General features: G+C 38.2%; 4 protein-coding genes and 1 non-coding gene across 5 annotated transcripts; 3 read left to right on the top strand and 2 right to left on the bottom strand.

Moving 5' to 3' along the window:
- Positions 1-4,886: 4,886 nt before the first annotated feature.
- On the top strand, positions 4,887-23,413 carry MED6 (mediator complex subunit 6). The gene is made up of 8 exons (XM_007184379.2): positions 4,887-5,049; positions 7,937-8,096; positions 9,172-9,263; positions 10,880-10,962; positions 11,268-11,376; positions 12,806-12,921; positions 22,380-22,407; positions 23,008-23,413. The coding sequence occupies exons 1-8, from the start codon at positions 5,028-5,030 to the stop codon at positions 23,136-23,138; spliced, it is 741 nt and encodes a 246-aa protein (XP_007184441.1). The 5' UTR covers positions 4,887-5,027; the 3' UTR covers positions 23,139-23,413.
- Positions 23,414-29,093: 5,680 nt separating this feature from the next.
- TRNAG-CCC (transfer RNA glycine (anticodon CCC)) lies at positions 29,094-29,166 on the top strand. The gene has a single exon. It is a non-coding gene; the product is annotated as a tRNA-Gly (tRNA).
- A 12,342-nt stretch (positions 29,167-41,508) lies between these two features.
- On the top strand, positions 41,509-67,397 carry LOC103020141 (disintegrin and metalloproteinase domain-containing protein 20-like). The gene is made up of 2 exons (XM_007184557.2): positions 41,509-41,770; positions 62,911-67,397. The coding sequence occupies exon 2, from the start codon at positions 63,052-63,054 to the stop codon at positions 65,254-65,256; it is 2,205 nt and encodes a 734-aa protein (XP_007184619.2). The 5' UTR covers positions 41,509-41,770; positions 62,911-63,051; the 3' UTR covers positions 65,257-67,397.
- An 18,186-nt stretch (positions 67,398-85,583) lies between these two features.
- Positions 85,584-88,363, bottom strand: LOC130707742 (vasculin). The gene has a single exon (XM_057544533.1). The coding sequence runs from the start codon at positions 87,320-87,322 to the stop codon at positions 85,901-85,903; it is 1,422 nt and encodes a 473-aa protein (XP_057400516.1). The 5' UTR covers positions 87,323-88,363; the 3' UTR covers positions 85,584-85,900.
- Positions 88,364-99,247: 10,884 nt separating this feature from the next.
- LOC103019860 (disintegrin and metalloproteinase domain-containing protein 21) lies at positions 99,248-101,478 on the bottom strand. Its single transcript, XM_007184556.2, has one exon. The coding sequence runs from the start codon at positions 101,402-101,404 to the stop codon at positions 99,248-99,250; it is 2,157 nt and encodes a 718-aa protein (XP_007184618.2). The 5' UTR covers positions 101,405-101,478.
- Positions 101,479-120,117: the final 18,639 nt, after the last annotated feature.

Below are 120,117 nucleotides of genomic sequence, written 5' to 3'. Positions count from 1 at the left end.
GCTCATTAAATAAGAGAGAAAAAACTCACACAAGTTTAATATTTTCTAGAACATTTTTCTGGTAGGATATCACACAAAATACAACCTTGTGTTTTTCTTTTTATTCTGTGGATTTCCAGAACATTAGCATAAATGAAGTTGTTGTTGTTTGTTCTACATTGTTCTAAGATCAAGAGAGATTTTCAGGAGTTTTCTTATAACTTCCCACAAATCCACTTCCACTTAACAATCCCATTACATTTATCCATTATTGAAATGCAGAAGTTTGTTATTGATCTGAGGGCCGTTGTATCATCCATTCATTTACACATGATTTGTTAATTCAACAAATATTTGTCGAGCACCTATTACATGGAAGACACCATGCCAGGGACGAGATCAAGTATATCAGGCAAACACATACCTGACCATGTCCTTATGGAGTTTACAGTCTAGAGAACTTCTTTTTAGGAAAGAGTCTTAATTCAGGCCCTGGAATTATAGCGGTATCCCTATAAAGAAGGGCACACAGGTGAAGAAGTGGGAGGATATGACGTGTGTAAATTTAGACTATTGGAAAGAATGTTAAAGAAAGTAAAACATAGTAAAGAGGAGCAGTGTGTCAAGTATTTAAAAGGCACCTATGTGAGGAATCTCGATTGTAGCCACATGGAGGAAGGTGCGAGCAGGTAATTGTTGTTAATGTGCTATTAATTTCTCTTCACCAATCAGAAAATCATTCCCACCCTCTTACTGAAGAGCTTTTTGTTTTTCTCTTTCATTTGCACTCTAACACTTGCATATCAAACGATGTAAGTCCCCAAACCACAAAGCCTCAAAGGGCCATATTGTATATAGGGGAGGCAGGTACAAATTTTTAGCATATCCTACAGAAAAGGGAGTAGATTACATCACCATTACTGATTTTATAAAAGAGAGAGTACAAAGCAAATTGTGTGTGTGCGTTGGGGGGTGGTTTAACACAATAAAACCTTATTTCTTGCTTTTATCCAGGTCCGATGTAGGTCGGCGGGGTGGTTCAGCACCATGGTCAGCCATTCAGAGATCCTGCCTCTCCCCATTTTCAATCCATGACTTGAAGGTCTCTCTGATATCTACCAAGTGGAAGCAGAGAGAGATAGTGGAAAAGGCACCAATGCTTTTAACCACCTTGGCTTGGGGATGACACTAATCACTTCCATCCATACTCCATTGATGAGAACTACCTATGTAGCTACATCTAGATATAAGGGGAGTGGAAAATGTAGATTAACGATGTACTCACATAGATAATAAGTTTGTGAGCAGCCAATTCATCTGCCTCATTCAGTCTCCTCATTTGCAAAATGGGAGTAATAACAGCATCTGCCTCATAAAATTGTTAGGGGAAAACTGGATAATTCATCAAAGGGCTTAGCACAGTGCCTGATCCATAGTAAGTGGCTCAATAAACAGCAAATATTTTTGACATCCAGTTTAAATTTCCAGTTAGAACTAATACCTTTGTGGCATTCTACCCCTTAAAGTCTTTAATAGCTTCTCATTTCCTTTGAATAAAAAAATAAATTATTTACAAGGCCATCTATCATCTGACTCCTACCTTCTTTCTTCGTCTCTTCCCACTATTCCTCCTTCACTTATGTGATTCAGTTTATACTGGCCTTTTCCTGGTTCCCAGACCAAGCCACTTTCCACTGCAGGGTCTGTATGCTCTTCTCTCTGCCTGAAAGGCTTGAGCCCCAGCTCTTCATGTGGCTGATTCATTCTCATCCTCCAGGTATCAGCTCAGATATATCACCTCCTCAGAGAGGTCTGTCCTGACCATCATATCCAAAGTGGCTTCCTCCAGTTAATCCCTATCTCACCTCCCCCCATTTTTGTTAGCACAATCTGTAATGCTCTTCTTTATTTATGTACTTGTTTATCGTCTGTCTTTTCCATCAGACTTGTTGACTCCTTGAAGTCAGAGGCTTTGTTTACTGCTTTATCCTCTGCAACTAGAGTTGAGCAAAACATAGAGTAGGTATTAAATGATTGGTGGCTGACTGAATGAATGAATGAATTTGCTGAAGATTAATTGAAGATCTTCTCTGGGTCTTTTACCTTAGCCTATCCACATATTCACATTTCAGTATTATTATGTCCATACGGCTTCCAGATAGCACTCTAGGCTTCCCTCTCAGCCTTGAAAATACAGTCTATACCCAACGCCACTTCCCTTTACTCCTGAACATACTCTCCTCTGACCCTTATCATTCCACAAAAACTATTCTTGTTAGGGGCATCCTATTTACCGAATCCAATGCCTGCTTCTTAGCCCTTATCTCACTTATCTGCTTCACACTGTGAGTACTCCTCTCTTCCTGAAACTTTTCTGCTTTGACTTCATACTACTATAGATACCTTTGTAAGCAGTGGTTATGAACTGGGGGCAGTTTTGCCCTCCAGGGATATTTGGTAATGTCTGGAGACATTTTTGGTCATCATAACTGGGAGGGGGCTGCTGCTACTGGCATCTGGTGGGTAGAAGCCAGGGTTGCTGTTAAACATTCTACAATGTACAGGACAGGTCCCCATACTTACAGCCAAGAATAATCTGGCCCCAAATGTCAATAATGCAAAGGCTAAGAAACTCTAGTATACAGAATGTCCTGCAGACACTTATGTATAAGATGGACATGTTCAAAAATAAATCATTACTCCCCTTTTCACCTACTTACTTGTTACTTGTTATTCCTAATTTGAATAACAACACTTAGGCTTATAAAGCAGTATCCTGGGAATAATTTTTTATTTCCTGCCTCTCCTTCATCAGGCCCATCTACTAGTCACTAATTCCCTTTTGATTTTATCTCCTAAATATCTGTCATCCTTTTTCTTCCCTCAGCTACTACTGCCTTTGTATGAGTGTAGACATCATTTAGTTTGCAACAGTCTCCTAAACGGACTCCCTGTTTTTAGGCTTATAAATGCCTCCAACTCATGCTCCTTGGACAATCTTTCTAAAATGGAAGCTCAATTACATTCCTCCCACTGCTTACAAGATAAAGGCTGAGTTCCCAGGTCTGGCCTACCATGCTTACCATATGTTTTATTACCTACAGATCTGTGTTCTGTTGTACTTATTCCTAATCCTCTTCTAATAAAAACACAAGAAAACAGAACCAACAAAACAAAACAAAAAGCTTGATGTTTCACACTTCTGTTTATTGGACATGATAACCCCCGTTTTGGAATGCCTTCTCCACCAGGCCCCCCCAGGCCTTTCTCCTTTGAAAACTCTGCTCTGTGCATGTGCATTTTATTTATTTATTTATTTATTTATTTATTTATTTATTTATTTATTTATTTATTTATTTATTTATGGCTGTGTTGGGTCTTCGTTTCTGTGCGAGGGCTTTCTCTAGTTGCGGCGAGCGGGGGCCACTCTTCATCACAGTGCGTGGGCCTCTCACCATCGCGGCCTCTCCTGTTGTGGAGCACAGGCTCCAGACGCGCAGGCTCAGCAGCTGTGGCTCACGGGCCCAGTCACTCCGCCGCACGTGGGATCCTCCCAGACCAGGGCTCGAACCCGTGTCCCCTGCATTGGCAGGCAGATTCTCAACCACTGCGCCACCAGGGAAGCCCTGTGCATACTTTTATTGGGACACATATTGTATACATACCATCTCAAGTATAAAATCTCAGTTCAAAAAGTGGAGTGTAACAAAGCAATATATTTTTATGCCACTTAGAGTTAAAGTATTTGAATTCCCAGTCTATGAGGTAGAAAATTCCAATAAATTCATGTTCCCCCAGCTCCTTACCTCTGTTTTGTGGTTAAATTTTGGGGGAACCTTCGTAGTACCTAAGTTTTGGAACAGATATAGGCACTAACACTTCATCACCATACAAAGGGCTTCTTCAGATTTGGGGGTTCTCTTCTTGGCATCTGTGTCTTGCTTGCAGATATCCTCATCATTTTGCTTTTATGGAGCTTGAAAATCTTTCTAAGGCTTCCTATGGCTTCTGCATTCCACAGAATTATTCCCTCTCTGGCATCTTGCTATCTAGCCCAGATTAGCCGGAATGCAGACGTTAGGTCTTTACTCAGGGACCCAGGTGTATTCCCTTTCTTTTAATCTTGTTAATATTTTGCTTCAGAAGCATTTCCTGTCTTGTGAAAATTTGTCTCAGAGGCATGTAATATTTTCTTCAGTGGGTTTAGACTTTTAATGGGCTTAGTCACATAAAAGCTAATGACTGTCAAATTCTCCCTGCTTAGTCCGGCCCATCCCCACACTTGAGGCAGGGTGAAAAACAGAATGGCCAGTAGCTCCTAAACTGAACAGTTCATTGGATACACCTGAAAGAGCTTTTAAAATGAAAGATGTTACCACCCCCAACTCTGCACAATCAGAATTTGTTTTTATAAACGATCACAGGAGATCAAGGTCGAATTTTCGAATCCCTCATTGGTGGACGTTGGGCAGGGCTCTGCTCACTCTGTTTTTCCTCAAAGTCTCCAAATTTTTACCCCAGTAGTATGCCCTGCCTCTACCTCTCCTTCCTTTGGCGCTGCTCTCTCCTTCCTGCTAGCGGCTCCTAGCCTCTCCCTCCCCTTCTTACCCCTTCCCTCCCCGCCGCGCTCCACCTCCCAGCCCCGCCCCGCCCTTCTCTGCCTTGTCCCACCCCTCTCCTCCCCACCCAACTCTACTTCCCGGCTCCATCCCGCCCCCCTCCTCCTTGCCCCGCCCCACTCCTCCTTGCCCCGCCCCACCTCCTAGCCCAGCCCCACCCCTTCTCTCCGCCCCTCCCCTCTTCCCCGCCCCGCTGCACCTCCCAGCCCGCCCCACCCTCTCTCAGCCCCGCCCCTCAGCCCCGCCCCGCTCCACCTCCTATTCTCTCCGCTTCTTCCCTTTCCCTGCCCGGTCTTCCTGGCCTCGCGGTCTCCTCCCCTCTTTTGGTTCCTCCTTAACATTCCTCAGCTCTGCAGCAGAGCTCTTTCGTCTCAGACTTGTTACGTTTACTCTGCGCCGGAAGAAGAACCTGAGAACGCCTTTGGAACTATGGCGGCGGTGGATATCCGAGGTAACCTGTGCTGTCCCCTTTGTTTCCTGATTGTTTGGAATCTGGTTTAAGGATTTATAGCTCTTGAGGGCAAGATTCCGGTTCCTTTGTGGTGTCTCCCAAGCTCTTTGGAATGTTTTCTGTGAACGACCCAAAGCGCCAATCTGTCGAAAAATTGCCCAGATTTTCGCAGTTCTTCAGGAGTCTCTTAGAAGCGTCAAAACGAAGGGGTTGGAAGAAGCTCTGGGCTTTGAGCCCTGCGGTGTTGTCCTACATACGTTTCTCTACAGCAGTATTGGGGCTGTTCTGTCCAGGTGAAGGAACCACAGAGAAGGGGGTGGGGTCGTGAGCCGACAGTGTTTGGTTCATTCTTGGCACTTGGCCTGGGGCCTACCTTATTCCTGACGTTTGAGGTTCCTTTTTCTATATTAACCAAATTGGAGTCTAGCACACATATTACAAATATATTGTCATCTATATATTGTCAACATGTCCAGTGATCTTCAGCAGTTCTGGATAATGTTTACTATATGTTTGTCTTTCGTTATGAGTGAGAATATCAAGTACCTAATTTCATTACTTGCTGATTGTTAGAGAGCTGTATTAGAGCCATGTCAATATGCTCTCCCTTGCTACTGAATAAAAAAAGAGAAACGTTTAGTCCACCAGGCTGTTTAGCTTTCATAACTTTTTACTTTTTATTTAGATTTGTTAGGGTCATTGCAAAGGCTCTAAGGTGGGAACATGTCCGAAGAACAGCAAGGGGGCCAGTATGGCTGAAGCGCAGTGAGCGAGGAGGCGGGAAGTAGATGAGGTCAGAGAGAGAATTGGTGTGGTGGCTTGATCATACAGGAATTGTAGGCCGTGGTAAGGCATTTGGTTTGTCCTCTGAGTAAAATAGAGAACCACTGGAGGGTTTTGACCAGAGGTGATGAACGTAACCTGACTTACTTTTTTTTAGGATCACCTTGGCTGCTGAGAACACTGTAGGAGGGCAAAGGTAGAATTAGGGAGACCGGTTAGGAAGGCATTTTTGTAATGCATGGAGATTTGGAGGTGGCTCAGACTAGGGTGGTAACAGTGGAGATGGTAAGAAATAGTTGGGGTCTGCTTGTTTTGGTAGTGTATTCTCTTTATTGGGCTGTGGTCACAGGTAGTTCCTATGTGGGAGAACTAATATATCCTATTTCACAGCCACACACCACCCTCTTAACCCCAGTTAACTAGTTTGTAACTGAACATCCTTGGATACTGGAGTATGTGTTATTTTATGACCGGTGGAGTAACTTGTCCTTAGCCCTTAATCTTGAATTAGTAAACATTTTCTAATTCTTACCAAACAGGTCCTGTGCTAGTTCTGATGAGTAACCCACAGCCCCAGTTCCTTAAAAAACTCAACATTTAATGGGAAAACATTTGTATTTATGGGTTATTAATAATTAATAATAAAACTATATAGAAACCACTATGAGGACATAGAGAAAGAAACCATTATTTCTGCCTTGCAAAGTAGAGAAAGCCTTTGCAGAGATTAGTGACATTTGAAATGAGTTTAATCTAGCGTGACCATTTGAATATCTAGTAAACCTATACCCTTTTGAGAATGAAAGATGTTTCTATTTTTTTTAAAAGTGCATAAACTAGAAAAAAAAAAAAAAGAGGCACAAACTAGGACAGCCTTTGGTTAAGCCAGAAATAAGTTTTGTTCATATTAATCTTAAAAGAAATTGACTACCAGCACTACCACCATCATCATCATAATGAACATTTATTGGGTTATTAAAATGTACTAAGCATTTTACGTATATAACCTAGCATGGAGATACTATTATAATCCCTATTTTATAGATGAGAAAACTAAGGCATGGGGAGGTTGAAGTTTTCCATTCTTCCTCCTTCAGCCAGTAATTATATAGGCAATTTGATGTTTCATGACTTACAGCTAGTGGGATTTAGTACTGTCAGTGGTATGACACATTGCAGCCAGTACCCAATTAAAGCTCATTAATTAAAGCTATCTAGCCCTACTTATCATGCCTTTTAAAAATTTTTCCATTTTGAAAAATTTAAGGTTTAATTCTTTAAAATATGAAATTGTATGGCTGTAATTAAGGACATTCTACTTTTCATTTGCCCCTTTTACATCATTATTATCTCATCTAAAATAATAGATTCCTAACTTATTTCTGTCTCTTTAATTGGAAGATCTCCCACTAGTGGCAATGGATGTGTTTCCTTTGGCATACATATTGTCTGAAAATTTTTGAATTAGTTGCCAACATTATAAAAACTCAGGATTTCCAATATTTTGAAAGACCTCTCTAGATTTCAAATCCTATAACTTCTTCACCTAATTGAGTTATTCTTTAAACATATAATATACTTTTATTTATTTATTGAATCTTTGAATTTTATTTATTTTTTATACAGCAGGCTCATTAGTTATCTCTTTTATACATATTAGTGTATATATGTCAATCAGAATCTCCCAATTAAACATATAATATACTTTTATATTTCCCTACCTTTGTATATGCATTACCTCTGCTTGGAATTACTTTGCCTCTCTTTTCTCCATGGTAAGCCTCTATTTATTCTTTAACATATAGTGCTAAAACCCACCTCCTCCTCACCCCATGAAAAATCATTCCTGTTCCCTCAGGTAAGGTATTCTGCTCGCTTCACTGTGCTCTCATAACACATTTATTCATACCTTTATTATGGATCTTGTGTTGTCATTGCTTTCTTGCATACTTATCTCTTCTGCTGGACTGAGAGGGTATGTAGGTTAGGATACACGTCATCCTTATATTCATAGTGCCTCCTACGTTATATGCATAATAAATGTTTGTTGGATTGGATTTTTTTCTCTTTTCTCATCCTTTATCATTTTGTTTCTTTTCTATAGATAATCTGCTGGGAATCTCTTGGGTTGACAGTTCCTGGATCCCTATTTTGAACAGTGGAAGTGTCCTGGATTACTTTTCAGAAAGAAGTAATCCTTTTTATGACAGGACATGTAATAATGAAGTGGTCAAAATGCAGAGGCTAACATTAGAACACTTAAAGTAAGTTATTATAAGAAGGTAGCATCTTTGCCAACTGCAGATTTTGTAATGAATAGTTCTTTCCAGCTGTGGATCATGAAGTACAGAGTAGAAGTTTTGGAAGAACCGGAGTTTTGTTTGGGTTTGTGCAAATTTGACATGCAAAGGAATTATTAGTAGTCACTTGTAACCTAGGAAGTCTTTTCTTTATAACTTCACATATTACTGTCCAGTTAAAATGCAACTATGAGGTTTAGATGTAAATCTCATTGATTTCAGCAATGCAACTGTTGTCCTTAACCAGGTAACTATATATGTTGTCTCCTCTACATCTAATTTAATGTCTTAAACCACAGTCGAGTTTACAGTAGATTTTTCTTTGTTTGACAAACAAAATTTTAGCCAAATTTAGCAAGATTCTTCAGACTTGGGATGCTAAATAATTAAGAATTTATTACTATTACAAAAGTTTCTGAAACAACTGTGTAATGAAGTTTTTCATCTGTCAGCTAAACATGGGGAGCAGGGGATCTAAGAAATTAAATTTCTGGTATTTTAAATAGCTTTTGTTATGAGGTAAATATTTACATTTACTGAGATACCTTGGTGTTGCTTTTAAACATAGCATGTCAGGAAAAAATATGTTGGGGGTGAGGGTAAGGTTTTTGATGTTTTCTGGTTGGGTATAATATATAGTAGCGATCTATATTAAGACAGGTATAGTGTTCATGTATATTTTTATATTTTATATATATTTATAGATCTCCTTGGTCAGGAAGCATCCTGGTATTTTGGTTGCCTTTTTTGAAATGTAGGTTCATTGTACTTCCATGACTGAAAATACTCCGATTTAAGTTCATCATGGATTTTGGTAGAGAAATTTTGTTGTTGTTTAAAAACAAAATCTTACTTTATCTGTGCCCCACCTACCTGGGAAAAATAGCCAGTTTTATTGAACAGCCAATTTTTAATATCAAACATAGGCAGTTTTATCCTGTTTACAGTGTTGCTATACTTTCATGTGATAATTTGAATGTTCTACAGAATTGTTTGTAGGGCATTCATAGATCTCTGAATGTCTGTGTCCTGTTTTCAGTCAGATGGTTGGAGTGGAATACATCCTTTTACATGCTCAAGAGCCCATTCTTTTTATCATTCGGAAGCAACAGCGGCAGTCCCCTACTCAAGGTAAAATATGTAAACTTTAGGCATTATTTTCTTCTTAAAATACCATGATTTATTTACTCCTGAGCTATATGTTCTTATTTTTGTGGATTGGGTTCTGTTTTAGGGATTTGTAGGAATGCATGTGTACGCTTCCTATGCTTTCCCTTCTGTGAGGGGCCACACCAAGTGCACCTTCCCTCTAGTAGTGAAATGCAGCCCCACGTGTGTAATATGTCTGCTCAGAGCTCGGGGAAGACTGTTGGAGACTCTGAGTCCAGAATTTTTATTGAGGACTGATCATGTAGACGTCCTCTGCCTGTCAAAATTCTAGTCTCTCAGAAGGAAATCAGGTTTAATTCATGATACATGTAGTTGCACCAAATTCATAAAAATCAATGGAAAATCCTCATTGACACATTCAACCAAAATTACCAGACAAAAACTTGCTTTAGAAATCATACTGAAAAGTATAGAATTCAGACTTGATTTTGAATCAAAGAGCTAGTCACCTATTCCAGAGATGACCAGCTACATCTCTTAAATTAGATACTCTCATCAAGACCTTTGAGAATAACCTTCAACCTAGTATTGATTCCAGAGAATGACTTGCTACTGAAGTTGTGGTTCCAGAGTCAAGAATCCAAATTTACTTTCAAAGTCCAAGATCTAGGACTTCCCTGGTGGCGCAGTGGTTAAGAATCCGCCTGCCAGTGCAGGGGACACGGGTTCGAGCCCTGGTCCGGGAAGGTCCCACATGCCGCAGAGCAGCTAAGCCCGTGCGCCACAACTACTGAGCCCGCGAGCCACAACTACTGAAGCCCGAGCGCCTAGAGCCGGTGCTCCACAACAAGAGAAGCCACCGCAATGAGAAGCCCGCGCACCGCAGCAAAGACCAAACACAGCCAAAAATAAATAAATAAAGATAAATAAATTAAAAAAAAAAAAAGTCAAAGATCTAGAGTCCCTGCCCAGAGAGAAAGAGAAACTTAGAACAAAGGCAAAGCTGGAGACAAGAGTTCCATGATGAAAGGGTTCCAGGTACAGAAGCGACAGAAGGCGGCACCAGCCTCACTAGCCGCTGTTTTATTCCGGAGGACCTCGGACTGGGGCACAGAGGCAAGTTCGGCGTGTCTGGTATCTTCATCCTGGGCCCTAAATCTCTCTTGCTCTAAGGTCTTACTCCCCAAAGTGTGGTTGACGGACAGCAGCATTGGATCACTTAGGAACTTGTTAGAAATGCATGGTCCTTACTGAGTAAGAATCTGATTTTAACAAGATACTCAGGTGATTCAAATGCACGTTAAAGTTTAAGAAACACTGCTCCTAGGGCAAACTTTTTTTTTTAGCAGACTTTTTCTGTGAAGGTCCAGAGACTAAATATTTTAGGCTTTGTGGGCCTCATGGTCTCTGAGACAACTATTCAACTAGTGCCATAGCAGCCTTAGATAATAACGCAAATGAATGAGTGTGGTTATTTTCCTATATAACTTTATTTACAAAAACGGGACTTGCCAAACCCTACCTTAAGCTTTAGTATGGGAAAATGTCGGACTTTAGTTGTTCTTTTTATGGAAATATATTTAGCAGTTTGTGTGCATAGCTATATTGATAAACTTTTTTTTTCCCCACTGCTTTAGTTATCCCACTGGCTGATTACTATATTATTGCCGGAGTGATCTATCAGGCACCAGACTTGGGATCCGTTATAAACTCTAGAGTGGTGAGTGTCTTTACATACTTTAAACATTAAAGAAAACTTCTAACTAAACTACCTTGCTACCGAGAATTAAACAGGAACTCCTCTCCCTCGTGTAAGTTGGTATAAAGTATTGACTATTAGAATATCTTAAGCATTGGTTCCTATGGGCCAACTCCATGTTCAAAGTATATACCACCCCTAGATACATAGTGATTCAGGTTCTGAAAAGCAGAAGAATTACTGTCTTTGCATATGTAATATTTTGTGTTCACTTTGTAAATTTTGGATGATTGATGAGAAATTCAGAATTGTTTTCTCTTTATAAGCTTACTGCGGTACATGGCATTCAGTCAGCTTTTGATGAAGCTATGTCATACTGTCGATATCATCCTTCCAAAGGGTATTGGTGGCACTTCAAAGATCATGAAGAGCAAGGTAGGTGGGACACCGAGACCCTCCTAAAACACTTTTTGTTACTTGGAGAATGAAGCTGCTTTCTTTCGGAAAATGGCTATTTATGATTTCTAGCTGTGTTTTACTTCTCCATAGGAAGGTTTCATAGGATGATGACATTGTCAGAGCTATGATTCATGTAACTAGATGTGGTAGTAATAGCATTCCCATAGGAACAGGTACAAATTTTAATCTCTTTGGTACATGATAATCTTTGATAAGTTGATGCAAGGTTTTAAAATATTTAGGACATGTAGGGGAAATCAGTGATGAGGAATGAGTAATGATGATATTTCCTGCTTACCAAACTGTTGAGTCATCTTGAAATCTGGAACCCAAGTCTTCCAAGTTTTTGAAACAGGGGAGATGCTCTTAAAGCCCTATCTCCAGATGACCAGTCTGTTTTCTGATCTTTCCATGTTACCGCCTGTCGTGATGCCAGGTCCTCTAGTTGCCATAGCTGCTAATCTGCTACTTGTTCTGCACCATATTTTACCAATAAAAGTACTTCTAGAAATGTATCTATAGCAGTATACCTATATTCTGCATTTCTTTCTAGAGAAATAGCAACTTAAAATGAATTACTATGGAAAAAGTAACCTTTAAATAAAATTCAGACCCATGGAATGAATGGTCTTTGAGATACAGTTATATTTATTCGTCATAGTAGGTCCCGGCAACAACATTTGACTTAGGAAAGTTTGCATCAGTTGAATAAACTTCTCCCTAGAGCTCTTTGCCCCTACCCTAATGAAATGTTGGGAGTAGAACTTAACTGGAACCCTTTCTTTATAGACAGTCCACCAGCACACTCCCCTCCCAGGGAAAATCCCACACGTGATTAGCTTCATAATTTTTCTTGCAAGTTCTTTTCTCTCTTGTCTTTATGATCTTCTGTTGTTTGGTTTGTCCTGTTTTTCTCAGTGGATTATAGTCTTCATAATTGAGTGTGGTTACTTGAGTTTATGAAAGTTGCATTTTCCATTTGGACCTATTAGGTTTTGTGGGAAAAGTCCGTTTAATACACTTAAAATATACACAAGATAATTTCAAACCAATAATCTGAATGTGACTTAGGTAATTATGGAAAATTTAGCCTTAAAGTTTTCCATAATTAAGTAATTATGGAAACATAAGAACGATGTTTAGCCATGTTTACATGCTAAAACTGAAATGTCTTTAAAAGATATATCAGCTTTTTAAATGTGAGAATTTTAACCTCATTTCAGAGGGAGAGTTTGAATGCTTCTCTGTATATGCTATGTTTACCTTATTTGGGGGGATTATCTTTGGAATAGCAGCCATTAGAAAGAATGAAATTTGAATATATTCGTGGCAGACAAAGATTTGTAAAATATAAGGCACCAAAGTAGTTAGACAATGTTTTGATTTGGACTTTATGTTTTAATAGATAAAGTCAAACCTAAAGTCAAAAGGAAAGAAGAACCAAGCTCTATTTTCCAGAGACAACGTGTGGATGCTTTACTCCTAGACCTTAGACAAAAATTTCCACCCAAATTTGTGCAGGTAATGAGAATGCATGTGGTTAATTTTGATTCAACACTTTTTCCTGGCATATTTATTTTTAATTGAGAACTGTTTCAGATGTGACCTAAAAATACTGATTTTCCTCGTTAGTTAAAAAAATGATCTCTGAGTCAAAGGAAGGTTTTTCAAGGACTTAATGGAGGAGGTGGTAAAGGGAATGGAATTAGTACTGTTCTGTGCTCTAAAGTTTAATTCCTCATTGAATCTTCATAAACTATGAGGACTGAATATAGATAATATTCTCATTCAGAAGGTTGCTGAAAGTGTCATAGATGGTAACAGAACTAGAATTTGAAACTCATGCTGTTTTTACTGTATGTGCTGCCTTCCAGCCTGATGTAGAGGGTATTTAAGTCCTTAAATGATAGAATAATAAAAATTTTGTAATAAAAAGAATAGTACATTTGATGTGGAGGGTTTGGCATGATAATGGAGGAGGCAGGAGTAATAATAAGTAGACATATAACATATACTGGTGTTGGAGTTATATGAATTCCATTATGTTGTCTTGGGCATTCCAACAACAATAGCAGGTCCACGTACTGTGGTATTAAATGAGCTTTTGCAGAGAAGTAAGTGTGAGATGGAATATGTGAACATGTTATTCTTATGGTTTGTCTCAGCTCTTACTTATCTTTACAGGGCTGTGTACACACAAGGTCATGTTTTTCCTGTGGAGGGCCTATTTAAGAGATTTTCAAGGGTTGTTTTAGACTGAGATTTTTCACACCCTGAGATGACTTTAGAATAGGCCTTTCCTTCCCCCCTTCCCTGACTCTACTGGATGAGATGTACTGTTGGAATGGTGACGTGGTAGTGAAGGGAGCAGAGACCACAGCTGGAACTCAGGACCAAAAAGCCAGTTTAGAGAAATCTCATGCATTGCGCTTGAAGATGAAACAATGTCTGTTAAATAAATAAATAAATGAATTATAGCTGTGTGTAAGATAATGAGTAGTGACTACCGAGTGTATGAGGTTAGGTGTGGTTGGCCATTCGTGGCAGAACACCTAGACCTTCACAGTACAGTAGCCCCTAGGCACATGTGACTATTGTGCATTTGAAACACAGCTAGTCCAAATTGAGTTGTGTAATGTGTGAAATACATACTGGGTTCAAGCACTTAGTACAGAAAAATTTATAAAATATTTCATTAATAGTTAAAAATATTGGTTATATGTCAGTGATACTATTTTAGATATATTTGGTTAAAAATAATAGAATTCATCTGTTTCTTTCTGAAAATGTGACTACTAGAAAATTTTAAATTACATATATAGCTTGTCTTTGTGACTCACATTATATTTTGGGCAGTGCTGATCTAGAAAATGTGAACAGAAAATGCAAAACCAAAAACATGAAAGATGATTGATGAACACATACTCAGAAACCAAGAAAATCCCTTAGTTTGTTCTTTGTCTAGTTTCTTGAGGTATAAAGTTAGATTGTTTGTGATCTTTCCTTCTTTTTAATGTAGGATTTATTGCTATAAACTTCCCTCTTAGTACTTCTTTTCCTGCATCCCATAAGTTTTGGTATGTTGTATTTTCATTTTAATTTCTCTCCAGATAATTTCTGATTTCCCTTTTGATTCCTTCTTTGGCCTACTGGCTGTTCAGGAGTGTGTTGTTTAATTTCCACTTATAAGTTAGCAGAAGGAAAGAAATTACAAAGATTAAAAATTATGAAATAGAGACTAGAAAAACAATAGAAAAGAATCAGTGATACACCAGAAACTAACACAACATTTTAAATCAACTATAGTTCAATAAAAACAACAACAACAACAAAAAAGCAAGGAAACTAAGAGATGGTGTTTTGAAAAGATAAACAAAATTGACCAACTTTTAGCTAGACTAACAAAGAGAGGAGACTCAAATAAAGTTAGAAACGGAAGAGATGTTACTACTGATGCCACAGAAGTAAAATGATCATAAGAGACTACTGTAAACAGTTTATATGCCAAGAAATTGGGTAACCTATAAGAAATTCCTAGAACATATGACCTACCAAGACTGAGTCATGAAGAAATAGAAAATCTGAACAGACCAATAATGAGTAAGGAGACTGAATCAGTAATCACAAACTTCCCAAAGAAATGTCTAGGAACAGATGACTTCATGGGTGAATTCTACCAGACATTTAAAGAGAATTAACACCAATCCTTCTCAAACTCTTCCAAAAAATTAAAGAGGAGGGAACACTTCCAAATTCATTTTATGAGGCCAGCATTACTCTGTTACCAAAGACCAAAAGACACTACAAGACAAGAAAACTACAGTCCAATAAAAATAGATGCAAAAATTCTCAATGAAATACTAGCAAATCAAATGCGATAGCCCATTAAGAGGATCATATATCGTGATCAAGTGGGATTTATCCCTGGTGTGCAGAGATGGTTCAACATACTAAAATCAATCAGTATGATACACTACATTATCAGGATGAAGGATAAAAATCACATGATCGTCTCAATAGATGCAGAAAAAGCATTTGGGAAAATTCAGCATCTTTTTATGATAAAAACAGCAAACTAGGTATAAAAGGAATGTACCTCAACATCATAAAAGCCATGTATAACAGACCCACGGCTATCATCATATTCAGTGGTGAAGAACAAATCTTTTTCTCTAAGATCAGGAACAAGGATATCCACCCTCCACAATTCTATTCAGCATAGTGCTGGGAGACCTAGCCAGAGAAATTAGGCAGTAAAAGGGATCCAAATGGGAAAAGAAGTAAAATTATCTGTTTGCAGATGATATGATCTTATACATAGCAAACCCTAAAGACTCCATTAAAAAACTGTTATAACTAATACATGAATTCAGTGAAGTTGCAGGATACAAAATCAACACACAAAAATCAGTTGTACTTCTATATACTAACAACTATCAGTAAAGGATATCAAGAAAATCCCACTTACAGTAGCATCAAAAACATACTTAGGGATAAACTTTTTGTTATCAGCTTTATTGAGGTATAATTGGTGTAACATTGGGTAAGTTTAAGGTGTACAACCTGTTGATTTGATACACTTATATACTGCAAAATGATTACCGCCATAGCATTAGCGAACATCTCTGTCATGTCACATAATTACTGTTCTTTTTTATGGTGAGTTCATTTAAGTTTTACTATCTTAGCAACTTTCAAATATATAATACAATGTTACTAACTATAATTACCATGTTGTGTATTAGATTTCCAGAACTTATTTCATCTTATACCTTTCACCAACATCTCCCCATTTCCCCCACCCCCTCAGCCACTGGCAGGCACTGCTGTACTCTCTGTAGGAGTTTGAACATTTTAGATTCCACATATAAGTGATGTGATATATCATATTTGCCTGTCTGACTCCACTTAGTATAATGCTCTCCAGGTTCATCCTTTCACAAATGGCAGGATATCCTTCTTTCTCATGACTAAATAATATTCCTGTATATGTGTGCGTGTGTATCACATATGTCTCTCTCACACACACACATATATATATCTCACATCTTCTTTACCCATTCTGTTGACAGACATGTAGATTGTTTCCATACCTTGGCTATTGTGGATAATGCTGCAGTGAATGTGGGAATGCAGGTGTCCATTCGAGATCCTGTATTCATTCCCTTCAAATATATACCCAAAAGTGGGATTGCTGGATCATATGGTAGTTCTGTTTTTAATTTTTTGGGGAACCTCTGTACTGTTTTCCAAATTGGCTGCACCAATTTATATTGCCACCAACAGTACACAAGTATTCCCTTTTTTTATATCCTCACCAACACTTGTTACTTCTTGTCTTTTCTATGGTAACCATTATAACAACTATAAAGTGATATCTCATTGTGGTTTTGATTTGCATTTCCCTGATGATTAGTGATGTTGAGCAACTTTTCACGTACCTGTTGGCCATCTGTATGTCTTCTTTGGAAAAATATCTATTCAGGTCCTCTGCCCATTTTTTAATTGAATTGTTTGTTTTTTCACTGTTGAGATGTATGAGTTCTTTATATATTTTGGATATTAACTTCTTATCAGATATGCAATTTGCAAATATTTCCTTCCATTTTGTAGGTTGCCTTTTCATTTTGTTGAGGACTTACTTTGCTGTGCAGAAGCTTTTTGGTTTGATGTAGTCCCACTTGTTTATTTTTGCTTTTGGTGCATTTGCTTTTCATGTCAAACCCAAAAACTGATCACCAAGACTGATGTCAAGGAGCTTACTGCCTATGTTTTCTTCTGGGAGTTTTATGGTTTCAGATCTTACATTCCAGTCTTAAATCCATTCTTAGTTAATTTTTGTGTGTGGTGTAAATTAACTGACCATATATGCATGGGTTTATTTCTGGGCTCTCTATTTTGTTCCATTGATCTATGTCTGTTTTTATGCCAATACTATACTGTTTTGATTGCTGTAGCTTTGTAATATAGTTTGAAACCTGAGCTATCTGTATTCCCATTTATTACTTTTGTGAATATTTAGCATTATCCACATTAGCCAAGGTATGGAAATAGCCCTAATGTCCATCAACAGATGAATGGATAAAGAAACTGTGGGATATACATATAGTTGAATATTATTCAGCCTTAAAAAAGAAGGAAATTGTACCATTTGTGGTGTCATGGATGAACCTGGAAGATATTGTGCTAATTGAGATGTCAGTCACAGAAAGATGAATACTATATGATTTCACTTACATGAGGTATCTAAAATAGACTTACAGATGCAGAAAATATTATAGTGGTTGCCAGAGGATGGAAGAAGGGGAAAATAGGGAGTTCTAAAAAGGCTGTAAAGTTACAGTTATATAAGATGAATAAGTTGTAGAGATCTGCTGTACAACATACTGCTTACAGTTAACAATATGGTGTTGTGCACTTAAAAACTTGGTAAGAGGGTGGATCTCATATTGGGTGTTCTTAACACACACGCACACACAAAACCCAAACTAAAGGAACAGAAGAAATCTTTTGGAGGTGATGGATATGTTTATTACCTTGATTGTGGTGATGGTATCACAGGTGTATGTATATGTCCAAACTCATCAAATTGTGTATATCAAATATGTGCAGGTTTTTTTCGTGTATCAGTTATACCTCAATGTACCTGTAAAAAAAAGGAAAAGGACCAGAAAATACTCTGAAGTTTTATTACTCTTATGTGTTTGTGAAGGGAAGGGTAGTGAAATATGAGACCTAAAATTTCGATTAAGGTCATATTGAGAAGAATTGTATATGCTCCACAAAGGAGTTTGTGGTTAGTTCTATAGTCCAGTGTTTATTCACTATTTTAAACCCATAACCTGGTACCACTCCTGTAAACATACGTTTCCAGGTACATTAAATGTTATTTGAAGTATTAAAACAATAGCTGTCATCACTAAAGACAAATGAAAGCAGTGGTAATTTTTGTACATTCTTTTTCAAATACATCCTCTCTTGAAGTAAACTGAGATATCCTCTGCCTCATCTTCTTGACACTCAGCACTGACTAGCTGTGAATTATTGATGATGGTAGTAGGGACCCATTAAATGTTTAAAAACAGTTGCAAGGAAATAATGTAGTTACTTGTTTGTTTTAGGACGATAACCATTAATGGTATAGAAGATGCATAGGAAAATGTGTCATGTACCACAATGTTCATTGCAGTTCTATTTACAATAGCCAGGACTTGGAAGCAACCTAAGTGTCCATCGACAGATGAACAGACAAAGAAGATGTGGCACATATATACAGTGGAATATTACTCAGCCATAAAAATAAATGAAATTGAGTTATTTGCAGTGAGGTGGATGGACCTAGAGTCTGTCATACAGAGTGAAGTAAGTCAGAAAGAGAAAAACAAATACCGTATGCTAACACATATATATGGAATCTAAAAAACAAACAAAAAAATGGTCATGAAGAACCTAGGGGCAAGACGGGAATAAAGATGCAGACCTACTAGAGAATAGACTTGAGGATATGGGGAGGGGGAAGGTGTAAGCTGGCACAAAGTGAGAGAGTGGCATGGACATCTATACACTACCAAATGTAAAATAGGTAGTTAGTGGGAAGCAGCCGCATAGCACAGGGAGATCAGCTCGGTGCTTTGTGACCACCTAGAGGGGTGGGGTAGGGAGGGTGGGAGGGAGGGAGATGCAAGAGGGAAGAGATATGGGGATATATGTATATGTATAACTGATTCACTTTGTTATAAAGCAGAAACTAACACACCATTGTAAAGCAATTATACTCCAATAAAGATGTTAAAAAAAATGTGATGTTTGGAGTCAAGGAAGTTAGATTATGGAAAGCCTGAATTAATTCTGTGGCCATAGATAGAGAGGAAACAGATTCAAGATATATTTCAGATTTAGCATTGCCTAAATTTGGTGGTTGGATATGGAGAGATTGGCATTATGGATGATTCTGAGGTTTCAGGCCTAGGATTAGAATCAACTTGGTGTTGAACCCAAATTCAGAATATAGGAAAAGAAACAGATTTGGGGTTAAATATAGTTGTTAGGGGTTCTATTTTCATAAGCCAACCTCCAGAACATTCAATAGCTTACTGCTGTGTTTGGGTTCTGTGGTACTCCAGCTGAATGACAGTTCCTTTTTCTCTGGCTAGGGGTCCTGACTTGAATTCCATATACTGTTCTATCCTGGTGAGCTAGGCTGGACAATGTAGAAAGCTCAAAGACTCTCTTGAATCTTAAAACAAAAAAACTTCACTTTGTAGAAAGTTATGGAAATTTAGAAATGCATATAAAAATAGAGGGAATAATAAAAAATGAAACCCCCATGTACCTATTGATATTATCCTGCTTCAACAGTTATCAGGCATGGTCAATCTTGTTTTCTCTCTTCTTCCCCTATTTCCTCCCAATTATATTAAGCAGGTTGCAGACTACATATCATTTCAGTGAGTTTTTACATTTTTCTTGTAAAGGTTTAGCCATAGTCATCCTTAAGTTGTCATTTTCCAGAACCTCACCTTCTTTTAACCATCCAGGGGCCAAAAGCCAACTCAAAGAGAGAGAGTATGTCAACTCTATGTAGCAGAACTAGGAGAAGGAAGGCTTTCTCTAGAACTTTTAATAATCTCTTCGTTTCTCCAACCTACAGCATTTCTCCTCAGATCTGGAGAAGAAAATAGATTCTTGGTCTCCTTGAAGCCTTCTGTGAGCTCCTATTTACCCATTGTGTCTCCCAGAACCATTCGTAGCTTAGGACTTCTGGATCCGAGGGATGTTGCCCCTTTATGGGGGTGCTCAGGAGAATATTGGAGAAGTCCTGCATTTTTCCTTGAAGCTCCTTTTTCCATATTTTAACTTTTGTTACTACTGAAAGTAACAAAACTGATGTGATAGGAGTTCAGGCCTTCAGTGCCTTTTATTATGAATGTCTTTTCAGTGCTGTTTTCAGAAGCTGCTAGGACACCATAGGATATTGCTTCAGTTAGGTTTATTCCAAAGTTACCTAATAAATTTTGTCAGAAAGGCCACCTCCGTTCTGTTTTCCCATCTTAAACCACATCCTACTAGTTTGTGTGACAGTATTCACTAGAAAAGATTAGACAGTGTGCACTAGGTAGATAATGACATTATTTTAATGTCTGGATATGGTCTAGTGTCCAATATAGTTCAAGTGGTTCAGTGCTAGCAGTATAAGAATATCCCCTCTCAATTTCTCATTCCTCAATGTTACACCATCTATTTCCTCTCCTGTTTTAAAGTAAAGAAAAATTATTAGTTCCCTCAAATTACTTTAGACATGTTTAAGTCCGAATATGTTCATAAAATAGGTAATAATGTTGTTGTGTTGGGGGTTCCCATGACCACCCCCATGTTTGGAGATTTGCTTGAAGGACTCACAGGAGTTATTACAGTGACATAGTAGGGCTATACAGCCAGGTATGAGGAAAAAAGGCGTTAGTGGAGTCTGGAGGAATCCATCTGCAGGCTTCCTTACACTCTCTTCTTCCCATGAAGAGTCATACAGAGTACACTCTTGCCTCAACAGTGAAAATGCAGCAACATGTAAGTGATATTTCTGCCTAAGGAAGTCCATTAGAGACTTGGTGCCCACGTTTTTGGGGGAGGTTTTTCAGGTAGGTACCTTCTACCTAGCACATACCAAAATTCCACATTCTTTGAAGGAAGGCAGGTATTCAACAAAAACAACATTTTTTATACAAACAGTCTAGGCATAATGAACTGCCATTATCAGTTACAAAATGGTGGGAACCCTCCTGAAATCCAAATTTCCAGATACCAGCCAAAGGCCAACCTTGCAGCCTGGCCCTTCTAAGGATAGTAGCCTCAGGCCTTCTATATTAACCTTTTCTGTACAATGGGTAATAATGGGAAGCTCAGTTTTGGTCTTATTAAGTGTAATGGTTCCCAGAACTTGTAGTTGGAGTGGGCTAGTAGGCAGTTTGTAGCATGAATCTGGAGCATGTGACATCAGAAAATTGTGTAGTCTCTAGTCATAGGAATAGATAAGAAGCTTAAGGAGGGCATGTAAATTCAGAAAGAAATTCAGAAAACAAATGGAGGCATTAAACTTTATAAAAATAAAGAGAACACTTTTATTCTGAGATGACAGGGAAGTATAGAGAGGTATTTTTTATGTATATATGTCTGTATATAAAGGTATAATAAGTTTGGAGGTAGATAGATGGGAGAGAACTTGGGGCATTTGACACCCTTATTGGCTGAGGATGAGGGGTAGGTTGTGAGCCTTGAGGAGGAAGAAGGAGGGAGAGGAGGAGGAAAGTGTTTTAAAGCATTTAACTTGGGTAGTGAGAACAGGGAGATGACAGGGCCCCCTGAAGTAAAAGAATTGCTGTGCAGAATGAAGGATCTGACCTTGTTCCTGACTCCTAGTGCCCCCATCATTTTTTCCTGCAGTTTGATGTCTAATAGTACACTCAACAGAAGCCTTATATTCATAGAAAAATACCTCTTTTTCTTTACGTCCCCTACCTGCCAACTGTAAAAGTCAGACATCCAAATTTCATTCTACTTACTTATAGCTCATATACCCTATGCAAATAAGTCTCTGGAGTCTTGAAAGGCTCCATTATTCCCTCTCATTGGATTCTCCTTAGCTACTTTTTATAAAGCATTGTAGCCTCGGTGCAGAGGCAAAGGGCTTTGTTAATGTTCAAGGGTTTTTTTATGTTTGATTCTTTTGTTCTAGTTTTAGATTTGTGTCTTTTCTGGAACAGGGGAATAAGAAGTAGAAAATGATAAATTTACTTTTTTATGGTACATGGATAGTAGTTCCTCTTCATGAAGTCACTTATAATGTAATTCGCATGCAGGTGTAATTTTAATGAAAATTATGACGTCAAGAAGCAAAAAGCTTTGCTAACCTGCCCTGTTTTCTTCTTCTTCCTCCACCCCTCTTCCCCACTGTTTTTTTTTTTTTTTTTTTTTTTTAATTACAGCAAAAGTCTGGAGAAAAGCCTGTCCCAGGTATGGTTCATCTGATAATTCTTATCAAACTTGAAATAAGACCAAACAGCCTGTTTAACTCAGTAACAATCATAACATGTGAGGTGAATTATGATCATTTTGTCCTTTTAGACTCTCTAATGCTAGTTTGTTACTCCTAACCTTTGATCTGCTGATTGCCAAAAGGTGGTGCTTTTGTGGTAGTGATACTAGTATTTGAAAGATGCATTGGAGTGGGATGAACAGGTATTGAGGGTGTGTGGAGAAGCTGAGGCGATGCGAGGTTGTCAAAAGTTTGAAAAAAGGCCTTCTGTTTCATCATTGAGAATAGGTATTGGACTGTCCATTGACCTGGCATAGAATAATTATGTATCTTTTGTATGCATAATGTCTTATTTAAATGTCATGTGTTTTTGTCTAGTATCATAATTTGCTTGTATTATCAGGTTTTTGGTTTGTAAATTGGTTCTTATACATCTGCCTGATGAAACAGCTAAATTTAGAACTTGAGATAAGTAGTTCTAAATTAGAGTCTGAACCATTCACATTAACTGTTGTCTAAATTGGTCTTATCCTTCCACCCTCCTCCGCCTCCAAAAAATATCTGCTTTTGATGTCTAGTGGATCAGACAAAGAAAGAGGCAGAACCTATACCAGAAACTGTAAAATCTGAGGAGAAGGAGACCACAAAGAACGTTCAACAGACTGTGGGCACTAAAGGCCCCCCTGAAAAACGAATGAGACTTCAGTGAGTATTGGACGAGAGAGATGCTTGCAAGACTCCTCTTGTCCATATTTTACCTCATTACTGTGACAGGCTCTTGAACTTTAAAATTCTTTGTCACAATCATTTGTATAGAATGTGCTTGTTCTTTGAGAAAGGATGTAAGGATGCTCATGCTTTCAATCTGAATATTTTTAATGTATCTTTTGTAAACTTTTCCCTACCGGACTTGATCAGCTTCCTCCCTCACATGTTTACTGTGATATATGTTTAAAGACAAAATAAAGGTATTTGTATAAATTAGTTTATCATGACTTTTTCCCCTTTATTTTCCCTCTGAAATATTTCCAGATGCATTTTGTAAACACAAAGGATTAATGTTAAAATAGTAGCTAAGCTTATTTTCTATTATTAGTTGTATATTCCTCAGTATTAAAATAGTAAAGTTACTGACAGTTTGAAAGGTAAAGAAAAGGAAAACAACCTCATTCAGCAATATCACCACCCTACAGATACTATAACAATGTTGTGGATTTTCTTTGTCTTCTTTTTCTGTGTGTAGATTTTTTTTTTCTGGCCGCACCGCATGGCATGGAAGCATGGAGTCTTAACCACTGGACCACCAGGGAAGTCCCTGTGTGTAGATATTTTTAAAACCATAGTTTGTAATTATTGTGTTCATACACTTTTACTTTATCGTATTATGTCTGTTGTATGCGCTATTCCATGTTTACTTAGTTTTTATAGACTTTTTATATTTTATTAACTGAATAATTCCTATGAGTGATTATATCTGTTTTCTTAAACTCTCCCTGTGTTGTACTTAAGTTTTTCCCAATTTACAATTTGCATTAAGGCTGTAGTGATTACATTATTTAAATAAGGCTGTAGTGTATCATGAGTTTTCAGTATTTAGTGTTTATTTCCTTAATATGGAGTCTCAGCCGTAGAATCATTAGAATCTGTACTTTTTTTTTAGACCTGTTATTACTCTAATAGCAAAATATGAAAGTACCAAGTTCTCTAGAATCTTGCTGACACTGAGTATTGTCATCTACATTTTTAGTGCCAATTAGTAGCAAAAAAATGGTGTTTCATTATTTTAAGTGGTTGAATAGTTTCTCATCTTTGATTCTTTTATGAAGTGTCTGATTTTCTGTATTGTGTAAGATTTTTTAGTTTTTTTATTTTGACATAATTTCAGGCTTACAGAAGAGTTGTCAGAGTAGTACAGAGAATTCCTCCATATATACCTTTTGCCCTAATTCCCCGTATATTAACGTTTTCCATATTTGTCTTATTCTTTAATCTCTATCTCTCTTTCCCTATGTCTAACTCCTGTTGTCATTTGCTGTTTCTCCCTCTCTCTGTGTGTGTGTGTGTGTGTGTGTGTATACATATACATATAATACACACATATATACACCTTTTATTTTGGATTGAGAGTTGGTTGCAATCTTGATGCCCATTTTCCCTAAGAACTTCAGTGTGCATTTCCTAAAATCAAGGACATTCTTTTACATGGCCTTGGTACAATTATCAAAATTAAACCGGTATGATACCATTATCTAATCTGTAGGTCTTATTCAGATTTTGCTAGTGGTGCCAAGAATGTCATTTACAGCAAAAGAATATCCTGAATTGTGCATTAGATTTAGTTGTCCTATCTCTTTAGTCTCCTTTAATCTGGAGCAGTTCTTTAATCTTCCATGTTTTTCATGACTTGATATTTAAAGAGTAGGCCAGTTATTTTGTTGAATGTGTCTTAATTTGGGTTTGTTTGATATATTTTCATAATTAAATTCACCTCATGCACTTAAAAAAATTTTTTTTCACGTCCCAAGCATTGTTTATTCCAAGATTGCGAGAATGATTCAACAGTTGAAATCTGTTGCTCTGAATTAACATATTAATTGCAAAAATACACTTTTGTTAGGAATACCATGGAAAAGATGCTTATGGAGGCATGTGCTGTCAATTTGTCCCATTTCTGGTGATGTTAACTTTGATCACTTGGTTAAGGTAGTGTTTGTCAGGTTACTCCACTGTAAAGTTAGAATTTTTCTTTTTGTAATTTAGGTATTTTGCGGGGGGAGTAGTTCGAGGTCTGTAAATACCCTGTTATTGCTCAGAACTTTTACCCTCCAGTAGCATTCACTGATAATTCTTGCCTAAATCATTTATTACTATTATGGTTGCCAAATGGTGATTTTCTAATTCCTTCATTCCTTCTGTGTTTATTAGTTGGCTTTCTGCTATAAAGAAAAGCTTTCCTTTCCCCCCTACTTATTTATTTATATCATGGTAGACTCTTGGATTCTTATTTATTCAACGAGTTATATTTCTTTACTATCATTAATTTATACTGATGCTCAAATTGTCCCAGATTGGGCCAATGGGAACCGTTTCAAGCTGATTCTTAGGTCATTTTGACATGACCTTGTCATTCATTGAGGATTTTCTTTATGTTTTGGCACAATAAGATATCCCAGGCTCATTCCAACCCTGGAGTCAGCCATTTCTCTAAGGATCCCTAGTTCCTTTTGGTGGAGAATATATTTGGAAATCAAGATCTGTGTGCTAGGTGTGTTCATTTGCTACTAGGGTGTCATGGCTTCTGGGCTTTGTCAGCTGATAGAGTTAAGAAATAGATACATACTGGGACTTCTCTGGCGGCCCAGTGGTTAAGACTCTGTGCTTCCACTGCAGGGGGCATGGGTTCGATCCCTGGTTGGGAAACTAAGATCTTGCATGCTGTGTGGCACGGCCAAAAAAAAAAAGAAAAAGAAATAGATATGTACATATGTGTGTGACATGAGTGAATGCATATACGTCCACACACATATCTATCTGTCTATTCTATAAATATTAAAAGCAACCAATTCACACTGATAACACCAATTCCAGTTTATCATCACAGGGTTCACTCTGTTCTCTTTCACATTTGTAACTTTCTTCCACATTGATGAGAATTGTTTCTTGTTATCCACAATGTTTGTACTTACTTACTTAATCCTAGAATAACAGAAAGTTGTTTTAGAGTTGCTAACCTATACCTCTACAAAAAAAGAAACGTCTTAATTAGAATTCAGTATTTACTTAGAGTTCTTTTTGTCTTTAGTTTGTAGATATATAGTTAAGATACTGTGTTTAAAAATTACTTGGGTTAATTTTTTTTTTTCAGTGTGGTTACACTACTCATTTATCAGATGTTCCAGTTCATTTGGTTCTGTTTTGAATTCCATTTTAGTTTTTCCCCTCATTATTATTGATTACTTTGTTTTGTTGTTGTTCTGTGGGATGTGAGTTGTTAGCATAGTTCTTAATGGCAGACCTGTCCAAAAGAGATTCTGAGTATCATACCCCTTCCTCACTTCTTCTTTCTTTTCCACCTTATTCCTACCTGCCCCTCTCGAAGAAATGAACCTATTTAGTCTCTAGTTTACCTTTACTGTATTTCTGCTGCACAAATGAATAGATGTTTTCTTATTTCCCCTTTTTACACAAAAGGCAACATATTATCTGAACTTTTGCACTTTGCTTATTTTCCACTTATTTAAGCATGAACTTTGAGATAAAGATATTAACCCTAGTATTTTTTCAACTTTTTATTTCCAGCAAAGCTCCTTTTTCTTTCACTTACATTATTTTAAAATTTCACTTAACAGAAAAGTACACAAAATAATAGTACAGTTCATTGTACCTGTGTAAACTTACCATGCAGGTAAAGAAGTTGAACATTGCCAATACCCCAGAAGCTCCTTTATGTCCCCTCCTAATCACAATGTTTGTCCTGATTAGAGGTCACACTTATCCTCAGTTTTATGGTGATCATTTGTTTTCTTTACATTTTTACCACATCACCTTGCATCCCTAAATAAATTTTTAGTTTTGATTGCCTACTTTTTATTTTTAGTATGAATAGATTCAGTATGTATATTTCATGTATGACTTATTTTGTTCAATATTATGTTTGTGACATTTATCAGCGTTGTTTCATGTTATTGTGGTTCTCTTATTTTCATTTCTGTTCAGTATTCCTTTACATACATGTATTACAACTTAAAAAAATCCATTCTAATGGTGATGGACATTTGGATTGTTTGTAGTTTTGGGCTATTGTGAAAAATTGCTTTTATGAATATTCTTTTTGGTGTATATTATAGGCTGAATTGTGTCATCTCACCCCCCTCTCCACCCCCAACATGTTGAAGTCCTAACTCCCAGTACCTCAGAATGTGATATTATTTGGAAATAGGGTCATTGCAGATGTTATTAGTTAAGATGAGGTCATGCTAGAGTAGGCTGAGACCCTATTCTGATGTGACTGGTGACCTTATAAAAAGAATGCCACATGAAGAGACAAAGGGAGACACCATGTGAAGATAGAAGATTGGAGTGTTGGCATCTATAAGCTTAAAAACACCAAAAATTGACACCAAATTACCAAAAGCAAAGAAGAGGCAAGGAAGGATTCCCCTGTAGGCTTCAGGGGGAACATGGCCCTGCACATACCTTGATTCTGGACTACTAGCCTTCAGAACTTTGAGATAATAAATTTCTATTGTTTTATTTTCCAGTTTATACTCCCACCAGCAGTGTGCGAGAGTTCCTATTGTCCACACCTTTGTTGACCCTTGATACTGTCAACTAAAGAAAATTTTAGTCATTCTGATGGGTATACAGTGGTATCTTGTTGAGGCTGAAATTTGTATTTCCTGGTGATTTGATGATGTTAAGCATTCTTTCCTGTGATTGTTGGCTACTTGAATATCCATTTTTGTGAAGTGTGTCTTTTGCACATTTTTCTACTGTTTTGTCTGTGTTTGTCTTACAGAGTAAGAAGAGTCCTTTGTATGTTTGGATAAGAGTCCTTTGTTGGTAACATGTATTGTGTTTAAATGTATCTTCTCTCCACTCTGGCTTGCCTTTTTACCCTTCTTAATTTTAACGTAACTCAGTTTGTCAATCTTCTCCTTTATTGTTAATGCTTTTCTGTGTCTTGTTTGAGGTTTTTCCCTACATTGAGGTTATGAAGATATACTCCTCTGTGATTATCTACAAGCTTTATTATTTTACATTTCACATTCAGGAGTATAGTCCATTTGGTTGGGATTGATCTATAAATCAATTTGGGGAGAACTGACAATTTAGCAATATCGAGTATTCAGAACCACAGACTTGTTATATTCCTCCTTTTATTTAGGTTTTCTTTAATTTCTCTGAGTAAAGTTATGAGCTTTCAGAGTACAGGTCTTGTACATGTTTTGTTAAAGTTACCCCTAAGCATAACATGTTTTTTTGATGCTGTTGTAAAAGATGTTTAAAAAATTTTAATTTCCATTTGTTTGTCTCTAGTATATAGACCTTGTATCCTGTTACTTTACTAAATTCAATAATTAGTTCTGGTAGCTTTTTTATGCATTGCTTAGGAATTTCTACATCCATGATCAATGTCATCTGGGAATAAAGAGTCTTATCTTCAACCTGTATACCTTTCAAAAAATTGTGGTAAAATATAAATAACATAAAATTTACCATTTTAAGCACTTTAAGTATACAATTCATTGGCATTAACTACATTCACATTGTTGTGCAGCTATCATCACCATCTCCAGAACTTCTTCGTCGTTCCAAACTGAAACTCTACTCATTAAACACTCCCTTTTTTCCCCTTCCTCCAGCCCCTGGCATCCACCATTCTACTTATGTCCTGATGCATTTGACTGCTGTTGGTATCTCATATAACTGGACTCATACAATATTTGGTTTTTTTGTGTCCAGCTTATTTCACTTAGCATAAGGTCTTCAAGGTTCATCCATATTCTAGCATGTGTCAGAATTTCCTTTTTGAGGTTAAATAATATTTTGTTGTATGTATCTGTGTATGCACACACACATTCTGTTTATTCATGCGTCAGGCCATGGACATTTGAGTTGCTTCCACCTTTTCACTATTGTAAATAATGCTAGTACAGGGACTTCCCTGGTGGTCCAGTGGTTAAGACTCTGCACTCCCAATGCAGGGGGCCCGGGTTCGATCCCTGGTCAGGGAACTAGATCCCACATGCCACAACTAAAAGAGCCTGCAGGCCGCAGCTAAAGAACCTGTGTGCCACAACTAAAGATCCCGCACGCAGCAACGAAGATCCCACCTCCCACAACTAAGACCCAGCGCAGCCAAACAAATGAATAAATAAATATTTTTAAAAAAATAATGCTGGGGGCTTCCCTGGTGGCACAGTGGTTGGGAATCTGCCTGCTAATGCAGGGGACACGGGTTCGCGCCCTGGTCTGGGAAGATCCCACATGCCGTGGAGCAACTAAGCCCGTGCGCCACAACTACTGAGCCTGCACGTCTGGAGCCTGTGCTCCGCAACAAGAGAGGCCACGACAGTGAGAGGCCCGTGCACCGCGATGAAGAGTGGCCCCCGCTTGCCGCAACTAGAGAAGGCCCTAGCACAGAAACGAAGACCCAACATAGCAATCAATCAATTAATTAATAAATAAATCTTTAAAAAAAAATAATGCTGCTACAAACAGTGATGTACAAATATCTGGCAATGCATGTGGGAAGGGGTGCAGAGCCTCCATGCCCTTTCGGGGTGCACCACTCTCCGAATCTCCCCATGTTCACTGACTGGAAAGCTTTCAGAACCTTGTCCTTTTAGGGTTTTTATGGAGGCTTCATTACATGGATATGATTGATTAAATTATTGGCTATTGGTGATCAAACCCAACTTCAGCCCCCTTTCCATCCCCAGGGGTGGGGGTGGGGTGGTATCGAAACCCTCTAGTCACAAGGTTGGTTCCTCCAGTGACCAGCTCCCATTTTTAGGTGACATAGGGGCTTTCCAAAAGTCACCTCATTAACATCACAAAAGACACCATGGTTCTCCTCTCAGGAAATTCCAAGGGTTTTAAGAGTTCTGTGCCAGGAAGAAGAAGACCAAATATATATTTCTTATTATAAATCACAATATCACACCTAACAATTATTGAGGTTGACCATCTTTTTATGTGCATATTGGTCATTTGTGTATTCTTTTTTTACATAAAATATTTTAATAAATTTAATTATAAAATTAAAGCAGAATATTTGTATATCTTTGGAGAAATGTCTATTCAAGGCTTTGGCACATTTAAAAATATTTTTTAATTAAGGTATAGTTGATTTACAATATTATGTAAGTTTCAGATGTACAACATAGTGGTTCACAATTTTTAAAGATTATACTCCATTTATAGTTATTATAAAATATTGGCTATATTTCCTGTGCTATACAATATATCCTTGTAGCTTATTTATTTTATACATAGTAGTTTGTACCTCTTAATACCCTTCTATCTTGCCCCTCCCCACTTTCTCCCCACTAACCCCTTATTGGTCATATCATTTGCAAATATTTTCTCCCATTCAGTAGGATGTCTTTTTGTTTTGTCAGTGGTTTCCTTTGCTGTGCAGAAGCTTATAAGTTTGATTAGGTCCCATTTGTTTATTTTTGCTTTTATTTGTTTTGCTTTAGAAGACAGATCCAAAGATCTATGATTTATGTCAAAGAGTGTTCTGCCTATGTTTTTTTCTAAAAATTTTATGGTTTCTGGTCTTACATTTAGATCTTTAACACATTTTAAGTTTATTTTTGTATATGGTGTGAGAAAATGTTTTAATTTCATTCTTTCACATGTAGCTGTTCAGTTTTCCCAGCACCACTTATTGAAGAGACTGTCTTTTCTTCATTGTATATTCTTGCCTCCTTTGTTGTAAATTAATTGACCATAAGTGCATGGGTTTATTTCTAGACTCTCTCTGTATTCTGTTCCCTTGATCTGTGTGTCTCTTCCTGTGCTAGTACCATACTGTTTTGGTTACTGTATCTTTGTAGTGTAGTCTGAAGTCAGGGAGTGTGATACCTCCACCTCAGTTCTATCTCAAGATTGTTTTGGCTTTTCAGGGTCATTTGTGTTTCCATGCAAAATTTAAAATTATATGTTCTAGTTCTGTGAAAAAATGCCATTGGTATTTCAGTAGGTACATTGAATCTGTAGATAACCTTGGGTAGTATGGTCATTTTACCAATATAAATTTTTCTGGTCTATGAACACAGTATGTCTTTCCATCTGTGTCATCTTCAAGTTTTTTCATCAGTGTCAGTGTTCCGAGTTCAGATCTTTTACCTCCTTAGGTAAGTATATTCCTAGGTATTTTATTCTTTTTGATGCAATTGAAAATGGAGTTGTTTCCTTATTTTCTCTTTCTGATAGTTTGTTGTTAGTAGATAGAAATGCAACAGATTTCTGTATATTACTTTTGTATCCCGCAACTTTACTGAACTCATTGATGAACTCCAGTAGTTTTTGGTAGCTTCTTTTGGATTTTCTACATATAATATCATGCCATCTGCAAACAGTGACAGTTTTACTTCTTCATTTCCAATTTGGATTCCTTTTATTTATTTGTCTTGTCTGATTGCTGTGGCTAGGACTTCCAATACTCTGTTGAATAAAAAGTGGCAAGTGTGTGCATCCTTTTCTTGTTCCTGATTTAGATGAAATGCTTTCAGCTTTTGACCATTGAGTATGATGTTAGCTGTGGGCTTATCATATATGGCCTTTATTATGTTGAGGTATGTTCCCTCTATACCACCCACTTTCTGGAGAGTTTTTTTTTTTATCATAAATGGATGTTGAATTTTGTCAAAATCTTTTACTGCATCTATTGAAATGATTATGATTTTTATTTTTCAATTTGTTAGTATGTATCACATTTATAGATTTATGGATATTGAGCCATCCTTGTATTCCTGGGATAAATCCCACTTGATCATGGAATATGATCTTTGTAATGTACTGTTGAGTTTGGTTTACTAATGTTTTGTCAAAGATTTTTACATCTATGTTCATCAGTGATTATTGGTCTCTAATTTTATTTTTTTCTGATAATCTTTGTCTTGTTTGGATATCAAGGTGATGTTGGTCTCAAACAATGAGTTTGGAAGTGTTCCTTCCTCTGCAATTTTTTGTAATAGTTTGAGAAGGATAGGTGTTAACTCTTCTCTAAATGTTTGGAGCATTCACCTGTGTAGCTCTCTGGTTCTGGACCTTTGTTTTTGGGGAGTTTTAAAAAATTGCTGATTCACTTTCATTACTGGTAATTTGTCTGTTCATGTTTTCTATTTCTTCCTGGTTTAGTCTTGGGAGATTGTACATTTCTAAGAATTTGTTCATTTCATCTAGGTTCTTCATTATTGGCCTATAGTTGTTCACAGTAATCTTTTATGATCCTTTGTATTTCTGTGGTTATAACTTCTTTTCCATTTCTGATTTGGGCCCTCTCTCTTTTTTTCTTGATGAGTCTGGCTAAAAGTTTATCATTTTTGTTTCTCTTTACAAAGAACCAGCTCTTAGTTTCATTGATCTTTTCTTTCTTTTTTTAGTCTCTATTTCATTTATTTCTGCTCTGATCTTTATGATTTCTTTCCTTCTAACTAACTTTGAGTTTTGTTTGTTCTTCTTTTTCTAGTTCCTTTAGGTGTAAGTTGGGTTGTTTGAGATTTTTTCTTATTTCCTGAGGTAAGGTTGTATTGCTATAAACTTCCCTTTAGTGCAGCAATTCATTGGTTATTTAGTAACATATTTTTAGCCTCCACGAGTTTGTGTCTTTTGCAGTTTTTTTCTTGTAGTTGATTTCTAGTCTCATAGTGTTGTGGTCAGAAAAGATGCTTGATATGATTTCAACTTTCTTAAATTTACTGAGACTTGTTTTGTGGCCTAGCATGTGATCTATCCTGGAGAATGTTCCATATGCATTTCAAAAGAATATGTGTTCTACTGGTCTAAGTGTGCCCTTGTTTCCCTACTGATTTTCAGTCTGGATGATCTGTCCATTGATGTAAGTGGAGTGTTAAAGTTCCCTACTACTATTGTGTTACTCTCAATTTCTCCCTTTTAGTCTGTTAATATTTTCTTTCTATATTTAGGTGGTCCTACAATGGGTGTGTATATATTTACAATTTCTATATTTTCTTGGATTGATCCTTTGATCATTATGTAATGTACTTCTTTGTTTCCTGTAACAGTCTTTGTTTTAAAGTGTATTTTCTCTGATATAAGTATTGCTACTTTGGCTTTCTTTTGATTTCCATTTGTATGAAATACCTTTTTCCATCCCTTTACGTTTAGTCTATGTGTGTCTTTAGATCTGAAGTGAGTCTTTTGTAGGCAGCATATACATGAGTCTTGTTTTTGTATCCATTCAGCCACTCTATGTCTTTTAATCGGAGCATTTAGACTATTTACATTTAAAGTAATTATTGATATGTATGTTCTTATTGCCATTTTTATTGTTTTTGCAGTTCTTTTTTGTTTCTTCTTCTTTTGTTCTTTTGTGGTCTGGTGACTATTTTTAGTGTTATGTTTGGATTCCTTTCTCTGTGTGTGTGTATCTGTTACAGATTTTTGGTTTGAAGTTACCATGAGCTTTATATGTAGCTATCTGTCTATCTATGCTGTTTTAAGTTGCTAATCTCTTAATTTCAAACATTTTAATAACCCTGCATTTGTACTCTCCTCCTGTCATGATTACTGTTTTTGACATACTTTGTATCTAGTTGTTTTGATATCCCTTAACTGTTTACTGTAGATATAGATGATTTTACTGCTTTTGTCTTTTAACCTTCCTACACATTTTGTATGTGGTTGATTTTGTTACCTTTACTGTATATTTGCCTTTGCCGATGACCTTTATCCTTTCGCAATTTTCATGTTTCTAGTTGCGGCCTTTTCATTTTTGCTTAGAGAAGTCCCTTTTACAATTCTTGTAAAGCTGGTTTGGTGGTGCTGAGCTCTTTCAGCTTTTGCTTGTCTGTAAAACTTACGATCTCTCAATCAAATCTGAGTTAGAGCCTTGCTGGGTACAGCATTCTTGGTTGTAGGTTTTTCCTTTTTCATCACTGTAAATATATTGTGCCTCTCCCTGCCTACAAAGTTTCTGCTGTAAAGTCAGCTTCATGGCCTTATGGGAATTCCCTTGTATGTAACTTGTTGCTTTTCCCTTGTTGCTTTTAATATTCTCTCTTTACCTTTAATTTTTGCCATTTTACTTATAATGTGTCTTGGTGTGTTTCTCTTTGGGTTGATCCTGTTTGGGACTCTTTGTGCTTCCTGTACTTGTATTACTTGTATGTCTGTTTCCTTTCCCATCTTAGGGAAGTTTTTAGCTGTTATGTTTTCAAGTATGTTCTCTGCCACTTTCTCTCTTCTCCTTCTGGAATCCCTATATTGTGAATGTTAGTATGTTTGATGTTGTCCCAGAGATCTCTTAAACTGTTCTCATTTCTTTTCATTCTTTTTTCTTTTTTCTGTTCAGCTTCAGTGATTTCCACTATTCTGTCTTCCAGCTTGCTGATCTGTCTCTCTGTATCATTTACTATACTGTTGATTCCTTTTAGTGTATTTTTCATTTCAGTTATTGTGTTCTTCATCTCTGTTTGGTTGCTCTTTATATTTTCCTAGTCTTTGTTAAAGACTTCTAACTTCTTGCTCTGCATCCATTCTTCTCCCGAGTTCTTTGGTCATCTTTACAATCATTACCCTGAACTCTTTCTTAGGTAGAGTGCCTATCTCCCCTTCACTTAGTTCTTCTTCTGGGGTTTTATCTTGTTCCTTCATTTGGAATATGTTCCTCTGTTGCCTCATTTTTGCCTAGCTTGCTTTTTTATTTCTGTTACTGGTAGATTGGTTATGTTTCCCAACCTTAGAGAAGTGACCTTTTGTAGGAGACATCCTATGTGTCCCAGCAGTGCAGTCCCCTCTCGGCATCTGAGCTGTATGCTCTAGGGGTGCCCCCTATGTGGGCTGAGTGGGTCCTTCTGTTGTGGTGGGCTGACTACTGTGGGTGGTCTAGTAGGCTTGGTTGGCCTCCAGTATCTTTGGTTGCCAGGCCCTGCCTGTGCAGAGGCTGCTGGCTGCTGGTTGGTGGGGCTGGGTCATGAGTCGGCTGGCTGCAGGACCCCAGGGCTAGTGCCGGCCCTCTGGTTTGTAGAGCCAGGTCCTAAACTCTGGCTGCAGGGCCCAGGGGTTCCAGAGCTGGTGTCGGACTGCTGGTGGGTGGGGCCAGTTCCTGACACAGCTGGCTGCAGTGTCTGAGGTGTCTTAAAGCTTGTGTTGGCCTGCTTGTGGGTGGGCTGGGTCTGCAGGCTGCAGGACTGCAGTTGTCCTGCAGCTGGTGCCTGCCCACTGGTGGGAAGAGCTTGGCCCCAGTTCCTGTGGCTGCAGGACCTTGGGGGTATCAGGTCTAGTGCCTGCACACTGGTGTGTGGGGCTGGGTCCTGGGCCCTGTGTTGGGCAGGGCCGTGTCCAGGGGCAGCTGTGGGCTCAGGGGTTCTTAAGGCAACCTGCCTGCTGGTGGGTGGGGCTGTGTCCCTGCCTAGTTAGTTGCTTGACCTGTGGCATCCCAGTACTGGTGCCTACAGGCTGTTGGGCGGGGGCAAGGCTGGGTCCTGAGGCTGATAAGCTAGAGGGAGGATTCCAAAATGATGCTTGCCAGCACCAGTGTCCATGTGGTAGAACAACATCCCTAAAATGGCCACCACCAGTGTCTGTGTCCCCAGGGTGAGCTCCAGTTGCCTCCTGCCTCTCCGGAGACTCCAAGATCAGCAGGTAGGTCTGACCCAGGCTCCTTTCAAATAACTGCTTCTGTTCTGCATCCAGGAGTATGTGAGATTTTGTGTGCTCCCTTTACTTTGTCTCCATTCCTCCTTCCTTCCATCAGCTCAGATCAAGGAAGTAACAAGGATTAAAAAGATCCTGAGGTGGGGTTATGCTTTGGTGTGTTAGTGGATCAGCAAGGAGAACAGCTGAAAAGGAGTGAACAAAGTGCAGAATAGGTAGGAGATGAATCAGAGAGATAAGGAGGGAGGGATGGGTAGTGGTGGCAGGAGTTGTATTGGGTAGGACTTTATAGAACATTCTATAGACTGTTATTGTGAATGAGATGGGAAATCATTGGAGGATTCTGAGCAAAGTGATGACGATATGATGCATCATTACTTGTAGAAGAATTCACTCCGTCTCCTGTGTGGGAATTGAGTGTTGAGGATCAGAATGGAAACAGAAGACAAATTAGGAGGCTATGGCAGTAATCAAGGTGAAAGATGATGGTAGCTTTGACCATGTGGTAATAGTGGAGGTGGTGAAAAGTAATCATTCTATGTATATTCTGAAGGTTGAAACAATAGGATTTGCTCACAGATTAGATATGAAGTAACAAAAAGAAGAATCAAGGATGACTAAGATTTTTGTTCTGAGCATCTCAAAAGATAGACTTGTCATTAACTGGGGTGGGGAAGACTGAGACAAGCAGATTTAGGGATGAGGGTGGGAGGGGAGAGATAAATAATTCAGTTTGGACATACTTATTTTGAGGTGTTAATTAGACATTCAAGTTGTGATGACAAGTAGGCAGTTGGAAGCATGTATCTGGATATTAAAGAAGTCTCAGGCTGGAGGTCACATTTTGGAGTCATCTGCATGTATATGGTCTTTAGTACCATGAGGTGGGATGAGATCACCAGTAGGATGAGTGCAGAGAGAGGGGAAAAATATCCAAGGACTAAGCACTAAAACACTCCAACATTTAGAGTTGTGGAGATAGAAAGAATAGCAATGGATATGAGTAGCAGCAGCCAGTGAAGTGAGCCCCTGAAAACCAAATGAAGAAAGCAATTCAAGGAGGAGGGAGTGGTTAACTTTGTCAAATGCCAATGATAAGTTTTTGAAGATGTTGTTCCTTTTTCGTGAAATTTTTACATTTTGCCTCCCAGCTTGCTTATTTTTACTTCATTTTCACGTCTCAGATCAAGTGTCTTCCTCAGGGAAGCCTTCTCTGACTCAAACTAGTTTATACATTTTCATAGGCCCTAACATTCTCTTTTGGGAGTTCTCAACACAATTGTACTTAATTATTTGTTTAATGTCTGCCTCCTGTATTAGACTTTAACTTCCATAAGCAATATCAGAGTTGATTGTTGCTACATCCCCAGCATTTCTCACCGTGCCCAACAGCAGTAAATGTTTGCTGAATGAAAGGAGGAATGAATGAACACCCACGTCCATGTATGCTATGACTAGCACATTTTAGGATGACTTAGAAAACTCCACCCTAACACTCTTGGCCTGGTTCATACTTTGGAACTTGAGCAACACCAAAGCAAAATGCTGAGTTCTTGGCCTTGACTTTTTTTTTTTTTAACATCTTTATTGGAGTATAATTGCTTTACAGTGGTGTGTGAGTTTCTGCTTTATAACAAGGTGAATCAGCTATATGTATACGTATATCCCCATATCTCCTCCCTCTTGCGTCTCCCTCCCAACCTCCCTATCCCACCTCTCTAGGTGGTCACAAAGCACCGAGCTGATCTCCCTGCGCTATGCTTGCCCTTGACTTTTGCCTATGAGGAACAGCAGAGAGTGTGGAGGGCAACACCACCATCCTTACTATGTGACAGTTGTTTTATATGCGCTGTCTTTAATGTTCACATCAATCCTGTAGGCAACTGATAGTGGTGTTACAATCAAGGAAGTAAAAATTTGCAGAGATTAAAATGTGGAAGTACTATTGCTAATAAGTGGCAGAACTCGGATTCTCCAACTTTAAAGTCTGTGCACTGTCTTCTATGCTATGCAGATTTTTAACTCTTAGTTTAATGATTAAGAATACAGCCTAGGTTCAAATACTACACTTTTTGCCATCTGTGTCCTTGAGTATGTTATCCAATCCTTCTGGGCCCGGTTTCTCCAACTATAAAATGGGGATAACAGCAATACCTACATGTCAGGATTGTTTTTTGAAAGTTAAATTAATTAATATTATTTTAGATTAGAACCTGATACTTGATAAGCATTCAGTAAGGGTTGGCTGCTTTCATTATCACTTGTCCTTCTGAGGTGACTCAGTTTAGCTGTCACCTCTTTTAGGAAACCTTTCTGATTGCCTCTTCTCCCCTCCAATAACTTATGCTTCCAAGAACCCTGTGTACACCATCTTAGAGCACTTATCCTACTCTACTGTAATTCTGTAAATTCTCACATCTATTTATCCCAGCTAGACATGGAGCAACTTTAGAGGGCAGGAGGGTCTCCACAGCTCTGTACAGTGTACTTGGCACTACACACACACACACACACACACACACACACACACACACACACACAATGTTTGAAAGTTAGGTAATTCATCAGCACAATTACCCAGAGACATCTAATTTGGGTGCTAAAGGCAGCTAGAGTCTCCAGGGTTCCTTTCTAGTAGCCAGGTTGGTAACTATAAGGTTTGGCGCCTGTTTGTTATTTTTATTTTAGATTAGACTTTTCCTTGCCAGATTCCTTTCCGAAACTAATTCACTGGAGATCTTTTGAGACCATTACCTGCTTTTATGAAAACCATAAAAACAGAAAGCACATTTTCCTGTGCTTTCCTTTGACTCCATGAGTTTTGCCTTTTAATATCTTTTTGTAATTCTCACCTCATTTCTGGCTCTTTGTTTATTAGCCTTATTCTTTCCTCTGATTTCCTCTACCATTTCTACTTCAGATATTACAAAGGAGCCTATACCTTTTAATGCTTTGTCTTAGTTATTATGCCACACACTTGTTCCCTTATACTTGGTTAAAGGGTGTAGCCACAGAGCTAATATAATGAAAGCACTGGAACACATTTCCAGGGTTTCCTGCTGAGAGCAACCCTGCCTTAAATAGAAAGAACTAAATACTAAGGAAAAGCAAAAGACATTTAATTTTGGAAGTTAGGCGCCTGCTTATCTTTTGATTAAATGTAGAGAACCAAGAATATCTGCCTTTAATCAGACTTTCTAAATTAATGAACTGTGGGTCGTTGGGCAATGATCATGCAATGTCTTCTCTTTCCAAAGACATTTTCTTTAAATCAGTGAATATTTTGCAATACTCTATTTCCTATTTTAAGTACTTTTACTCTTGAGTAGGGACGCTTAAAAACAGAGTAGTACTCTGATAAAAACATACGATACTGAGGCAAGGAAAAAGAGTTGGGCTGGAATTACTGTGTAAAGAATTGTTAATAGTGAGGGAAGGACACTGCCCCTTGGAGCGGGACCGCTGTCTGAGCTTTCTGCATAGGCTGTAAAGTCACAGTAGGGGGGAGCACACTCGTATCCACAGTGGCAATGTTTTTCATCGTTGTATACTCCTCTCTTATGACATTTCTACAATTTGCAGAATTGAGGGTTGAATAATTGACACAGCTCCTTCTCGTACATATCTTGCCTAGAGCATGCAAGGTGCCATCTTTTACTTCTCCAATATCAACTGTATCCCTCCCAAAGTGGTAGCTGGTTTCCCAACACTTGGTACCGTTAACAGTGTTATCTGAATTATGACGTTGTGTTATTTTAGATTGGGAATTGTTTCTATATATTCACAGTGCACTCTTTCACACAAAATATTTCAAGGAAGACATCTTTTGTATGTTGAATTTCCACGCCATATTGGCCACAACAATCTCCTTGTACATTAATTGTTTTGTAGCAGCTCGGGGGGCACTCCTTGCTGTTTGGTCAAAAATATATTGACATTGTTTATTGTGGCTGTTGTACATTTTGTGATAACAGTAGGTGCTGTCACCACAAGGCATCCCATCCTGCATATAGAAATTGTCAGGGCATCACCTTGAACTTCCATTGTACCACACAGGAAGGTCACATTCACTGATATGTGCTCTACAGAGCATTCCAAGAGAAGCAGACTTACATTTTACATAGCAAGGTCCAAAAGCACAGTCTGCCCAAGGTTTCAGATCCCTTCTGCACTGACATTCTGATCCACAGTCACAACAATCTTCTTCACCTTCCACTACCTTGTTACCACATTGTTTCAATGGGATAATGTTTTGAGAAGCTGGTGTATTCATCAGACAGACTCCCTTGTGGTTAATGGGTTAAAATAACTTCCATAACTGCAGTTGCTAAAAGCACTGGTATTTGTATTATAGGCATTCATGATGCAATGTTTTTTCCTACATGAACAGAATTCCTCTGTATGAGACATACCAAGATTATGACCCCTGCAAAATGAAAGAAATCGATTTATCTTTGAGGAATTTATAAACTGCTAGCCCAAAATGACGGTAGCACATTCCTGAGATTCAGGCCAACTTAAATATATTAGGAAAATCCTTGCACACAAACAGATCCCCCAAATCAGGTGGCAGACGGGGATAAAGATGAATACTTTTCCATTCACTGACGCTGTCAAGAAGTTGACTCATGTGTTGTTCAACATTTATGAGATTCCCGTGGTTCCAAATCTCAATCCCAATTAAAGAAACATGAAGGCCTAGCCATAGGTAGATGGAATCTGTTACCTTGATCACATTTAATATATCTTCTGTTGCCTTTGAGACACTGTTATTTGAATAATTGAAACTGTAATTGTCCACCACCACAAGCACACTCCACAAAGGACCAGTGGGTCTACCAGCCATGGGAATGGCCGTTTTGTGGCATTGTGGCAGTTTTGAATTCTCTGCCTTGAACTCCAGCTTCTGACATATTTATTTCCTCTTCTAAGCTGCATTTCATGGGAATTGAACCTTGTTACTGTCTTATACAACTGGTGTTCAAATGTGGTAGAGTCCTTAAGGGCTCTGTTTCATAAGTGGGATCATTTATCAGTGGCATCCCTCGAAAGGCCCCCAAATACTGGACAACCAGGGAATTGGGAGCCCTTCCACATAACCATGAGAGTAGCAGTTATTCTGGATGAAGGGCTGCTTCTCATGGAAGCCGCCCTGCTCCGTGTAGGTAGGTGTCTGGAAACCAAGAGCTTCTTAGGCTGTAGACGAATGACGTGGGTGCAGCTGTCGGCCAGCCCGCAGGACACGTCGAAGGCTCCACGTGCGCTGGGGGCGTTGGAGGCCTTCCAGGGAAGCACCACGTGGGAGACCAAGTGCCAGTTGGGCTGGGTTTGCGAGGAGCCCGCGGGGGGCCTGGAGTACCTGGAGCCTGAGCCGCAGGAGGGCGCCCAGCTGCAGGCACCCGGCCCACACCGCTTTCCACGATGCGGCCTTTCGGAGAGCTTGGGTGCAGCTGTCAGCGGCGCTAGGAAGGTGGGTGTTGGAGACTTGAGTCTGAAACTCTGCTTCCGAGGCAAATCCTCTTCCAAGGCGGGAACCCAGCCTCCTGGGTTCGGCGGCCGCCGCCCCGCCCCCCCCAAAAAGGGCGGTTCCTCAGTGTTGGTTCGTCATAAGGAACTGGCGCCAGGGTTCCAGGGTCTGGAAGCTGGCCACAGAGAGGCTTAAGGGAAAAAGCAGAGTGAGAACAAGAGGGAACTGAGCAGGCAGCCACTCGGTTTGGAGGGGAGGAGTGAGAGGGTGGACAGTGGAGGAGAGACAGCAGCAAAAGGGTGCACTGGGGTGATGGGAATTCAATTCAGAAGAGAGAAATTTAGGGAATCTTAGCACTCTGGAACCAGAGGCTATGGAAATTGAGAGCCCAAGCCTGGTTCACTTCTTGGTGTCGGTCCTGAACAAAAAGGCAAAACTAAACTTTCATTAACTTGTTTCCACTGTGGGCTGATAAAAGTTTGCTAAAGCCAGCAGCTGGTTGTCCGTAAAAGCGATATACTGTAAGTGGGCTTCCGTGAGGAAGACTAAGAGGGTGTTGCTGCGTTTTTGCTAAACTCCTGCAGTAGATAGTGAAGTGTGTGTGTGTGTGTGTGTGTGTGTGAGTATGAGAGAGAGAGTTAGGGACTGCCAATACTTTAATACAGTATCATTTTTTCACCCGTTTAAATTTTTATTTTAATAAGACAGCTTTATTGCAGTTTATTTAATCTATAATAAACTGCACATACTTAAATTGTGTAACAAGCTAAATTTTGACATATGTGTACACCCCTGAAACCTTCACCATTATTTGCTTATCTGTTTTCCTGTTGATGAACATTTGGTTTGTTTCTAGTTTGAGGCTATTACAAATGAAGCTGCTGTGAGCCTTCATGTATAAATCTTTGTATGAACCTGATCTTTCTTTTCTCTTGGGTAAAAACTTGGGAGTGGATAAAGTATATGTTCACATCTTTTGCCTATTTCTTGAGGAGTTGTTTCTTTTCTTACTGAGTTTTGAGTTTTTTATGTATTTTGAATAGTCCTTTAGCAAATATATGTTTTGAAAATATTTTATCCCAATCTGTGGCTTGTCTCTTCATTCTCTTAATAAAATATTTTAAAGAGAAGTTTGTAGTTTTGATGAAGTTCAACTTATCAATTTGTTCTTTTATGGATTTTGCATTCTCTGCCATATCTGAGAAATCTTTTCTTAACCCTAGGCCCTAGGTTTAAAAGATTTCTCCTAAAAAGGAAAAAAAAAATTCTCCTCTGTTTACTTTTATAAGTTTTATAGTTTTCGGTTTTACATGTTGGACTGTGGTCTATTTTGGACTAATTTTTGTATGTGGTTCCAGGTATGAAAGTAAGTTCTTTTGTGTTCCATTCAGTTGTTCCAGCACTCTATGTAAAAAGACTATCCTTTCTCCAGTGATTTACCTTTGTACACTTGTCAAAAATCTGTTGCCAAATTTGTGTGGTTGTATTTCTAGTCTTTCTATTCTCTTCTATTGATCTGTCTATTGTTACACAAATAACCCACTGTTTTGAGACTGTAACTTTATCTGTCTTGAAATCAGAAAGTGGTAGTCCTCCAACTTTTTCTTCTTTTTCAAAGTGGATTGGCTATTCTAGATCTTTTGCATTTCTATTTGAATTTTAGAATCAATTTGTCAAATTCTACAAGTAAAACCTTCTGATTGATCATTCTGGGGAAAATTGACATCTTAATGATGTTAATTATTCAGATCAGTGAATAAGATCTCACCACTTATTTAGGTTGGTGTTAATTTCTCTCAGTGATGTTTATAGTTTTAAGTTACAGGTTTTCCACAGCTTTTGTCAGAATTATTGCTAAGTACTTAATTTTTTTTTTTTGCTGTGTAATAGTATTCTTTAAAAATTTTAATTTCCAGTTGTTCATTGCTAGTATATAAAAATAGAATTGACTGCTGCATATTCATCTTAAGTCCTTTGAGCTTGTTAAACTCATTAGTACCTTTTTTTATAGATTCCCTCAGGTTTCTACATAGACATCTATAAATGTCACCTATAAATAAAGACAATTTTAAATCTTCCTTTCTAATCTTGAATCCTTTTATTTCTCTTTCTTGCCTGATTGCACTGGCCAGAACCTCTTGTCTTGTTTCTGATTTTAGGGGGAAGGTATTCAATCTTTTACCATTAAAATCTACTATTAGCTGTAGATTCTTCCATAGATGCCCTTTATCATGTTGAAAAGTTCCCTTCTATTGACAGTTTTCTGGGAGTTATTATTAGGAGTGGTTGTTGGATTTTGTCAAATGATTTTTCTGATCTATTGATGTGATCAGATTGCTACTGGGCTTTCTCCGGATTCTTGGACAGCAATAGCATAGAAATGAATATCACTCCCAAAAGATTCTTAGGCAAGCAATACTTTTTATTGAAAGGATAGCTTGTACACAAGGGAGATGGTGAAAGAGTGCCAACTCCCCAAGGATGTTCAGGGAAAGGGTTTTAAAGGCAGTGTGAGGGCGGGGGCCACAGGGTGCCTGATCAGCTTGTGCTCAGTTCTCAGTTTGGTTGGCATCAAAGTGAAGTTTTGAGCGTCATCAGCGTTCTGGTTTCCGTCGGTCTGGGGTCCATGTGCTTGCAGTCAGCAGTTTTCATCGGGTGGGGGTCTGCTTCCTGAAGCAACAGCTTATGAGTGTGTGTCAGGCCTGTATCTCTAGCTTTTAGGGAGCTGGGAGTTCAGTGATTCTGCTGTCTGGTGGATTTATAGTTCCGCTTTTGTCCTTTGGAAACTGTACATACATCAGTGGGACAGAGATAATCTTTTGCTTCTGTGGGTCTCTAGTTGTTGTCTCAAAGACCCAAGCCTTCAGGAGCTTTGTTTTACTGGGCTTGTTAGGCCTGTTTGCTCCAGGCCGTTCCCTAGCTCCTTTTCCAAAACGGCTTTCTCAATGTGATTATTCATTTTAACTTTCTTAATATGGTAACATACATTGATTGATTTTCAGACCAACCCTATATCCATAGGATAAATTTTATTTGATCATGGTGTATTATCCTTTTTATATATTGTTTTTTTTAATAAATTTATTTATTTATTTATTCATGGCTGCGTCTTCGTTGGGTCTTCATTGGGTCTTCGTTGCTGCGTACGGGCTTTCTCTAGTTGCGACGAGCGGGGGCTATTCTTCGTTGTTGTGCGCGGGCTTCTCATTGCGGTGGCTTCTCTTGTTGCAGAGCACGGGCTCTAGGCACGCAGGCTTCAGTAGTAGTGGCACGTGGGCTCAATAGGTGTGGCTCGCGGGCTCTGAAGTGCAGGCTCAGTAGCTGTGGCACACGGGCTTAGTTGCTTCGCGGCGTGTGGGATCTTCCTGGACCAGGGCTCGAACCTGTGTCCCCTGCCTTGGCAGACAGATTCTCAACCACTGTGCCACCAGGGAAGCCCTGTATATTGTTGAATTCAGTTGCTAACATTTTGTTTAGGATTTCGCCATCTATGTTCATGAGGAACATTGATCTGAATTTTTGTATTAATGTATGTTTTAATCAGGGTAATGCTGGCTGCAAAGAGCTAGTTGGGACATATTTCCTTCTCTTCAGTTTTCTTGGAGAGTTTGTATAGAATTGTTCTCTCTTCTTTCTTATATTTTTGATAGTATTCATAAGTGAAATCAGTGTGGGCCTGGAGTTCTCTTTGTGGGAAAGTTTTAAATTACAGATTCAATTTCCTGAAAAGATACAGAGCTATTTAAGCCATCCATTTTCTCTTGCATTAATTTTCATAGTTTGTGTCTTTCAAGGAGTGTGTCCATTTCATCTCTAAGTTGTCTAATTTGTAGAAAGAAAGTTGTTCATATTACCTTTTATTATCCTTTCAATAACCATAGAATCTGTGACATCATCCTTCAACCATTCCTCATATTGGTAATTTTTGTCTTTCTTTCTCCTGATCAGTATGACTAGAGGTGGATGAATATTATTGGCTTTCTTAAAAAAAAAAATCTGCTTTTGTTTTTGTGTGCTTTTTTTTCTTTCTGTTTTTCTGTTTTCTATTTCATTAATTTTCATTCTGATCTTTATTACTTCATTTAATCTATTTGCTTTGGGTTTAATTTGCTGTTCTCTTTCTGGTTTCTTGAGGTGAAAGTTGAGATAATTGATTCGAGACCTTTATTATTTCTTTTCTTTTGTTGTTGAGATGTAATTGACATATAATACTGTATTAATTTTAGGTGTTCAACATAATGATATGTGTACATATTGTGAAATAATTACCACAAAAAGTTTAGTTAAGATCCTTCACCACACATAGTTACAGATTTTTTTCTTGTGATGAGAACTTTTGAGATCTACTCTCTTAGCAACTTCCAAATACACAATACAGTGTTGTTAACTATAGTCTCCATGCTGTATGTTATATCCCCAGGACTGTTTTATCTTATAATTGGAAGTTTGTATCTTTTGACCCCTTTTACCTATTTTACCCAACCCTCCACCCTTGCCTCTGGCAAATACCAATCTGTTCTCTGTATCAGTGGGTTTGGTTTCAGATTCTACATATAAGTGAGGTCCTGCAATATTTGTCTCTCTCTGTCTGACTTATCCTGGAATAAATCCCACTTGATCATGGTGTATGACATTTTTAATATATTGTTGAATTTGGTTTGCTAATATTTTATTGAGTATTTTTGCATCTATGTTCATTAGAGATATTGGCTTGTAGTTTTCTTTTCTTATAGTGTCCTTGTATGTTTTTGGTATTGGTAATGAGGGCCTTGTAAAATGAGTTTGGAAGTGTTCCTTCCTCTTCTATTTTTGGAAGACTTTGAGAAGAATTGGTATTAATTCTTCTTTAAATGTTTGGTAAAATTCACAGGTGAAAATATCTGGTCCTTGACTTTTCTTTGTTGAGAGGTTCTTTTTTCTTTTTTAACATCTTTATTGGCGTATAATTGTTTTACAATGTTGTGTTAGTTTCTGCTGTATAACATACTGAATCAGCTATATGCATACATATGTCCCCATATCCCCTCCCTCTTGCATCTCCCTCGCACTCTCCCTATCCCACCCTTCTAGGTGGTCACAAAGCACCGAGCTGATCTCCCTGTGCTATGCAGCTGCTTCCCACTAGCTATCTATTTTACATTTGTTAGTGTGTATATGTCAATGCTACTCTCTCACTTCGTCCCAGCTTACCCTTCCCCTTCCCCATGTCCTCAAGTCCATTCTCTACGTCTGTGTCTTTATTCCTGTCCTGCCCCTAGGTTCATCAGAACCATTGTTTTTTTTTAGATTCCCTATATATGTGTTAGCAAGTGGTATTTGTTTTTCTCTTTCTGACTTATTTCACTCTGTATGACAGACTATAGGTCCATCCACCTCACTATAAATAACTTAACTTCATTTCTTTTTATGGCTGAATAATATTCCACTGTATATATGTGCCACATCTTCTTTATCCATTCATCTGTCGATGGACACTTAGGTTGCTTCCATGTCCTGGCTATTGTAAATAGTGCTGCAGTGAACATTGTGGTACATGACTCTTTGAATTATGGTTTTCTCAGAGTATATGCCCAGTAGTGGGATAGCTGGGCCATATGGTAGTTCTACTTTTAGTTTTTTAAGGAACCTCCATACTGTTCTCCATAGTGGCTGTGTCAATTTACATTCCCACCAACAGTGCAAGAGGGTTCCCTTTTCTCCACACCCTCTCCAGCATTTATTGTTTGTAGATTTTTTGATGTTGGCCATCCTGACAGGTGTGAGGTGGTACCTCACTGTAGTTTTGATTTGCATTTCTCTAATTAGTGATGTTGAGCATCCTTTCATGTGTTTGTTGGCAATCTGTATATCTTCTTTGGAGAAATGTCTATTTAGTCTTCTGTCCATTTTTGGATTGCGTTGTTTGTTTTCTGATATTGAGCTGCATGAGCTGCTTGTATATTCTGGAGATTAATCCTTTGTCCATTCCTTCATCTGCAAATATTTTCTCCCATTCTGAGGGTTGTCTTTTCGTCTTGTTTATGTTTTCCTTTACTGTGCAAAAGCTTTTAAATTTCATTAGGTCCCATTTGTTTATTTTTGTTTTTATTTCATTTCTCTAAGAGGTGGGTCAAAAAGGATCTTGCTGTGATTTATATCATACTGTGTTCTGCCTATGTTTTCCTCTAAGAGTTTTATAGTGTCTGGCCTTATATTTAGGTCTTTAATCCATTTTGAGTTTATTTTTGCGTATGGTGTTAGGAAGTGTTCTAATTTCATTCTTTTACATGTAGCTGTCCAGTTTCCCCAGCACCACTTATTGAAGAGGCTGTCTTTTCTCCACTGTATATTCTTTTCTCCTTTATCAAAGGTAAGGTGACCATATGTGTGTGGGTTATCTCTGGGCTTTCTATCCTGTTCCATTGATCTATATTTCTGTTTTTACGCCAGTACCATACTGTCTTGATTATTGTAGCTTTGTAATATAGTCTGAAGTCAGGGAACCGGATTCCTCCAACTCCATTTTTCTTTCTCAAGATTGCTTTGGATATTCGGGGTCTTTTGTGTTTCCATACGAATTGTGAAATGTTTTGTTCTAGTTCTCTGAAAAATGCCATTAGTAGTTTGATAGGGATTGCACTGAATCTGTAGACTGCTTTGGGTAGTATAGTCATTTTTCAGAATGTTGATTCTTCCAATTCAAGAACATGGTATATCTCTCCATCTATTTGTATTATCTTTAATTTCTTTCATCAGTGTCTTATAGTTTTCTGCATACAGGTCTTTTGTCTCCTTACTTAGGTTTATTCCTAGGTATTTTATTCTTTTTTTTTGCAATGGTAAATGGGAGTGTTTCCTTAATTTCTCTTTCAGATTTTTCATCATTAGTGTATAGGAATGCAAGAGATTTCTGTGCATTAATTTTGTATCCTGCTACTCTATGAAATTCATTGATTAGCTCTAGTAGTTTTCTGGTAACATCTGTAGGATTCTCTATGTATAGTATCATGTCATCTGCAAACAGTGACAGTTTTACTTCTTCTTTTCTGATTTGGATTCCTTTTAGTTCTTTTTCTTCTCTGATTCCTGTGGGCAAAACTTCCAAAACTATGTTGAATTATAGTGGTGAGAGTGGGCAACCTTGTCTTCTCCCTGATCTTAGAGGAAATGGTTTCAGGTTGTAAACACTGAGAATGATGTTGGCTGTGGGTTTGTCATATATGATCTTTATTATGTTGAGATAGGTTCCCTCTATCCCTACTTTCTGGAGAGTTTTTTATCATAAATGGGTGTTGAATTTTGTTGAAAGCTTTTTCTGCATCTATTGAGATGATCATATGGTTTTTCTCCTTCAATTTGTTAATATGGTTTATCACATTGATTTGCGTATATTGAAGAATCCTTGCATTCCTGGGATAAACCCCGCTTGATCATGGTGTGTGATCCTTTTAATGTGCTGTTGGATTCTGTTTGCTAGTATGTTGTTGAAGATATTTGCATCTGTGTTCATCAGTGATATTGGCCTGTAGTTTTCTTTTTTTGTGACATCTTTGTCTCTTTTTGGTATCAGGGTGATGATGGCCTCGTAGAATGAGTTTGGGAGTGTTCCTCACTCTGCTACATTTTGGAAGAGTTTGAAAAGGATAGGTGTTAGCTCTTCCCTAAATTTTTGTTAGAATTCACCTGTGAAGCCATCTGGTCCTGTGCTTTTGTTTGTTGGAAGATTTTTAATCACAGTTTCAATTTCATTGCTTGTGATTGGTCTGTTCATATTTTCTATTTCTTCCTGGTTCAGTCTTGGAAGGTTATTCCTTTCTAAGAATTTGTCCATTTCTTCCAGGTTGTCCATTTTATTGGCATAGAGTTGCTTGTAGTAGTCTCTTAGGATGCTTTGTATTTCTGCGGAGTCTGTTGTAACTTCTCCTTTTTCATTTCTAATTTTATTGATTTGAGTCCTCTCCCTCTTTTTCTTGATGAGTTTATTAGGGAAGTTTTTGACTATAATGTCTTTGAATATTTTCTAAGACCATTTCTTTTTCTTTTCTTCTTCTGGGACCCCTAGAATTCAAATGTTGGTGCATTTAATGTTGTCCCAGAGGTCTCTGAGACTGTCCTCAGTTCTTTTCCTTCTTTTTTCTTTATTCTGCTTCCTGGCAGTTATTTCCACCATTTTATCTTCCAGCTCACTTATCCGTTATTCTGCCTCAGTTATTCTGCTATTGAGTCCTTCTAGAGTATTTTAAATTTCAGTTATTGTGTTGTTCATCACTGTTTGTTTGCTCTTTAGTTCTTCTAGATCCTTGTTAAATGTTTCTTGTATTTTCTCCATTCTGTTTCCAAGATTTTGGATCATCTTTACTATCATTACTCTGAATTCTTTTTCAGGTAGATTGCCTATTTCATCTTCATTTATTTGGTCTTGTAGGTTTTTACCTTGCTCCTTTGTCTATAATATATTTTTTTGTTGTTTCTTTTTTTTTTTTTTTGATGGGTGGGGCTGTATTCCTGTCTTACTGGTTGTTTGGCCTGAGGTGTCCAGCACGAGTTTTCAGGCAGTTGGGTAAAGCTGGGTCTTGGTGCTGAGATTAGGACCTCCAGGAGGCCTTACTCTGATTAATATTCCCTGGGTTTTGAGGTTCTCTGTTAGTCCAGCGGTTTGGACTCAGAACTCCCACTACAGGAGCTCTGGCCCGACCTCCAGCCTGGGAACCAATATCCTGCAAGCTGCATGGTGTGGAAAAAAAAAAAAGAGAGAGAGAGAGAAAGAAAAAAGGAGCAGTACAATATCTAAGAATAAAAAACAACATAAAATTCGAAAGATAAAAAATATATTAGGAAAAATAAAAATATAATTGAAACAACTGCAACAAGGTAAAATAAAACCACAACAGAAAAACGAAAAAGAGAAAGGGGGGGTGGGATGGGTGGGGGGAACAAGCCAAAAGGAGAGAACAGTAACAAAGTATAAAGAATAAAATAAAATTAGAAAACTAAAATATTTATCAGGAAAAATAAAAATATAAATGAATCAACAACAATGAATCAACAAGGTAAAACAGAACCCCAATCTAAAAGAGGAAAAAAGAAAAAAAAAAAAAAAAAAAAGAAAGCCTTGGCTATGGGGGCAGAGTTTAGGCGGGGGTGGAACTTAGGCTGGGGTGGGGTTTAGGGTGGGGTGGGACCTAGGTGGGTGGGGGGTGAGCGTGGGGCAGGGCCAAGGCTCAGGACCCATGCAGTCAGAAAAGGCCTTGGGGGCGGGACCTAGCCCGGGCGATGTTCAAGCATGGGGCGGGGCCTCTGCTTAAGACCTGTGCAGAAAGGGAGGCAGTCCTTCCAAAGGAGGGCCTCGGGTTTTGAGTTTCGGAGTTTGGAGATAAGGCCCTGGGTGAGTGTACGTGGGTGGGGTTTAAGGCCCAGCTCATTAGAGAGGGTGTCAGAGGGGGTCTCTGAGTGTAGAGGTAGGGCCCTGGGTGGGGGTGTAGGGGTGGGGCTTGGGCTCTGCACAGCAGGAGGGAGGCTCCAAGGGCAGAGTATTAGGCCCAGGAGCCCAGCAGGCTCCCCAGCGCCTAAGTGGTTGGGGAAAGCGCTGGCCACATTCCCTTCTGTTCCTCCACGCCCCACCCCACCGTCTCCCCCAGAGTTTCCCCCATCTCCACTGGACTCCTAATCATGGGTGGGTCCCTCTGGGTGTAGGAACTTCTCCCCTTCCCCAGCCATCCCTCAGGGGTGCCGGTCCCAGAGGTCTGGCCTTTACTTTTGCTCCCCCTTCCCTCCCTCCCACTCCCTCAGGACCCACGTGGCTGGAGGGGCCCTTGGTGGGCAGAGGATCAGGCCCAGGGTCTCAGCGGGCTCCCGGGGGCCCATGTGGGCAGGGGAAACCTGACCATGCTCCCTTTTGACCTTCTGTCCTCCCAATGGTCCCTCAGTTTCCCCCTTCGGCCGTGGGATCCCTTCCCCTCCCTCAGCTGCCCCTCAAGGGCGTCAGTCCCGTCCCATCTCCACTTCTGCTCCCCCTTCTCTCCCCCCATGCCCCACGTCCTACCCGGTCACTGGGGATTCCTCCCGTCCCCTTAGGTGTCCATGGTCCCCCACCGGTGCCTGGTAGCTGCCCTAGTTGTATGGAGACATGAATTTCGTGTCCTCCTAGTCCTCCATCTTGACTCCGCCCTCTGTTGAGAGGTTCTTGATTACTGATTCCATCTCCTTCCTAGTAATTAATCTGTCTACTTTTTCTATTTCTTCATGATTCAGTCTTAGTAGGTGGTAGATTGTATGTTTCTAGGAATTTATCCATTTTTTTCTAGGTTGTCCAGTTTGTTGGCATATATTTGTTCATACTGTTGTCTTATGATCCTTTGTATTTCCGTAGTATCAGTTGTAACATCTCCTCTTTCACTTCTAGTTTTATTTGGGTGCTGTTTCTCTTTTTCTTTATGAATCTAGCTAAAGGTTTCTTCTATTTTGTTTATCTTTTCAAAAAAATGAGCTCTTAGTTTTATTCATCTTTTCTATTATCTGTTTAGTCTCTATTTCATTTATTTCTACTCTGATCTTTGTTGTTTCCTTCCTTCTATGAACTTCGGGCTTAGTTTGTTCTTCATTTCCTATTTCTTTGAGGTGTAAAGGGTGGTTGTTATTTTAGATTTTTCTTGTTTCTTAATGTAGGCATTTATTGCCATGAACTTTCCTCTTAGAACTGCTTTTGCTGCATCCCATAAATTTTGGTGTGTTGTATTTCCATTTTCATTTCTCTCAAGATATTTTTTGATTTCTCTTTTGATTTCTGCTTTGACCCATTGGTTGTTATAGCATGTTGTTTAATCTCCACATATTTGTGAATTTTCCAGTTTTCTTTTTGTAATTGATTTCTAGTTTCATACCATGGTGGTTGGAAAAGATGCTTGATATGATTTCAATTTTCTTAAATTTATTAAGACTTGTTTTTGGCTCAACATGTGATCTATACTGGAGAATGTTCCCTGTGCACTCGAGAAGAATGTGTATTCTGCTGTTTTTGGAGAAATGTTCTATATATGTATGTTAATTCCATCAGATATCACGTGTAGTTTAAGTCTAATGTTTCCCTATTGATTTTGTGTCTGGATGATCTCGCCATTGATAAAAATGGGGTATTGAAGTCCCCTTCTATTATTGTATTGCTGTCTCCCTATTATTTCTTAATATAGGCATTTAATACTATAAATTTCCTTCTAAGTACTGCTCTAGTGGCATTCTGTATATTGTGATTTTTGTTTTTATTTTAATTTAAAATAGTATTTAATTTCCCTTGTTTTGTCATTGGAATTTTCGATAGATTGCATTTTTTTTTTTAGAGCAGTTTTAGGTTCACAGAAAAATTGAGTGGAAAGTACAGAGTTCTCACATACCCCACTCCCTTGGCTCCACAGAAGTGCAGTCTCCCTACCATCGACATCCCACACTTGAGTGTACATTTGTTATAATCAATGAACCTACATTGCTATGTCATTATTATCCAAAGTCTGTAGTTTACACTAGGGATCACTCTTGGTGTTATACATTCTTTGAGTTTGGACAAATGTATAATGACATATATTCAACATTTTATCATGCAGAATAGTTTCACTGCTGTAATAATCCTCTGTGCTCTGACTGTTCACCCTCCCTCTCCCTAACTCTGTGCAGCCACTGATGTTTTTTACTGTCTCCAAAGTTTTGCCTTTTCTAGAATGTCATATTGTTGAAGTCTTACAATATACAGCCTTTTCAGATTGGCTCCTTTGCTTAGTAATATGCATTTAAGTTCTCTTGTGTCTTTTCATATCTTGATAGTTTTTTTTATTTAAGCACTGAATAGTGTTTTGTTGTTTCAATGTACCACAGTTTATTTATCCACTCACCTACTGAAGGACACCTTGATCACCTCCAACTATTGGCAGTTTTGAATAAAGTTGCTATAAACATCTGTGTGAAGGTTTTGGTATGGACATAAGTTTTCACCTCATTTGGGCAGACACTAAAGAGCACAATTGCTGGATTGTATGGTAAGAGTATGTTCAGTTTTGTACATAACTACCAAACTGTCTTCCAAAGTGGCTGTACCATTTTGCATTCCCACTAGCAGTGGACTAGAGTACCTTTTGCTCTACTTCCCTGCCAGCATTTTGTGTTGTCAGTGTTTTGGATCTTGGCCACCCTAGTAAGTATGTAGTGGTATATTGTTGTTTTAATTCACTATTTCGTGGTGACATATGACGTGGAACGTCTTTTTATATGTTTACTTGTCATCTGTATATCTTCTTTGGTGAGATGTCTGTTCAAGCCTTTTGCCTATTGTTAAATTGGGTTATTTTCTTATTTTTGAATTTTAGTGGTCCTTTCTGTAATTTGCATAATATCCATTATCAGATATGTGTTTTGCAAATATTCTCACCCAGTCTGTGTCTCTTCTCATTTCTTAACAAGGTCTTTGCAGATCAGAAGTTTTTTTTTTCTTTTTAAAAATTTTTTTATTTATTTATTTTTGTACAGCAGGTTCTTATTAATTATCCATTTTATACATATTAGTGTATATATGTCAATCCCAATCTCCCAAGTCACACCCTCCCCCAGCTTTCCCCCCTTGGTGTCCATACATTTGTTCTCTACATCTGTGTCTCTATTTCTGCCTTGCAAACTAGTTCATCTGTACAATTTTTCTAGATTCCACATATATGTGTTAATATATGATATTTGTTTTTCTCTTTGTGACTTACTTCACTCTGTATGACAGTCTAGGTCCATTCACGTCTCTACAAATGACCCAATTTCGTTCCTTTTTATGGCTGAGTAATATTCCATTGTACATATGTACTACATCTTCTTCATCCATTTGTCTGTCTATGGGCATTTAGGTTGTTTCCATGTCCTGGCTATTTTAAATTGTGCTGCAATGAACATCGGGGTGCATGTGTCTTTTTGAATTATGGCTTTCTCTGGGTATATGCCCAGTAGTGGAATTGCTGGGTCATATGGTAATTCTACTTTTAGTTTTTTAAGGAACCTCCATACTGTTCTCCATAGTGGCTGTCTCAAATTACATTCCCACCAACAGTGTAGGAGGGTTCCCTTTTCTCTACACCCTCTCCAGCATTTGTTGTTTTTAGATTTTCTGATGATGCCCATTCTAACCATGTGAAGTGATACCTCATTGTAGTTTTGATTTGCATTTCTCTAATAATGAGTGATGTTGAGCAGCTTTTCATGTGCCTCTTGGCCATCTGTATGTCTTCTTTGGAGAATGCCTATTTAGGTCTTCTGCCCACTTTTTGATTGGGTTGTTTGTTTTTTTAGTATTGAGCTGCATGAGCCATTTATATATTTTGAAGGTTAATCCTTTGTCCGTTGATTCATTTGCAAATATTTTCTCCCATTCTGAGGGTTGTCTTTTTGTCTTGTTTATAGTATCCTTTGCTGTGCAAAAGCTTTTAAGTTTCATTAGGTCCCATTTGTTTATTTTGTTTTTATTTCCATTACTCTAGGAGGTGGGTCAAAAAAGATCTTACTGTGATTTATGTCAAAGAGTGTTCTTCCTATGTTTTCCTCTAAGAGTTTTTATAGTGTCTGGGCTTACATTTAGGTCTTTAATCCATTTTGAGTCTATTTTTGTGTATGGTGTTAGGGAGTGTTCTAATTTCATTCTTTTACATGTAGCTGTCCAGTTTTCCCAGCACCACTTATTGAAAAGACTTTCTTTTCTCCATTGTATATTCTTGCCTCCTTTGTCATAGATTAGTTGACCAAAGGTGCGTGGGTTTAACACTGGGCTTTCTATCCTGTTCCATTGATCTATATTTCTGTTTTTGTGCCAGTACCATATTGTCTTGATTACTGTAGCTTTGTAGTATAGTCTGAAGTCAGGGAGTCTGATTCCTCTAGCTCCGTTTTTTCCCCTCCATATTGCTTTGGCTATTTGGGGTCTTTTGTGTCTCCATACAAATTTAAAAATTTTTTGTTCTAGTTCTGTATAAAATGCCTTTGGTAATTTGATAGGGATTGCATTGAATCTGTAGTTTGCTTTGGGTAGTATAGTCATTTTCACAGTATTGATTCTGCCAATCCAAGAACATGGTATATCTCTCCATCTGTTTGTGTCATCGTTGATTTCTTTCATCAATGTCCTATAGTTTTCTGAGTAAAGGTTTTTTACCTCCCTAGGTAGATTTATTCCTAGGTATTTTATTCTTTTTGTTACAGTAGTGAATGGGATTGTTTCCTTAATTTCTCTTTCTGATCTTTCATTGTTTGTGTATAGGAATGCAAGAGATTTCTGTGCATTAATTTTGTATCCTGCAACCTAACCAAATTCACTGATTAGGTCTAGCAGTTTTCTGGTGGCATCTTTAAGATTTTCTATGTATAGTATCATGTCATCTGCAAACAGTGACAGTTTTACTTCTTTTCCAATTTGGATTCCTGTTTTTTCTTTTTCTTCTCTGATTGCCGTGGCTAGGATTTCCAGAACTATGTTGAATAATAGTGGTGAGAGTGGGCATCCTTGTCTTGTTCCTGATCTTAGAGGAAATGCTTTCAGTTTTTCACCATTGAGAATAATGTTTGCTGTTGGTTTGTCATATATGGCCTATTATGTTGAGGTAGGTTCCCTCTATGCCCATTTTTTGGAGAGCTTTTGTCATAAATTAGTTTTGAATTTTGTCAAAAGCTTTTTCTGCTTCAATTGAGATGATCATATAGTTTTATTCCTTAATTTGTTAATATGGTATATCACATTGATTGATTTGCATCTATTGAAGAATCCTTGCATTCCTGGGATAAATCCCACTTGATCATGGTGTATGATCATTTTAATGTGTTGTTGGATTCTGTTTGCTAGCATTTTGTTGAGGATTTTTGCATCTATGTTCATCAGTGATATTGCTTTGTAATTTTCTCTTTTTTGTGATGTCTTTTTCTGGTTTTGGTATCAGGGCGATGGTGGCCTCGTAGAACAAATTTCGGAGTGTTCCTTCCTCTGCAATTTTTTGGAAGAGTTTGAGAAGGATAGGTGTTAGCTCTTCTCTAAATGTTTGATAGAATTCGCCTGTGAAGTGATCTGGTCCTGGACTTTTGTTTGTTGGAAAATTTTAAATTACAGTTTCAATTTCATTGGCAGTGATAGGTCTGTTTTTATTTTCTAATTCTTCCTAGTTCAGTCTTGGAAAATTGTACCTTTCCAAGAATTTGTCCATTTCTTTGAGGCCATCAATTTTATTGGCATATAGTTACTTGTAGTAGTCTCTTATAATCCTTTGTATTTCTGTGGTGTCAGTTGTAATTTCTCCTTTTTCATTTCTAATTTTATTGATTTGTGTCCTCTCCCTGTTTTTTCTTGGTGAGTCTGGCTAAAGGTTTATCAATTTTGTTTATCTTCTCAAAGAACCAACTTTTAGTTTTATTGATCTTTGCTATTGTTTTCTTCATTTCTATTTCATTTATTTCTGCTCTGACCTTCATGATTTCTTTCCTTCTACTGACTTTGGGTTTTGTTTGTTTTTCTTTCTCTAGTTCCTTTAGGTATAAAGTTAGATTATTTATTTGAGGTTTTTCTTGTTTCTTGAGGTGAGACTGAATTGCTATAAACTTCCCTCTTAGAACTGCTTTTGCTTCATCCCATATGTTTTGGGTCATTGTGTTTTCACTGTCATTTGTTTTTATGTATTTTTTTACTTTGATTTCTTCAGTGAACTCTTAGTTATTTAGTAGCACACTGTTTAGCCTCCATGTGTTTGTGTTTTTTACAGTTTTTGTGTTTCTGTAATTGATTTCTAATCCCATAGTGTTGTGGTTGGAAAAGATGCTTGATATGATTTCAATTTTCTTAAATTTTCTGAGACTTGATTTGCAACCCAAGATGTGATCTATCCTGGAGAATGTTCTGTGTTCACTTTAGAAGAAAGTGTATTCTGCCACTTTTGGGTGGAATGTCCTGTAAATATCAATTAATCTAACTGGTCTATTGTGTCATTTAAAGATTGTGTTTCCTTATTAATTTTCTGTTTGGATGATCTGTCCATTGGTGTAAGTGGGGTGTTAAGTCCCCCACTATTACTGTGTTACTGTTGATTTCCCTTTTTATTTTTGTTAGCACTTGCTTTTTGTATTGAGGTGCTCCTATGTTGGGTGCATAAATATTTACAATTGTTATATCTTCTTGGATTGATCCCTTGATCATTATGTAGTGTCCTTCCTTATCTCTTGTAACAGTCTTTATTTTAAAGTCTATTTTATCTGATATGTGTATTGCTACTCCAGCTTTCTTTTGATTTCCATTTGCATGGAATATCTTTTTCCATCCCCTCATTTTCAGTCTGTATGTGTCCCTAGGTCTGAAATGGGTCTCTTGTAGACAACATATATATGGGTCTTGTTTTTGTCTCTATTCAGCCAGTCTGTGTCTTTTGTTTGGAGCATTGAATCCATTTACATTTTAGGTAATTATCGATATGTATGTTCCTATTACCATTTTTTTAATTATTTTGGGTTTGTTTTGGTAGGTCTTTTTCTTCTCCTGTGTTTCCTGCCTAGAGAAGTTCCTTTAACATTTGTTGTAAAGCTGGTTTGGTGGTGCTCAGTTCTCTTAGCTTTTGCTTGTCTATAAAGCTTTTGATTTCTCTGTCGAATCTGAATAAGATCCTTGCCAGGTAGTAATCTTGGTTGTAGGTTTTTCTCTTTCATCACTTTAAATATATCCTGCCACTCCCTTCTGGCCTGCAGAGTTTCTGCTGAAAAATCAGCTGATAACCTTATGGGGATTCCCTTTTATGTTATTTTTTGCTTTTCCCTTGCTGCTTTTAATATTTTTCCTTTGAATTTAATTTTTGTTATTTTGATTAATATTTGTCTTGGTGTGTTTCTCCTAGGGCTTTTCCTGTATGGGACTCTCTGCACTTCCTGGGCTTGGGTAGCTATTTCCTTTCCCATGTTACAGAAGTTTTTGACTATAATCTCTTTGAATATTTTCTAAGACGATTTCTTTTTCTCTTCTTCTTCTGGGACCTCTATCATTCGAATATAGGTGCGTTTAATGTTGTCCCAGAGGTCTCTGAGACAGTCTTTAATTCTTTTCATTCTTTTTTCTTTATTCTGCTCCTTGGCAGTTATTTCCACCATTCTATTTTCCAACTCACTATTTGTTCTTCTACCTCAGTTATTCTGCTATTGATTCCTTCTGGTGTATTTTTCATGTCAGTTATTGTGTTATTTATCTCTGTTTGTTTGTTCTTTAGTTCCTCTAGATCTTTGTTAAACATTTCTTGTATTTTCTCAATCCATGCCTCCATTCTATTTCTGAGATTTTGGATCATCTTTACTATCATTACTCTGAATTCTTTTTCAGGTAGGTTGCCTATTTCCTCTTCCTTTATTTGGTCTTGTAGGTTTTTACCTTTCTCCTTCATCTGTAACATATTTCTTTGTCATCTCATTTTTTTTGATGGGTGTTTTATATGTGTCAGTTAGGTTAACTTGATTAACTTGATTATATTTGCTTAAATCTTCTACTTCCTTATTCATTTTTTGGGGGTGGGGGGGTTGTTCTATCCATTGCTCACAGTGTGCTAATACTTACAAGTAGATTTTGAATTTTTCTCTTTCTCCTTTTTGTTTTGTCAGTGTTCGCTTTATGTATTTCAATGCTATTTGTTAAGTAGATACAAATTCCTCTTGAATTTTATCATATTAAATATATCTTTATCTCTGTAAGTGCTTCATCTTTTCTGCTACTAATATGGTTTGTTTCCTTTCTTTTGCCAATATAAATTAGTAAACTATTGTTATTAGTTTAGAGTACCTTTTCTTTCCTCTCAATTCAGACGTTGAACCTTTTTCTCTGGAGCACATTGAATTAGATTCTGATTTGCATTTAGAGCCAATAAGCGGCAGTAGGAGTATGTCTTGAGGATACTAGGCATCCCCTAGCAGGATAATTTTCCCAGCTGACATAATTACAGTGTCTCCAGCTAGAGGTGGTTAGACTTTTCAGACAGGAAATGTGTAGTCTCCCTCCCTGGTAAAGGAGAGTCAAGGATACTTGGGAGCATCTAGATACTCAGAACCAATCCAGTCCACCTGGAATTCCTCTTTTCAAGTGTCAAGGTTTTTTCCTGTCTCAATCAGATTTCCCACTACAGTCTTGGCAAATCTCTGTATTCAACTTACTCTGTGATTCTGTAACTCCACAGTTAAATTTTGATTTTCTTTGAAGTTGACCATGTGGCTAAAAGAGAGATATTTTGGGGGGGGGTGGTTGTCCACCAGTATCAGAAATCTGAGCTGAGAATTTAGAGCCTTGAACCTCATTTTGCAAAATCTCCATTAGAATTTAGTATAGCTATTCCACACCTCAGTCCTTGAGATACTTATAGGCATCATCACAGCCCTCCCTTGGTCCCCCACACACTTGCTTCAGTAGGGCACTTCATCACAATCAACGTGAGTAGTAATTTAATTAATTTTGATGTTACTATGTGCCGATTCCCCATTCAAAAGGAGTTCAGCATTGTGTTAAGGCCATGAACATACCCAAGCCAATCCCAGAGTCCCATTTTGTTTGTCTCTCTTGGCAACACTCTTGGTACCAAGTCCTGTATCTGTCAAGATCTAGTTCAGAAAAGAGAAACCCACCAAGAGCAATTACTATAGGGAATTCTTGAAAAGGTAATAGAGGACTGAAAAGGTAAAAAGGGAACACTGAGGTACACAGAAGTATGAGTTGCCAGAAGGAGTTCCTCCCCTACGGTTGGGGGAACAAAGGGAAGAGGTTGGGGTTATCATAACCTAGAAGCTGTCACAATGGGCCTCATATGTCTGGACCTGGAGTGTAGAAGATAGGGCATTACGAGCCCAGGTGATGTTGGTAATTTTGGAACTCAGAAAAGGGGTACTGTGGAGTTGATAGCTGTACCTACTATAAGGTAATGCTGAGCTGGTACTGGTTCCTTAAGGACTTGGAGAAAGGTCCTCTAAAACTCTGACTCAGATATTAGAGAGAAGGGGGGTGCTCTTTTATGGGGCTTGTATCAAGGAGCTTTGTGGTATAGCCAGGGAACAACTGAGAAAGAGACACTGGCTGGCTGGTGTGAGTTGCCCAGGGTACTGGAAGATGGCTCTGTACATCTGGTTTTCAGACTTCTGAGGAGGGGGCGCTGTCCCCTGGGTACCTTTGGTAGGGTTTGATAGAGCTGGTTCTGGGAATGTGGTGACCGACTCTCGCCACCAGAGCAAGATCCCATTGCAGGTGGTGGTCACTGAAAGTAACAGCAGGCAAACAGGTAGAGCCCCTTGTCCTTTCGTTTTGCCTTTTATCCTCCCTCTCATGCCCTTCTTGACAAAACTCTTCAGGAAGCCAGCTAGAAATGGGGAAATATAATGTGCAGATTCCCATCTCCAGCTACATAGACAAAGTATAAATTTTAGTTTTGGGGTTCAGAAAATAGTTGATAATCAGCATAAGATGTGTCAGCAGAATGCTGCTGTAGCTTCTGTGGTGACAGGTAATAGCAGGTGATACTGATCTGTGTGAAGCGCTCTGATGTTTTCTGTTGTTTTATTTAGTTGTGGCTCACTAAATTGATTTCATGACCCTGAATGGTTTGTGACCTAAGTTTTTGAAACACTGAATGAGCTGTGACTAAGAGTGTGTGGAGACAAGGTAAAATAGGGGTTTTGAGGAGTTTGAAATAGCTGCTGAAAATAGAAGAGTTAATTACTGATACAGTGGAAGATTCTTACACTGCTTGAAGTGCAGGTAATGCTAGAGAGGAAGGGCTTTGGTGTGACACCAGTTCACATAATTAATGGTAATGTGATGGTCCTTCAGGACTTGTCTTTGGAATAGTGCAATAGTGACAAAGACTGGTATGACTCAAAGATTCTTGGCAATGAAATTTTCTATTATTACCACATCATATTTCTGATGAAGCTTAATATAGGTTATTTTCCTCTTTATAATGCTTTAATAATCCTCTTCCAACTCACACATTTCCATCTTAATACCCCCAGATCTGTAGCAGATACCAAGGATATCATGAAGAGAGACATGGAAAGGAAATCTGGTCACTAGGATTTCACCTATATCAGAGATGCTTTCCCTAAGAGGTTTCATCTAGTATTCTTGGCTTCCAGTAGTCATCCATTAGTCTGGAAAAGTATCCAGGAGTGTACAGGTGTTTTTGACATCATAATGCTGAGGATATTTCTTACAGTCTTTACTACTGAACCCATTTGTATCCTTATTTAGAATATTAGGCCACCAATATGTGTTCAAATGTGTCTCCAAATTTTTTTTAAACTTTTGTTCTTAAATATTAAACAAATTATTGATACTTTTAAATTTTATTTATTTATTTATTTATTTATTTATTTATTTATTTATCTGTGTTGGGTCTTCGTTTCTGCTCATGGACTTTCTCTAGTTGCAGCGAGCAGGGGCTACTCTTTGTTGTGAGTGCGTGGGCTTCTCATTGCAGTGGCTTCTCTTGTTGTGAAGCACTGGCTCTAGGCACATAGGCTTCAGTAGTTGTGCTTCACAGGCTCAGTAGTTGTGGCTCGTGGGCTCTAGAGCACAGGCTCAGTAGTTGTGGTGCACGGGCTTAGTTGCTCCATGGCATGTGGGATCTTCCCAGACCAGGGATCAAACCCGTGTCCCCTGCATTGGCAGGCGGATTCTTAACCACTGCATCACCAGGGAAGCACAAATTATTGATACTTTTAACTGAAAATCAGAAAATGAGTGAAATTAGCTTTTACCTGAGGTAAAATTTATGTTTTTAGCAGGTATGAAGAAAGTCTATTCAAATTATGGTCTTTGAACATTTTAGTGAACTGATTCTAGTTTTAAATTCTTCAATCCAGCTTTCTCTAGAGAATTCAGCTAACTCACCAGCCATGTAAAATATAGAATGGAATCTATATTTACACAGCCAAGATGAGTCTCTTATGATTGAGAACATGATGCAGCTGGTCTGGGTGGAGAGAAGGCTGCTGCTTCCATGCTGTGATTGGAGGCAATGGGGCTGTTTGCCTTGTCCCCAAATAGCAGCCCCTTTCCCTATTACTCCGTCAGTATGGATGCCTTCCTTTGAATGTCCAGGAGTTTTCTGCATGTAAGAATGCATTATAAAGTAAAAATTTGTCTTGATTGGAGGGGTTCTTACAAAACTAATGAGTCCATTAAGTGAGGCTTAGTTTGACTGCTAACCTCAAACAGAAATGGGGGCTAGATAAGATGTCTGTAGAAGAGGAGAGATGGATCAAACTGTCTGAATAAAGGGATTAAAAAAATGGTGAGCTTTGGATGGGCCGTCTACATGCTTACTGAAGCTAGCAGAGTATCAGTAGATTTTTGGGTGGAGGAGAAATTGGGAGTCAGATGTCAATCTTTTTAATAGGGAAAATGTCATGCCAGTGTACATGTTTAGAGAGCAGTATATAATGAATCTTTATCAGGTTCAATAATTACCAACCTACGATGCATTTCCTTCATCTCTTTCCCTGTAAACCTGCTCTTCCCCCACCCCTTGCCCTTACTTATATATGAAACAATCTCAGGAATTTTATTGATTCAAGCCTTGTCCCAATTGAAATCACCTTCTTCTCTCTCTCCACCCCCCCACCCTCCCTGCCCCAACCACCCCATCCTAGCTCTTCTTTCTATTTTCACTTTCAGCACTGAAGCTCTGATGGTTCAACTCTTCCAAGACACAGATCCATAAAGGTCAGCCCTGCACCCTGAACAGCTCAGAGGGAGGAGCCAGACCAGTAGCGCCTGATGCCCTGCCCTCTTCTGCCCTAAACAGATGGCTCCATAATGGCAGTGGGTGAGGCCCTGGTGCACATCAGAGTCACTCTTCTGCTGCTCTCATTTGGAGTGTCTTTGTTCATTTCTGACCACTCTCAAGCCAGGGCCTCCCAGCACTTCTCCTCTCAAGAATTGGTGATCCCCTTGAAGGTGACTGGCAGGGGCAGAAATGCAAAGGCTCCAGGCTGGCTCTCCTACAGCCTGCGGTTTGGGGGCCAGAGACACATTGCCCACATGAGGGTCAAGAAGTTCTTGGTTTCCAGACACCTCCCAGTGTTCACCTACACAGACCAGCGTGCCCTCCGCCAGGATCAGCCTTTTGTTCCTGATGACTGCTACTATCATGGTTATGTGGAGGGGGTTCCCAAGTCCCTGGTTGCCCTCAGTACTTGTTCTGGAGGTTTTCGAGGAATACTACAGATAAATGATCTTGCTTATGAAATTGAACCAGTTAGGTTTTCTGCCACATTTGAACACCTGGTGTATAAGATAGACAATGATGATACACAGTTCCCACCTATGAGATGTGGGTTAACAGAAGAGGAAATAGCACGCCAGTTGGAGTCGCAAGAGTTGCATAATTTCACTCTGATGCAAAGTTCTTACACAGGCTGGTGGACCCACTTGCGTTTTCTTGAGTTGGTAGTGGTTGTGGACAATCTTCGATTCATTCACTCGGAAAGTAATGTGTCAGTAGTGCAGCGTGAAATACTTGATGTTGTCAATGTAATAGGTAGCTTGTATCACTCTTTGGAACTTGATGTAATTTTAACTGGGCTTGAAGTCTGGACTGAAGGAAACCCAGTTCCCATCGATAACATAGATAAGCTTTTGGAGGATTTTGCTGTTTGGAAGTATTTTAACCTTGATGCCCGACTGTCACATGATGCGGCCCATCTTTTCATAAAAAAATCATTTGGCATAAAGCTTGGACTTGCCTATGTTGGTGGAATATGCCAGCGTCCTTTTAATAGTGGAGTTAATGTTTTTGAAGACGAGAGTCTGTATGCTTTTGCAATTGTTGTGACCCATGAACTTGGTCATAATTTAGGTATGCAGCATGATACTGAATGGTGTGTGTGTGAACTTCAGTGGTGCATAATGTTTCCTGCCAGAGAGGTGACAAATAAATTCAGCAACTGCAGTTATGCCGAGTATTGGGACAATCTTATCAGTAATGGATTATGTCTTTACTCTCCTCCACATCCAGGGAATATCTTTAGGCTGAAGTATTGTGGGAACCTAGTGGTCGAAGAAGGAGAGGAGTGTGACTGTGGAACCATAGAACAGTGCATAAATGATCCCTGCTGTCTGTTGAATTGCACTCTGAAGCCTGGAGCTGCTTGTGCTTTCGGGCTTTGTTGTAAAGACTGCAAGGTCATGTCATCAGGGACTTTGTGCAGAAAACAGATCAGTGAATGTGACCTTCCGGAGTGGTGCAATGGGACATCCCATCAGTGCCCAGAAGATGTATATGTGCAGGATGGGATTCCCTGTAGTGATGGTGCCTACTGCTATCAAAAGAGCTGTAATAACCATGATGAACAGTGCAGGGAGATATTTGGCAAAGATGCAAGGAGTGCACCTCAGAGTTGCTACAAAGAAATCAACACCCAAGGAAATCGATTTGGTCACTGTGGTATCAAAGACACACAATACGTAAAATGTGCATCCCCTGATATCCTGTGTGGGAGAGTTCAGTGTGAAAATGTGGGAGTAATTCCTAATCTGATAGAACATTCCACAGTGCATCAGCTTCACTTCAATGACACCACTTGTTGGGGCACTGATTATCATATAGGGATGTCCATATCTGATATTGGTCAAGTGAAAGACGGCACAATGTGTGGTCCAGGAAAGATATGTATCCGCAACAAGTGTGTCAGTATGGTTCACGTGCCACAAGGCTGTCAGCCTGAGACCTGCCACATGAAGGGGATCTGCAATAATAAACAACAATGTCACTGCAATCCTGGATGGGCACCTCCCTACTGCGAACACCAAGGCAATGGAGGTAGTAATAGTAGTGGCCCACCTTTTAATCCCCAAGCAGAAGAGACAAGACTGAAGAAGGGAAACCAGCCATTATTGTGGTTTATTCCTTTGACTTGTTTATTTTTATGTTGCATCCTTGTGCTTTGTAAGAAACATAAAAAGAAGAAGGAGGCAGAAACGATGAAAGAAAAAGAGACTGAGGAGGAAGAAGGTGACTAAGGCTCCTGCTTCATTTTTTTTAAATCTCTGGTTTTTCTTTTAATAGTAGAGAAGCATTAGGGCATGTCTGTTTCAAGAAAAATTTAATGATCCCTCATGTCAGAATCATAAGCATTAATATTTCACTGAAGGATTCCTAGCATGTTCTTACTCTTCAGTGTGTTAAGCAATATTAAAAGTTCATTTTTTTTTTCCTGGAAGTCATCTCTTTATGTTTCTTGAGCAAAGGCATGGCAAAGTCACATTTTTAAGCTAATGTCTATCAGTTGTAAACCTCCTCCCACCTTTGTACTCTTAAAATGTCCAGGATGTGCCGCTACATACCCCATTGCTGTTTTGCCAGCTTTTTTCCAAGTAGCTGTGCCAAAAGGGGGCAGTAGAAGTAGCCTGGAATGATGGATGAAGGGAGAAGGGAGTTTACTTCCTTGTGTGCTAAAAGTTACTCTGTCATATTGGTAGCCACATTTGGCTTTGGATTGCAGTTTTGTTGACCCTGTTAGAACTAACCTCATTCTTCATTAGAGGTACCAGCACCAGATGACCACTGATACTTTCAGAGATCAGAGTTGCAGCTCTGGGGTTAGCAGTGTGGTCCTCCTCTGAGTTGCTGAAGCACCAGCATCAGCTAGTCACTTGCTCTCCTTAGAGGTCTTGGTGCCTGCTCTGCAGAGGACCTCCTTAAATCATCAGTACTTGAATGAACCCAACTTCTTTCCTTTGTTCCCTTGGCCCTAGGACGTCTAGGTGCTTTCAGTAGTTACTTCATTATGATAGTTTGAGTTCTCCAGTAGCAGACACTGAATTAGAGGTTAGAGAGAAAGGATGATGAAGTCAGTTGTGCAGATGAGAAATAGCCTTGGCCATTTCACATTTCAGCCTTGGCCAACCTGGCAGCAAGCTCTAGGATGAATATTGCCTGACAGACTAGTCTTGAATTGGTCCAAAATGGCCTGGTCTTCATACCCTCCCCTTGCTTATTCACTGGATGTGGGTGCCCTGGGAAGGGTAAGAGCTTGGCCATGCACCTCCCAGCAACTGAGACTGACCCCAAAGAGCTAACATCTGGAGGCTCTATGCTGATCATAATCCCAGCAGCTGGTCAGCAAGACTTTCCTGGGAGGAGGATGAAGGTGGCTCATTTGGAAATTCCACAGTCTGATCTTTGCATTGCTCTGATCAACTTTTCTTTATATGTTCTGGAAACAGCTCCTCCAGGATTCTGGCAGGCATCTATGCCTGTGGGGAACCATAGAAGAGAGAGGTTAGTGGGATGAAGCAGAGACCCTAGTACTGTGTTTGGTTCTGGAACTAAAGTTGATACTTACTGTCTCTCCACTATCTGTTCTAGTTTCCCTCATCTCTAGATAGCATTCTGATGACTTGGGTTGGATGTTAACCCTGTGTTATTACCCAGGCTCTTATCTTTAAAGCACCCGAGTGCCTGGTCACCATGTCTTTCTCAGGCTGGGATTGCTGAATCTATCCATTATAGTAGCAATAGAGCTAGAAAATACAAAGGGGCACCTAAGGAGATCACCTGGGTTCCACACATATGCCCTACCTCCTCTCGATGATTAGGCTCAGGTATGCCTGTCAAGACTGTGACACCTCTTCTTGCTACTGCAGGGACACAGGAAACCCCAAATGCCCAGGTGGGACTCTAGCTTTGTCCCACTGTGAAAGTGTGACCCATTTGGTGACCCTGCAGAGCCTAGAGTTGCAGGGGACAGGAGGCACATACCACCTCAGTGAGTCATAGGGAGTGATGGTAAGTGGTGCCACTTCTACTTCCAGCCCCTGGTTCCCACCCATGTAGAGGTCTCTGGTTTAGTGTGTACAACCCATCATGGAATGGAACTTGTATTAGGGTTCAGCAGAGAAACAGAACCAACAGGATATGGTGATTTATATATTTACCCTTTCCCCAGAAGAGGAAGTAAAGCCCTCAGGGATGTTTGTTCTTCTTGATATCCGGTAACTTAAATACTATGATGTGAAATTAATAATGAGATACTATGATATAAATTCAATATGCCTTATGCTACATGTTAAGGGAATAAGAGGAAATAACAAGGAAAAAAAAGGAAAGAAAACAAACAGGAAATATGAATGCAAATGTATTCAAATAAAAATAAGAACATACTCACGACATATTGCAGTCCTTGTTTCTATAACTGGTCACATGGTTGTAGCTGGTATTTATGACCATCTTCTTTTACCACCCACTCTGTTCCCTTTGCCTTCAGCAAGTACTTCATCTAATCATGGTTCTTTATCTGGTGGGGTGATCCAAACCTTTATTCCTGAAGGGTCTGGGCCAGTGCTGGATTGGGTTTTTATAGTTTTCCATTGACCTTAATAACAGGGCATGTTAATACTGAGATACCCTAAGGTATTTCCTGTGTTCCAGACCTACTCTTCCTTACCTTTACTGTGGAGAAGTAGTCCAATTTCCCCTGGGTAATCAGGATCAATCACCCCAGCCATCACCATAGTTCCATTCATTGCCTATTGATTCAGAGGCATGAGGAGCCCAAATTGGCCAGGTGGCAGTCTTCTTTTCTTTTCTTTCTTTCTTTTTTATAACAATTTTATTGGAGTATAATTGCTTTACAATGGTGTGTTAGTTTCTGATTTATAACAAAGTGAATCAGCTATACATATACATATACATATATACCCATATCTCCTCCCTCTTGCGACTCCCTCCCACCCTCCCTATCCCACCCCCTAGGTGGACACAAAGCACCGAGCTGATCTCCCTGTGCTATGTGGCTGCTTCCCACTAGCTATCTATTTTACATTTGGTAGTGTATATATGTCCATGCCACTTTCTCACTGCGTTCCAGCTTACCCTTCCCCCTCCCCACGTCCTCAAGTCCATTCTCTACGTCTGTGTCTTTATTCCTATCCTGCCCCTAGGTTCCTCAGAGCCTTTTTTTTTTTTTTTTTTTTTTTTTAGATTCCATATATATGTGTTAGCATACGCATGTGTTTTTCTCTTTCTGACTTACTTCACTCTGTATGACAGGCTCTAGGTCCATCCACCTCACTACAAGTAACTCAATTTCGTTTCTTTTTATGGCTGAGTAATATTCCATTGTATATATGTGCCGCATCTTCTTTATCCATTCATCAGTTGATGGGCACTTCGGTTGCTTCCATGTCCTGGCTATTGTAAATAGTGCTGCAATGAACATTGTGGTACATGACTCTTTTTTAATTATGGTTTTCTCAGGGTATATGCTCAGTAGTGGGATTGCTGGGTCGTATGGTAGTTCTATTTTTAGTTTTTTAAGGAATCTCCATACTGTTCTCCAAAGTGGCTATATCAATTTACATTCCCACCAACAGTGCGAGAGGGTTCCCTTTTCTCCACACTCTCTCTAGCATTTATTGTTTGTAGATGTTTTGATGATGCCAGGTGGCAGTCTTAACTTCCAGTTAATAGAATCATTGTTGTGTCTCTTGGTGGAAGCATTCCTCCCTCTAGGACTAAGACCTCTAGGCCAGCAAAGTGTAAAGTCATGGGAACAGGAAGCAAAAATTTTGCTAGTGGGTCACTAAGGTTAATAATGAGTGGTGTCAATTCCATTTCCTCCTTGATTCCTGGGCCCGTGAATCCTGGGTTTGGGAGAAACAGCACCATATATTGGACGTTGATTCAGGGCATATACAGCATTCTGGAGACCCTTGCTCCAGCCCTGCAAGGTATGGCCACCTAGCTGGCACTATAACTGAGTCTTCAAAAGGCCATTCCACCATTCTGTCAAGACAGCTGCTTCAGGATGGTGGGGAACATGGTAAGACCAGTGAATTCTATAAGCATGGACCAGTTGCCACATTTTTTCCCCTATGAAGTGAGTTCCTTGATCAGAGGCAATGCTGTGTGGAATACCATGGTGGTGGATAAGGCATTCTGTAAGTCCATGGATGGTATCTTTGACAGAAGCATTGGGTGCAGGGAGGGCAAATTACATCCAGAGTGTCTACTCCAGTAAGAATAAAATGCTTCCCCTTCTGTACTGGAAGCAGTCCAGTGTAATGAACCCTCTTCTGGTATGCACCCACCAGGTAGCTGTCTGATCACCGCAGGAAATGTTGCCATATTTGGGGCTCAGTGTTGGTCTCTGCCACTGAAGATTGGGCAGTTAGTGGTGCCATAGCTTGGTCATCCTTGGTGAGTGGATGTCCATGTTGCGAAGCCCATGTATAACTGCCAACCCTGCCCTGCCACCATGGCCACTTTGTTAATGAGCCCATTGGGTGATGACGGGTGGCTGGGGAAAGAGGCTGACTGGTATCCACAGAATGGGTCATCCTATCCACTTGGTTATTAAAATCCTCTGCTGAGATAAGCTTTTTTTTTTTTTTTTTAATTTTTGGCTGTGTTGGGTCTTCGTTTCTGTGCGAGGGCTTTCTCTAGTTGTGGCAAGTGGGGGCCACTCTTCATCGCGGTGCGCGGGCCTCTCACTATTGTGGCCTGTCTTGTTGTGGAGCACAGGCTCCAGATGCGCAGGCTCAGTAGTTGTGGCTCACGGGGCTAGTTGCTCCGCGGCATGTGGGATCTTCCCAGACCAGGGCTCGAACCCGTGTCCCCTGCATTAGCAGGCAGATTCTCAACCACTGCGCCACCAGGGAAGCCCTGAGATAAGCTTTTGGTGAGCATTCACATGGGACACAAATACCTTCATGTTTTTTGACCATTCGGAGAGGTCTATCCACATACCTCTTCCCATATTTCTTTGTCACCAATTTTCAAATCATGTTCCTTCCATGTCCCTAACCATGCAGAACAAACCTTTGGTCACAGCCCATGAATTGGCATATAATCACAGATCTGGCCTTTTCTCCTTGTAAGCAATGTGCACAACTAAGTGAACTCCCCAAAGTTCTGTCCACTGGGAGAATTTCTCTTCACCACTATCCTTCAGGGATGTCCCAGAGAAAGGCCGTAGTGGTGCAGATGTGCACATTCAGGTGGTGCATGCATATCATGCAGAACCATCTCTAAACCAGGCCAGATCTTCTATTCCCCTGTCAACTGATCACAGGGAACTCCCCATGAGGCTCCCCTGCTTGGGCCTGACTTTGTATATATCAGTTCCATTTGATGATGGAGTGTACTGTGCAAGCCCGCTTTGTGGTGTGGTGGGTCGGATAATACCCAGTTCATGATGGGCAACTTGGTGGCCCATCATCAAGCATTCAGTAGCTACTATGGCCCACTAATACGCCAAAAGCTGTTTCTCAAAATGAGAGTAGTCATCCAAAGGTGACGGCACAGCCTCGCTCCAAAATCTTAAAGGCCTGCAGTGTGATTTACCTATAGGAGCCCGACAAAGGCTCCAGTGTCCCTACCTGCCAGAGAGACTTCAAGTACCATTGGATGTGCTGGATCATATGGCCCAAGTGGCAGAGCAGTTTGCACAGCAACCTGGACCTGGGGCAGAGCTTTCTCTTCTTCTGGGCCCCACTGAAAACTAACAGTTTTTCAGGTCACTTGGTAAATGGACTGGAGTAACACACCAAATGAAGAATATGTTGCCTCCCAAATCCAAAGAGGACCACTAGGTATTGAGCCTCTTTCTTGGTTGTAGGAGAGCCAGATGCCACTTCCTGTTTATCTCAGAAGTGATATATTGACATGCTCCATACCACAGGACTCCTATAAATTTCACTGAGGTAGAAGTGAATTTTAGTCAGATTTATTTCCCACCCTCTGACACGCCAATATCTTACCAATTAGCCTAGTGTAGTTACTACTACTCACTCACTAGGTGTAATCAACATAATATCATCAATATAATGGGCCAGTATGATATCCCGTGGAAGGGAAAGGTGATTGAGATCCCTGCAAACTAAATTATGAATAGGACTGGAGGGTTGATTTGCCTCTGAGGGAGAACAGTGTATGTGTATTGCTAGCCTTGCCAGTTGAAAGCAAACTGCTGCTGGAGGGCCTTATGGACAAGTATGGAGAAAAAGGCATTTGCCACATCAATAGCTGCATACCAGGCACTCCGGGATGTGTTAATTTGCTCAAGCAATGAAACCATATCTGGTACAGCAGCTGCAATTGGAGGCACCACCTGGTTAAGCTTACAATAAAGTAATCCACTGTCATTCTCCAAGATCCACCTGTCTTTTGCACAGGCCAAATAGAGACGAATGAGGATGTGGTGTGAATCACCACCCCTGCATCCTTCAGGTCCTCGATAGTGGCAGTAGTATCTGTGATCCTTTGAGGGATGTGGTATTACTTTTGGTTTATTATTTTCCTAGGTAGAGACAGTACTAATAGCTTCCACTTAGCCTTTTCTACCATAATAGCCCTCACTGCATAAGCAGGGAACCAATGTGAGGATTTTTCCAGCTGCTAATATGTCTTTTCCAATTATGTATTCTGCAACTGGGTAAATAACCACAGGGTGGGTTCAGAGAGCCACTGGACCTACTGTGAGATGGGCCTGAGCTAAAGCTCCAATGACCACCTGACCTCCATGAGCACCTACTCTGACTGGAGGGCCACAGTGATGTTTTGGGTCTTCTGGAATCAGTGTCAGTTCAGATCCACTGTCTGGTAGTCTCTGAAAGGTATGATTATTTCCTTTCCCCCAATGTACAGTTACCCTGGTAAAGGACCACAGGTCCCTCTAGGGAAGGCTGGGAGAAAAGTTAACTGTATAAATTTTCATTAGTGTATCAGGGTCCTTCCTCAAGGGGAACTGGCATCCCATTTATTCAAGGGGTTTTGGGTCCGTAAACTGGCTTAACCCTGGGAATTGATTGAATGGCTGTGACTCTGTTTTTCTGAGTTAAGTGACTTTTGTTCACTTGACTTAGAGCTTTTCTGCTTATTTAGATCAAGAGAGAATTTCTATTTCTCTCCTAGGAGCATCATGATTAACTCACCAAGACCAAAGGTTTGTGTGAGTCTGACTTTTCTGATTGCTGCTTTGGCTCTACTGTTCATTATGGTAATCTTGCCTTCCTTGTCTTGTCACTCTGGGTTGAGTGCCACCACTTGGCCCCTGCCACCCTAGGATACATATATTCCTATTGCATTTAGGTTTCCCAATTGAGTGGCCGTGGTTCCCACTCTAAGATCTGTCCTCCAGAGAAGAGCCATCATGGAGCTCTTCAAGGATGTTGGGCTCCCCTCATAAATTTATTTCTCAAAATATTAGTGAAAGGTATGTCCTCTGGACCCCCTTCAGTGTGGGTGAGTAAGTCTTAAATGACAAGTTCACTCTAACATTTCAGTCTCTCTAAGCCTCTGAATGCCTTCCTTTACATTAAACCAAGAGACGTTGGGTATTTCCAGTTAGAGCCCTTTCTAACTCCCCAAGCTACAACATTAAATGCAGAATCTCACCTTAGTGAGCCCATGTCAATAAATTCAGCCTGATCCAACTTTATGTTCCCTTCACCATTATCCTACACCCTCAGAGTCCATTCCCACACATGTTCCCTGGACGTCTGCTTGTATAGATTAGAAAACTCAAATAGTTCTTATGAAGTGTAGTACACATCCTTATGGGTCACACTTTGTACCTCACCTCTAGAGGTCTGCTAAGTCTTGACTCTAGTTGTAGGTCCAGAAGCAGAGCGGGTAGTGGGGTGGGTCCTGAGGAGAATCAGCATTGTTTTGCATGGCAGCTCTCTCAGGGGAGGCCATTACTGTTTCCTCAGGCAATGCAGGGTTAATCCCCTCAGATACAGATGGAGAAGCTGCTACCACTGTGGGTGGGGAGGCTGCTGCTACTGGGTGGGAGTGGGAAGAACTCTTCCCCTGGTCAGGAAGACTCACTAGAGAAGGCTCAGTTTCCACAATTTCATCAGGGTCTTCTCACACATCCCATCCCAACTTACAGGATCTCGTTCTTTCCTAATCAGTCCCTTCACTTTAACAGTGAGGCTGGGAGTTCAATTTGTGTTGTAATTCAGCCTGTCTCAAAATGAGTTTCTGTATTTCGTTTTCACCAGTTTCAGCCCTGTGACTCCTAGAGATAAGGCTGTCTTTCAGGGCGTGCATAGGAGCTCTTAGATCACTTACGGAGTGCCTGAGCTGGGAATTGGAATCCCTGGGTTCATGCTTTTCTTTCACCACTTTGTCCAGCAACATTAGGCAACCAACCAATGTCATTTATCCCTTAGTTTTAAAAAATGTCCAAAAGTATCCACTTCTCTCTTTGCTTCATATAGTGGTTGATTAGGAGTTTCCAATGCAGATATATTACCTATCTTTAATCAACAGTTCACCACAGACTATCAGTACTCTCTTTACTACTGGAAAGAGTCATTAGAGTCTTTAATCAGATTAAAGAGCCAATTTCAGAAACGCCAGAATCAATTCAGAAAACTCATCTTTAAAATTCTGTTCCTCTAAAGCCACTCCTGGTATCAAAATCCGTATTAGTCCGGGTTTTTTAGAGAAATAGAACCGATAGAATATGTGCTCACGTGATTATAGACCCCAAGAAGTCCCACAGTCTGCCATCTGCAAGCTGGAGAACCAGGAAAGCTGGTGGTGTAGTTCATTCTGAGTCTAAGGCCTAAGAATCAGAGGAGCTGATAGTGTAAGACCCAGTCCAAATCTGAAGGCTTGAGAACCAGGAGCACTGATGTCCAAGGGTGGAAAAAAGGGGTGTCTCAGCTCAAGCAGAGAAAGCAGATTCACCCTTCCTCTGCCTTTTTGTTTTATTCAGGCCCTCAGTGATTGGATGATGCCCACCTGCACTGGTGAGGGTGACCTTTTTTTACTCAGTCTACTGATTCAAATGCTAATCTCTTCCAGAAATACCCTCACAGACACACCCAGAAATCATGTTTTAGCAGCTATCTGGGCATCCCTTAGCCCAGTCAAGATGATACATAGAATTAACCGTTACAGGGATATAAATAGACCCCACATCTCAAGTGGAGTAGTGTCAAAGAAGTTGCAGCCCTCTTTAAGCTACCAAATGTATCACACTCTGTTGGTGAGATTATGGGGAACAAAATTCCCATACAGTGCAGGTGGTAAAGACAACTGGTAGAACCTCTATGGAGTGGAATTTGTTGATATTCAGCAAAAATACATGTGCACTTAACTTTGCACTCAGCAATCCTTCTGGAATTTTATCTTAAAGATATACTTCAAAACTTTGAAATTACTTTGGTATAAGGTTATTTGTGGCATATAATGGCAAAAGATTGGAAGCCTACCCACACCAATGCCTACCCACAGAGGACTAATTGAATAAAATATGATACTTCCACACAGTGGATACTTGGCAACATTTTAAATGGATAAGCAAGATTTCCATACACTGATATGACATGATCTCCAGGACCTGTTCTTAAGGGATACAATGCTATATTCATCACATTACATGTAATATACAGTTGCTCTTTTTGTAAGAAAGAGGATTGGTTCAAATAGACACATTTATTTTCTTTTATTTGCAAAAAAAGAAAGATTGGAAAAATAAACCAAAAGTTAATAAAATGGTTACTTAGAGGGGAATAGGGAAAATAAGATGGGGGAGAGTCCAGAATAGAAATAAGACTTATTTGAACAGCATTGGTTATATGGTTTCAGTTTGGGGTCATGTAAATGACTGATATAAATAAAAATTGACCCCTAAAATACCAATTACTCAAAACTGAAAACAAATAAATTAACCTAAACACATATCATGTTGATGACATAACCACACAGACAAAAGAATTGTTTCAAGTGACTTTCAAACAGTCTTATTGTTAGTAATAATATTGGTATAATTACTTTGACTGTATTTGATATACAGCATAGGATAAAGCAAAAAGTAGCAAAGTTAATGTAACAGGAAAAAGTTACAAGTAAGCAATCAAAGAAGTCAAATAAAAATTTTATTATCTTTCGTTTTGAAAGAAAGTATTAATATGAATACATGATTTTTGGTCAACTTATTCATGTATAATTTATATAAAATACCATGAATGCACCCACTCTAAGTGTAACGGTATGATGAGTTTTGACACATAATACATATGTATCAACATATGGAACAATACCATTACCTCCCAAATTTCCTTGTGCCCCTGAGCAGTCAGTGCCCCTATCCTCTACCTTATGCAGCCACTGATATGATTTCTGTCACTATAGAAGGTAGCCTATTCTAGAATTTCATATAAATTCAATCAAATAGTATTATCTGAGTCTTGCTTTGTTCACATGGCTTTTTTTTTCTTTCTGAGATTAATCCATGTTGTTGCTTGTATCAGCAGTATTCCATTATATGATTCTAACAAAACTTGTTTTTTCAACCATCTGTTAATGAATCTTTGGGTTGTTTCCAGTATTTTACCTGTTTGTAAGTAAAGCTGCAATGGACATGCATATACAAGTCTTTTGGAGAACATGTGTTTAATTTTTGCTGGGTAAACATCCAAGAGTAGAGTTATTGGGCATAGAATAAGTGTATGTTTAATCTTATAAGAAGCTGCCAAAAATGTGTTCCAAAATAGTTATAACAGTTGACACTCCCACCAACAATGGTTGAGTACTCCAGTTACTCTACCCTCCAGACTCCTGGTGCCATCAGACTTTTAATTTTACCATTTTGGTAGATTTGTAGTTGTATATGCTTGTGGTTTAACTTGCATTTCGTTATGACTAATGATGTTGAGCATTTTTTTCATGTATTTACTAACCATTTTTATGTCTTCTTTTGGAAGTGTTTTCATGAATATGCACATTGAATATTTTCTCCCTATCATTTTCTCACCAGTGTCTTGGGAGAACAGAGAATTTTAATTTTGATTAAATCTAATTTACCAATTATTTTATGGTTAGTGCTTTTTGTATGCTGTATAAAATTATTGCTTACCCTAATATTCCATAGATTTCCCCCTATTTTGGGGAAAGTTCTTTTGTTTTAACTTTTTCTTGAGTTTATTTCTGTTTACTATGGAAGGTGGTGGCAGGTTTTCTTTTTTCTTTTTAAATAAAAATATTCAGTTGTGGCAGAGATCAAGATGGTAGAGTAGGAGGATGCTGGGCTCACCTTCCCTCATCAACACATCAAAACTACAACTACATATAGAGAGACTCTCACTGAAATAGACCTGGGGACTAGCAAGAAAGCTCTTCCACAACCAAGACTGTAAATAAAGATCCACACAGAGTCTCTTAGGAAGGGAGGAGAAGTGATTTGGTTGGGACCCACATCCCTAGCAGGGGACACACAAGAGGAGGGGGATATCACAGGCTCGGGGATCTTCCTGGGGGGTGAGAGCTTTGAGCCACATCTTAGGAACCCCAGCCCTGGGGTCCAACACCAAGAAGATGAGCCCCCTTAGCTGGTTTGAAAACCAGTGAGACTTAACCAGATGACTGTAAGAAACCGAGACTCTGCTCTTAAAGAACACATGCACAGACTTGCTCACTCACAGTCACATTGTGGAGGCAGCAGACTGAAAACTGCCTGGGGTTCTGGCTGGCTTGCCAGAACTTCCCCGGCACCTGTTCCCAGCTCCCCTCCCCAGCCTGCGCTGAGCTCCTGCTCCAGCCACTCTTTCTCTCCACTAAGGTAGAGGCTGCCATTGCCAACAAGAGTGCTCACACTTGGAGGGAATGGAGCTGGCTCAGACCCTGGCCCTGCCTCTGACCAGGACAGAGGCAGCCACTTCCAGCACATGCATCAGTGCACACACTTGGGAGGGAGCAAAACTAACTCCATGACGGAAACCACCATCACTGGAGTGTGTGTCCCTGTGCACACTCAGAGAGTGGGGGGCGAAGTGAACTCAGTAATGTGATGCCAACCCCTCCAGCCCGGACCTAGCCTCTAACCAGGGTACGCACACCTGGGAAAAAGTGAAATGAGCACAGAAGTACAGTCCCAAGCCCTCAGGACCCAGCCACACCCCAAACCAAGGTGGGGACTGCCATCACAACCTGGAGAAACCCAACTCCCTCAGGGCTCCTGCTCCAGCCCCTTGGGCCCTGCCTCCACTCCTGACAGGGAGTGCTGAACATTAAGCATAGGAGAGGCTCAGGCTCACACCTGGAATTGACTCTAGCCCCTGAAACTCCAGCCATACATCCCACCAAGGCAGTGGTGGCCAGCACACCCCAGAGGATGACACAGCCAGTGCTCACTTCAGATCCAGGTCTCCCAGCAAAGCCACTGGGCACATGTAGACTGCATAGGGATGCCCCCACACAGGACATGTCTTTAAGACCAAGACAGTTAACTGTTTCATCTAATTTCATAGAAATAGAGAAAATTAAACAAAATGAGAAGACAGAGGAATATGTTTCAAATAAAGAATAAGAAAAAAAACCAACTAATGAAAAAGAGATAAATAATTTACCAGATAAAAGTTCAAAACTTTAACAATAAGCATGCTAATTGAACTTGGGAAAAGAATAGATGAACATGGAATTTTAATAAGGAACTAGAAAAAAAATGAACCAGAGTTGAAGAATAAAATAACTGAAATGCAAAATACACTAGAAGGAATTAACAGCAGACACAGTGATACAGAAGAACACATAAGTGATCTGGAAGGTAGAATAATGGAAATCACCTAATCAGAACAGAAAAAAAAAAAACAACCAAATTTTAAGGGACTTCTGAGACAATGTCAAATGTACTAATATATGCATTACAGAGATCCCAAAAGGAGAAGAGAAAAAGAAAATGGCCAAAAATATATTTGATGAAATTATGGCTGAAAATGTCCTGAAGCTGAAGAAAGAAACAGGTACAAGAAGCACAGAGTCTCAGGGCTTCCCTGGTGGCGCAGTGGTTGAGAATCTGCCTGCCAATGCAGGGGACATGGGTTCGAGCCCTGGTCTGGGAAGATCCCACATGCCACGGAGCAACTAAGCCCGTGAGCCACAACTACTGAGCCTGCGCGTCTGGAGCCTGTGCTCCACAACAAGAGAGGCTGCGACAGTGAGAGGCCCGCGCACCGCGATGAAGAGTGGCCCCCGCTTGCCGCAACTAGAGAAAGCCCTTGCACAGAAACGAAGACCCAACACAGCCAAAAATAAATAAATAAAGTTATTAAAAAAAAAAAAAAGAAGCACAGAGTCTCAACCAAGATGAATGCAAAGAGACCCACAACAAGGCATATAATAATTAAAATGACAAAAATTAAAGATAGAGAATTTTAAAGGCTGCAGAGAAAAACAAAGAGTAACATGCAAGAAAGCCCCCGTAAGGCTATCAGCTGAATTTTCAGCAGAAATTTCATAGGCCAGAAGGGAGTGGCATGATATATTTAAAGTGCTGAAAGGGGAAAACCTACAACCTAGGATTCTCTATCCAGCAAGGTTAACATTCAGAATTGAAGGAGATAAAGAACTTCTCAGAGAAGCAAAACTAAAAGAGTACACCAGCACTAAACCAACCCTACAAGAGGTGTTAACGGGTCTTATTTAGGTGGAAAAGGAAAGGCTACAACAAGAAGTAAGAATTTTTAGGAAAGAAAAATCCCACTAGTAAAGGCAAACATATACTGAAGGGTGTGAATCAACCACTTAAATAAGCTAGTGCAAAGTTTAAAATACAAAAATTTTTAAATCAACTATAACACAGTAAACAATTAAGTGATAGGTATAAAGATATAAAACATGACATCAAAAACACAAAACCTTGGAGAAGGGAGTAAAAACTGTAGATCCTTTAGAATGTGTTTGAACTTAAATGATTATCAGTTTAAAACAAGTAGATGTAATAATATATTGAACCCCATGGTAACCACAAATCAAAAACCTACAAATAAACAAATGGCACCTAATCAAACTTATAAGTTTTTGCACAGTGAAGGAAACCATAAACAAAATGAAAAGACAACTTATGGAACGGGAGAAAATATTTGCAAACAACATGAACAACAAGGGCTTATTTTCAAAAACTATACAAATAACTTATACAGCTCAATAACAAAAAAAACCAAACAACCCAATAAATAAAATGGACAGAAGACCTAAATAGACATTTCTCCAAAGAAGACATACAGATGGCCAATGGGCACATGAAAAGATGCTCAACATCACTAGTTATTAGAGAAATGTGAATCAAAACTACACTGAGGTATCACCTCACACCAGTCAGAATGGCCATCACCAAAAAGTCTACAAACAACATATGCTGGAGAGGGTGTGGAGGAAAGGGAACCCTCTTGCACTGTTGGTGGGAATGTAAATTGATACAGCCACTATGGAGAACAGTATGGACGTTCCTTAAAAAACTAAAAGTAGAACTACTGTACGACCCAGCAATCCCACTACTGGGCATATACCCTGAGAAAACCATAATTCAAAAAGAGTCATGTATCACAGTGTTCATTGCAGCTCTATTTACAATAGCCAGGACATGGAAGCAACCGAAGTGTCCATCAACAGATGAATGGATAAAGAAGATGTGGCATATATATACAATGAAATATTAGCCATAAAAAGGAAAGAAACTGAGTTATTTGTAGTGAGGTGGATGGACCTAGAGCCTGTCATACAGAGTGAAGTAAGTCAGAAAGAGAAAATCACATACCTTATGCTAACACATGTATATGGAATCTAAAAAAAAAAAAAAAAAAAAAGGTCATGGAGAACCTAGGGGCAAGATGGGAATAAAGATGCTGACCTACTAGAGAATGGACTTGAGGATATGAGGAGGGGGAAGGGTAGTCCGGGACAAAGTGAGAGAGTGGCATGGACATATATACACTACCAAACGTAAGATAGATAGCTAGTGGGAAGCAGCCCCATAGCACAGGGAGATCAGCTCAGTGCTTTGTGACCACCTAGAGGGGTGGGAGGGAGATGCAAGAGGGAAGAGCTATGGGGACATATGTATATGTATAACTGATTCACTTTGTTATAAAGCAGAAACTAACACACCATTGTAAAGCAATTATACTCCAATAAAGATGTTAAAAAAAATCAGCAGAATACACATTCTTTTCAAGTGCATATAGAAAGTTCTCTAGGATAGATCACACACTAGGCCACCAGTCTCAACAAATTTAAGAGGATAGAAATTATATCAGGCATTTTTTCCAACCACAATGGTATGAAACAAGAAATCAATTACAGGAAGAAAAATGGGGAAAACACAAACACATGAAAACTAAAAAAAAACACACCACTAAAAATGCAATGTGTCAATGAAGAAATTAAACAGACGTTCAGAAAATACCTCAAGACAAATGAAAATGAAATCATAACTTTCAAAAGTCTACGGGATGCAGTAAAAGCAATTTGAAGAGGGAAGCTTATAGTGATACAGGCCTATCACAAGAAGCAAGAAAAATCTCAGATAACCATCCTAATCTACCATCTAAAGGATTTAGAAAAGAACAAGGCCCAAAGTCAGCAAAAGGAAGGAACCAATAAAGATCAGAGAGGAAAAAAATAAAATAGAGACCAAAAGAAAGAAAGAAACAACAATAGAAAAGATCAATGAAACTAAAAGCAATTATACTCCAATAAAGATGTTAAAAAAAAAAGAAGAGAACCCAAATAAACAAAATAAGAAATGAAAGTGGAGAAATTACAACCAATATCACAGAAACTCAATCATAAGAGAATACTATGAACAGTTATATGCCAACAAATTGGACAATCTAGAAGATATGGATACATTTCTAGAAACATACAATGTTCCAAGAAGCAATCAGGAAGAAAAAGATAATCTGAACAGAGTAATCACTAGTAGTGAAATTGACTTAGTAATCCAAAAACTCCCAGCAAACAAAAGTCCAGCACTCGAAGCCTTCACAGGGGAATTCTACCAAACAAATAAAGAAGAATTAATACCTATCTTTCTCAAATTATTCCCCAAAATTAAAGAGGACTAAAGACTCCCAGATTTATTCTATGAGGCCACCATTACCCTGACATCAAAACCAAAGACACTCCAAAAACAGGCCATATTACAGGCCAATATGTCTGATGAATATAGATGCAAAAATCCTCAACAAAATATTAGCAAACTGAATTTAACAATATGTAAAAAGGATTAAATACCATGATCAACTGGGATTTATTTCAGAGATGCAAGGATGATTCAACATATGAAAAAAATCATTGTCATATGCCACATTAACAAAAAGAAGGATAAAAAATCACATGATCATCTCAATAGACACAGAAAAAGCATTTGACAAAATTCAACACCCACTCAAGACAAAAACTTTCATCAAGTTGGGTATAGAGGGAACATAACTCAACATAATAAAGGCCATTTTTGACAAACCGACACTAACATCATACTCAATGGTGAAGCTTTTCCTCTAAAATCAGGAACAAGACAGGGATACCCACTCTCACCATTTCTATTGTATTTAACATGTTATTGCAAGTCCTAGCCACAGCAATAAGACAAGAAAAAGAAATAAAATTTATCCAAATTGGAAAGAAAATAGTAAACTGTCACTATTCACAGGTGACATGGTAATATATGGAGAAAATCCTAAAGTCTCCACCAAAAAATGATTAGAACTAATTAATAAATTCAATAAAGTTATAGGATACAAGATGATTAATACACAGAAATCTGTTGCTTTTCTACACACTAATAATGAACTATCATAAAGACAGAGCAAGAAAACAATCTTGTTTAAAATTACACCATAAAGAATAAAATACCTATTAAACTTAACCAAGGAGGTGTAAGACCTGTGCTCTGAAAACCATAAAACACTGATGAAGGAAATTGAAGATGATACAAAGAAATGGAAAGATAGCCTGTGTCCCTGGATGGGAGAATTAATATTAAAATGGCCATATTACCCAAAGCAATCTACAGATTTAATGCAATTCCTTTCAAAATACTCATGACATTTTTCACAGAACTAGAACAAATACTCCTAAAATTCATATGGGACCACAAAAGAGCTTGAATAGACAACACAATCTTGAGAAAAAAAAGAACACAGCTGGAGGAATCACCATCCCAGACTTCAGAGTGTACTACAAAGCTACAGTAATCAAAACAGTATGGTACTGGCACAAAAACAGAAATATAGATCAATGGAACAGAATAGAGGGCCCAGAAGCAAACTGTCACAATCTACAACAAAGAAGACACAAATGTACATTGAGGAAAAGACAGTCTGTTCAAAAGGGGTGCTGGGAAAGCTAGACAGCTACATGTAAAATATTGAAATGAGAACATTTCCTCACATCATATACAAAAATAAACTCAAAATGGATTAAAGACCTAAATGTAAGACTGGAAACCATTAAACTCCTTGAAGAAAACACAGGCAGTACACATTTTTATATAAGTCTAAAAAATAAATTTTATTTTGGATCTGCCTCCTCAGGCAAAAGAAACAAATCTGTTGCTTTCTTTTAAAGCAACTAACTTTTACTAAAAGTAAAAACACACAGATGGGATCTAATTAAACTTAAAAGCTTTTGCACAGTAAAGAAACCATCAACAAAGTGAAAAAACAATCTATTGAATGGGAGAAGATATTTACAAATGATATGTTTGATAAGGGGTTAATATCCAAAATATGTAAACAGCTCATACAACTCAATATAAAAAACAAACAAATAAACAACCCAATTAAAGAATGGGCAGAAGACCTGAATAGACATTTTTCCAAAGAAGACATACAGATGGCCAGCAGGCACATGAAAAGATGCTCAGCATCACTAATGATCAGGGAACTACAGATCAAAATCACCATGCAATAAGACCTCACACCTCTCAGAATAGCTATCATCAAAAAGACCACAAATAACAAATGTTGACAAGAATGTGGAGAAATGGGAACCCAGGTACTCTGTTGATGGGACTGTAGAGTGGTACAGCCACTATGGAAAACTGTATGGAGGTTCCTCAAAAAAGTAAAAATAGAGCTACCATATGATCAGAAATTTCACTCCTGGGTATATATCCAAAGAAAATTAAAACACTAATTTGAAAAGATATATGTACCCCAATGTTCATAGCAGAATTATTTACAATGGCAAAGATATGGAACCAACCTAACAAATACTGTATATTTTCACTTAAATGTGAAATCAAAAAAATAAAACAAATGAATGAATATAACAAAACAGAAACTGACTCATCAATACAGAGAACAAAGTAGTAGTTACTAGTGAGGGGAAGGGTGAGAAGAGGGACAAAACAGAGGAAAGGGATTAAGAGGTACAAACTACTAGGTATAAAATTAATAAGATACAAGGATGTATAAGATACAAGAATGTAATGTAAAGAACAAGGAATATATCCACTATTTTATAATAACTCTAAATGGAGTATAATCTATAAAAATGTTGTCACTATGTTGTACAGCTGAAACTAATAACATTGTAAATCAACTATATTTTAATTTAAAATAGTAATAATAAAGTCCAAAAAAGAATATTCAGTTGTGCCAGAGTCAATAACTTTCATTTCCTCATTGAATTACTTTGGTAAATTTGCCATAAAATCAATAGAGTATGTATGCATGGATCTCTTTCTGGACTCCCTATCGTGTACCATTGATCTATATGTCTTTTCTTATGACAAAACTACCGAGACTTCATGAATAGGTAGTATGGATGAATCTCCAAAAATATGCTGAGTGGAAGAAACAATTCTCAAAAGAATGCATGCTATTTAAATTTATATGAAATCCTAGAATAGGCAATATTCTATAGTAACTGCATATTCTATATTTTATTTGAATATTTAAATATATAAATCTAGACATGTAGTCAGTTTATTTTCATTCAGTTCAAATATTGTCTAATTTCCCTCATGATTTGTCCTGTCACCCACAAGTTATTTAAAGGTGTGTTGATTAATGTTGAAATATTTGGGTGAGTTTCCTAAATTTTTTGTTATTGTTTTCTAATTTATTTACATTGTGTTCAGAGAACATTCCTTGTATAATTTTAAACCTCTTAAATTTCCAGAGACTTATTTCATAGACCAGCATAGTGACTGTTCCATGTGCACTTGAAAAGAATGTGTATTCTCCTATTGTTGGGTAGAATGTTTCCTAATATCACATAAGTCAAATTGGTTGATACTTCTGTTCAAGTCTTCTATATCTTTACTGATATTCTACTTGTTCTATCAATTAGTGAGAAAGGAGTGTTGAAATCATCATATCACATATAATGGCCTTGTTTATTTCTCCTTTTAATCTGCCAGTTTTAAACTTTATGTTTATTATGTTTTTATTATTATGCACCTATACAGTTAGGACTGTTATGTTTTCTTGATGAAGTGACATTTTTATCATTGCGAAATGTCCCTCTCAATCTCTGGTAGTAATTTTTTGTCCTGAAGTCAACTTTTTCTGGTGTCAATTTATCAACTGTACTTTCTTATGATTAGTGTTTGTGTAGCTAACATTTATTATTATTTTTTATTGGAGTAAAATTGCTTTACAATGTTGTGTTAGTTTCTGCTGTACAATGAAGTGAATCAGCTTTATGTATACCTATATTCCCTCCCTCTTGGACCTCCCTCCTACCCCCCATCCCACCCATTTAAGTCATCACAGAGCACCGAGCTGAGCTCCCTGTGCTATACAGCATGTTCCCACTAGCTATTTTACATATGGTAGTGTATTTATGGCAACCTAATCTCCCAATTAGTCCCACCCTGCCCTTCCCCCAATGTGTGCACATGTCCATTCTCTATGTCTATGACTCTATTCCTTCCCTACAAGTAGGTTCATCTCTACCATTTTTCTAGATTCCACATATAAGTGTTAATATACAATATTTGTTTTTCTCTTTCTGGCTTACTTCACTCTGTATAACAGACTCTAGGTCCATCCACATCTCTACAAATGACCCAATTTTGTTCCTTTCTATGGCTGAGTAATATTCCATTATATATATGTACCACATCTTCTTTATCCATTCATCTGTTGTTGGACATTAGGGTTGTTTCCATGTCGTGGCTATTGTAAACAGTGTTGCGATGAACACTGGGGTACATGTGTCCTTTTGAGTTATGGTTTTCTCATGGTATATGCCCAGTAGTGGGATTGCTGGGTCCTATGGTAGTTCTATTTTTAGTTTATTAAGGAACCTCCATACTGTTCCTCATAGTGGCTGTATCAATTTACATTCCCACCAACAGTGCGAAAGTGTTCTCTTTTATCCAAACCCTCTCTAGCATTTACTGTTGTAGATTTTTTGGTGATGGCCATTCTGACCAGTGTGAGGTGATACATCATTGTAGTTTTGATTTGCATTTCTCTAACAATTAGTGATGTTGAGCATCTTTTCATGTGCCTCTTGGTTATCTGTATGTCTTCTTTGGTGAAATGTCTATTTAGGTCTTCCACCCATTTTTTTTTTTTTTTTAAACATTACACAATTTTTTTATTATTAAATGAGAAAATCTCATTTGTTACATCGTCACATTGCTAGTCAGAGAAATGCTGCAGTGATGAAGAAAGTCAATGTTGGATCAACCAAAGTCCTCATTTCTACAACATTCATTTAACAAAGAAATAATGTTCAACACAGCCCAACACAACATTCTTGGTTTTCTTCATATTGAAGTTCCCCAAAAAAATCATCTTCTAATGGGGTATTTTACTACATAAATTATAGTTCTTCATTTTTACAATTCACCCCAAACTGTATGAGAGATGTATCACACTAAAATTTCTAAAGCTGTTAGGAAATCCTTCACACATCGTCGTCATCTGATGTGTCACTGCTACTTGTCTCTGTGTCATCATTCTCAATAGTGGGTTTGAAAGTGCTGTTTTTCCAGGGTCCAAACTTGAAGTCACAGATCAGGCCATTTTTCAAAATACCATTTTTCCTCAGACCGTTCTTCTGTAACTGTTCACTAATAACCTGGAATTCTCTCATTTCATCCTCAGTTAAGGGAGCACATGTTTCATCATTTTCACTGTCTTCTTGCCAGCCCATCTCCTTTAACAATCTGTGTTCTGCTTCCAGTGAACTAGAAAGAACATCAGTTTGTGGGAAGGTTGAAGACCGAATGATCTGTTGGGAAATTACTGAGGCATTGCCATTCTCTTGTGGAATTTCATTTTCATCAAAGTTTCGGTTTATATCCCTTTCTTGGTGAGTACTGTTGCTGTTATGCAAATTAAATGAGTCGTCATCCTTTTCTGAGCCCGCATGGCTTTCATCTTCATGTTCCTCTTCTACTCTGTCCCTTTTCAATGCTTTCAAAAATTCACTCTTCTTATCAGTGCGCATACGTGTCAGTTTGGTTAGACGAGGCTGCTGATTAAGTTTGTCAACAGGTGAAGAGGAATTTGAGCGATTACACTCTTTCACTGAAGTTGCTGATGGACTAAAATTCTTGGCAGTTGATTTAAAAGTATTAAAGTTTCCGACACCATATGTAGACTCATGAGGGAAAGAAGTCCCAACTTTATTTTCTTTAGTTTGGCTTTTCCACTGTGTAGGTTTTGTAGGTGGAGCGGCAGGCTTAGGGACTAAGCCTTTATAAACACTTGGACCAGTCCCATTCTTAACTGGCTGTGACTGAAGATTTCCTACTACTGGGAATCCAGATAGCTGTAAGTCTTTTGTATTACCTTTCTTAATGACCAGCATCCTTTGAGTTCTAGATTTAGGATTCGGGGGATATTCCCATACACCTGCAGCTAAAGATTTATTCTGATTTGGTTCTCTCTCATACTCAGGATTTAAAGATGGAAAATCCTCAGCCTCAAACTGTTTGCGTTCTCTCTTGTCTTCTTTCCTCCCCGTTTCACTGTCAGGTATGCTGTTTTCATGTAGGCCTTGGCTTTTTCCAGAATGGAAAATACTGCTACGAGAACGGGAACTTCCACCATGGTATCCCCCTCGATGATTTATGTTTTCAGTACCATTTCTTCCATGTGTACGCCATCCATTTTTTTCTTTCCTTCCAAAGTTACCTCCATTAGGACGTCCAATTCCAGAATCAAAGCCATCTGAAGAGTTGTGTCGTCGACGATTCACATCATAACGATTTTCTGTCCATGAAAAGTTTTCAGAATGCTTTTCAAAATTCAGTGACGACTTTGTTGATGATGGTGGGGTAGGAAAATTAAGCCAGGCTGGAGCAAAGTCATGCTGCGCCATTTAGGTCCAGTCTCTCCAACTCCGCGAAACAAGGCTTCAACACCTCATGGCAAGTCCAAATTCCAACAGGACTGCACAGGAAGGTGTTGGGTTTTTCTCTGTAATCTTTATGTTTTCCAGTTTGTTTTTTTATTTTGTATCCTCTGAAATAAAATCCAAGTTCTTTGAAGATACTTAACCTATGGCTACTTGACATAGAGTTACTTCAGTCAGCTACCCATACTTCTGTTTTAAAGTTTTCATATGGCTATCTCCAGAATTAGCCAAGTTCCTTGGATTTAAGATTTTAAAGTCTTCTTTATTATTCCATGTACTTGTCACTGTTGTACTTATCCACTCCAGATGAAATATCCAATTTACGAGCCAAAAAGCAAAAACAAAAAGAAAATTTCACATCTGAAGAGCATTCCTAAACATCAGCATAAACAGAGACACACAGCTATCTCAATACTACCATGCTGCTGGGAAACTGCAACATCTTAAATTTCCATGTAAATAAAAGATAAAAGCAAAAAAACTCTGTATTCGTTCAATGTCTTCATTTAGAAAAGCTGTCCCATTGTGACATGAAAAGGGCTGAGGTCAAAAATTCCTAAAACTTTAAATAAAGGTAAAAATAAACTGCCATGAAACTTCAGCAATATTTAAACAGTAATTTGAAACTGCAGAGAAACTACTCAGTACACAAATCAAACATATCTTACAGTTCTGGCTGAAGAACACCAACAACAGGGGAGGGACTGGGGGGTGGGGGGGAGGCAAAAATACCACCAGCTGAAATACTTTAACCAGTTATATAATCCGTCTGAACCAAAATACTGAAGAAATGCCTGGGTCTCTTTAAAGCTTGTAGAATTGTTCACTACTATCAATTCACTTCAGAGATGATTCTTGCCAATTTTAATAAACTTCTGGGGCAAAATTATCCAGAAACATTGTAATTCCAAAATGGCCACTTGAAATATCCGGGGCCTTTTACACAAAACCTAGAAGATGATCTTCATATCTGAGTAATTCAATCACCCGGCTTCTAAGGGCAGCAAGGAGATGTGAGGGCTCCCAATTTCCTTTAATTAAGGAAACAGATTTCCTTCTCACAACACTGAAGGGGTGGAAGAACCTAGCCCTTCTCGTAAACCGCGTTCAGAGTGGTTCTCTCCCCCAAACAGACCAGTCCCCTCAGACCCCACGGGAATCAGAGGGACTAGGCAGCGCTCGCCTCAGTCCACAGCTCGGGCCACGGACCTCGAGAGGCGGGCTGACCGGGCGCGCTGAGAAACCACCGAAGGCCACAACTCGGCCTCGACTCCCTCAGCTCTCCGAGAGCGGCAGCGGTGCGGAAGGAGGCGGGCGCGTGCGAGAGGCCGGAGGGGGGAAGACCAAGCACGGACGGCGCCGGACTCTTTCCCAGCCTCCGCCAAACAACACCCCCCCCCCCCACCAGCCGCCCAGGCTAAGCCACCCACCCCCTCCCCACGACTGCCACCTCCGCTCCACCCGGGCCAACACCTAGAGGGGCCTCCCCGCGCTGTCCTTCCCTCTCTCTCCTTGCTCTCCCGCCACCTCCCCCCCCGCCGCCGCCCGCGGGCAGCCTCACACCTCGCGCCGCCAACGCCGCTCCCGACCCCTCAAACCTTAACGCCGACATGGGCACCCCCCCCTCCCCTCCCCAGACCCCGGCGCCGAGCCCAGAGGACGCTGTTCTCCACCCATTTTTTAATTGGGTTGTTTGTTGTTTTTGATATTGAGCTGCATGAGCTCTTGGTATATTTTGGAGATTAATCCTTTGTCCATTGCTTCATTTGCAAATATTTTTTCCCATTCAGAGGGTTGTCTTTTTGTCTTGTTTGTGGTTTGCTTTGCTGTGCAAAAGCTTTTAAGTTTCATTAGGTCCCATTTGTTTATTTTTGTTTTTATTTTCATTACTCTAGGAGGTGGGTCAAAAAAGATCTTGCTACGATTTATGTCAAAGAGTGTTCTTCCTATGTTTTCCTCTAAGAGTTTTATAGTGTCCAGCCTTACATTTAGGTCTTTAATCCATGTTGAGTTTATTTTTGTGTATGGTGTTAGGGAGTGTTCTAATTTCATACTTTTACATGTAGCTATCCAGTTTTCCCAGCACCACTTATTGAAGAAGCTGTCTTTTCTCCATCGTATGTTTTTACCTCCTTTGTCATAAATTAGGTGACCATATGTATGTGGGTTTATCTCTGGGCTTTCTATTCTGTACCATTGATCTATATTTCTGTTTTTGTGTCAGCACCATGCTGTCTTCATTACTGTAGCTTTGTAGTATAGTTTGAAGTCAGGGCGCCTGATTCCTCCAGCTCCATTTTTCTTTCTCAAGATTGCTTTGGCTATTCAGGGTCTTTTGTGTTTCCATACAGATTGGAACATTTTGTGTTCTAATTCTGTGAAGAATACCTTTGGTAGTTTGATAGGGATTGCATTGAATCTGTAGATTGCTTTGGGTAGTACAGTCATTTTCACAATATTGATTCTTCCAATCCAAGAACATGGTATATTTCTCCATCTGTTTATGTCATCTTTGATTTCTTTCATCAGTGTTTTATAGTTTTCTGAGTACAAGTCTTTTGCCTCCTTAGGTAGGTTTACTCCCAGGTACTTACTCTTTTTGTTGAGATGGTAAATGGGATTTTTCCCTTAATTTCTCTTTCTGATTTTTGTTGTTAATGTATAGGAATGCCAGAGATTTCTGTGCATTAATTTTGTATCCTGCAACCTTACCAAATTCATTAATTAGTTCTAGAAGTTTTCTAGTGGCATCTTTAGGATTTTCTATGTATAGTATCATGTCATTTGCAGTGACAGTTTTACTTCTTCTTTTCTAATTTGGATTCCTTTTATTTCTTTTTCTTCTCTGATTGCCATGTCTAAGACTTCCAAAACTATGTTGAATAAGCGTGGTGAAAGTGGGCATCCTTGTCTTGTTCCTGATCTTAGTGGAAATGCTTTCAGTTTTTCACCATTGAGTATGATGTTTCCTGTGGGTTTCTCATATATGGACTTTATTATATTGAGGTATTTTCCCTCTATGCCCATTTTCTGGAGACTTTTTATCATAAATTGGTGTTGAATTTTGTGAAAAGCTTTTCTGCATCTATTGAGATGATCATATGGTTTTTATTCCTTAATTTGTTAATATGGTGTTTTACATTGTTTGATTTGCATATATTGAAGAATCCTTGCATTCCTGGGATAAATCCCCCTCGATCATGGTGTATGATCCTTATAATGTGTTGTTGGATTCTGTTTGCGAGTATTTTGTTGAGGATTTTTGCATCTATGTTCATCAGTGATACTGGTCTGTAATTTTCTTTTTTTGTAGTATCTTTGTCTGGTTTTGGTATCAGGGTGATGGTGGCTTTGTAGAATGAAATTTGGAGTGTTCTTCCCGCTGCAATATTTTGGAAGAGTTTGAGAAGGATAGGTGCTATCTCTTCTCTAAATATTTGATAGAATTCACCTGTGAAGCCATCTGGTCCTGGACTCTGTTTGTTGGAAGATTTTTAATTACAGTTTCAATTTAATTACTTGTGATATGTGTTTTTGTATTTTCTATTTCTTCCTGGTTCAGTCTTGGAAAATTGTGCCTTTCAAGAATTTGTCCGTTTCTTCGTGGTTGTCCATTTTATTGGCATAGAGTTGTTTGTAGTAGTCTATTATAATCCTTTGTATTTCTGCAGTGTCAGTTGTGATTTCTCCTTTTTCATTTCTAATTTCATTGATTTGCATCCTCTCTCTTTTTTTCTTAATGAGTCTGGCTAATGGTTTATCAATTTTGTTTATCTTCTCAAAGAACCAACCTTTAGTTTTTTTGATCTTTGCTATTGTTTTCTTCATTTCTATTTCATTTATTTCTGCTCTGATCTTTATGATTTCTTTCCTTCTACTGACTTTGGGCTTTCTTTGCTCTTCTTTCTGTAGTTGCTTTAGGTGTAAGGTTAGAGATTTTTCTTGTTTCTTGAGGTAAGATTGAATTGCTATAAACTTCCCTCTTAGAACTGCTTTTACTGCATCCCATAGGTTTTGGGTCGTTGTGTTTTTGTTGTCCTTTGTTTCTATGTATTTTTTGATTTCCTCTTTGATTTCTTCAGTGATCTCTTGGTTATTTAGTACTGCACTGTTTAGCCTCCATGTATTTGTGTTTTTTACAGTGTTATTTTTTCCTGTAATTGATTTCCAATCTCATAGCATTTTGATCAGAAAAGATGCTTGATATAATTTCAATTTCTTAAATTTTCCGAGGCTTGATTTGTGACCCAAGATGTGATCTATCCTGGAGAATGTTCCATGTGCACTTGAGAAGAAAGTGTATTCTGCCACTTTTGGGTGGAATGTCGTATAAATATCAATTAAATCTATCTGGTGTATTGTGTCATTTAAAGCTTCTGTTTCCCTATTTATTTTCTGTTTGGATGATCTGTCCATTGGTGTAAATGGGGTGTTAAAGTCCCCCACCTTTACTGTGTTACTGTCAATTTCCCCTTTTATGGTTGTTAGCATTTGCCTCATGTATTGAGGTGCTCCTATGTTGGGTGCATATATACTTATAATTGTCATATCTTCTTCGTGGATTGATCCCTTGATCATTATGTATTATTCTTCCTTGTAACAGTCTTTATTTTAAAGTCTATTTTATCTTATATGAGTATTGCTACTCCAGCTTTCTTTTGATTTCCATTTGCATGGAATATCTTTTTCCACCCCCTTGCTTTCAGTCTGTATGTGTCCCTAGGTCTGAAGTGGGTCTCTTGTAGACAACATATATATGGGTCTTGTTTCTGTATCTATTCAGCCAGCCTGTGTCTTTTGTTCGGAACATTTACTCTATTTACACTCAAGGTTATTATCGATATGTATGTTCCTATTACCATTTTCTTAATTGTTTTGGGTTTGTTTTTGTGGGTCTTTTTCTTCTCTTGTGTTTTGCACCTAGAGAACTTCCTTTAGCATTGTTGTAAAGCTGGTTTGGTGGTGCTGAATTCTCTTAGCTCTTGCTTGTATGAAAAGCTTTTGATTTCTCCATTGAATCTGAATGAGATCCTTGCTGGGTAGAGTAATCTTGGTTGTAGGTTTTTCTTTTTCATCTCTTTAAGTATATCATACCACTCCCTTGTGGCCTGCAGAGTTTCTGCTGAAAATTCAGCTGATAACCTTATGGGGGTTCCCTTGATTAACCTGATACCATAGATATAGTGGACAAGTGTGATGTTCTGAGGAGTGTCAAGATGATCAAATTATTTTCAAGCTATATTGTGGCAGAGAAGAGAAGGGTTAACATAGACTTGAAGTGAGATTTTGAATGTATACTGCTTTCCATCCTAAGAGAATGCTAACTGGTTTTGATCTTCCTTCCTGATAGAGACTGAAAATAATGTATCTGTCAGATCAATAGGTATATATCATGTGCCAGATACTGTGCTGATCTCTTCCAGTAAATTTAATATACCCAGCATGCTATGCATGTTTGAGACCTCTACTTGTGTAAGTTTATGGTAATTCACCAAGACTCATTTAATCTTTGCAGCAGAAAAACAGTAAATTAAACGGGAATGTGATGTGGATCACCACTCTTCAACCTTTAAGTCATTAATGATCTTCTCTTTCACTCATGATGTATTAGTCCTTCTGTTTTACTAATTTGGCTGGAGGTACATGGGTGTGGGGGAAATTTTTAGGTCCTCTTACTCGGTATTTCCTTCCATGATAACTTTTACTCCATAGACCAAAAAACCACTTTGAGGATACTGTCAGCTTCTGAGTTTAGGCACTCAGGACCCAGGGAAATTACCACAGAATGCGTTCATGGGCCCATTGGACCCATTGTGAGATGCCCTTGGATCAGGATTTTATTTCTTACATGGTCTCCTTCATGAGGCATTTTGGGTTCTGTGGTATCTGTGTCAGGTCAGACCTTGCATCTGATAGTCCTAAAAAGATCTGAGTATTCCCTCTTTCCCCATTGAGTGGTTACTCTGGTACATGTGTATCCACTTGACGAACATGCCCCTTTGGGAAACAAGGTCCTGTTGGGGGAACAAGTTAGGGGAATATTTATTGTATATATATTTGTGATGACATTTCAGGGTCCTTCCTAAAAAATACCTGGTCTCTCTTTTAATTGGCAATAAATAGATTAGTGATATTCTGACTTAGGTCTGAAAACTGGACAAGAGATGCCCATTGCAGAAGTTTCATTAGTCTGTTGATCACCAGCTTTTGATCTTTTTTTGGCTGTGTAAGGTAATAAATGCCCTCATTACCTGCCCAGCTAGCTCATCCCTAGGAGAACCAAAATCTATTAGACATGGCATCAAATACACTTATGTCAGGGCCCAATGTTTGCAATTACAGTCTTACTGCCCATTACAGTAATTATGTCCACCATGTTGTTTTTAGTTAAGGGCTGTCTCCTTTTTTCTACTATTATTGCAGGCCATCATATCTGGCCTACAAAGACAGCTACCACTGAGGTCCCTATGATGCCTACTTTCCTCTGACAAGTGAATTTCTTACTGCTTGAGTGAAGATAGTGTCCTCTAGGACCTCCAGATAAACAGGATCAGCAGTGATTTCTCTGGTCATTTGTAATAAATCCATTTCCTAACAAGCCTTCTTCCCTGAATATTCTGACCCCCAAATTCACTTAAATGCCAAAGTAGTTCTAGCATTTCCACCTCAATTATTATAGTCCACCAACATTTCCAAGCCATGAAGTTACAATAATTCCAGCAGCACATGAGGATAAACTCTGGGCATCTTTGCAAGAATGTTAAGTCCTAAGAACTTCCTTATTTAAAAGTTTTCCCTATATAAGGACAACCCTCAGACTGGGAGAAAATATTTGCAAATAAAGCAACTGACAAGGGATTAATCTCCAAAGTATACAAACAGCTCATGTAGCTCAATATCAAAAAAAGCAAATAACCCAATCAAAAAATGGGGGGAAGATCTAAATAGGTATTTCTCTAAAGAAGACATACAGATGGCCAACAAGCACATGAAAAGATGCTCAACATCACTAATTATTAGAAAATGCAAATCAAAACTACAGTGAGGTATCACCTCCTACACCGCCAGGGAGAATGTAAATTGGTACAGACGCCATGGAGAACAGTATGGAGGTTTCTTAAAAAACTAAAACTAGAACTGCCATATGACCCAGGAATCCCACTCCTGGGCATATACCCTGAGAAAACCATAATTCGAAAACATACATGCACCCCAATTTTCATTGCAGCACTATTTACAATAGCCAGGACATGGAAGCATCCTAAATGGCTATCAACAGAGGAATGAATAAAGAAGATGTGGTATATATATACAATGGAATGTTACTCAGCAATAAAAAAGAATGAAATAATGCCATTTTCAGCATCATGGATGGAACTAGAGATTGTCATACTAAGTAAGTCAGACACAGAAAGACAAATATCATATGATATCACTAATATGTGGAATATAAAAAAGAGGGGGTACAAATGAACTTATTTACAAAATAGAAGTAGAGTCACAGATGTAGAAAACAAACTTATGGTTACCAGGGAATAAGTGTGGGGAGGGATAAATTGGGAAATTGAGATTGACATATAAACAGTATTACATATAAAATAGATAACTAATAAGAACCTACTGTATAGCACAGGGAACTCTACTCAATACTCTGTAATGACCTATATGGAAAAAGAGTCTAAAAAAAGAGTGGTTATATGTATATGTATAACTGATTCACTTTGCTGTATACCCGAAACTAATACAACATTGTAAATCAACTATACTCCAATAAAAAAATTTTTTTAATGAAACATGAATAGAAATAAGAGCATGGGCAATTAGAAGTACTGGAAAAAGATATTTCATTAGGCTAAAATCTATAGCATTCATGGAAGAATGAATGACACATTAATAAAATATTAAAAATTAAAAAATTTAACAAGTAAAAGCTTTCCCCTATATAATCTTATATTCTGTTTCTCCTGATCCAGTATCCTCAAGATATATTCCTATATATATCCTCCTGGCTTCTAATGGCATATATTAGCCAGTTCCCTATGTTCTCTTGAGAAAGGATCCAGTTCCTCTCATACTAAGAACTGTACAGCCCCACTTGGGCCATTTTGAGGACTGGCCCTAGTTATAGGTCTAGATGCTATGAGGGGAAATTAAGGACAGATCTTCAGGAGGGTAAGCGTAGTCTTTGGTGAAGCATGGTCTCCAGGCAATGAGAGACTGCTCTCTTCTAGCAAGGGTTAAGGAATGAGTTCTCCTGGCCCAGAGTGTTCAAGAAAACCTCACAATTCAAGTTTTCAAATACATCCCCTCAGATGTCCTCATCCAAAATCTTAGGATAACAATTCTCTTCTAATAGGACCTTTGATTTTTACATAGGGAAACATACCAGACATCTAAGCCCAGTGATCTTTATAATTCTGCACATTTATGACAAATCTTGGGTATTATTTTCAGTACAGTCTGTAGGATGAGATTCTCTGTAAACATTGTTGTAGAGGTCTTGGGACAGTCACACCACACCCAAGTTTTTTAACCTGAACCTGTAATTTTCTTTCTTCATGGCTTCTTCACTAGTTAACTAACCTCATAATTCTTACATTTCTAATTCAAATACTAGGACTAATGTATAATCCAGGGCACTACTTCTGTCTGTACCTCATCCCAGCACACCACAAGTGAGAGTCTTAGTTACAATGTTGCAGCACACCAGTTTCTACTGGATGGACTATGTGTTCTAGTCGCAATCTAAGTAACTGATCCAATTCTAAAATCTCACATCTTATAGATCCTTCTTTTAAGGAACACTTCTGGTACCAACTGTTAGAAATGGACCCTGAGACAAGAATTTGAGTATGAGCAGTTTATTTGGGATAAAATTCCAAGATTTGAGTGCATGGTAAAGGAGTGGGAAACTGAGACAGGAAAGGGATAAAAGCAAATCAAGCATACATTAATGGGTGAGTGACCACATGAGCAACTAGGACACAATTCTACTGTGGACTCTCTGAGAGACACTGTCAGATACCTCAGAATTGTCCCATGAGGACTGGGGAAATTGTGAGATTTATTTGCAAAACATTTCTCATTGGTTAAGAGTTGCTTCCAGATGTATTAACTCCATTTTGCTCCTAGCCTGCTCCATGGATGGGCCAAATACACTCCTGTAAAGTAGGAAGCCACTAGTCTGTATAGGAATCACCATACTACAGAAGATACATATGCATTTAATCCTTGCCTCAGCATCTATTTTCTAGAGAATCTGGGTACAATATATGATGGTCCACTCTACATCCCCCTGTTCCACCTAAGTTCACTGGCAGCTGCAGGAGACAATTTCCATTCTCTGACAGTTTCCTATTTCAAATGCTGTATCTCATTTCTTTTCCTGACAGCTTTCTCCTACCCCATGGAGGAATATTCCAAGGTGTGTTTCACATGACTTAGAGAGTCCACAGGGAATGGCTCCAGTAGCCCACAGTGGAAACTTGCTCATAGTATACTTTTTTTGTGCTTCCCAAATAAACTAACTCCACATAAACCCTGGTCTCAGCACATGATTTTTTGGGGAACCCAAATTTAGAGAGTAGGTAAGACTCTATGTTTGTTATAAGGAGGTTAATTTTATCCACTAATCTTGATATAATTGACATACTCAGTCCTAATTAACTCAGCCAACATAAAATAACAATGCAGCTTTTCCTCAAATTAGAAATATTGCAAAAGTTGCAGCTTCTTGTAAAAATTTGCAAGGAAAATAATATGACTCTAACAAATTAACTTTAAAATATAATACAGAATCTTAATTTACCAGTAAAGCAGTGAACAATGATTTATTCAATAAAGTGTATTGGGCTAACTGGCTAGCCATTAGAAAAAACATATGGTTGGATTTCTATTTAATTTCTTATAGCAAAATAAATTCCAAATTTAAGCATGAAAACTGAGGTCAACATAATCCCAGAAAATAAAAAGGATTATCTCAAAGTTATCTCAAGCGAAAATATAAAACCCAGTAAATATAAAAGAACATTAGATTGACACATTTGACTGTAACAAAATTAAAAATTTTTTATACAAAAAACAAGTTCAAAAGAGAATGAGTAAATTGGAGCAGCTGCCTTTTGTCTCCATATGAACATGTATACATAAACCACGTGAGTCATTCTCTGATTTACATTCTAAAACTAAACAACCAGTTTGTCTTGGTTCTTGCTTCCCAGTTTCTATGGTCCCACTAGATGTCCTTTTCTTCTCTCTGTCTCTGGGTGATACATTGTTACCATCTATTCCTAGAGTGCATCAAAGGGATGACCACAAAGTGACAGGAGCACACAAGTAGAACACATAACATTTCAAAAGGAAATACTTTTCCAAAGATGTGAAGTTTAACCTCTGTTGAGAGAAAAATGGGAGTTTTCCAAGGCAAGGGGGTTGGGAAGGGTGGTAAACAGAATTTTGGGAATGGGATTTGATATACAGATGTGCAGAGGCATGACACAGCCAAGTATATTTAAAACAGAAAATAGCTAGAGGATGCAAAGTGTGCAAAGCATAATGGAAAATGATATAAAAAAGGTTATTTGAGTTGACAAAGAGTGGCATTTAGAAGTTATCTGGACCATATACAGAAGGTATCTGATTTAGAAATGTGTTTTCAAGAGACAAGACTTCCAGAAATACTGAGAATAGACTGAGGAGATGATAAATTGGGGACAAAAAGATGGCGATGGACAAATACAAAGGGAGCATTATAAATACACATTTTAGATATTCAAAGTTCAATTTTGAACAAGAGCTACAGTAGTTTTAAAAAGAAGACAAAAGTATCAATATTATTTTTACATTTCCTAATTAACTTCATGCAATTAATAATCCATTCAAACATTTATTGTGTACTAGGCATATTCTAGGTATTGGGACTCAACAGTCAGCAAAAACAGTTAAAACATCCCTGCCCTCAGGGAGATTATATTCTGGTATTCAAAGAAAATACTCCCAAGAGGATACCCAAACTGCCAAATTAAGGCAAAGAGTTAGAGCAGACAAGCTTGGCTGGGAAGCTGAGGGAACAGGGTCAGGAGTTTTTGTTAAACAAACAATTTGTTTATACTTTAACAAGAAATCATTCCTTTCTCTCTTTTGGTTATCAAATAACCCCAAGAGGTTGTGTGGGAAAGCATTATTATTATCCTTCTTTTCAGATTTTGTAGCACAGTGTTAGAAAATGTAAGTGATTTTTCCAACTTTATTACATCTCTTTTCATAGCAGTAGGTATTGTCACTACAGGGAATCCTGTCCTGCATATATACGTCTTCTGGGCACTGATGAGATGTCCCATCACACCACTAAGGAAGGTCACATTCATTGACCTGATGTCTACAGAGTTCCCCTGATGGCATGAACTGCATTGCAGTCTTTGCTTGTTCTATGCATTTCACTGGGAAAATATTTCCATGATTCCAAATCTTAGTCCCAATCAAAATCACATAAGTACCCAAATGCTGATAAATGAATCCACTATGTTGACAACAACAAATACATCCTCTGCACACTTTGGGAATGAAAAGAGGCAAGACTCACCCCTGGGGCCTCAGATGTCTGTGCCCTGCCTTTTCTATGAGTCATATTTGTGCTCAAGAAACACAAAGAGGACTAACTTAGGGGGAAATGAGCTTTATTTGCTGCTTACAACAATGAACAGTAGATAGGAAAATGTTAGGAATTACCTTTGTTTGATGGCAATATTTCTGATACTGACAGAAGGCAAGGTCTCTGCATTTTTCTGTAAACTGTCAGAAATGTGCTCAGTTTCATGCATGTAGGAATATTTCTACTGCCAATAGACTAAAACTTAATCATGTATAGGCTATTAAATTTTAGGCATGTTCTTAATTGGAAGAGTGAGTCTTAGTCTTCTTGGATCCAAAATGTTTTCGAAGGTATATAAATACAGCAGGTAAAAGTAAAAGCAAAACAAATGAACTAAGAGTCACAACTAGTGGTAAGAAAACTCTTCTGGCAGATGCTGGGCCACTGTCAACACTACCTCCATTGCCTCTGTGTAGGCAATAGGGCGGGGACCACCCATAGCCGCAGTGGCAGTGATGTTTGTTATTGCAGATCCCCTTCATGTTGCAGGTCTCAGGGAAACAGACGTGTGACAGGAGAGACAGATTGACACACTTCTTGTGTATGCAGATATTTCCTGGACCACACATGGTACCATCTTTCACTTCACCAACATCAGGTGTATTCATCCCTAAGTGATAGTCGATACTCCAGCAGGTGACACCATTGCTGTGAGTGTACTGCAAAGTTGAGTGATCTCTCAGGTGGGGAATGTCTCCCACATTCTCACACTGAACTCTCCCACAAAAGCTATCTGAAGTATGACATTTTAGGTATGTTGTGCCATTTATACCACAGTGGCCAAAACGGTTTCCCTGGGAGTTGATTTCTTTATAGCAACTCTGAGATGCACTCTTTGCACCTTCACCAAAAATCTCCCTGCACTGTTCATCATGCTTATTACATCTCTTTTGATAGCAGTAGGCACCATCACTACAGGGAATCCCGTCCTGCACATATACATCTTCTGGGCACTGATGAGATGTCCCATTGCACCACTCTGGAAGGTCACATTCATTGACCTGATGTCTACAGAGTTCCCCTGATGGCATGAACTTGCAGTCCTTGCAACAAAGCCCAAAAGCACAAGCAGCCCCAGGCCTCAGAGTGCAGTTCAACAGACAACAGGGATCTTGTTCACACTGCTTTATAGATCCACAGTCACACTTCTCTTCTCCTTCAATCACACCATTCCCACAGCGCTTCAGCATAAAGACTGCCCCTGGAATTGGAGGACTGTGCAGACATGATCCCTGGTTTAAAGTGGTCTTTGTAAAATCTGCATAACTACAGTTCGTGAATCTCTCTGCTGGCACTCTGATAGCATTCATGATACAAGCACTTTGCCCACACAAACAGAATTCTTCATCATGTTGCATACCCAGAGTATGACCTAACTCGTGAGCTATGGTGAGAGCAAAAACAGACCAGGGGTCTCCTTTGAAATTATTAACTCCACAGTCAAGAGGAGGACGACATATTCCTGCCACATAGGCTATACCGAGGACACTTATAAATGAATTTTTAATGAAAATATGTGCAGCATCATACTGTAGCTGGGAAAGACTGATTTGTTTCCACTGAGAGAAATTCTCCAGAACCTGTTCTATGCTTATCATTGGGAAAACATTTTCATGATTCCAAATCTCAATCCCAGTCAAAATCACATAAGTACCCAACTGCTGATAAATGGAATCCACTATGTTGACAACAACAAATACATTCTCCTGCACCTTTGAGAAATTACTTTGAGAATAAATGAAGAAATTGTGATCTACCACCACAACCAGCTCCAGAAACCATAAATGGGTCCACCAGTTATAAGTAGAATTTTGTTTCAGAGTTGATTTCTCAGCCTCTTCAAATTCCAACTGTTGGTGTGCTGCTTTATTTGTTAAGCCACATCTCATAGGTGAGAATTCTGCCTCATTAGTGTTTATCTTATAAACCAGGTGTTCAAATGTAGTAGAGTGCCTGATGGGCTGGATTTCATAAGTAAGGTCATTTATCTGCAGCATTCCTTGAAAGCCCCCAGCACAAGTACTGAGGGAAACCAGGGACTCAGGGACCCCCTCCACATAACCATGAAAATAGCAGTCATTAGGAACAAAAGGATGATCCTGGCGAAGGGCGTGCTCTTCCGTGTAGGTGAACACTGGGAGGGGTCTGGAGACCAAAATCTTCTTAACCCTCATGTGGACAACATGTCTTCGGCCCCCAAACTGCAGGCTGTAGGAGAGCCAGCCTGGAGCATTTGCACCTCTGCCCCTGTTGGTAACCTTCAAGGGGATCACCACATCTGGGGAGCTGAGGCTTTGTGAGTGCCTAGCCTGGGAGAGGCCAGAAGGGAACAGAGACACCTCGAGCCAGAGCAGTACAACAACTCTCATGGACACCCTGGCCTCACCAATCACCATTATGCAGCAGCCATTATGGAGCCATCTGTTCAGAGAAAAACAATGTGAGGCACTGCTGATCTGGCTTCTCCCTCTGAGCTGACCTTTAAGGATCTGTGTCCTGCCAGAGTTACACCATCAGAGCTGCAGTGCTGAAAGTGAAAATAAAAAGAAGGGTGGGGATGGTGGTGGGATTGGGTAAGAAAAGTAGGAGAGAAAGAATTTGAATGAGGAAATACTGATTAATGAATCAAGAAAAAGCTTTGGATTTGCTTTCAGTAAATGGGGGGTGTGAAGTTAGAGGGGGCATAGATAAGACAATATTGGCCATATTGATAGTTGATAGCTGTTGGAGTTGGATGATAGGTACTCGGGTTTTCATTATACAATTATCTCAATACAAATAGGTGGTATAAAAATCTCCACAATAAAAAGTTAAAGCAAAACTAAAGAAACTTCAGAGTACAGTGACTCTATATCTTAATTTGTCCAAGACTATGTTGGTTTATGCCTGTTGTCCTTGCATAACTATTGACACCTTCCCCTGTCAAAACTGGAGAGGTCAGAAACAATTACAACAATTCTTATGTCAATTTGCATCAGTCTTATGATTTACTTTAGACTTTCTTTATCTCAAGTTATCTACTTGTCTCCTTGCTATATTCTCATTCATTCATAACTCTATGGGACTGCAAGGTCATTGAATGCAGGATTTATGATTTTCACTCATTTTAGTATCCCCTATAAGACCTAGTATACTTCTCTCTACAGTGAAAAATGGAAAAGGGAGGAGGGGTGGTGAAGTACTTGGGTTGTAGATGAATGCCACTTAAAATGTATTCATATTTGAATATAATTTTTATAAGAGAAAAAAATCATAAAAACTGACATCTTCTAAAGGAATGAGGAGGACAAGGTTGTTCTCCCCAGGTACCTATAGGAGAATACCAAAGACAAGAGGGAATGACTTATGAAGGGATAATGAGAATTCATGAAATTTAAAGGCTTGGGAAAAGGAACTCTGTCTTCTTGGGGCAAAGGCATCAGAGTGCCTGATATTTTAGGATTGCAAGGGAAAATTCCCAATATCTGCTCAAATATATTTACCAACAGTTTTTGAAAGTGAAGAATTTCTGTACCTGGCATACAGTCTGACTGGCAATGTTCATTAATTTGTTTCCTAATTCATTAAGCAATTATTTATATGTCTGGAGCACACAAAGTATAGGATATTGTTCTAGATACTAGGGAAATAAAAATATAGAGCATTAAACAAATTATCAACTGAGTGAAGAAAGATGTGGAAGGAGCAAGAATAAGCTTTAGAGGGATCTATAATATTGTATTCAATATTTATATATTATATGCCCTCTTCTTTGGCTGAGGAGAGTGTCCATAGACAACATCATAGTCTCAGCTAAGTGACAAAAAGAAGCTAAAAAGCAATGAGCCTATGGAAAAACAGACAAATCATCAGATTATTATAATAGGATCTGAACCAGATTAATCTGAGGCTAATAAAAGTAATGATTCAGGGATCCTTATTGTATAGACCTCCATAAACACCTGGGAGGTGCTTAGTAATGCAGTTTATGAGAGTCATCAATATAAAAGTGTTCAAAATTAGTTACTACACAAGAAAATTTGAAGTGCCCTGAAATATTACAGCTCATATGTTAAAGACTTGATGTTTCCTGAAATTCAATAATTTATGTAATTTTTTATTGTATTACCAATAACAAGATGTAAAGCTGAATTTTTTCTAAACTGTCAATAATAAAGAATAAATTTTGATCGAATATGCTAGGGATAGGCAATTAACTTTCTGTTCTCTCCAGAGAAAATATAACAAAATAATACTTATAAGGGAGGCAATTAAAGAGAAAGCAATTATAAAACCAGGAAAACATAGAAGTGTGTCAGGAAGTTAATATAAGTATTGGGTTTTTTAATTTTTGTGATGTTTACAGTATTTTCAAACTTTTAAAATTTATTGTTTGTTGTGATTTCTTCTTTATGCTAAATAAATGTTCATTTTTATACTTATTGTAATTTTCTATTCTTTTTCTTAAAGTGGTCTCTCCTCTTGTAGATGCTTCAGGCTCAAAAATTTGATTTCATACATGACTGTGATAAATGTACTGACAAAGGTAAGTTCAGTTTCTTATGAGTAAACATAGGAAGAGCAACTAAGCCAAGCTAATCTGAGAAGCCTTGCATGGGAGATATGAAAATGAAGATGCCTGACCCAGTACCAGTCATCTCCTGGACTCTAAATCCATTTCTAGTCAATACTTCTTTTACCCTAATTCAAATTCCTCTATATCATCCCTCCATACAACTTCCCCTTTATTTCTGCAGTCTTCACTTGATGAAATAGAGATAGAGAGAGAGAGCCAAAATCAATCCTCAACCTCTTCACAAAGCTCCCTACACATACTTACCTTATTAAACTTGAGCTTCCATAGAATTTACTGCTTGCCCTAAAGCTCACTCTAGAGAAACCCAAATCACAGAAGTCATATGTGCTTTATGGTTCACAGGCTGGGTTCCTGTTTTCCTCACCGCAAAAAGTCAAATCCAAACCATTTATCCAGCTGCGTTCCACTACAGTAAGTTTTAACCTTCCTTTCTCATTCTTCCATCAACCACTCCCTATAATTCTTGCAAAAATTTCAAGGACTTTGACACCTGATAGAATTATTCTCTGTCAAAAACCCTGCCTTCATCATAACTAATGGTAGCAAGCATATAGACAACCCATCTGAAAACCAGGAGGGTTTTTCAATGAGGTTTTTTTGTTTTTGTATTTGTTTTTTAAGTCAAGTTTTTTTTTTTAAATTGAAGTATGGTTGATTTACAATATTGTGTTAATTTCAGGTGTACAGCAAAGTGATTCAGATAGATAGATAGATAGATAATTTCAGATTATTTTCCATTGTAGTTTATTAGTGGATCTTGAATATAATTCCCTGTACTATACAGTAAATCATTGTTGCTTATCTATTTTATGTAGAGTAGTTTGTATCTATTAATCCCATACTCCTAATTTATCCCTCCCCATTCCCATTCCCCTTTGGTAACCATAAGTTTGTGTTCTATCTGTGAGTCTGTTTCTGTTTTGTATATAGATTCATTTGTATTATTTTTTAGATTCCACTCATAAATGATATCATATAATATTTGACTTTCTGTCTGCCTTACTTCACTAAATATAATATTCTCTGTCTATCCATGTTGCCTCAAATGGCAATATTTCATTCTTTTTATGTTTGAGTAATATTCATATGTATATATATATATCATCCTCTTAAGCCGACTGTCTGTTGATGGGCCCTTGGGTTGTTACCATGTCTTGCATATTGTAAATAGTGCTGCTACGAACATTGGGGTGCATGTATATTTTCGAATTGATGTTCACGTCTTTTCTGGATATATACTTAGGAGTGGGATTGCAGGATCACGTGGTAGTTCTATTTTTAGTTTTTTAAGGAACCTCCATACTCTTTTACATAGTGGCTACACCTAGTTACATTCCCACCAACGGTGTAGGAGTGTTCCCTTTTCTTCACACCTTCTCCAGCATTTTTTATTTGCAGCCATTCTGACAGGTGTGAGATGATATCTCATTGTGGTTTTGATTTACATTTCTCTAATAATTAACGATGTTGAGCATCTTTTCATGTGCCTGTTGGCCATCCATATGTCTTCTTTGGAAAAATGCCTATTTAGGTCTTCTGCCCATTTTTTGATTGGGTTGTATGAAATGTTTATATATTTTGGATATTAACCCCTTTCTGGTTACATCATTTGCAAATATTTCCTCCCATTCAGTTGGTTGTCTTCTCATTTTGTTGATGGTTTCCTCTGCTGTGCAAAAGCTTTTAAGTTCAATTAGGTCTCATTTGTTTACTTTCACTTTTGTTTCCTTGCCTGATGAGACAGATCAAAAAACATATTGCTATGACTTATGTCAAAGAGTGTTCTGCCTGTTTTCTTCTACAGGTTTTATGGTTTCAGGTCTTATATTTAGGTCTTTTTTAAAAATAGAAGTATAATTGATTTACAGTATTATATTTGTTTCAATATTTGTGCAGGTGTACAGCATAGTGATTCAGTATTTTGCAGATTATACTCCCTTATAGGTTATTATAAGGTAATTGCTATAATTTCCTGTGCTATACAATCTATCCTTGTTTCTTATCTATTTCATACATAGTAGTTTGTATCTGTTAATACCCGTAATTTGTTCTTCCCTCTTCTTCTCCCCTTTGTTAACCACTAGTTTTTTTCTATATCTGTGAGTCTGTTTCTGTTTGGCACATACATTCATTTGTACTATTTTTTAGATTCCACATATAGGTAATATCATACAGTATGTCTTTGTCTTATTTCGTTAAGCAGAATATTCTCTAGATCCCTGTCACAATTTCATTAACACAATTTCATTTCAATGTCACAATTTCATTCTTTTTCATGGCTGAGTAATATTTCATTCTATGTATATACCATATCTTCTTTATCCATTAGTCTGTGTTTGGGCACTTGGGTGGCTATTTTAAATAGTGCTGTTATGAATATTGGATTGCATGTATCTTTTTGAGTTATTGTTTTTATTCATTCTGAATATATACCCAGGAGTGGGATTGCTGGATGATATGGTAGTTCTATTTTTAGTTTCTTAAGGAACCTCCATACTGTTTTCCATAGTGGCTGAACCAATTTAGATTCCCACCAACAGTGTAGGAGGGTTCCATCTTCTCTGCACCCTTTCCAGAATTTTTTATCTGTGGTCTTTTTGATGATAGCCATTTTGAGAAGTATGAGGTGATACCTCATTCTTGTTTTGATTTGTATTTCCCTGATGATTAGCAATGTTGAGCAACTTTTCATGTGCCTGTTAGCCATCTGTATGTCTTCTTTGGAAGAATGTCTATTCAGGTCTTCTGCCCATTTGTTTGTTTTCTTGATAATGAGTTGTATGAACTGTTTATATATTTTGGATATTAACCCCTTATCAATCACAGCATTTGCAAATATTTTCACCCATTCAGGTTTTTTTTAATGGTTTTATGTTTATGGTTTCCTTTGCTGTGCAAAAGCTGTTAAGTTTAATTAGATCCCATTTGTTTCTTTTTTCTTTTTTTTTTTTTGCCTTAGGAGATGAATCCAAAAATATATTGCTACGATTTATGTCAAAGAGTGTTCTGCCAATGTTCTCTTCTAGGAGTTTTATGGTTTCAGGTCTTACATTTAGATCTTCAAACTATTTTGAGCTTGTTTTTATATATATGGTGTGAGTAAATGTTCTAATCTCATTCTTTTACATGTAGCTGTCCAATTTTCCTAGCACCACTTGTTGAAGAGATTGTCTTTTCTCCATTGTATATTCTTGCCTCCTTTGTCATAGATAAATTGACACTAGGTTTGTGAATTTATTTGGGGGATCTCTATTCTGTTCCACTGATCTCCATGTCTGTTTTTGTGCCAGCACCATGATGTTTTGATTAATGTAGCTTTGTAGTATAGTCTGAAGTCAGGGAGCCTGATTCCTCCAGATCCATTTTTCTTTCTCAGGATTGATTTGGCTCTTCTGGGTCTTTTGGGTTTCCATACAAATTTAAAATTTTTTGTTCTAGTTCTGTGAAAAATGTTTTGGGTATTTGGATAGGGATTACATTAAATCTGTAGATTGCTTTGGGTAGTATGACCATTTTAACCATATCAGTTTGTCCAATCTAAGAGCACAGGATGTTTTTCCATCTCTTTGAATTATCTTCACTTTTCTTTATCATTGTTTTCTAGTTTCCAGAGTATAGATCTTTCACCTCCTTGGCTAAGTTTATTCCTAAGTATTTTATTCTTTTTTTGATGGGATATAAAATGAGATGGTTTTTTACTTTCTCTTTCTGATATTTCATTGCTAGTGCATAGAAACAACAGATTTCTGTATATTAACATTGTATCCTGCCACCTTGCTGAATTCATTTATTAGTTCCAAGAGTTTTTTGGTGGAAACTTTCAAGTTTTCTGTATAATGTATCATGTCATCTGGAAATAGTGACAGTTTTAGCTCTTCCCCTCCAATTTGGTTACCTTTTGTTTGTTTGCTGTGGCTAGGACTTCCAATACTGTGTTAAGTGGCAAGAGTGGGCATCCTTGTCTTGTCCCTGAATCTAGTGGGAAGGCTTTCAGCTTTCCATCATTGAGTATGATGTTGGCTGTGGGTTTGCTGTAAATGGCCTTTATTATGTTGAGATATATTCCCAATATACCAACTTTGGTGGGAGTTTTGATCATGAATGGATGTTGAATTTTGTCAAATGGTTTTTCAGAATCTATTGAGATGATCCTGTGATTTTTTAATCCCTCCTTTTGTTAATGTCATGTGTCACATTGATTTGAGAATGTTAAATCATCTTGTGACCCTGGAACAAAACCAACTTGATCATGGTATATGATCCTTTTTATATATTGTTGGATTTGGTTTACTAATATTTTGTTGAGGATTTTTGCATCTATATACATCAATGAAATTAACATGTTATTTTTATTTTTTGTAGTGTTTTTGTTTTTGGTATCAGGGTAATGGCAGTCTTGTAGATTGAATTTGGGAGTCTTTCTTCCTCTTCAACTTTTGGGAATAGTTTGAGAAGGATACGTATTAGCTCCTCTTTATTTGTTTGCTAGAATTCCTCTGTGTGGATATGGTCCTGGACTTTTGTTTGCTGGACATATTTAATTACAAAATCAGCTTCAATTCTAAGTATTGGTCTGTTCAAATTATCTGTTTCTTCTTGATTCAGTCTTGGCAAATTGTATGTTTCTAGAAATTTGTCCATATCTTCTAGGTTGTTCAACTTGTTGGCATATAACTGTTCATAGAACTCAGTTATTTTTTTTGTATCTCTGTGGTATTGGTTGTTATATTTCTTCTTTCATTTCTTATTTTGTTTATTTGGGTCTCTCTTTTTTTTCTTAATGAGCCTGGCAAAGGGCTTATCACTTTCCTTTTCAAAAAGCCAGTTCTTGGTTTTATTGATCTTTTCCATTGTTTTTTGTTTGTTTGTTTGTTTGTTTTGGTCTCTATTTCATTTATTTCCTCTCTGATCTTTATTATTTCCTTCCTTGTGCTGACTTTGGCCTTCGTTTTTTCTTCTTTTCTAATTCCTTTAGATGGTAGATTAGGTTGCTTATTTGAGATTTTTCTTGTTTCTTGTGGTAACCTGGTATCACTATAAACTTGCCTTTTCAAAATGCTTTTGCTGCATTCCATAGATTTTTGAAAGTTGTGGTTTTATTTTCATTTGTCTTGAGGTGTTTTCTGAATCTATTTCATTTATTCATTGACACATTGTATTTTTAGCAGCATTTTTAAAGTTTTTATGTGTTTGTGTTTTTCCCATTTTTCTTTCTGTAATTGATTTTTAGTTTCATACCACTGTGCTTGGAAAAAGTGCTCAATATAATTTCTATCCTATTAAATTTGTTGAGACTTGTTTTGTGGCCTAGTATGTGATCTGTCCTGAAGAATGTTCTATGTGCACTTGAAAAGAATGTGTATTCTGCTGGTTTTCAATATAATGTCTTGTTGATATCTATCAAGTCCAGATGATCTATTGTGTCATTTAAGACCACTGTTTACATATTGATATTCTGTCTGGATGATCTGTCCCTTGATGTAAGTGGATTGTTTAACTCCTCTACTATTATTGTATTATTGTCATTTTCTCCATTTACGTCTGTTAGTACTTGCTTTATGTATTTAGGTACTCCTGTATTGAGTGCATATATGTTAATGGGTGTAATATCTCTTGTATTGATACTTTTATCGTAATATATTGCCCTTCTTTGTCTTTTATAGCCTAGTTTTATAGTCTATTTCATCTGATATAATTATTTCTATCCCCACTTTCTTGTCATAACTGCATGAAATATGTTTTCCATCCTCTCACTTTAGATCTGTGTGTGTCTTTAGCCCTGGCACGTATCTCTTGTAGGCAGCATATTGAAGGGTCTTCTTTTCTATTTTTTATCCAATCAGCCACCCTATGTCTTTTGATAGGAGCATTTAGTCCATTGATATTTAAAGTAACTATTGATAGATATGTACTAATTGCCATCTTATTACTTGTTTTCCAGTTGTTTTTGTAGTTCTTCTGTTTGTTTCTTCTTCTTTTTGTTTCCACTATTGTGGTTTTATCATTTTCTTTAATTCTTTTTTATATTGTGTATCTATTGTAGGTTTCTGTTTTGTGGTTCCATGTGGTTCATATGTGTTGACCCATAATTGTATCTACTTCTTTTAAAGTGATAGTCATTCAAGTCCAAAAGCATTATAAAAGACTTACATTTTTTACTCCCTTTCCTCACATTTTGGGTTTTCAAAATCATATTTTACATCTTCATGCTTAACCCTTAACTATTTTATTATAGTTATAGTTGTTTTTATAATTTTTTTCTTTTAATCTACATAGTAGCTTATTTAAGCAATCTTTAAGCCTTGCTATATATCTGCCTTTCCTAGAGGGATTTCCCCTTTCCTGTAGATTCTTACTGCTATTTCCATTTGGAGAAGACCCTTCAGCATTCATTTTAGGGTACGTTTACTATTGATGAATTTATTAAGTTTTTGCCTGTCTGAAAAGTTCTTTATCTCTCCTTCTATTCTAAACAATAATCTTGCTGGATAGAGTATACTAGTTTGCAGGTTTTTCTCTTTCAGTAGTTTGAATATATCATGCCACTACCTTCTGGCCCACAAAGTTTCTGTAGAGAAATCATCTGATAGCCTCCTGTGGGTTCCCTTGTAACTGATTCTTTGTTTTTCTCTTGCTGCCTTTGGAATCGTCTCTTTTACTTTTGCCATTTTAATTATGATATGCCTTGGTGTGGGTCTGTTTGGGTTCATCTTGTTTGTGCTGGATATCTGTTTTATTCTTTAGGTTTGGGAAGATTTCAGCTTTTATTAGTGAAATACATTTTCGATTCCCTTCTCTCTCTTCTTCTTCTGGAACCCTTATAATGCAAATGTTGGCACACTTAACGTTATCTCAAAGATGTCGTAGATTGCTTTTATTTTTCCATTTGTCTTTCTGTTTGCTGTTCTGATTGGGTGAGTACCATTATTCTATCTTCCAGATCACTTATGTATTCTTATTTTTCACTTAGTCTGCTATTCATTTATTTCAGATATTAAATTATCTATTTTTTAATTTTAAGAGTTAATTTGAGAAAATATCAGTTTGAATCAGGAACATTCAATTAATATTTTTTATTATTATACAATTTTAAAAGGCTACTTTTCATTTAAAGTTATTACAAAATATTGGCTATATTCCCTGGGTTGTACAGTACATCCTTGAACCTATCTTGCACTGAATAGTTTGTACCTCACACATCCCCAACCCTATACTTCCCTTCTATCCATCCTACACTGGTAATCACTAGTTTGTTCTCTATATCTGTGAGTCTGCTTCTCATATGTAATATTAACTAGTTTGTTGTGCTTTTAGATTCCATATATAAGTGATATCATACAGTATACATCTTTCTCTGTCTGACTTATTTCACTTAGCATAAAGCCCTTGAAGTCCATGCATGTTGCTGCAAATGGCAAAATTTCATTCTTTTTTTATGGCTGAGTAATATTACATTGTCTGTATATACCACATCTTCTTTATCCATTCATCTGTTGATGGACACGCAGGTTGTTTCCATGTCTTGGCAATTGTAAATAATGCTGCTATGAACAATGGGATGCATGTATCTTTTTGAATTAGTGTTTGTGGGGGTTTTTTGGATATACACCAAGGAGTGAAATTCCTGGGTCATATAGTTATCCTATTTTTAGTTTTTTGAGAAACTTCATACTGTTTTCACAGTGGTTGCACCAACATACATTCCTACCAACAGTGTATGAGTGTTCCCTTTTTTCCACATGCTCGCCAACATTAGTTATTTGTCTTCTTTTTGATGATACCCATTCTGACTAGTATGAGGTGATATCATTGTGGTTTTGATTTGCATTTCCCTGGTGATGAGCAATGTTGAGCATCTTTTCATGTGTCTGTGGCCATCTGCATTTCCTTTTTGGAAAGACATCTATTCAGTTCTCTACCCATTTTTAAACTGGGTTGTTTGGTTTTTTGATGTTGAGTTGTATGAGCTGTTTATATACATTGGGTGCTAATCCCTTATCAGTCATATCATTTGCAAATATTTTCACCCATTCAATATGTTGTCTTTTTGGTTTTACTTAATCTGATTTTTAGTTTATAATAGAGTATAGTTGATTTACATTGTTGTGTTAGTTACAGGTGTACAGCAAAGTGATTCATTTATACATATACATATATCAATTCTTTTTCAGATTCTTTTCCCATATAGGTTATTACAGAATATTGAGTAGAGTTCCCTGTGCTATACAGTAGGTCCCTGTTGATTATGTATTGTATCTATAATAGTGTGTATGTATTATGTATTTTATGTATAATAGTGTGTATTAATATGTTAATCCCAAACTCCTAATTTATTGCCCTCCTGGTTTCCTCTTTGGTAATCATAAATTTGTTTTCAAAGTCTGTGAGTCTGTTTCTGTTTTGTAAATAAGTTCATTTGTATCCATTTTTTTAGATTCCACATATAAGTGATATCATATGATATTTGTCTTTCTCTGCCTGACTTACTTCACTTAGTATGATAAACTCGAAGTCCATCCATGTTGCTGCAAATGGCATTATTTCATTCACTTTTATGGCTATATTCCATTGTATATATGTGCAACGTCTTCTTTATCCATTCCTCTGTTGATGGACATTCCTCTGTTGCTTCCATGTCTTGGCTATTGTAAATAGTGCTGCAATGAACATTTGGGTGCATGTACCGTTTTGAATTATGGTTTTCTCTGAATATGTGCCCAGGAGTGGGATTGCTGGATCATATGATAGTTCTATTTTTAGTTTTTAAAAGAACCTCAGTACTGTTCACCATAGCGTCTGTACCAATTTACATTCCCACTAATAGTGTAGGAGGGTTCCTTTTTCTCCACACCCTCTCCAACATTTATTGTTTGCAGTCTTTCTGATGATGACCATTCTGACTGGTGTGAGGTGATACCTCATTGTACTTTTGATTTGCATTTCTCTAATAATTAGTGATGTTGAGCGTCTTTTCGTGTGCTTTTAAAAACTATCTGTATGTCTTCTTTGGTGAAATGTCTATTTAGATCTTCCACCCATTTTTTGATTTGGTTGTTTGGGGTTTTTTTGATATTGAGGTGCATGAGCTGTTTGTATATTTTGGAGATTAATCCCTTGTTGGTTGCTTCATTTGCAAATATTTTCTCCCATTCTGAGGGTTGTCTTTTCATTTTGTTTATGGTTTCCTTTGCTGTGCAAAAACTTTTAAGGTTAATTAGGTCCCATTTTTTTTATGTGTGTTTTTATTTTCACGACTCTAGAGGTGGATTGAAAAAGATCTTGCTGCGATTTATATCAAACAGTGTTCTGCCTATGTTTTCCCCTAAGAGTTTTATAGTATCCGGCCTTACATTTAGGTTTTTCATCCATTTTGCGTTTATTTTTATGTATGGTGTCAAGGAGTGTTCTAATTTCATTTGTTTACATTTAGTCCAGTTTTTCCAGCACCATTTATTGAAGAGATTGTCTTTTCTCCATTGTGTATTCTTGCCTCCTTTGTCATAGTTTAGGTGACTATAGGTGTGTGGATTTATCTCTGGGCTTTCTATCCTGCTCCATTGATCTATATTTCTGTTTTGATACCAGTACCATGCAGTTATTTTTTTAATAGAACTTTTTTAAAAAATAAATTTATTTATTTATTTTTGGCTGCATTGGGTCTTCATTGCTGTGTGTGGGCTTTCTCTAGTTGTGGCGAGCGGGAGCTACTCTTCGTTGAGTTGCACAGGCTTCTCATTGCAGTGGCTTCTCTTGTTGTGGAGCACAGGCTCTAGGTGCGTGGGCTTCAGTAGTTGTGGCATGCAGGCTCAATAGTTGTGGTTCATGGGCTCTAGAGCACAGGCTCAGTAGTTGTGGCCCATGAGCTTAGTTGCTCTACGGCATGTGGGATCTTCCCAGACCAGGGCTTGAACCCATGTCCTCTGCATTGGCAGGTGGATTCTTAACCACTGCGCCACCAGGGAAGTCCAATGCTGTTTTGATTAATGTAGCTTTGTAGTTTAGTTTAAAGACAGGGAGCCTGATTCCTCCAGCTCCTTTTTTCTTTCTCAGGATTGCTTTGGCTATTCGTTGTCTTTTGTGTTTCCCTACAAATTTTATTTTATTTTTTGTGCCAGTTCTGTATAAAATGCCTTTGGTGATTTAATAGGGATTGCATTGAATCTGTAGATTGCCTTGGGTAGTATAGTCATTTCGACAATATTCATTCTTCCAATCCAAGAACATGGTATATTTTTCCATCTGTTTGTGTCACCTTCAATTTCTTTCATCAGTTTTTTGCCTCCTTAGGTAGATTTATTCCTAGGTATTTTATTCTTTTTGATGAGATGGTAAATGGGATTGTTTCCTTAATTTCTCTTTCTGATCTTTCATTCTTAGTGTTTAGAAACACAAGAGGTTTGTTTGTATTAATTTTGTATCCTGCAACTTTACCAAATTCATTGATGAGCTCTAGTAGTTTTCTGGTAACATCTTTAAGATGTTCCATATAGTATCATGTCATCTGCAAACAATGACGGTTTTACTTCTTCCTTCTAATTTGGATTCCTGTTATTTCTTTTTCTTCTTGGATTGCTTTGGCTAGGTCTTCGAAAACTATCTTGAATAAAAGTGGTGAGAGTGGACATCCTTGTCTTGTTTCTGATCTTAGAGGAAATGCTTTCATCTTTTCACCATTGAGTATGATGTTGGCTGTAGATTTGTCATATGGCCTGTATTATGTAGAGTTAGGTTCCCTCTATGCCCAATTTCTGGAGGGTTTTTATCATAATAGGTGTTGAATTTTGTCAAAAGCTTTTTCTGCATATATTGAGATGATCATATGGGTTTTGTTCTTCCGTTTGCTAATGTGGTGTATCACAATGATTGATTTGTGGATATTGAAAAATCCTTGCATCCCTAGGATAAATCTCACTTGACCATGGTGTATGATCCTTTTAGTGTATTGTCGGATTTTTTGCTAGTATTTTGTTGAGGATTTTTGTTTCTATGCTCATCAGCGATGTTGGCCTGTAATTTTCTTTTTTGTGGTATCTTTGTCTGGTTTTGGTATCAGGGTGATGGTGGCCTCATAGAATGAGTTTGGGAGTAGTGCTTCCTCTGCAATTTTTTGGAAGAGTTTGAGAAGGATGGGTGTTAACTCTTCTCTAAATGTTTGATAGAACACACCTGTGAAGCCATCTGGTCCTGGACTTTTGTTTGCTGGGATTTTTTAAATCACAGATTCAAGTTCAGGACTTCTGATTGGTCTGTTCATATTTTCTATTTCTTCCTGGTTCAGTCATGGAAGTTTGTACCTTTCTAAGAATTTGTCCATTTCTTCTAGGTTGTCCATTTTATTGGCATATAGTTGCTTGAAGTAGTCTCTTATGATCCTTTGTATTTCTGTGTTGTCCGTTGTAACTTCTTTTTCATTTCTAATTTTATTGATTTGAGCCCTCTCCCTCTTTTTTCTTGAAGAGTCTGGCTAAAGGTTTTTCAATTTTTTTTATTGGAATTAGCTTTTAGTTTCATTGATCTTTGCTATTGTTCTCTTCATCTCTATTTCATTTATTTCTGACTCTGATCTTTATGATATCTTTCCTTCTACTAACTTTGGGGTTTGTTTGTTCTTCTTTCTCTAATTCCTTTAGGTGTAAGGTTAGATTGTTTATTTGAGGTTTTTCTTGTTTCCTGAGGTAAATTGGTATTGCTATAAACTTCCATCTTAAACTGCTTTTGCAGCATCCCATAGGTTTTGGATCATCTTGTTTATGTTTTCATTTGTCTCTAGGTTTTTAAAATTTCCTATTTGATTTCTTCAGTGATCCACTGGTTGTTTAGTAACATATTGTTTAGCCTCCACATGTTTGTGTTTTTTTCCAGTTTTTTTTTCTTGTAGTTGATTTCTAATCTCATAACATTGTGGTCAGAGAAGATGCTTGATATGATGTAAATTTTCTTAAATTTACCGAGGCTTGCGTTGTGGCTCGGCATGTGATTTATCCTGGAGAATGTTCCATGTGCACTTGAGAAGAATATGTGTTCTGCTGCTTTTGGATGGAATGTTCTATAAATATCAATTAAGTTTATCTGGTCTAATGTGTCATTTAAGGCCTTTGTTTCCTTATTGATTTTCTGTCTAGATGTTCTGTCCATTGATGTAAGTGGGGTGTTAAAGTCCCCCACTAGTATTGTGTTGTTGCCAATTTTTCCTTTTATGGCTGTTAGTATTTGCCTTATATATTGAGATGCTCCTATGTTGGGTGCATATATATTTACAATAGTTATATCTTCTTCTCTGACTGATCACTTGATTACTGTGTAGTGTCCTTCTTTGTGTCTTGTAACAGTCTTTATTTTAAAGTCTATTTTGTCTGATATGAGTATTGCTACTCCAGCGTTCTTTTGATTTCCATGCATGAAATATCTTTTTCCATCCACTCACTTTCAGTCTGTATGTGTCCCTAGATTTGAATTGGGTCTCTTATAGACAGCATATATATGGGTCTTGTTCTTTTATCCATTTAGCCAGTCTGTGTCTTTTGTTTGGAGCATTTAATCCATTTACATTTTAGATAATTATTGATATGTATATTCTTATTGCCATTTTGTTAATTGTTTTGTATTTGTTTTTATAGGTCTTTTTTCTTCCCTTCCTCTTTTGTTCTCTTCTCTTGTGATTTAATGACTATCTTTAGTGTTATGTTTGAGTTGCTTTTTCTTTTCTGTGTGTGTATCTATTGTAGATTTTTTGTTTGTAGTTACCATGAAGTTTAAATATAACAGTCTATATATATGTATACAAGATTGTTTTAAGTTGCTGTTCTCTTAATTTTAAATGCATTTCCAATATCGTTCACTTGTAGTCTCCTCTTCTCATGACTGCTGGTTTTGATATCATATTTGTGTGTGGATGATTTCCCACCTTTATTGTATGCTTGCCTTTACTGGTGAGCTTTTCCATTCATAATTTTCTTGTTTCTTGTTGTGCCTTTTCTTTTCCATCTAGAGTAGTTCCTTTAGCATTTATTTTATAGCTGGTTTTGTGGTGCTGAATTCTTTTAGCTTTTGCTTATCTGAAAAGCTTTTGATTTCTCTGTTGAATATGAATGAGAGCCTTGCTGGGTAGAGTATTCTTGGTTGTAGGTTTTTCCCTTTCATCGCTTTAAATATAATTGTGCCACTCCCTTCTGGCCTGCAGAGGTTCTGCCGAAAAATCAGCTGATAACCTTCTGGGGAGTCCCTTGTATGTTATTTTTTGCTTTTCCCTTGTGGCTTTTAATATTTTCTCTGTCTTTAATTTTTGTCACTTTGATTAATATGTGTCTTGTTGTGTTCCTCTTGGGTTTATCCTGTATGGCACTCTCTGCGCTTCCTAGACTTGGGTGAGAGTTTCCTTTCCCATGTTAGGGAAGTTTTCTGGTATTATCTCTTCAAATATTTTCTAAGGCCCTTTCTCTCTCTCTCTTCTCCTCCTGGCACCCATATAATTCAAATGTTGATGTGTTTACTATTGTCCCTGAGGTCTCTGAGACTGTCTTCATTTCTTTTCATTTTTCTTTCTTTATTCTGTTCCAAAGCAATGATTTCCACCAATCTGTCTTCCACCTCACTTATTTGTTCTTCTGCCTCATTTATTCTGCTATTGATTTCTTCTAGTGTATTTTTCATTTCAGTTATTGTAATGTTTATCTCTATTTGTTTTTTCCTTAAAGCTTCTAGTTTTTTTTTAGGCTGTGCCGTGCAGCATGTGGGATCCTATTTCCCCCCCAGGGATCGAATCCATGCCCCCTACATTGAGATTATGGAGTTTTAACCACTGGACCACCAGGAAAATCCAGCTTCTAGCTCTCAATTAAACATTTCTTGTATCCTCTCGGTCTGTGCCTCCATTCTTTTTCTGAGACCTTGAATCATCTTTACTATCATTACTCTGAATTCTTTTTGAAGTAGATTGCCTAGCTCCACTTCACTTAGTTGTTCTTCTGGTGTTTTATCTTATTCCTTCGTCTGGAATATATTTTTCTGTCGTCTCATTTTGTCTCACTTTCTGTGCCCGTGGTCTCCATTCCTCAGGCTGAAGGTTTGTAGTTCTTCTTGCTTCTGGTGTCTGCCCCCTAGTGGGTGAGGTTGGTCCAGGGGCTTGTGCAGGCTTCCTGGTGGGAGGGGCTCATGCCTACCCACTGGTGGGTGGAGCTGGGTCTTGTGTCTCTGGTGGGCAGGGTCGTGTCGAGGGTTGTGTTTATAGGTGGCATTCACAAGATACCCTGCAGCCATGCTACCATTAAAGTTTGGGCTGCTTCTGGGGTGCTGGTGTAAGTGCCAACAATGGCTGTCACTACCCAACCTGGGCTTCACCCCACCTGGGCTCAACCCCATGACTGGGTCGCCTCTTCTTCCCAAGGTCAAATCTTCCTTGATTCAGTGCCACATTGTGGTGTGGAGTGATCTGGCCAGGGCATTAGCTCAGTTTGGGTTGGGGAGTGTGGTGATGTGGTCACTGAAAACCTGGCAGTTTCTAAGGAAGACCTCTTTCTACCATGCCTGGGTGTAAGCCAGGACTGGCACACTCCTTACGAGTGAAATCCAGGCTTTTACAACCTTTCTATTTGTTCCAGAAGTTCCCCAACCAGCCAGGGAGGCTTGTCTCCTACACGTAGGACACCAGGACTAGGACGCAAAGTCTGTGGCTTGATCTGATCACTTCCCAGGGTGGATGTCCATGTCCACCTGTGGAATCTCCCTCTTCCTCTGAGTCCCCTCCCAGGGGCACACGTCCCAACCCTATCACTTTTCTTCCCACCCTACCCAAATACACGTGTATCTTTCTTACAGCCCGGTTGTATGGGAGTCCTTCTGTCACTTTCCAGTTAGTTTTCAGTGAGAATTGCTCCAAATGCAGGTGTATTTTTGATGTGTTCATGGGGGAAGGTGAACTTCATATCTGCCATCTTGATCTCTCCTCACTTATGTCTTTAATCCATTTTGAGTTTATTTTTGTATATGGTGTGAGAAAATGTCCTAATTTCATTCTGTTACTTGTAACTATCAAGTGTTCCCAGAATTACTTACTGAAGGGACTGTCTTTTCCTCAATGTTCCTTTGTGCCTCCTTTGTTGTAGATTAATTGTGAGGGTTTACTGCTGGACTTTCAGTTTTGTTCCATTGATCTATGTGTCTGTTTTTGTGCTAGCACCATATTGTGTTAATTACTGTTTCTTTGTAGTACAGTCTGAAGCCTGGGTGGGTGATATCTCCAGCTTTGCTCTTTCTTCTCAAGATTGTTTTGGCTACTCAGGGTCCTTGGTGACTCCATATAAATTATAGGATTATGTGTTCTATCTAGTTCTATGAAAAATGTCCTGGGTATTTAGATAGGGATTGCATTAAATCTGTAGATTGCTTTGGGTAGTATGGCCATTTTAACAATATTAATTCTTCCAATCCAAGAGCATGGGATATCTTTCCATTTCTTTGCATCATCTTCAGTTTCCTTCATCAATGTGTTATAGTTTTCACAGTATACGTCTTTCATCTCCTTGCCTAAGTTTATTCCTAGGTATTTTATTCCTTATGATGCAATTTTAAATAGGATTATTTTCTTGCTTTCTATTCCTGATAGTTCATATAGTGTATAGAAAAGCACCAAATTTCTATCTATTAAACTTCTATCGTACAACTTTACTGAATTCATTTAATACTTCTAATAGTTTTTCTTGGTGGAGACTTTAGGGTTTTCTATATAAAATATCATGTCACCTGCAAATAATGACAGTTTTACTACTTCCCTTTTAATTTGAATACTTTTTTTTGTCTGATTGCTGTGACCAGGACTTCTAATACTATGTTAAATATTAGTGGTGAGAGTGGGCATCTTTGTCTGGTTCTCAATTTTAGAGGAAAGACTTTCAGCTTCTCACCATTGTGTTTGATGTTAGTTATGTGTTTGTCATAAAAGGCCTTTATTATGTTGAGATATGTTCCCTCTATACTCACTTTGATGAGAGTTTTTATTATGAATGAATGTTGAATTTTGTCAAATACTTTTTTTACATCTGTTAAGGTGATCATGTGACATTTATTCTTTGTTGTGTTAATGTGTTATGTGACATTGATGAATTCATAGATATTGAGCCATCCTTACATCCCTGGAATAAATCCCACTTGATCATGTTATATGATCCTTTTGTATATTGTTGAATTTGATTTGCTAATATTTTGTTAAGGATTTTTGTATCTATATTCCTCACAGATATTGGCCTGTAATATCTTTATTGTTGTAGTGTTTTCATCTGGTGTTGGTATCAGGGTAATTGTGGCCTCATAGAATGAATTTGGGAATGTTCAGCCCTCTCTAATTTTTTTGAATAGTTTCAGAAAAATAGGTATTTGTTCTTCTTTTTTTTTGTTTGTTTGGCAGAATTCCCCTGTGATGGCTTCAAGTGCTGGAATTTTGTTTTCTGGGAGGTTTTGGATTACTAATTCAATTTCACTAGTGATAGGTCTGTTCAGATTATCTTTTTCTTCCTGATTCATTCTTTGAAAATTGTATGT

This window comes from Balaenoptera acutorostrata, chromosome 3, assembly GCF_949987535.1.
Source record: "Balaenoptera acutorostrata chromosome 3, mBalAcu1.1, whole genome shotgun sequence".
Classification (NCBI taxonomy): Eukaryota; Metazoa; Chordata; class Mammalia; order Artiodactyla; family Balaenopteridae; genus Balaenoptera; species Balaenoptera acutorostrata.
Note: the sequence above shows the minus strand (reverse complement) of the source record. Positions and strands in the feature narration are given on the sequence as shown.

What these genes read in the sequence shown, in the direction of transcription:
- MED6 (XM_007184379.2), top strand. Translation starts at nt 5,028, where the DNA reads ATGGCGGCGGTGGATATCCGAG. An exon ending in CAAAGATCATGAAGAGCAAG is followed by an intron (nt 11,377 to 12,805) that starts GTAGGTGGGACA and finishes ATGTTTTAATAG; the next exon opens with ATAAAGTCAAACCTAAAGTC. An exon ending in TTCCACCCAAATTTGTGCAG is followed by an intron (nt 12,922 to 22,379) that starts GTAATGAGAATG and finishes TTTTAATTACAG; the next exon opens with CAAAAGTCTGGAGAAAAGCC.
- LOC103020141 (XM_007184557.2), top strand. Translation starts at nt 63,052, where the DNA reads ATGGCAGTGGGTGAGGCCCTGGTGCACATCAGAGTCACTCTTCTGCTG.
- LOC130707742 (XM_057544533.1), bottom strand. Translation starts at nt 87,322, where the DNA reads ATGGCGCAGCATGACTTTGCTCCAGCCTGGCTTAATTTTCCTACCCCA.
- LOC103019860 (XM_007184556.2), bottom strand. Translation starts at nt 101,404, where the DNA reads ATGGTGATTGGTGAGGCCAGGGTGTCCATGAGAGTTGTTGTACTGCTC.